Source organism: Elgaria multicarinata, chromosome 6, assembly GCF_023053635.1.
Source record: "Elgaria multicarinata webbii isolate HBS135686 ecotype San Diego chromosome 6, rElgMul1.1.pri, whole genome shotgun sequence".
NCBI lineage: Eukaryota > Metazoa > Chordata > Lepidosauria > Squamata > Anguidae > Elgaria > Elgaria multicarinata.
In genome coordinates, this window is record NC_086176.1 from 12,007,669 (window position 1) to 12,128,586 (window position 120,918).

Here is a 120,918-nt window from a genome sequence, read left to right on the forward strand (position 1 = left end):
TACAGATGTTGCACCTTTTTCACTGCAAGTAGGTTGGGTTCTCTAGAATAGCTTCAGCAGTAACATCATGCAGAACAGAAATATAGGCTGGCTTTTTTTAAACTTCCTTTCCCACTAATTCGTCCTATTTTGAACATACCTTACGAATATAAACAGAAGTCTTTGTAGCATCTCTCTCACAACCTTTCTGACCGTACTTGATGGACAGGTAGCAATATTGGAGTGATCTCATTAGAAAACTGACTGCTTGTACAAAGAACCCGTCTGTCATCACCTACTCATAGGCACATGAGAAGACTAAAGTTCCCATTTTAATGGATAATGCCTTGCAGAAAAATCCTCACTGTAATCAAGAGACATTGCCCAGATGAATGCCCAGACTCACAGCAAGGACATTTTCATGCAGTTTGGGAGGCCAGTGACAATTACCCAACTATGAAGCCCAGAACAGGCATAGAATGAGATCTCTTCAAGAGCCTGGAAGCAAGAGCAGGCTTGCCTATTAGGCCCTCCCCAGACATGGCTATCATAACAGACCCCTTCCCCAAAATATCCAATCCTTCATAGCCCTAATCATCCTAGGGCCAACATACCTTGGAAGTTACCTTAGTTATTTTCTGAGTTAGGTTCAATCAGCAAGGGTACAAAAGCAGGCATTCTTGGTGGCTGCCTCCACCCCAATTTACGAAACTCCCTCCCACTGTACATTCAGCAAAGTCAAAACATGAGTATCTTTTGGAAGCATCCCAAGGCCTACGTGTTTGGGTTGCCCTTTAGGGGTCTGGGTAAAGTTGGGAAAAGGTGGAAGATGTCATTAATTTTGATGAGCTCTTATTCTCTGTTACTGGTTTTCGTTTGTGTTACCTGCCCCAAGCCTTCGGGATCAGGTAGTCTATAAATATATAGGAAGGAAAGAAGAGAGAGCGAGAAATGGCAACCAATACATTCCCCAAGATCTATGGAAGACGTCCTGCACATTGTCCCATTCATTTATATTTATTTATTTATTATTACATTTATATACCGCCCCACAGCCGAAGCTCTCTGGGTGTTCACAACAGCCAATAATGGCAAACATTAAAAAGTGTACAAAATTTTAAAAAACATCATAAACATAAAAAACAACAGTATCCATTTAAAAACAACAATACTGGGGTCCGTTAAAAACAAACTTAACGTTGTTAAATGCTGTTAAAATGCCTGGGAGAAGAGAAAAGTCTTGACCTGGCGCCGAAAAGATAACAATGTTGGCGCCAGGCGAGCCTCGTCAGGGAGATCATTCCACAGTTGGGGGGCCACCACCGAGAAGGCCCTCTCCCTTGTTGCTGTCCTTCGAGCTTCCCTTGGAGTAGGACCTTAGATGTTGAGCACAGTGTATGGGTAGGTTCATGTCGGGAGAGGTGTTCCATCAGGTGAGGACTGTAAGGCCGTAGAGCTGGGCTTTCTCCATAGAGGTGCTCTTCTTACAGGGACTCACCTGGACTTCATATAGGGTCCATGTTAAAATCTGGCTTTTTCTGGAAAGTATTTCCTGCTTTCTAGCTAACTGGGTATGTTAACTGCTGAAAGTATATATTTGTTCCTGTTATTTAATGGCAAACAAATCCAGGGCATCTTATAACAGGATTATTAAAACTAAAAACAACAATAAAACAGCTGTCCAGTAACAATTAATACAACAGCAGGATAAAACAGCTGCATTCAACAATTTAATCAGAGAATAAAAGCCTGGGAAAATAAAAGAGCTTTCATCTGGCACCAAAAAGACAAAAAACCAAAAACGGCTAGAAGTGTTACATCCATAGCCTAAGTTGCTGTGTTCTGAACTAACTGCAGTTTCAGAACAATCTTCAAAGATCACTCCACTTACAATGCATTGCAGTAGTCAAACTTTAAGATTTTATCAGAGTATGGTTAACAGTAGCTAGGCTATCTCTGTCCAGGTGGGTTGTAGCTATCAGCCTTAGCTGTTAGAAGACAATCCATTTCACAGGGGCTACTTGGGATTCAAAGTTGGATTCAGGGGTGCACCCAAAATTCAAACCTGATCCAATTTAAGGGGGGGGGTGCAGCCTCATTTGGAACAGGTTGCACACCATCTCACCAGATAAGCAAACCACCAAACTCCAACTCGCCTGGATTGAGCTTGTTTATTACTGAAGCATTACTGAACCCAGAAGCCAATTTTCCATACCACTGCTGCACCTGAATCAGGTGTAAATGAGAAATAGTATTGAATATCATCAGCATACTGATAATTCACTCCACATTTCCACATGACCTCACCCAGCAGTTTCATGTAGATATTGAAGAGCATGAAGGGAAAGATAGAAGGAATCCTACATGGCTGAGTAGTAGTTTCCAGTACCTCCTTCTGATTCAGCCCTCCAGATTGGGATGCAACCACTGAAACATAGTGCCTCCATTCTCCAACCCAGAAAGCCTATCCAGAAGGATACCCATTGCTGATAGCATGAAAGGCTGCCTAGAGGTCCAGGAACATTGACAGAATTGAACTCCCCCTGTCTTTTTCTTGGTGCAAGACATCCATCAGGTTGATCAAGGCAGTTTCTGTCCCAGGACAGATTTATTTTTTTAATGTTGGTTTTGATACCTTATCAGCAGCAGTTTCTGCAGCTGAAACTCTCCCCAAGGCCTGAGTTCGATCCCAGCGGAAGCTGGTTTCAGGTAGCCGGCTCGGGTCGATTCAGCCTTCCATCCTCCCAAGGTCAGTAAAATGAGTACCCAGTTAGCTGGGGGAAAGGTAATAATGGCTGGGGAAGGAAACAGCAAACCACCCTACTATAAGGCCTGCCAAGAAAACATCAGCGAAAGCTGGCATCCCTCCAAGAGTCAGTAATGACTCAGTGCTTGCACGAGAGGTTCCTTTCCTTTTTTAAATCTTATCTAGATGTTCTGATTGCAGATGCTATTGATGTCTTATGTAGTGTTATTTGATGCATTGTTTGTGGTTTTAGATGGTTTCTTTTTAATGTGTAATGCTATGGATGCCATTTTGGGGGCAGAGAATGTGACTAATACATACATAAATAAAACTGGGATACATGGCTGCATTGGACACAACTCCCTTCTCCAGAAATCTGGTGCAGTGTCTGTAGTTGGGTCTTGTTCTCTTTTCTGTCCAGCTGTGACTGTGGGAGACGAGACTTGGACATGGGGGTACCATTAGCACCTAATCAAACAGCTTTGTGGGAGGGATAGGAAAGTAGATTGTGTGGACGTTTGTTCTGACAGAGCCTGGGAAGCATCCCAGCTCTTTTAAGGTAAATACCATATAACTTACTAGACAAGTGTTTGGCAATTATATAAATACTGGCAATAGCCAAGCCAAGCTAAACGAAGGGAAGTCCAGCCCCTTTCTTGTTCTTGACTGCCTTATATGGGCTCCTCTATGAATTTTTTGCATGTTTTCCATCATGATACATCTCATCTCTGAAAAGAAAAAAAAATGTGTGTTGGCTGGGATCTCCCCTCACTAAATGATAGAATCAGATACCATCTCCCCCACTGCTATCATGCTCTCTGGCCCCAGAACCCAAAGGCCTAGGGTGACCATATGAAAAGGAGGACAGGGCTCCTGTATCTTTAACAGTAGTATTGAAAAGGGAATTTCAGCAGGTGTTATTTTTATATATGGAGAACCTGGTGAAATTCCCTCTTCATCACAGCAGTTAAAGCTGCAGGTGCCCTGCCCTCTTTTAAATCTGGTCACTCTAGTATAGCTCCTGCAGCTTTAACTGTTGTGCTGAAGAGGGAATTTCACCAGGTTCTCCATATATACAAATGACACCTGCTGAAATTCCCTTTTCTATGCAACTGTTAAAGATACGGGAGCCCTGTCCTCCTTTTCATAGGGTCACCCTATAAGGGCCAGGCACCTGCTCCTCAATGCACTGTGCTCCCGGGAAGATGAAACAGAAGAAGGGGACTGTAGGCCTTTGAAGCCAGCAGGTAGAATCCTCTGGAGAGAGAATACTTCTTGCTCAGTTAGTCAGGTGACCATGGGGCTGTCTTCATGGTGGCGGGGTGGGGTGTTTTCCTGCGGCTTGGGTGCATTGTCAGGTCCTTTGCAACAGACGACTTAGTGGCCAGCATGCACTTAACCAGCTGCTTCTGCCTCAAGAAATCGCAGTATCACAGAGTTGTTTTACAGTGTTCTTTTTAGTTGAAGCAGCTCCCAAGTGCTTGCTCTGCTATGTGCTCACGTTTCTCTGCATTAAATCCTGGGCCTGGATGTGACGTGGTCAAGGGGTCGGGCTGCCCCCCATCACTCCTTTTCCTGTTCCATTGAAGGGCAGTCGTCAAAAAGAAGGAGGGGAAAAACACTATGCGAATCCAATGGAAAAGAAGAAATAGTCTCTAGTGTTGGAAAATAGAAGAAGGGTTTTATTTTTTGCTACATATAACTTCAATCTTTAAAAATTGTATTGTTGTAAAAGGACGTTTCGGATCTCCCGATCCTTCTTCAGGAGCTTCTGAAACAAAATAACATCTGTGAACCACAAGTCCAAATACAGTAAGCTAAAACAGCTAAATGCAGCAGTTTTTTTCATTCTTTCTCTGCCGTAGACGTTCTTATGTTTAACACACCTGCTCAACTGTTATCAGGTAACAACCCTCTCTCACTGATGATGTTGCTTATATCCCATCCACCACACCCACCTGGAAGTATTTTTTCCCCCCAGCACTAAAAGAATGGGCTTTAGGGACAGCTGGCTCCACTGTGTAACATTGACAGAGCAGAGCCAATTCCATCATACTGTGGAGAATAACAGCCATGCACTTTCCTCTTGTGTTCATCAGAATGAGGCCTTGGAGGAACCAATCCCCTCACACTTCCACCTATATTATTATCTGACCCCTGATACCGTTACTCAGTCTGGGTTAAACATCACTTAAGAAAGACGCTTGGTTTTCCTCTTCATTGCTACCTAAGAGCCCTTCCTGCTTCTGTTCACTTGAAGGTGAACCCTTTCTCTTGCTCTGCCTCGCATTGAGTCCAGAGTGCCTGGTATGTGCAGTGATGCATGGCACATTCACTGTGTTAGTTGAAGTGGTTTGTCTGAAGGAGCCCCCCCCCAACATTTGTGACTAACTTGAAAAGTCTCGCTCGCTGACCAACTGTGTTACTGTAGATTATTTTACATGTTTAGCCTAATATAACAATAATGTGGTGCCTGCAAAATTCTAGCTTGAAGGAAGACTTTCTGCGTCACCTTCTCTGCCAAGGACCCCTGGAGCATTTGCCACAGATTTCCTACACATTGCCATGGATTCTGGGTTATTTGGGGTATAGACTCCTGTCAAACAGGGACAGTGGCCAGGCCTAATAGGCCTCACCCACATGAACGGAGTTCATGGGCTAAAACACATCCAATGCTCCCCTCTATCTGCATCCACAGGGGATGATGTGTGCTGGTGAGCAAGCCGTCTTTCATTTCAGGGAAATTTACCTGGCATGACTGACCATCTAAGTGAAAGTCCCCTGATAAACCTCTAAGGTACCTCAGGGTTCACTGGAACACAATTTGAAAACTACTGCCTAAAGCAGGGATGGGAAATGTGTGGCCCTCTAGATATTATGGGACTGCAATTCCCATCAGCCCTAGCCAATACAGTTAATGGTGGGGAATGATGAGAGTTGCAGTTCAACAACATCTAGAGGGCCAAATGTTGCCCATTACTGACCTAAAGTAACTGCATGCACCATATCCTTCAATTAAATCAGGATGACCATATGAAAAGGCAGACAGGGCTCCTGTATCTTTAACATTTGTAGAGCAAAGAGAATTTCAGTAGGTGCATGCAGCACCTGGTGAAATTCCATCTGAATGCATGCAGCACCTGGTGAAATTCCCTTTTCATCATAACAGTTAAAGCTGCGGAAGCCCCGCCCTCTTTTGTATCGCATCGCTCTAGCATAACCTCTGCAGCTTTAACTGTTGTGTTGAAGACAGAATTTCACCAGGTGCTGCATGTATGCAAATGACAACTACTGAAATTCCCTTTTCTATACAACAGTTAAAGATACAGGAGCCCTGTCCTCCTTTCCATATGGTCACCCTAGTACTAGGAAAATAAGCATAAAGTTGAGAGGTACCAGTGTTGTACTGTGCCTAAGATCCAAGGGGTCAAATGGGTTGTTCTAAGAAAGTTGTGTATTTGTTATAAAAGTCACAACACTGCCACCCCCCTGTGTTTCTTACTGCTACACTTTATGAGAAAGACCAATAATGTAAGTAATGTGGATGTTCCTGCAATGTGGGTCTCCCCACTCCTGCTGCCCCACATCAGCACAACCTGTGGGAACTTGATCCGGATTGCAACCAAAGACACAGGAGGATGGGGTTTTAACCCTTCACCCCTGCACCATTTTCTTGCTCAACACCCCCTGCTTGCTTCTATGTTGTTTGCACTGTCTGGAAAAATTTACAGGCATAGTTCTGTTCATCCATAAGGTTTTCCACTTGGGGAAAACATCAGCTTTGGGTTGTGGGGATAGGTGGGTTTCAGTGAGAAAAAGAATGTAGGAAAGAGTTAAAAAAACAACTCTCTTTCTCCGCAGAAATCCTGATCCAAATTCCTATGCATGTTTAGACAGAAAAAAGTCCTATAACTTCCATGCTGGCTGGGATATTGGGGATTGTAGGACTTTTTCTGTCTAAAAACACATAGTATTGCACCCTTAAATACTTTGGGTCCGAAACGTTTGTGGCATGTGGTTTGTGTGTTTAAAGTCGACATAGATATCTCAATGATTATATTTGGGATGTGACTCTTGAATATTAACTGCTGTTATATAAAAAGAGTAAAAAGATATTAGGACGCAGCCTTCTTTTGCACACACTGAATTAAGAGACTGCAACGGCTTCAAAGGATCCACTTGTGTTCTCTGCTGTCAATGAGCCGTGCTTTAGGGAGTCCCTTAGAAATGAAGAATCATTATAAATCCTTTCTGATCATCAGACTTATTTTTAGTGGGAGAGAGGCAGGTATCATGTTGATAAACCCCAGTGTGAAGTCTATCTAGATCTAAAGGCCTTTAGGCTTGATGCAAACTGATGGAGTCATTTTATTTATCTGCGTATGTAGAAATGGTAAAATTAATATGGAAAATCTTGTGCATAAACAAATGGGTGCGATTAGATCAGAGTTCTCCAAACTTCAAAGCACTTTTGCCTGAATTAAAATTGTAAGCCCATTTTACTGTTGAAAATGTTTACATTTGAACATATATGACTTAAGATTTGCTCTCAGATAAGTCTATTCTCTGACTTGGAGTGTCAGCAGACAGGGGAAAATTGCATTTGCTTACCTCGCCTCTCTGCTCGCGCTTTTGTCCATCATTACTTCCTCTTTTGAAAGAGGAAGTAAACAACTTGCATGTAACCCATTCAGTGGGCTATTTTGGTCCTGCTGCTTCTTCTGCACACACTTCCAGCTTTAAAAATAAGTCAGACTTACTGGGGTGTTTTTTTGTGGTGCAAAGAAGGCTAGCAGGGGCGGGAGGCCGACGTTAGGAGAGGGACCCGCGAAAATCCATGACTGCCCACTAATGAGTGTGCAATAAAATGCTCATCAGATTGAGCTCTTGGTTCGCATGTCAAGACAATTCCTGGGTTTGTTGATTGACGGGTGTGCAGGAGGTATTATTATTATTATTATTATTATTATTATTATTATTATTATTATTATTATTTGTATCCCGCCTTTTGCCCAATGCTGGGCCTCAAGGCGGACCCCCGCTCGGCCCTGACAATTCCTGGGTTAAACAAAACTGTCTTATGATCCTTTTTGAAGACTGTCTACATAGTTATGGATAATAGCCACTGTTGTGTCATGAAGATGTCACAAATCATGACATTATGCCAGCATTTCAGGCAGAAACACCCTCATGCAGCTGCTCTTTAACATGAGGATGTAAGATTTTATATATATATACACACACACACACACACACACACACACACACACACACATACTGAAGTCCACAAAAGTTATTAGCTCATACAAACTTTAAACTAGCACACTTATCCACACTCACTGTGATATTCCCATAAGGCACACAGTGATTGGTATTTGTAGTGCCACATAACCTAGAAACTTCAAATTTGTTACGTATTACCCCAAGACACACTGAATACTAGAAAAATACCCAAGTGCTAGATTTGTTATGGCTTATGCTCAAAATGATGAATGCGAATTTAACCAAAATGGTTAAGGTATTTTCAAACTAGCAAGACAATTGCAACCTCATAATGGATTACCTCATAATAGTAGTCCAGGACACCAGCTGAGTGGCTGACTTCCTAAAACAACCAAGCCTCAAATGAAGAGGCAGCCAAGAAATATGCCCCTCACAGCTCATCCCCTTCAAACAACTTTGAGGAAAGTGAACCAAGACATAGGTAAATATTTATTTATTACATTTATGTACTGCCCCACAGCCGAAGCTCTCTGGGTGGATACTTGTAAAAGTAGGCAGCATGATCCTCTAGTAGCAGTCAGTAAAATGTATCCATGAGCGCAGAATGCAAGCTGAATTTATTTCCTAGTAAATACATGGGCTTATGAATGTGCCATAAGAAACTAACAAACCTCAAGGATTCTCAGGTTGTGTAACAGTGAACAAGCCTTCCCACTACCGTCAACCAAGCTCTAAGGATATATTCTGGACAGGTCCTAACAGTGTGGTATTTCCTTCTCCGTATGTATAACTAGAGCGAGGGTACTACACTTAAAGATGCAACTGGAATCTTGTTTGCATGTGTGTGAAGAACAGTTGGGCAGGAATGGGAGTGGGATGTTTGCTGTAGGAAAAATGCTGGATTAGGAAAGGATTAATTACTCCTACTTCTCCTCTGCAAAATGCCCCCTGCCAAAACTGCATTTGTTTAGCGGCTTAAATTACATTTATTTGTATGTAATGTGTAGCGTGCCCCTAAAACAACTGGCTTACCACAAATGTGTACATATAATGACAGACTATCTAACAATAATTCTTTAGACTAAAGTGATAATTGATTCATGACCAAGTGCAGTTTATATCATAAGAATGATAGGGCCACGGGGGTGGGGGACGACTACTAAAACTCAAACTGATTAGCCATGGAGAGAAGGAATGGTACCAAAGTGTAAAGTAATCTGGTACAAGATGAGTTTATTATTATTATTACATTTATATCCAGCCTTTTGTCCTCCAAAGAACCCAAGGCGGCATACATAATCCTCCTCTCCATGTTATCTTCACAACAACAACCCTGTGAGGTAGATTGGGCTGAGAGTCTGTGACTGACCCAAAGTCACCCAGTGGGTCTCCATGGCCAAGTGGGGACTAGAACCCAGATCTCCCAACTCCCAGTCCAACACTCTAACCACTATACCACACTGCCACCTTTTCCTCCCTGACAGAGGATCCGGATGTTGAGAAGCAGAAATTCAAGAGGTGTAGCTTTCCCCAGGCAGGGAGGCATTGTAAGGACCTAGGACTTGTCTTGCTTGATGACACAAAATATCCATGTGATCGAGCACTCTGGGTTCAAGAACAGCCACTGGAATGCCTCTTGGAACCTTTCAAACATCCCCTCCGGACATAGATAGCAACCCCAGGTGTGTTTCTAGATGAGGCTTTTCTTGTGCAATTGCCCAGCCCCCATTCACAGAGTTTTATGGCAGTTCAGATGCCGACATCTGTTTCCCCACAGTTTCTTTAGTTTTGTTTGTTTTTCTGACTGACCAGAAAGAAAGAAAAAACTAGCAAGGAAGAAAACGTAGAACAGGTGCACAGTCCCTTTTGATTGTGGGCTCTAGGAGCCGTCCATCTGGAAGCATCTTCATTCGGTTAGGTATCCACCACCCAGCATCCCATACTCTGAGATATACTGCTTTTGCATATGGAGGTTCCAGTACCAACAGTGGCCGACAGCTGTTGAAAAACCTTTTCTCCAATTTTGGGGTGTGTGTGGAAGTTAGGAAGCCGCACATTATAATAGGCGTATAACCACCCTCAGGAAAATCCAGGAGAAGAAGATGAAGGCGAGCCAAGGTAGGCTACAAGCCCTCGCGCGGCAGCATTAGGCTTCAGAGTTATCACCCACTTAAGCTCCACCCCTTTGCTTCCCCAGCCTTGAGTCTGTTTATTGCCCCGCCTCTATTCACGTGCTGTGGCCAGTGGGTTTCAGAGGGGCGTCCTCAGCCCCCCTCACGATTATTTCCCTCTCCCCACCCCCCGGAGAGTTCCCTCCCCCGTCGTCCCAGGGAGCGGGCGCCTGGCGAGGGAGTCACCTTCGCCGCCAACCACAGCAAGGCGCGCGGGCAAGCCTTTAGGTCCCCCCTCCCGCCACACACACACCTCCTTGTGAGGGAAGCCGCCGCCAGTCCCTCGCCGCCCCTCTCTCGGCTCGCTCGGGGTCTCGCTCCGCCACTCCGAGAGAGACCCCTGCATGCTGCTGAAGCAGCTGGTGGTAGCCCGGGCGAGAGCCCCGCTGCTTCCCCTCCCTCGCCTGTCCTCGGCGCGCGCCTCCCCGGCGCGCTCGGCTGCCTGCAACCACCTTCGCCCAGACGCGCCGCGGCGAGGCGAGGCGAGACGCAGAGGGCAGGGGCACCTCGGGCCGGCGGCGGAGACCATGAACGGCGCGAAAGGCGAGCAGGAGCACAGCCCGGCCGAGCCGAACCTGCAGGAGGAAGAGGTACCTGTGCCTGAGGGGACGAGGGAGAGGCGGCGAGCCGCTGCCCCTCGGGGCTTCTCCTGCTCAGCGCGTCGTCGCGCGCGCCATGGGCTTGTTGGGGAGCCTCCCCCCAAAGTTTCCGGGGACGGGGAAAAGCAGCTCCGAGCAAGGGGGACCGGGGGACACGGCGTCGAGGTTTCCTGCCGCTCTCCCTTAAACCGCATTGACGCTTGGCCCCGTCCGCTTTGGGGGTGGGGGTGGGGGCTAGAGAGATTGCGCAATGCTTGGGAAACCGAAAGGACTTTCCGAGTTCTCCAAACAGCATCGCCGAGTCGACGGTCGTCTGAGTTTCTCAAAGTTAGCGGGCAAGAGGGGAGGGGTCTCGAAGCAAACCACTTGAGGGTCTTCCTCTTGGCGGTGGTGGTGCGCTTCTTCCCCGAACTTGGTGCCTTTCTCCTCCACATACAGACCCACACCCGCCTCCCCGAGACTACTCCTAAAAAAGCAGCGCGCTCCTTGAAAAAGCCAGGCGTTCAGATTAATAGATAACGTATCGAGCGCATTCTTTCCCGATGAGTTAAGATGCTGAGAACAGGGGTGAATCTTAATTCAGAGCCACCTTTGGGAAAGGTCGCAGTGTTAAAAAAAAGTTTAAAAAAAGTATGATAGTCCACTGATAACTTTCAAACGCGGCTGCGATTTATCTTCTTAATGGTTTGACAGCGTAATCCTATGCTTGTTTGCTCTGAAATCAAGACTCCTGTATTCAGTTGCCTTTTCTCTGATGAAAGTGTATAGGATTGCAATCTAAGACAACTACGCAAGACGTTTCCAGCACTCGGTATAACTGCATTGTGTGGTCCACTTGAGCGCAGTCCTATGCTTGTCTACTCAGAAGTAAGACCCATTGGTTTCAATGGGGCTTAATATCAGGTAGGTGAGCATAGGATTGTTGCCTTAATCGTGTTGCAATACTTGGGAGTTCATGTAACTTTGAGATGCTAAGCAGTGTTTTATAACTTAAAATACTTAAATATAAAAGTTGCATATACTTTCAAACTGCCTGGTGAATCTGATGTCTGCCTCTGTATTTGTGTTTGGATAATGGATGGATTTCTGTTCCATTTATGAAACACACTGCTGTATATATATCTGAGTGATAATTGTTAAAAACTCAGTGTAGTTGACCTGAATCGGAAGGCATTTTGTGAGATAGTTTGTTTTTCGTTGGCACCATGTCAAAGGGATCAAGGAAGTTATGGTTATGCTTAGTTTGGGGAAATAAGTTTGAGGAATAGTTAAAGCAGCAGTAACTACCCAGATTAACACAATAGGCATAATATACTAAGCACTGCTGACTTTACAGGTCTAATTGAGATGAATGGTGATGGTTTCATGGAACAACAATCTTATCTTGAAAGAAAAACAACATTTCCCTGTATAGCAGATTATTAATTTTTAAGTAAAATTTAGTTTCTTCATCTATTACAATAAATGGATTTCTAAACATCAGCCTGCTATAAAATGATAACTTATCTGTTTGGCTAAGTATGGTATTAACATTGGCATTATTTTTCATATCTCTATAAGTATTGACCAGATAGCATGTGCAATCTAGAAAGTAAGCCACTAATGAAGTGTTTTTGTGCATGTTTTTAACAGACAGGTAAATGTTTGTTGTAGACATGCCTGGGGCAACCTTTGTAATTTAGGTATTAGGAGTCCACAATATGCTAACATTGTTCATGCACAGAGTTGGCATAATTAAACATGTATAATAGCCATAAAGGGAAATGGCACTTTTCAGGGAAGTTAAGTGATTTAGAATGATTCATTACTTTTTTCACTTATTTGGAGGAGGAGATTTTAATGATTTCAGAATTTGGTTATGGTGAAATGAAATCTTGTAATATTGCAGGAAGGCTGGTGATAGTTGTGATAAACTTTTTATGTGGAACGCACTATCCTGTAAAGATGTGCCATGAGTTATTGTAGCAGTGCATTCACACACGGCTTGCTATGCATGTTCTTCTTGCTTCTCCTCCTCCTCCTCCGGACATGCTTGTTTCTCACAGCCCAAGTGGAGAGCATTTTCAGAGGGCCTAGACTCTAGTAGCAGAGAAGATCCTTGTAGTGCGCTACAATTCTTCCTAAGACATGTTTTACCTAAATATTGGTTCCTACCACTTTTCCAGCAATAAGGAGTAGTGCTTGGGAAGCTAAGTAAAAAGGTGGGAGTATGGAATGAGAGCCTGAAAGTACTTACTACCAACTGTTTGCCACTTTTAATGTGATAGAAATAATAGTATGTGTGCCATTTATGAGCGTCGGGCATGGATATGGAGAATTTCACCAACTTGAGGCCCCTCTCCAACCTTATTTTTAATGGTTTGTTTATGTAAGCTTGACTTGAGTCTTTGCAACTTCACTTAGGGATCTGGTGCTTACTACTACAGAATAGTCAAAGGAGATGGTGCTAACATTAATGTGCATGGCTCTTTATAGAACAAACCCTTGTCTCAAGGAGCCTCCAATCTAAAGTTTGATCGTGCCAATGCCAAAAATTAGCAGGGCTTCTAAAACTTGCAAAAGTTTGATGCACCATAGCAAGAGTTCTTCTTTATATTCTACCCTCTTATGTTTAAGATGACTTGTAAAATGAAACATCTATTCATATTTAACTTTGTAGAGCAAGAGCAATCTGGCCTTAGTTCATGGTAACTGGGCAATATGAGAATTGTAGTTAGTGGAAATCACACGTAGAGTGAACTGTATTCCCCACTGTCATCTTTGAGTTGTTCAAACATGGCAGCATTCTTTCTTGTTCTCATTGCTTCTACACTGTGTGCAAGCATTTCCTAGCTTTCATTTATTGATATTAATATATTTTATGTGGAGTTGAAATAGTTTAGAATGGCACTCAAGGTGGCCAACTGTAAAATCTGCATTAAAACAAAATCTTAATTAAAACATAGTTTATTGCCTGAAGCTAGGTTTCGGAGGAAATTGAATGAAAAGGTTTATGAAGTAAATTGCTATAGTTCCTGTTGAGCACATGGGAAATGGTAGTTGAAGACCTAGGAACATATAACATGGGAGATGTCTTTTTCTTTGCTTCAAACCATCCAGTTCCTAATTTGACCAGGGAAATATGATTGGGGAAGTATTTAGTCTTTTCCTCTGAAGAGGGAAGGATGGGTATACTGTCTACCTGTTTTCCCCAGCAAGGCTATTAGGGACATAGGAAGGTGCCTTATAATATGCAGGTTTGGATTGTTTAACCCATGAATTACAGTGCCGAAGCAGAGCATGTGAGCTGTGTGATCATCATTTCCGCTTTTAATGAACAACCCAGGAACAGCGTGTTACATGTTTCATGTTATCAAAACCTGGAAACTCTGGATTGTTTATGGGTTAAACCCAGGGTTAACTCAACAAACTATGGGCAATTGTTGGGTTAACAAATCAGAAATGTGTAGTCTGTTCATTTAGGGAGTTGATTTAAAGATTAATGCTGTTAACCAGTTTCATTCCAGTGCAAAATGAACTTTCTTCTAACATAATGATTAGGTTTCATTGTGGGTGACAATACTCTACTAGGAATGTGCTATTGCCCCCAGACCAGAATGCTCAGGGTGATCTTGAGATAAAAAATAAAAATCAGGAAGGCATCTAAGTGAGGAAGTGTAGTCATAATGAGTGAGTTATCCCCACATTGACTGGAAAATTTATCCAGCCACAACAAAGAGGTTAAATTTCTCACTGCCCTAAACAACTGTGCCCTAGAAATGTTGGTAGGAACTGACCAGAGGGGAGGCAACCCTGGAATTAATCCCAAGTGTTGCCGCCCAGGATGTAGTGCCGGTTGTGTGTTTGTTGAACCACCTGAATATAGTGACCACAGTGCTATCAAATTTAATTTATATTTAAGTGGGAAACTTCCAAGGAAGTCCATTCAACTTCAAAAGGGAAAACCTCTAAAATGAGGGAACTGGTAAAAAGGAAATTGAAAAGGGGAGTCAAGAAAGTAATTCCATTAAAACTGCTTAGAGGTTACTCAAAACCGCAATAATAGAAGCTAAGTTAGAATGTATATCATAGGTTAGGAAAGGTAACGCCAAGTCCAAGAGCTCACCAACATCTTTAATGAGCAGTGTCAAGGAAGCTATTAGAGAGGGAAAAAGCTTCCTTCAAAAAATGGAAGTTTTGCCTGAATGAGAACAAAAGGCAATACAAACTTCACAGAGGAGATGCGAGCAGACAATAAGACATGCAAAAAAAAAAAAAAAAAAAGCAAAAGCATTTTGAAGAACATATCGCTACAATACTTGGAATTTCAAAAGGCTTTTGGCAGAGTCCCTCACCAAAGATTCCTTTAGAATCGTTGCAGTCATAGAATAAGAGACAAGGTCTTCTTATGGATCATTAACTGGTTAAAGAACAGAAAGCAGAGAGTAGGAATAAATGGTGCATTCTACCATTGGAATGATCTAAACTTGTTCATAAATGATCTGGAATTAGGAGTGAGCAGTGAGGTGACCAGGTTTGTTGATGACATAAAATTATTTAGTGTGATAAAAACAAAAATTGATTGTGAAGAGCTGTAAAACGATCTCCCAAAGCTGTGAGAATGGGCATAGAAATGGTAAATGTGCTTCAGTGTAAGCAAGTGAAAAGTGATTCAAGCTGAGATGAAAAAAAAATCTCAACCTCATATATATGTGGATAGGACCTAAGCTAGTGCTGACTGACCAATAAAGATATTTGGGTTCTGGTGGACAGTTCAGTGAAAATGTCAGCCCAGTGTGAGGGGCTCTAAAAAAAAAGGCAAGTTCCATGTTAGGCATAATTAGTAAGGAATTTAAAATAAAACTGCCAGTATCATACTGCCCTTACATAAATCTATGGTGTGTCCACACTCAGAATACTATGTACAGTTATTGTCACCATACCTGAAAAAGAATATTGAGGTGTTGGGAAAAGTGCAGAAAAGGGCAAGTAAAATGATCAAGGGGCTGAAGTATCTCCTGTACAAGGGAAGGTTACAACAACTGCGATTGTTTAGCTTAGAAATGAGCCGGGTAAGGGGGAGACCTGATGGAGGTATATAAAATTATGCATGATGTTGAAAAAGTGGATAGGGAGACATTTTTCTTCCTCTAATAATGCTGGAATCTGGGATCATCCCATGAAACTGATTGGTGGGAGATTCAGGACAGGTAAAGGAAGTACTTCTTCACACAACACGTAGTTAAACTGTGGAATTCACTATCAGAAGATGTAGTGATAGCCACCAATTTAGATGGTTTTAAAAGGGGATTGGACGAATTCATGGAGAGTAAGGCTATCAATGGCTACTAGTCCTGATGGCTATATGCTACTTCCAGTATCAGGGCAGTAAGTCTGTGCACACCAGTTGCTGGGGCACATAGGTGGGAGGGTGCAGTTGCACTGATGTCCGGCTTGTGGGTTCCCCATTGGTAGCTGTGTGGCCACTGTGGGAACAGAATGCTGGACTGGCTAGACGCTTAGTCTGAACCAACGCAGGATGTTTTACCGTATTTCTTCGATTGTAAGACGCCATCGATTGTAAGACGGACACTAATTTCAGTACCACCAACAGAAAAAAAACCCCTAAGACGCACCCCATTTTTGGAGAAGTTTATATGGGGAAAAACGTGCGTCTTAGAATTGAAGAAATCGGGTATGTTCTTATGATAATGAGGTTCCTTCCCCCCCTTTTCCCCCTAATATGACTTAGCCAGTATAGGTGACTATAGTTACCGTGTGTGTGTATGTGTGCTTTACGATGGAGATACCCGATTATATGAATTACTGCAGAGATGGTATACATTTTTAATATCACATATTCTCTTCTTCAGTAAATGTAGGATTGTCTGTGAAGTGAGGCTTTCCTTCGTTTTCCAGGTGGTGGGATGGTAGTCTGTATTACCAAAGCATGATTAATGATGTTTGGTGCTAATGGACCATTGTATTCCCCGGAACCATAGAGACCGGTGGCAAAAGTTGTCCAACTTGTTTCTCCTTAAAGTACAGTTGGTCTTCCTTACCTTTTCTCAGTGATATTTGTTTGTGTGTTATTTTAAGTTCTTTAACATTTCAAATTATTTCAGTACCTTCAGTCTTTGTGAGTTGTGCTTAAACAGAATATTTTGGATGTGCGTGTTTGCCTGTGTGAGGGTTTTTAAGATAAGTCTCAATGTGTTTATTAGAATCATAGAATAGCAGAGTTGGAAGGGGCCTACAAGGCCATCGAGTCCAACCCCTTGCTCAAAGCTTAGAACATGCTTAAAACGCTCTGGAGATTTTCAGGCAGCACAGAAGGTTGCAGTGGTGATGAGAGAGGGAGAAGGTAAATGCACAGTATAAAGTTACATCGCAATGTTTTTCTTTTATTTATAAAATTTTTATACCATTTTTCTAAAAAGTTCATTGCTTATTACAGTTAAAAAAAGAAACAATTTACAAACCATTGGTTAGGGATTAGAGTGTTGGACTGCACCTTGGGAGATCCGGGTTGTAATTCTTACTCATCCATGAAGCTCACTGAAAGCGCCATCACACCAGGGGTTAACGTGCTCCCTACCTTTGTGTTTTCGTTCCTCAGTTACTTCCTCTTTTCAAAAGAGGAAGTACAGAACGAGCCCGAGGCCCATTGAGTCCGCTGTTCTAATGGCGCTGCTTCTCCTGCACACAGCAGGAGAGAGCAGCAATTCTGAGTTTAAAAAAACATTGGACTTAACGAGAGGTTTTTTGGTCACGCAAGGAAGGCCAGAAGGGGCGGAAGGCGTGCGAGAGGCAGATGACATCATCTGAGGGACCTCAGCAAACTCCATGAGTGCCCAGTAATGAGCGTGCAATAAAATGCTCGTCGGATGGAGTTTCAAGTGACTTTGGGCCAGTCGCTGACACTCAACCCAATCTACATCATGGGGTTGTAATGGAAACAAAATGGAGGGAAGGGGGATTTTGTAAGCTGCCTTGGGTTCCTTGGAGAAAAAAGGAAGGATACAAATGTAATCAATAAAATAATATATAATTAGCATAATTTAACAAGACAGAAGCAGCCACTGAAAACAATATTGAACATAATACTGTCCACCAAAAGCCTGATGGAAACAATATGCTTTATGCCAATTCCAAAAAACGATCAAAGTGGTAGTTTTCCTCATCTCTTCAGGAAGCAGGTTCCACAAATATTGGGGCAGTTTCTCTAAAGGCCTGATTTTGGATTATCACTGTCCAAAACTGCTGCAAAGATGATGTGGATAGTAAGGTATTTTGAGTGGACCTCAACTGTTGAGTTGGCTCATATGGTGAGAACCAGTTCTACAACCTCCCTAACAGCTTGTTCCACTGCTGAACTACTTTTTGTTAGGAAATTCTTTCTAATGTTTAATCCAAAATTGCCACTGGGTCATTCAGTCAACCATGAAGTTCAGTCACCAAAAGTTACTAAGTCACAAATGTTTACTAGTGCATTTCTACCATACAAGTGTGTGACAGTCCAATCATATGTATATTTACTCAGAGGTCCTACTGTGTTCATTGTGGCTTCCTTCAAGGTAAGTGTGCATGGCAGCTTGCTTTTTTTTTTTTGGCCTAAAAGAACCAGTTTATGAAAAAGTTTCTTTCCATTGCTTTCTCTCCTTTCCTGACTTGTTTCACCTTCTCTGATGTCTTTTAAATATTTTTAAGGTGTATCCCCTTTTAACCTTGGCTAAACAAACTCAAGACCTTCAATCCGTCGTTGTAGAATTTGCATTCAAGACCTTCATAATCTCTGTAAGTCTTGGAGACAACTTCTTAAACTGGGGTGCCTAGAGTTCAACTCATTATTTCAAATATGGACTTGCCAATATCCGTGCCTCTATTGATGGAATCTAAAATGGCATTGGACCTTCAGGACACAGCATTGCATTGTTGACATTTGTTCAGCCTTATCTACCATTGCTTCTAAAGCTTTTTCATATTCGTTGCAGTAATTATTGTACTCATTGATGCATATACCGTATGTGTGCCTTTGGTTTGCCTTTTCGATGTAGAATACTTTACAGTTGACATTGCTGAACTTCACTTTCTTCCTAGTTTCCTGGTTCTTCGAGATAATCTTGAGTTTTTAGTCAGTTTGGTTTGTAGTTGTGACAACCCCCTTCGAGCTTCCTTTATTCCTCACTATAATCAAAGGATCCCAACTCAGGGGTCAGTCAGTAAATGCTGCTCACTGGCTCTATGACTCAGGCAGTTGCTAGACGAGGACTTAGCCTGGTGTGAGGCCCGGTCTCCCTGCTGTGCATCCAGATGACGCAAAGGGGATCCCGGGGTCAGGCCGGGCTAAGTTCTCCCTTGACCCGGGATAAGTGGATCCGCTTATGGCCCGGCTTTTCCGCAGCCCCGGGCTGAGGCCAGGGCTGCGAAAAGTCTAGCGACTTCCATGGCTTTTCCCGGCTGCTCGCTTACTCGCGAGCAGCCGGGAGAAGCCACGCACTGGGCACAGCATTCCATAGGAGCGCTGTGCCCATCGGGGGGGGAAACACGGCGGGGAGATGGGGGCCGGGGGAAAGAGCGGACCTGGCAGGAGAGATGGAGGGAAGAAGAACAGGGATGGGCATGGCGGACAGGGGGGAAGAAGAATGGGGACGGGCATGGCGGACGGCGACGGCATGGCGAGTGGGGGGAACGGGTGGGCAGGGGGGGCATCAGACATTGTGGGGGGAAATCAGGGGCAGGGGGAGCTGGGAACCCTTTATTTTTTTTAAAAAAAAAACTACTTTTCCGTTGGTGCGCTCCTGCGCACATGGCCCTTTAAGATGAAAAAAACTGGAGCACGCGACGGGGCTTTCCCTTACCCCGTCGCGTGTTTATGTCTAGCTAGGGGCGACGGCGCACGCTAGCTGCAGCGTGGCTTCGCCCCGACTCCCCACCGGATTATCTGGTAGGTCTAGCAAGGCCCTCACTAACCCTTTTTCTGGCCTCACAGCCACCAGTCCAGCACACTCTTTTCACCCATGTCCTTCACTGCTGCCACCATAAAACACTGTACTTTACTTCAGGTACCTCAAGAATCCAATCCAGTTTATAAAACAGAAGAAGAGTAAGGTTATGCAGTTTACAAAGCTTGTTTGTTTCAGAACAGTTTCAGATGTAAAATTGTGGACGCTTTTTGAAATTTTCATGTTTTGCAACTTTGCATGCTTATAGAAAATGTTCTGTTTCACGAAATCCAGATGTTTATATATCAATTGAAAGAGAATGTAATGCTGAATTCATACAAAAAACAGAATGCAGATATCTACAGTACAAAAAAAGTTATGCTTACTTTAGTCTAAAAACAAACAGGTGTGATTGAGTGAATTGCAAACCCTACTGGCCAATCACAGTCCATGTTCTGGGGACCAATCACATGGCAGTAGCTGCGATTCATCATGTTTCGAGTTGGGGAAAGTCAGTTTTGCTGTTTGTTCTGTAACTGAAGCGCAATTGGAGATTGTGTGAATATTTGAAGTATTGCTCAAATTAGAAGTGTACGTACGTACATCATAAACAGAGCAATGGCACCAAAGAAAAGAGTTGATTGGACACCCAGGAAAAGAAGCAGGATTGTTATATTTCATGAAACAGGTCTTTCAGATGATATATAAACATTTGAATTTCATGAAATACAAATTTTCTATAAGCATGCAAAGTTGCAAAACATTAAAATTTCAAAAAGTGTCCACAATTTTGGCCACCACTGTAACTCTGCCTACTCTACCCGCTAATCTACGCTGTCTCCTCACATTCACTCCCCCCAATAATAAAACATGATGATCTCACACTCTCTAGACCTCTCATAGACCAAAACCCAGACTATACTCTGACTCTCTGGCTCAACTCCCACCCACTGCTCTGTGTTAACTCCTCCCTTTCATTGCTAACTGCCAATCCAGCCCTTTGTACCACCAGCCAGTCAGAATTCACGTCACATACATTTCACTCTCTCCCCCTCCCAACAGCATTAACCACTTACCAACCGAAGTCCAAACAGCACTTACAACCTGAAATAGCAAGAATCATTAAGAGATTACAAATATTTACAATATATCATATATAATTGGCAATATATAATTGGCAATAAACAGTAAAACATCACAGCAGTCCCTTGCAGTTTCCTATGGTCTGCAAATTTATACTGTCCACGCTTACATCGAAGCAGTTGATAGATATTGAACAGCAGTGACTGGTGTTCAGCAGTTACAATCGATTGTTGGTCTGGTTATTAGTACCTTTGGGATAACATCTACAAAGGTAGACATATTACTGTGGCCATGGATAGATGAGGGGGTAAAAGGGCGGCTATCTCTCAATTTTATGATCGTGAGATCGTCGCCCTTGCTTACACACAGCGTGTGACATTGTGGCCACCATTTTGTTTTTGTTTTTATCAGAGAAGGAGCGCATGATACTAGTCTGCAAAATGGTAAGTTTTTTTAAAAAATATATATATAATTTCCCTGCTCACCCCACCCCACCCCTGATGGGCACAGAGCTCCTGAGGAGCTCTGTGCCCCGTGCCCGGCTCCTCGCAGTTACTCGCGAGGAGCCAGGACAAACCCCAACGGCTGGCCACACTTTCCGCGGTCTTGGGATCATCCCGAAACTGCTGAAAAACCACGAAAAAAGGTAGGGTGATATCCCGGGGAAAGGGAGGAATCATCCCTCCCTGCTCCTAGGATCGCCTGTACATCATGTGGACGCACAGGGACGATCCCGGGATGATCCACTGGATATCACCCTGTCTAGCTATGCCCTGTGTTGCAACAAGCCCAAACTAATAGATTTACTGTGACATAAGATTTCATTGACTAAAATCCACTTCATTGGATGCATGAAGTGTTACTTTCAGATGGCAGATAGGGGTGTATGTAGATATACATCATGCACATGAATATAGATGGAGAAAATGTAAATAATGTGGTCCATTGGCCATGAAATGCAAGTGAAGCAGTCTGTGACAATTCTGTGTAATGTTTACTTACATAGAACATCTGTCCCCAAGTTGGTGCCCTCCAGATGTTTTGGACCAACTCCTATCAACCCCACCCAACATAGCCAATGGTCAGGTACGCTGGAAATTGTAGTCCAAAACGTTGGAGGGCACCAGCTTGGGGAAGACAGGCGTAGGGCTCTATCACACAGCGTTTTATCGCGATCTCATCATGCCTGGTTTGCAGTTTTGCAGTGTTGCACTTAGATGACGTCGTGCCTGTCCTGCAGTCACCCTGCCTCTTCCCCTCCCTTTTTCGTGTTTTCCTAGAGTGGGGAAAGTCCTAGAGTGGGGAAAGCACCCTTCAGCCCCTGTGTATTGCCATCATCTCGCTATTTCCTTTGTTAGGGGAGTGTGCTTTGAAGGGAGAGCTTGCTGACAAAAGAGGAGGGTGGGGCAGTTCTCCACACCCGTGTTGGACGAACGGGTGATCTAACATACTTTTGCTGCTCCAACCTCACCCTTCTTGCCTGCAGCGCCCTCATTTTTAAAGATAAAGAGATGAAACTGAAACGTGGGACCTTGAGAGCTCTTAAGTAGGGCTTTAGGCATGCCAGGTTTGAATCAGATTGGTTCATTCCTTGATTTTTTAGGAATTTTGAATTCTTCCCCCTAAATCATTCCTTCCCATTAACACACAGTAAATCCCATTGATTTCAACTGCATTTACATCCAAGTAATACTAAAATCCGATGCATGCTTACCTTTGAGTAAACCCCGTTGAACAGAGAGAGACTTACTTCTGAGTAAACACATAGAGAACTGATAGTGTGGTCACTCGGAAGCTTTTTTTTAAAGTCTAAAACAGCAAACTGGAAAGAAGTGCTCTGCAATCCTATGCTTACTTCTGAGATCTTATTTCTGTTTCCTTCATTTTGAGTTAACATCTGCACCACTGCTGCTAAAGGTTATTACTGATGGTTTGAAGTCAGATTGCAAACCCTAGTTAAAAGGGAACCTGGTTAATATTAATCATAGCTCATATTGAAGATATGCCTAACCATAGTTAAGATCGAGAGCAGTGATGATGGTGGAATTCACATGAAAGAGGGGAGAACACGTCCATTCCCCCAAGGTTCTTGATCTGAAAACTATGGTTTCTAGGGATCCAACAGGTTAATGTTTTGTTATTGGTGTATAAAGCCCTAGATGACTTGAGACCAGGATATTTGAGAGAGTGCCTTCTCTCCTACCAGCCTGTCCCTGTCACTTAGGTCGTCAAATGACACACTCCTGATGGTTCTATATAGACCTGCAGTCTGTTTGGAGTCCACTCAGAGTACAGCCTTTTATGTACTAGCTTTTTCTCTATGGAATTCTCTGCCAGTTGATGTCAGGAAGGCATCAACTTCATTTTGTTTTCAGCAACTGCTGACGGCAGTTTTATTTAAACAAACTTTTCCTGACTAACCAGCTACTGCTTTATTGGTACATTTGATTTTGAAGATTTTTATTGTTCACCGCTTGGATATTTTATTGGATGTAGAGCAGTATATAAATCTTGTAAATAGAGAAATAAAACTTATCTGCACTAGACCATGGAGTCACAAATCTGGAAAATTTTGTATTTCTGAAATTTTGTCTCATTAACAAGGATATTAGCTTTGGGACTGCAAACTATGTTCGAGCTATAGTTCAAGCTATGTTCAAACTATAGCTTGAGCACACATATATATGCGTGAGTGCTGAATGCTCAAACTAGAAAACTAACAGTTTAGTGTATATGTATTGTATAGTAACACTGTCTTTTAAAAATATGGTTCTTAAGGCATCTTAATGGATTTTAGTTTTGTTTGTGGCAGAACTGCAAAATTGAATGTCCATAGCTAAGAATTAGTAGGAAAATATCAGTGAGTCTTAAAAACTTTATTAAAATCTTCATTGTTGAACCAGTGAAAATGAAGAAATTAAATATATGCTTTATCTCTCTAGTGTACATACCTTTTTTGTGGTACCTCTTTGAATTTGTCAATAACAGAATGGCTATTTTATTAATTATAAATCATTGGCTTCCAGAAGACTTGGAATTAATTACCAGCTATTTGCTAGTATGTATGCTTTCATGGCTGTGGGTCATTATTTGGCTAGCTGTTGGAGAAATTTACTTATAATATGTACACATTTTAATGCCTTAAAATCTTTTGGGACATGCATTCCACATACAAACCTTAAAGGGCATTGTGGAAAGACCATTCTTTGCATGTTCCTATTTCTTGCACTTTCCTTTTTAAAGGTTGCCTCTTCTCTCCAAACCCTACAGAGTAGAGGAATTTTGTATTTTAAAAAACGAAAAACAAAACCCCCAAACAGGCTTGGTTGGTAGTTGTCTGGACTCTAGGTGGCATTAGATTACTTCAGTCTGGTTGGTATTGTCGCTCAGTTGACATTGCAGGTTGTCAACATTCCAGAGATAATATGTAAGCTTCTCTTCTGAACTCAAAGAAATCTGAAAGTTTGCTTTGTACTTGTGTGTATCTTGAAGTTCTAGTTTGCTGTGGATGAATGAAGGGGAAACGCATCAGCCAGGGCTCCCACGTCAGAGGCAGGAGAATATGTGTAAAATGGTTTACAGGGTGATGTTTTCAAACTGTAAAATTGCAGACAATACTTCAGCAAAGATTATATCTTTTCCTTGTGAAATTGCCACACAGGAATATTCAAGGTAATAAAAACTGAGTAGCAGAAAATGTCATTCTCCAAATAATTAATCTAAATCTGTTTCATTCTACCAGTAGTTATGGATGGTAGGGACCAGATTAAAAAGGCCCATATCTGTTAATACAGTAGAGTAGAATTAAACCAGCGCCATAACTGTCCATGATGCCTTTTGCTGTACTAAATAGCAAATAAAATTTATTTAGCATTAGTGTTCAGAGCACTTCAGAATTATTACCTTAGTAATATTACGAAAGTCCTATAAAGTACATCATCATTATTATCGCCATATTGCAGATAGGGCTGAAGCTCAATGGATATTGGCTTTCCCAAGAGGGCGTAGTAATTTTTTGCCTGAGGTGAGATTCTTAGGCTGCAATCCTTTATACACTCCCCTGGGAGTAAGTCAATGGGGCTTACACCATGAATAAAATGTATATGATAGTGTGTACTGTAAGTAGAACTTGTGTACTGTAACTTTAAAATAAAGATAATTAGGAAAAATATTTATACCACAAATGCTGTTAGGAAACATTGAGTTGGTTCCCAGTTTCCAGAGGCTTGTCGAATATTCTAAAAAGAAGAGAGTTGTGCCAATCCACAGCAAAACCATGAGAGAAATATACGAAGGTGCTTTAGAAAATTGAGGCTAAAATCCCAAAATCTTCCAAAACGTTTAGTGTTTCAGAGAAACAGAAAGTGCCTGAAAAGGCAGCCTACTCCACTATGAGGGAAGGTTACATCAACTGGCATTGTTTAGCTTGGAAAAAAGGAGACTAAGGGAAGACATGATAGAGGTATACAATATTATGCATGGTATGGAGAATGTGGATAGGGAGACATTTTTCTCCCTCTCTCAAAATACTAGAACCTGGGGTCATCCCATGAAACTGATTGGTGGGAGATCCAGGACAAATAAAAGAATACTTCTTCACACAGTGCATAGTTAAATTATGGAACTCACTGACACAAGATTTAGTGATGGCCACCAATCTGGATGGCTTCAAAAGGGGGTTGGATAAATTCCTGGAGGCAAAGGCTATCCATGGCTACTAGCCCTGATGGTTGTGTACCATCTCCAGTATTTGAGGCAATAAGCCTGTGTGCCCCAGTTGCTGGGGAAAATGGGTGGGAGGGTGCTGTTGCACCATGTCCTGCTTTGTTGGTCCCTGGCCGAAGGCTGTTTGGCCACTGTGTGAACAGAGTGCTGGACTAGATGGACCCTTGGTCTGATCCATCATCAGGGCTCTTCTTATGTTCTTACTCTCCCTTTAAAGAATTTAAAAGGAAACTATTATTGAAGGAGGACTCTAAAACTCAAAATGCTGTGGGCCAGTAACACTTGTCTTCTATATCTCTTTTTGGATATTTTTCTCTTAATTTTGTTATGCTCTTCTATTGTTTGTTAAGTGTCCATTTTTCTGCTGGTAAGAAAAACATTTTTCTTCTCTCTTCCTTCTCCTTTTTAAATGACGTTTTCCTTACCTGCATGTTTGTTTCTCGTATATTTTTTGAGCTGGAGTCCGAAAAGTTGTCATATTGGCATTTGGGGAACTGTTTTGGAATAAGTGCTTCGAAGTTGTCAAATTGCCAACACAGCAGTATTTTATATAAGAACAGTATACTGATTTAAACAAGGATGTGCTAAGGCGTGCAGCTGAAGATTCAGATCAACCTTCCCCAAATTGGCTGAGTGCAGATATTTTGGCCTACAAGTTCCATCGTCCCTCACCATTGGCTATGCTGATGGGCCTGGTGGGAGTTGCACCCAAAAGATCTGGAGGGGAACTCTGAGGTGGTAGCACATTAAAAACAAACAAACACTGTTTACTAGAATTAATCCAACTGGATTTAATGGGACAATTTGGGACTAACAGTTTCCCTCCTTTTGTTTCACAACAAGGCCTGTTTGTTTTAGTGTACATTGTAAAAAAAAAAAAAGCAAGCTACTCTTAATCTCAGGTACATGGTGGGAGTTGCATGGAGTTGCATGGGTATAGGATTAAACTGAGATGAATTGGAGAAGAGGAAAAGACTTAAAAAGGAGGTAGTCAAATGCCACTGAGGGGCTCTGATGGTGAAAGGTTTTGGAGACAATATTGATCTACTGTACAATGATATGCTCCATAGTACCAGCTGTCCTTGTACAAGGGCATATACAACATAAATATTTATGAACCAGTTTCTTTAGCAGCTGTGTTTTCAAGTCAACAACAAAAGCAGAATGACATGCCCAGTACTTTCCTGTAATGGCGTTTTGTGAAACTTTCAGTCCCGCTTAAATATATTTGTATTACATGTCCTCTGGAAGAAAGCTATACACGGGTACATCAGTGCAAATGTTCAGCTGACACTAGAGCGTCATCAGGCGAGGCTCACGCCACTCAGATTTATTTATTTATTTGAAGAGAAATATCCTGATTAATTTTTCACCTTTTCGAAGAAATCTAGAAACTTGCCAGGTGTCCTAGAGATTCATCCTAGGCAGTCAAGTGAACGGCTATTTTGGAAAGTGAGTAAAGTTAATGTCACTGAACACACACACACACGGGCATTGTAAAGGAAAGATTATAGCTCAGACACGAATAAATTAACTGAGAAGGTGCATCTATGTTGACTGTTCACATTATACTTTATTGTGTACAAAATTATGGTTCTGGTTTGCTTTTGTGAAGTAGTTTATTCCTCTGTTTTCTCTCTTGTTTTATCAGGAGACTGTGTCCTCCCAGATTGAATCATGTCCTCTATGTTTTGAGACCTCAGGGTTGCGGGGAAAATCCTGAAAACAGGATGACTGAGGGATCTCTGGGTCATCTTTGTATTTAACAGCTTCCCTGGCAGCAGATTTTATGCCCTTAAGTGAGGGGGCTGGTGGAGGTGGTATAGATCTCTCCTTTAGTTTCCATGCTGGCTGCAGAGGAAGAGGAGCTCATCCCTGAGCTGTGTCTATACGACAACACTTTGCCTTCTTATTCCCCCCAAACCCAGCAGAATTACAAGGCAGGAATGAGTGCAGGAACAGGAAACTGCAAAAACCCTTTTTGATGGCAACTTTGCATAACTTTGAAAGCCTAGAGCATCATTTTATTTATGTGTTATATATCTTAACTGCCCTTGCTTGTGTTCGCCGACTTTTACATTGCCATGGCGGCTGTTAGGAGGCTTGTTGAGCCCACCCCCTGCCCTGCACCTGCCCTGCGCTGGGATCCGCCCCTAGGTTCGCCCTCTTTCTTAACCCGAACTGAAGCCACCACTGACAGATGAAGAAGCAATGTAGTGACATTGGAATAATTGAAAAGGTCGCAGTAAAACAACACTTCAAAAAAGCCCAGGCTGCAAGTTGGCGGCTGCGTGATTTAAGCAATAGGACACAACTACTCAGCCACAACAGGGTATAGACAAGCCCCAGGACTTAGTTGGAAAGAGGCTTAGCCCTGGAAGGAACCTGTTTCCAGTTCAGTGCCTAAACACTACTCTTGCAAGTTGTGAGTACCTCTGATCATATGCAAAATACCAGGTTTACTGTTGGCTATGTCTTTACCAAGGCTTCGTTGGAACCTATTTTCGTTACTTGTGCTCAGCCTGTGAAGATGCGTAGGAAGAGCAAGCACATGTTTTTAAGCAGGCTTCCACAAATACGCTCGCCAAAGCAAGTGGGGTGCCACCCTCTGGTGAGGAGCCAGGCCTCCTCCCAACTTCAAAGCTATATTGCCACAGGTCCAAAATTTGTTAGGAAGGCATGGTGCGTTGCGCTAGAACTGTTCTTTGGATCTGGGACATGCAGTAGTGTTCCTGGTGCTACCCAGTTGTGGCACTGTTTGGAGTCCATGTTGCCTGCCTGTCATTAGTCTTCTGAAGCCCATGCGTGAGCGCCTGTTCCAGAAATGCTGCCTTCCCTGTTGAGGCTGAGTTAAGCAATCAAGAGGAAACTTTAATTCATTATATTTTATACCTATCATCAGTAAAATAATCTCATGACACTCAACCCAATGTAACATAATTATATCAAAGCATGTCATAATCTATGTATAATTTTCAAACTTGTTATCTGCTTTGAGATCTATAAATTGAAATTTATACGTTGTTCCCGGAGGTGGTGATATTTGACCTCCTCTTCCAGTTCTCATATACTGCCTCAAGCCAGAAATGTAGAAGAAGTGTCATCCTCTCAAAATTTTCCAAACACCAACAAAAGCAGGAACTGGGAAGAACTGCTTTTAAAAGTTGGACGAGTGTTTAGGTATCAGACATCCGTGACCATGGTGATGAGATACTAGAGGCCCAGAAACAAGGCTTTTGACAATGACACGATCAGTTACGTTGGAGGTCCTGTTAGGGTCACTTGGCTGAAAGTTCTTGTTTGCGTCAAAGGAGGTTGTGGGATTTTAGCAAACGTAAACAGATTCTAATAATCTAAACGAAGAGGAGGGGGGAAAGCCCGCCATTAATGGAGTTAGTATTTATGTGGATATATTCCAAGAGAGACGGAATGTACCCTCCTTGAGGAAAGCAATGACACACACAGCTATTTTGCTTGCCTTCTGTGCCATTTGTGTTATGGTATGCCGTGCATTGTTTGGCTTTTGTAGTAAAAATCAATTTTCCTCAAGGAGACGGAATATACAATTCAAATTTAGGGATAGAAGTTGGCGCTGTTTGGAGTCCATGTTGCCTGCCACCGTTTAATAGAATTTCATCCTTGGTGACATTTATCTTTCGCTCCTCTCAGCCTCAAGCATAAGTATTCTGAATTTTTTAAACCACTATCTTCTTTTTGGGCTGCTCTGTAAGCTTGTTTCAATGGGTTTGTTCAAGGACCTATTATGTACACTTCACATGTACAGTATAACTTTAGTTTTGCAATTCTTGCTTGCACAGGGATGAGCTTTGATGTTAGGTGAGGGAGAGGAAGAATGAGAGGTAAGGGTAACAGAATGAATATGAGAAAATGTAGTTATGTTTCGTTTCAGCTGGAGAGAAGACTTTTTTTGTTATAGCGAACAAGTAGATTGGTAAATATTGTTGAAGTGGCCAAGTCAGATAAATTCTGTTTCCAACATTGTATGATGCTGTTTTGGTAACAGCATTCCAGTGATCTGGTGTTCCGGTAACTATTTTTAGGCTGTAGTCATGGTAGTGTGTGTATGTGTGTGTCCACAATATGTTCACCGCTGGTGGTGGCCATGCATTCAGTTTTGGTGACAGCGTGGAAAACCTCCAGTGTACTCTGGCACAGGAGTTACACATTTTTTAAAAGCCGCCAGGAACACTTGGTGACATTAGAGCCTTTTTCAAAATGGCATCCAGTTTGTGACTTCTGCAAAACACTGCACGGCTTGAAAGAGAGTAGTTGCTATCCTCCCCCTGCTATCTGCCTCTTCTTCTCCTCTGTTAAACCTTCTTGCTGAACATGAAAAAGTACGAAAAAGGAACTCTTTGCTTTGTTTCTGCACAGTTCTCCTTGTTGGCTACCAGAAAAAAGACTGGCTTCTAAGCCCAGCAAAAATTTGCAGCACCTGGCAATCATCTTTTGAATCTACTAACAGAAAATTAAGCAGATTATATTGAGAACGTGGGTGGATAAGGGAAGTTAATACAACTTTCTTTAAGTATGAGACCGGAGTTATTTATTAAGATGTTAGGTGAAATAATCATAATCTTCACATTAGAGACGAAAAAAAGAACCTTTGTGTTTCTCCTCCTTTGCCCTAGAACTTCTTTTCAATCTTTCCAGTGGGGAAAAATGGAAACTTTAGAGAGTGCTGAAAAAAACTCTTATGAAATACTTTCTATTTTGGAATGAGTGAAAAGCTTTTTAAGGCAATGTTTTACTCACTCAGAATATGAAGTATGAAGATTTTTATGCAAGACAATCTACAGCATTAGAGGTTGATCATTTCTGTGTATACAGTAGAAATGCTTCACGTCTCCTTCAGGTTCCTCCATCTTACTCAGCATGTAAAAAATCAGTGTTTGGAAATTCTCCCATCAAATTGAGAAACAAACTTAACATGTGTAAGAATAGAGACATTTGCCTCAATCCATACAAAACTCAAGTTTTATCCATGAAGATAGAAATGATGGCTCGGAATCAGAGGCTATTAATCTTTCATAAACTGATTCTGATTACAGAATTGTGATGCTAGTATTTTCAAGAATATGTTTTTTTTGTTTTGTTTTAAACGTGACTAATTTTGTCTACAATTAATACCTTATCTGTGGGCATGGCTAGATGGGGTGTTATCCTGGGGATTGTCCTTGGATCGTCCCTGTGCGTCCACATGACACACAGGACATCCCAGGAGCAGGGAGGAATCATTCCTCCCTTTCCCTGGGATATCGCCCTACCCATTCATTTTGATTTTTCCACGGTCTTGGGATCATTCCAAGACCGCGGTATGTGTAGGCCGCCATTGTGGTCCCCCCGGCTCCTCGTGAGTATCACGAGCCGGGAACCGGGCACAGAGCCCCCATTGGGGATGGGCTGGGGTGAGCGCGAGGTTGTTGTTGTTGTTTTTAAAAATACAATTTCGGTGGAGCGCTCGTGCACTCCTTTTCCTTTTAAAAAAATAAATCCAAAATGGCAGCCGCAATATCGCTCGCCACGTGTAGACAAGGGCAACAATCTCATGATCATAAAATCACGAGATTGTTGCCCTCCACCCCCATCTTGACATCCCCTATGTGTGATGATACATTATTGAAGAGTTCAGTGATTCCAATGTTATTAACTCAACACTCCATATACACTGTTAGTCCTTAATAATATAACTGTGTGATTGCATTACTGTCACTATTTGAAGATATAAAGTGTGGAAAAAAAACTATAGAGTTGATATCGAGTTTGCTGGTTGCAGCACGATTGATGGTAGCCAGGAACTGGAAGATTCAAGGGGAATATTCTATTGAAGAATGGTATAAAGAAGTATGGGATATAGCCATTAACGATAAATTGACATGTAACATTAAGTGGAGAAAAGGCGTAACTAAAATAAATGAATTTGAAGGAATCTGGAAACAGTTCCTAATATTCATGTTTACTAAGGGAAGTGGGAAACCGCCAGCAGAAGAAACGATAAGATTTTGGACTCAGGAATAGATCCCGAGGTGGGGGGTGCACTTTTATGTTAAGAATGATTATGTTGTAGTATGATAATGTATAGGTAATACTTATTCAACATATATGTACTCAACATTTATTCAATATGTATGTAGCAGTTGTTTGATGTTTTCTTTTTATTATCATTGTTATTGTGATGTTGTATGTTTATATAGTGTAGAAAATAAAAAATAATAATAAAAAATATAACTGTGTATGAAGCTGTCGAAATAATGTTTTTTGTTTACTACAACTTTGTTTTCAACATTTATTTTTCCCTACCTCTCATATGTGAAAAATAATATACATGTTCTTAGCTAGCACAGAATACAGCAGTTCACATCTGTCTCTCTGTCTCGAGTATTGGGCATACACAATTTTGCTTGTATAAAAATTTGTACATTTATAATTTAGAGGCTACAACATAGGGATAAGATCCACTAAACATAGTGGGTCTTACTTGTGAACAAGTATGCATAGGATTCCTCAATAAATTTCATAATCTTTACAGATTATAGTACATTTTTATTTTATAGCTAAGTTATAAGTAATGCATTTAATGATTTGATGATTAAAGCGACGCATTTAATGATTAAAGTAAGTATCGCATATATTCCTTTTCGTCCTGAAAACATGTGGTTTTTTTGGGTTTTTTTATGCTCCCATGGGTTCAAAATTACTGAAAAGTTTATATCTCTTTGCACTGTATGTTTAAATGGTTGAAAGCTAAATTTTCCTGGGGAACATGGAGAAACAAACAAGGTGTCTTAACTATATCTTCCTCTTTGTCTTGAGATCCTTGTAAGGCAATGGCCTTGCAACACCTTGACAAGAATGTGGACAACAAACTGAAAACTCAGGTATTCTCTTAGGTTTCTGAAAAATGCAGAGTAGTCAGTGAGGAGGGAGTTTCCATGGGGTCAGTAAGGTGTCAAATGCTGTGTTAGTTAAGAATAATTGCCATTGTTATTTTTGCTTGGAATGTGCTGAGGGAAGCTCTGATACTGAGGAGACGAGATTATAGCAATCATGAGAACTTTCTTGAGGGCTGCTAGACTGCAGTTATATTAACTTATCCATCAGAATGCAAATAGTGTCTCTGAAATTTGATCAGAGGTCATACTCTTTGTTTCATGTTCAACTAGGCGGAGAACAACACATGCATGTTCATGACTTAATGTTTTGTCGAAGTAGTGGTGATGTGCATGTGCAAAACAGCTACTGTAGAATGTTTATATTGCCTTAGACTGGAATACTTTTCAGTGGTGCCTGTTTGCACATTAAACCTTGTAAGTCAGTAAGTGATTAAACATGTATAGTAAGAGGTGGGTCCAATTCATTCAGCTGCCACAGATTTAACCCAATCCATCATTATACGTGTGTGAATGTGCTAAGGTGCATCATTAACCTATTTGTGCAATGGCAGGAGCAGAGGTGGTCCAAGCCTTGAAAAAAGGGCTGTGGAGACTGGCTCCCAGATTCCAGGTTCTTAATATACTGCAGCCTTTCCTAACCTCCCAGGTGCGCTGGATTACAGGTCTTACCATCCCTTACCAGCATGGCCATACTAGCTGGAAATAATGGGAGCTATAGTCAAACTTATCTGGGAGGGCATCCGATTGGGGAAGTCTGATATATACAGAATCCCATGGATTGAACTACTCCTATTTCACTGGTTCTCAGACTGTTCCAGGAATCCCTGGGGTTCTGTAGAATTTTACCAGGGATGTTTTGCTGAGAAAATCAGTGACGACAGGCCAGTTTGCCCAACACTGCCTATGTTTCCTTGCAATACATAGCCACATTGTATTCTTCACATCCAATAATTTCTCAGTGGTTTATGGGCCTGGGTTCTGGACACTGAGTACTGACTTAAAAACTAGATGTTGCAAGGTTAAGCCTAAACATATTTGTTAATGTAGGAATGAACGAACATAGCCTTGTGGCACTGACCACATTTCACAGAGGTATTTAAGTGTGTAATATGCATTTTTTTAAAAATTGCAAATGCAACAATAACAAACGGTGGGTGGGAGAAGCCATGAAAGAACAAGAAAAAAGAGCATATCTTAAAATACATCCATGCACAATAATCGTTTTTATCAATAAGAAAAGAAAGAAATAGAGGGGGAGGATTTGACACTTCTACTTCAAATATATACATTAATATAAGCAGTCCAGGTATCTAAATAAATATCCATGAAGTTGACAGCTATAGGAGACACGTTCCAATGTAGCAGGAGTAGTAAGATCTTCAGACCATTGTATAATAAAGTGGTGGATGTTTATCCTTCCAAGCTTGACGTAGGAATATGGAAGTGTGTGGTAGAAGGGATAGGTTTAGTAGGGGTAGTCCAGATGTTTGGAACATAGTAATAGGATTTCTGGCATTTCAGGTATGATGAGAGAACTTCGTGTGAATGCCATCACCTCTGATGTTTAAGGTTTTTGTGGAGTTAAAACGTAAATATTTTGAGCAGCCAGGATTCTGTTACAGATGGATGTTATAGAGCTCCAGGTATTCTAGAGTTAAAGCCGATTTTGTGGACCTACAGGGAATTCTTCTTCGAGTGGTCATCTGTGCATCACACTGATGGGTTCACTGATGGGCTCTGCGCCTGCGCGGAGACTGAATCGGGAAACTTCCATAGCCTAGAGTTTTTGGTGGGAACCCCTCCCCCTCCTATATATATGGCTGAGGTTCCCGCCCTAATCCCTCAGTTCTTCGTTGACCGCCATTGTGGTAGACTCAACTTAGGGACTTCTCTGCTTTGCAGCGCTTAGAGTTTGTAAAAAAAAACTTGTTCTTTATTGCTTCTTCTCTACTGTCTATCAACTTATATCTCTTCTTTCTATTTGCGTCTTTATTTTCTTTGCGTATTTTAGTTTTTGCGATCCTTGATCGCCTGGCCTTAGCGCATGGCCATTAAGGCCCTATTCCGAAAGTGTGTCCGTTGCAGGAGCAAACTCTCCCCGTCCGACGGACACTCTTTGTGTGTTTTATGCCTTGGTGAAGGACATATTGTACAAACCTGCCACCATTGCATGGCCTTCACCAGACAGACTAGGAAGCATCGCGCAGATCGGCTACGCTCCTTACTGTGGGACAAAGTTCTCCGAGCTGTCGAGAAAAAAAATCAAACACAACCATGGAGACACCCAGAATGGAAGAGGCAAACGCATAACACCGACCCATTCAGCTTCAGGCCCTATTCTTCTCCATGACCCATCTACCCCTGCTCAGCCAACCAAGACTTTAAAAAAGACTAAAAAGGCTAAGCATGTAGATAATCAGAAGAAAAAGAGGAAGGAGAGACACCATCCATCTCCTGCTCATACGGCACGCAACTCACCAGTATGACGACATTCACCAGCACCATCTCCTCGGCCGACAGAACTGCCCATACCGTCCTCGGTACCGACGCCGACCCCGCCTACGGTACCACCCCCAGCTATCTCGATACCTACCGCCTCGGTATTGGAAGGGGAATTGGTGGGATCGACATCACCAACCACGGCAGCAAGGGCTATGTTACCAGCCTCGCCTGACCGACAGCAACCCCTAACCTCCATTCCATCGGAGAGGGGAGTGGAACGGTCGCAGTACCGTGCGGAAAGCTCTAGATCCCCTCGCGCAGAGTGGGACAGATCTTCAGATTACTCTTCCTATAATTAAAGGAGAGACTGGCCGCCGTGGGAATATTACCGCCCTCCACAGTACGAATACGAGGCGAGCTGATACCCACCCTACTATACACCTCCATACCGACGTAGCAATGTCTCGCCACCAAGGCACAGACAGGATTTCCTCCCACCTCCACCAGTGTCGAGGTATCAGGACATCCCACCGCAGACGCGCAGAGAATATAGCACCGCGCCACCACCACCTACTTCGATACCGTCCAGGGAGCAAATCCTACCCTCGGTACCGAACCAATCAAACTTACCTGCAATTGAAGATGCAGAACACGGACGGGCGGACATTGACTCCCGTGACTCCCCCTCCGACGATTATCAATCTGATTCTCACTCGGAATCTTCTGTAGCCCCATCGACACCGTCTCCAGACATATTAGTGGAGTCACAAGACCCTACTTCACCTCCGGAAGACGTGTTGAATTTCCCAGACCACATCCTCCGAATGGCACAGACACTGGGCCTAGAGGTACAAAGACAAATAGATAGACCTAAAGACCCAGTTTTCGATGCGGTTACAACAGAGACCGCGACTTCGGTAGCCATACCCTACCTCTCAACGCTCTTACAGACCGCTCAACAATCATGGAAAAATCCATCTTCCTTAATCCCAGCATCGAAAAAACTTGAGAACATGTACAAAGTACAAGAGGGAGATGTCCCGTTTCTGTTTAAGCACCCATCACCTAATTCGGTCATAGTAGAATCAGCACAGGGCAAGTCACATAAAATCCATGCATCTCCTGTGGACAAAGAAGGAAGACGGCTAGACTTCGTAGGTCGTAGAGTCTACACTTCAGCCTCACTGAGTATGAGAGTGGCTAATTACCAAGCCACAGTGGCTCGGTACCAACTCTTTTTATGGGAAAAGATAGGAGCCCTATGCGATGACCTCCTTGAGGATCGAAGAGAGTTAGCTAGGGTGTTCCAAAATGAAGCATCCAAATTGGCCAGGCTACAAATTCATTCTGCTAGACACCAAACTGACTGTGGCACCAGAGTCATGATGGCCGCCATCGCATTGCGCAGACATGCATGGTTAAGGTCCACATCTCTATACGAGAGGACAGTCAGCAATATCTTCGCTTTGCAATAGGGAAAGAAGCCTTCCAATTTCTAGTCCTGCCCTTTGGTCTGGCAACCACACCAAGGGTATTTACAAAATGTATGGCAGCGGTATGTGCCCATCTGAGAACACAAAGAATACAAGTCTATCCATACATAGACGACTGGCTCTTGGTATCGAAAACATATGGTCAACTCAAATACCACCTCAATGTCACCCTCCAGCTCCTAAAGGATCTCGGCCTCTGTGTCAACACAGAAAAATCTGTTCTTCAACCCAGTCACATTATCCGCTTCATCGGGATAGACATCGATTCCAATGTGGGCCGGGTTTTTCTCCCCAGTCACAGAGCTCAAAGCCTTTCTCCCCTAGCCAAGAAGCTTCAATCACAACGCAAAACAACTGCACACAAGATCCAAAAAATGCTAGGATACATGGCAGCAACAACCTCAGTCGTACAGTTCGCAAGACTTCACATGAGGCACCTGCAAAATTGGTTTCTGAACGTCTACGACGCCCACTCCAACGACCAACGCATCAAACTCCAAATACCTTCACACATAAAACACTCATTGAGGTGGTGGGAACACCACGACAATCTAGTACGTGGAATCACGTTTCGGAAACCAAACCCAACCAAGACAGTGATAACAGATGCATCACTACTAGGTTGGGGGGCACACTGCAGATCCCTCAAGATCCAAGCCCACTGGTCCCGAATGGAGGCGACAAACCACATCAACTACCTGGAGCTCCTGGCGGTACAGAGAGCACTAAAATCCTTCGTCACCGTCCTTCGAAATCGATATATCACAGTCGCGTCAGACAACACCACGGTCGTCTTCTATCTAAACAAGCAGGGAGGGACCCGATCCAGCCGCCTCCTGCTCCTCACTATAAAGATCTGGCAGTGGTGTATAACCAACCGCATACACTTGACAGCAGTGTATATAGCCGGTCAGGACAACACCATTGCAGACCACCTCAGTCACTCCATCAAGACGACTCACGAATGGAGCCTTCACCATGACATCATAGCGGAGATATTTGCCCACTGGGGAACACCGACAGTCGACTTGTTTGCGACAAATTGCAACGTGGTATGTCAAACGTTTTACAGCCGCGCAGGGATCAGCCAGGGATCTCTAGGAGACGCCTTCAGCATATCGTGGAAGGGAACCCTATTCTATCTGTTCCCCCCTTTCCCATTGATGACCAACGTTCTAATGAAAATAGAGGAGGACAACACAGACTGTATCCTGGTGGCACCCTGGTGGCCACGCCAACCTTGGTTCACAAAGCTACTTCTCCTTTCAGAGAGCAGGTTCTATCGACTCACCCAGCAACCAGACCTCCTGACAATACATCAGGGGAAAGTCAGACATCCCAACCCCAACACGTTGGGGCTGACAGCATGGAGGATCATACCTTAGTCCAAGACTCATTACGATACAACAGATCATTATGGAATCTAGAAAGCCATCAACTCGTCGCTCCTATCTGGCCAAGTGGAAGCGTTTCTCCACTTTTGCCCAACAAGCCGGCTTCGACCCATCAATCTGTTCCGTTACTCAAACCCTAAAATTCTTGTATCACTTACACCAGAGCGGCCTCAAACCTAACTCCTTGAAGGTGTATTTAGCTGCTATTTCAGCACACACCGATTCCTCTAATAAAATAACTATACCCACACATCCACTCGTCAAGAGTTTTCTGAAGGGACTGGCGAACACCGTAGGCCCATCATGATCCATAGTACCGACATGGAGTCTATCAGTGGTACTTCATGCCCTTGCAAAGGAACTGTTTGAACCATTGGCAAAAACAAACCTTAGACTCCTCTCTCTCAAAGTAGTGTTCTTAGTTGCAATAACGTCAGCTTGAAGGGCTGGGGAACTCGCAGCTCTAAGAATAGACCCACCCTACCTTGCCTTTCATAAGGATAAGGTAGTATTGCATCCTGAAGGTGGTGTCAGACTTCCATTTGGGACAGGACATTGTCTTACCCTCCTTTTTCCAGTCTCCATCAACCCAATTAGAACGCACCTTGCATTCCTTAGATGTCCGTCGAGCTCTCGCTTTTTATAAAGCAAGAACAGAGTCATTTCGGAAATCTCCCAGACTATTCATATCATACCCAGGTAAATCAAAGGGATTACCTGTCACGTCTCAGAGATTGGCAGCTTGGGTGGTACAGGCTATCAGACTCGCCTACGAGCTCGAAAACCTGCCAATACCATCACAAGTCAATGCCCACTCTACCAGAGCAGTGGCAACCTCGGTGGCTTTTGGGAAAGGGGTCTCTTTGCCCACTCTGTGCAGGTCAGCTACTTGGGCGAAACCCTCTACCTTTATAAGACACTATCGCCTCTATGTACGTGCCAGAGAGGATTGCACCTTTGGACGAGCGGTACTGTCAGATTCTCCACTAAAGACACCATCCCACCTCCAAGGTATGTTAGCTTGCTAATCGCCCATCAGTGTGATGCACAGAGACCACGAAGAAGAAAGTCAGGTTGCTTTCCTGTAACTGGAGTTCTTCGAGTGGTCATCTGTGCATTCACACAACCCACCCACCAACCCCTCTTGGTGTGTGTGTGTGTGTGTGTGTGTGTATGTATATATGTATGTGTGTGCGTGTGTGTGTGTATGGGTATGGGGGAAGGTTTTTTATATGTAATTTAACAGTATTATCGACTTATATTTCTATGCATGATGGTACCCTTGTCTCATCTCTCGGTAAAGAAGGCCACAATGTCGGTCTCCTAGAAACTGAGGGATTAGGGCGGGAATCTCAGCCATATATATAGGAGGGGGAGGGGTTCCCGCCAAAAACTCTAGGCTATGGAAGTTTCCTGATTCAGTCTCCGCGCAGGCGCAGAGCCCATCAGTGAACCCATCAGTGTGAATGCACAGATGACCACTCGAAGAACTCCAGTTACAGGTAAGCAACCTGACTTTATTTACTATTATTAGCAAAGCTAAGTAGGTCTTTTACTAATGTTGCCATCAAGCCAGCTTACTGTGGGAAGAGCTGTCGTTTTTCTCCAAACCTCTTGCCTTCTTGAGACAATAACGAGGCCTGCTAAGTAATCCACAAATCTTTATTCAAGCAATAAACATCTCTTCCCACCTGAAGAGAGTCTAATGTCTAGGAACTTTCGCCTAGGCAAAACTATGCAAACTAAGCGAGACAATTGGCCTTTCAAGAAGAATGGAAAGCCCTTTCCCAAGACGAGTTAACTTCATAGACGCTAGTTGTGATGCAGCTTCTGACGGGACGCCAGCCAGCCGGACCGACTTTCTCTTGCCTTCCTTTAGCTCCGCCCATTTTAGTATGCAGCGTACTCTAGGATCGGCTAACCTCTCCACGTTCTCCCCCTCGGAAGAATGTTGGCTTCCCATTGACTGTGTATGATTTGCCCTTGACGAGATAAGGTCTGGAGAGGGTTCACTCCCAGCTGGTGAAGAGCCCGTGAGAGCTTCCCCCACCCCCCGGTACAGGCTGGCCTGTTTCTGGCGCCGACTCCTCTACTTCAGAGTCTGATTCTGATTGATCACCTGAAACACCTTCTTCCAACCCAGGGGGTGCAGGACTAGACATGACAAGAGCTGTGTGGCAGTAGCAGCCCTGTTTCCTTGACTTAAACAGTCTGCTCTGCTCCCAGATTAATTCAGCAGGTGGGTCCTTCTGGGGAGACTGTTTCTTTGTTCTAGGGTGGAAGATTTACATGTGGGACCCCCACCCCCGAGACTGAAAACAACTGTATGGAAGCATCTTTCTGGAAAGGTGGGATGGAAATCTGGATGATGATGATGATGATGATGATGTAGATGTAAGAAGAGCTCTGCTGGACCATACTAGAAGTTTCATGTAGTATAACATTCTTTTTCCTATAGTGGCCAGACAGATGGCCCCTAGGAAGCCTATAATGCAGGAAAAAGGGTTACAGCCCTCCTCTCTTCTCTGCTTCTGGTAGTCAGAGGCATACCACCTCTGAACATGGAAATTCCATTTAACTAGCATAGCTAACCTCCATGAACTTGTCTAGTCCTCTTTATTTCAAAGCCGTCTAAGCTAGTAGCCATCATCTTCTGGCACTGAATTCTATGTTAATTATGCATTGCTGCATGACTTATACATAGTGTACTAGAATCTCAGCCAAAATCAGACGAAGCAATTTATTTATAGTTACTTAAGTATATCACACACACACTTCTGCTTTCTAGAGAATAAAACAATGGCTTGACACCAACCTTATTTTGACGTTCTAATGAAGGTGTCTTCTAAATATATAGAGAGAGAGCCTGGTGCAGCCATAGCCTTATTTGCAGATTCTATGTGGTAAAGTTGAGGCTTTCATGCTAATTTAAAAAACAACAAAAGCCCCTTATTCTAGGTTACGGGACATTTTTATTTCTGAGCCGACCTAGTTTCATATTGAACCAGCCTGCCCCCCGCCCCCAAATGAACCCTTCTCTAACCCTCTTATTTATCGGCTGGTGTGGCAGCAGCACTTTCCATGGTAAGAGAGGCCCTGGGAAACTGACGTTTCCAAAGACCAGTTTACATGGCAACAGCCTTTGGGAAAACTACATTTCTCAAAAGTTATTGTGGCCTGGTGTGCTGTACAGCAGCATGCCAGGCACCAGAGGATATGACGGCCTAAGCCTTCCTTCATGCTTTCTAATGGGGTACCAACGTAGTGTTGGGAGGTATGGATTTGTGAGCTGCCTGGATGGGAGAAGGCCAGGAGGGAAATTTTAATGTGGGCCAGAGAAGAATTTGAAAGTTTTAATACATGCTTTGTATCTTTTCAAGTGATCATTATGACCCCAGAGACTAGTATTTCCAGGCTTGGAAATACAAGACTTGATTGGTTGTTTATTTCTAAAAATTATTAGTGTCCTATAGCTAAAAGCTCTTTGAGGCGCAATACATAAAATAAAGATAAAATCCAAAAGTCCATGTTAACGCCCCCCTGAAACAATGCAATAATATCACTGATAAGAACTTGTTATGTTTTGTAAGTAAGCAATAGATTATTAGGAGTTTCCTTACTAGAAGTACCCTCATTGTTTGTCTAGCAAAAATGTTGCCAGTTTCAGTCCGACATAAGTAGCTGTCTGTAGTAGGGTTGTTATTTGACCAGTCAAATTTCAGTCAAGTATTTAAAGCAAAACAGAATGATGCAAACAACTGTTTTCTAAAAGGCCCCTACACCCCAAATAAAATTCAGTAGATTCATTGCTAAGCTTGAGTCCTGAGCACTTGTGACATATTTAGGGAGGTGTTCTGTGTAACTCAAAACCTGGCACACCATACTGTGAACATGGATTGATACTAATAAAGGTTTATCTGTGTAAAAAGGTTTATCAGAAAAAAAAGATTTTCCTGTGAATCTTTTTGTTGTTCAGATGGAAGATTTGTATTCTCATGTATTATTAGAGGAGGTCTGTGAAGCTTGTGACCTTCCAAGTGGAACACAGCCTATTAGCCATGTTTTGTGGCCAGCTAGATACTTCGATTCCTCCCCTCAATTTTCGTTTTGCCATCCAAGGCAGACAGCAAAAACAGGCCCAGTGAGCCTCTAGTGGGTTGCCATAGATGGCTGGTAAACTGTGTTTTGGTTGGCGGGTCACAAAGCTTTTGTACAGGCCGTCTTATTTTATTTTTGTGGAAGCCTAGGCAGAGGTTTTTTGAGGCTTTAGTCCAAGTTCCCTCTGCTGCTGTTCAGTCTATGCCTGCAAAGGTCATCAGGAGTGTGGGAAAGTGGAAATTGGTCTCAAGGTGGCCATGCTTTTTGTGTTTACTTCTGAGTTACTACAATCTATGAGCTGGAAAAAATAGAGGTGGCTTTTAAAAACTCTTGTTATACCTCTTTATTATGTCATGACTGCTGTGCTATATTCCTCTCAATATTATAGAACAGCACATCTCTGCCACTGTTAATCTGTTTGGGACTACCAAGAGGCATAGCTATCTCCTTGAACAGTTTTTATTCCCCCTGTTCCGCGTAGCCTGTAAAAATACAGGAAGGCTCACCAAAATCTGTGGCTTGGCCAGAGGAAACTTTGAGGACTTTATTAAATGAGTTATAGTTCGTACTTGTCCCTTTCTGCGCAATACTAAAAATAGAACTTTTCTTTCAATATCAAAGCCAGATAAGAGGAACCTTGGGGGAAGAAAAAAACCCAGGGTGCCCCCCTCCAGCTCATGCCCCAACTCACCCTTGAGTTGACTAAAAGAGCAATAATGTTTTATAGTTTAGAAGTTGGCTGACCTGAGATTGAACTTCTAAAGAAAACAAGAATAATTGCTAAAGAGATATTTCTCTCTGAGGCCAGCTTTCAGCTCACTCCTCAGAATGCTTAGTTCAATACCTGAGATCTCATTGACAAGCACATGCATATTCCCTACCATGATGATGATGATGATGATGATGATGATAATTTGATTCTTGAATTTCAGAATCAAGCATGCACAATTCTAGGCCTTTTTTTCTTGGCACTTGAAAGTTGCGTTCACACATAATGATAAACAAGGAATCCTAGCTTATTAAACCACAGCACCTGCATTTGTGCATGACAATATCCTGGCTTTGTGTGAATGAACAGGATACTGATGAATGTAGCCTGTTTTCTCCCACTTCATGGGAGTATGTAAAACTAACCGGGAAGGGATAGTTTATCATAGCCTGCTCTCTAGAAGTATTGGGACTACAACTGATAATCCCCAGCTAGTGTTACCAGTGGCTGGAGATAAAGGCACTTGAAGTTCAACCCATTTGGAGGGCATCAGGTTAAGTTATTGAGATGTGAGCATAAGATCATGTCTTATTATGCCCAAACAAGCCAAGATTCCTAAACTAATTTTACTCCAGTGTTTGTTGGCTTATGAATCCTGGCTTGTTTGGGTGCAATGAACCAAAATCCTGGATTCAATTATCATGGTAAACTGTCCCTGACTTTCTGGTTACCCACTTGCTTGAACTGGAGGCACAAACCTGCTGCGTGCACCAGTACAAATCTTGTTCATATCGTGGTTTAATAAGTCAAGATTCCTGGTTTATAGTTAGGTGTGAACACAGCCCATTTCTGTGTTTTGTAGTTTGAAAGAAGGTACAGATGTCCAAGGATTGTGTACAGCTGAGCTACATGTTCATCAGAATTGTGTGGTACATCACTTCAGAATGTAGGGAGGTGAATTGGACACACCATCCAAATGAAACTCCCTGCATGAGGAAAGCTAGTATGTCACAGTAAGCTCAGAACCCCTCTTTCAGACAAAGTAGTGCCCAAGCTACATGTGACACTTCCATGAATCTTTTAAAAATTATAAATAGCAGCTACAGGAGGGCCCAATCAGGATAGTTCTGACAAAAATGCCCCCCTGCCTGATGCTGCTATTAATTCCAATGGGAACTATCCTCTTCGGGCTAATATTAGCGGGTGTGGGGTGGGTGGGTATTTTTGTTGGTGTCTCTCTGCAGGGAGTTCTTTAAATATAAAGGGGATTGTTCAAACATGTTCCCATGTGTAGTAGTAGTTCAGTCTAGGTTTTACCAGATGATGGATAATAGTAGCTAGAGCATCTCTGTCCAGAAGGGTTTGCAACTGTTGAAAGGAGCTTTGTCACGGGTGTCACTTGGGTGTCCCAAACGAACTGTGCATCTAAACCCAGCCTTCTCAACGTGGTGCTCTCCAGATACGTTGGAGAGCAGCTTCTGCTGGGTTTTATGTAGGTTGCAGTCCAGCACATCCACAGGGTGCCAGGTTGAGGAAGGCTGAACTAATATCATCGCCAAGTTGTGGACTTCATCTTTTAGGTTAGGAGTGGGCAACCTCATCTGGTCCAGGGGGCAATTTCCATCCCTGGATACCCCCCTGGGGCTGAACCGCTGCTGCCGTATCACCTATAGTGTCAAAAACATTGGTGGTTTGCCACCAAAATTTGACAACAAACTGCTAAGGCCACATTTAGATTGAAACTCCATAGAATTTTGCTGGCCAAATGTCAGTGGCAAACCAACAGTTGATTTTGCTGCTACACTGCCATAATTTGAGCAAGTGGGGGTGGGGCTAACTCAAGGACATGGGGGGCACCATTTTCCAATCCCTGCTTTAGACGTAGTGCAGCCTGATTTGGGACTGAGTTACCTTTAGAATGCACCTACTCCCTTGCAGCTTCATGTTTCAGGGGAAGGGCAAAAATGACGGGCAAGCTGTTTTCCAGGCTGCTTGTTCACTGTTATTGATTGTCTAGTTGAGGAATGTCTAATCAGTTTCTGAGGAACCCCAGGGGTCTTAGAAGAGTCTGGAAACCACTGAACCAGCATTGAACTAGGCATGTGGAAAGCTGGCTGGATGACCCTTTATGCAAGTGAATGGGTGACTGAAACCGAAATGCAGATTACTAAAAGCTCTCCTTTCTTGTAAATAAGAGTTTAAATGAGCTTTAAAATGTGGGTTGCAGCTGAATATATGAAATGCAAGGATAATGATAGCTTCTGGAAACACTGTCTTGAAGGATTCCCTATTGTAGTTGGCCAAAAGGTTGAGAGAATGACTGTGCTAATTCTAAAAAGCCAAATAATTAGTTGGTATGGTTATATATAAGAACTATTATCAAAAAGAACTGAGATCAAAATTGGGTAGCAGATAGTTAAAAAAAAGTCACATTGTTAGCCACGTACCTTGGTTAAGCCCAACCAGTGTCCAAAATACAATATATGAGTGAGGTTGTGTCTTTATATCCAGTATAATGTGATACACCCTAGATACTCCCCTTTTACTATCTATAAATGCCAGTTTTTCAAATTTGGATTTAGTCTTGGGTATATTTATTTATTTATTTATTTATTTATTTATTGCAGTTTTATACCGCCCAATCGCTGAAGCTCCCTGGGCGGTTGCATTTACGTTGGACCTGAGCTTGTTAATGGCCTTTAGGCAAGCCACTACCTCTTGTTTCAAGACTGTAACACACTCACTGCAGGTGGTTGTGCTTTTACGTTACGCCCAGTTCTCTTTGCTTCCTGTTTGGGTGGTGTTAGCATTTTGTTTAACCTCCTGCCTGAAGAAGAGGACTGGAGAACTCAAAAGCTTGTTCACTACTTTATGACATTTTAACTGGCCCCAATAAAGGTGTTGCCCTACTATGGCTTATGGATTATTTCTTTCTTTTCCTTTTCATATGCAATGTGGATATAATAATCCTGACATACCTTTTAAGGTTGTAAGTTTGTTCTGAGATCACGTGGGTCCTATAGAAAGGTAAATTTGCAGATCTAGACTTACTGGCTTAATTTCTATTCCCCTTCATCAGCAAAATTTTTGCCTATGCGCTCATCTACACCAAGCAGGATATTCCACTATGAAAGTGGTATATAAAAGGCAGGAGCCATGCTACTGCTTTACAGTGGTATTGAAGTACACTGACAACTGTTGGAGCCCATTGACACATACCATATACTGTTTTCATAGTGGAATATCCTGCTTGGTGTAGATGTGTCAAGGCCCCCAACAGTTGTCAGTGCACTTCGGTACCACTATAAAGCAGTAGTGTAGATCCTGCAGTGCACTTCAATACCGCTATAAAGCAGTAGTGTGGCTCCTGCCTTTTACATACCGCTTTCATAGTGGAATATCCTGCTTGATGTAGACGAGCCCTATGTTTCAATGGTGTGACTGGGCAGAGCAGCCATTAACTTAGGGGTGTTCACATTAAGCGCTTTGCATGTTCAATGAAAGTGTGGAGCCATCACCAAAACCGCTTACTGTCTTCCCCTTTTCCCTGATGAAAGGCCAGTGTATGTTCATGGGAATGAGTTTTCTGCATATACAGATGCATGCAGGGTGCCTCTTTTAGTGTAGGAGGTCTTCATGTGTACATTTTTACATGTGCAGAACACATTAACTTGGACATCTAAGAGGTGTGTTGCACAGGAGGCAGTGCGTGTTCCAGCCGTAGGCTGAGATAGACCTTGCAGTCCCCCCTGCACATTCTTTCAGTGCGTTGAAAGGTTTATATATATACCCCCTGCTTGACTCCTCTACTGAATTCCTTGTGAGCTGTACCTGAAAGAGTTTATGAATGGTGGATTTACGATATTCTGTGGTATAAAAATACTTGCAGTGTAGCAAATAGCTTCTTAATCCTTGCACATAATTTTTTTTAATGCTCAAACTGCTATGGGATTCAACAAAACTCTTTCAAGTACTAGCTTGAAATAAAGTTAATGATTGAATTCAAAGTGATTGCATGGAGCAGAATTTACCCCCTAGAATAAAATTTACTCCAGCATCCAATGGTCTCTTGCAGTGTTTTGGAATAGGGTCGGGTTTTTTTTTATTTGGGGACATACAGATTTTTTTTTTACAAAAACAGAAAGCAATCTGCTCTAGTGCTCTTGAAGTGGTGTGACCGGAAAAAAAGAATAGAATTTATGATACAGTCAAAATGCTAAGTTATTTTCCCTATTGTATTTTGAGAAGTTGATTTGGAAAGAATGGCCCCCATATTAGCTTAAGCATTTAGTAGTTTCACTTTTCAATGCATTCCAATATGGGTAAATTGGGCTCATATTAGTTTGGTAAGGTAAATGTAATTTGGTGTTTGTTTGTTTTAAAAAAATGAAAATATGGGGAAATGAAACCACAAGGCAGCTTGGAATCTGAAGTCGTTCAAGTTTGCTTCAAAATATTTGCAAAACTTTTTATTTTAACAGTTGCTGGGGGCCCCACCAACTCCATTAGGTTATGACAGTTAAAATTGGCTTGTAAATAGTTGCTTGCCTGGTTGCCTCTGATGTGTAATGATTTCCTCCAGGCAATTAAGCAGAGAAGGTTTACATGAGTTGTTTCTCTTGTTCTCTTTGAGGCTACAAATGAGAGTGGGTGGGCCTCCAAGCTACAAAACGTTCTTGCAGATAGTGATTTCTGTGTACTTTCTCTTTAAGGAAACCTTGCTAACATTAAACAAAAGGCATTATTATAGGGAGAGTTAACATTTTGCTTACATACTTATTGCAGTGTGTGCAAATATGTCCTGTATGCGGAGTCCATATTTCTCTGGTTTTGTTCAGACACACTGGCTACAGTTGGGAAGTTCACAACACAAGGCTTTCTGTCAAATACTATGTGCAGACCATTAAGGGAATTGTTGGCAAAATCAACTTTCATGTACATAGCACATCAGTGGAAATGAAAACCACATCTAAATATTGCATATAAACAAAGGCCCCAGGCATTGTATGTCATAGTGTTGGGTATCTGATGTGGGGGTGGAATGCAGGTTAAAGTGACTTGGCTCATAACCCCTTGTAAACTCAACATCTCAGATTAGCTCTGATATACAGAGGCACTGGCATCAGCTCCTTTTCTCCATTTATGGGGATTTTGACATCTTGTCCTAAAGTTCTGGTCGTTGGCCAAATAAATTATAAGAGATTACATGGCTCCAGCTTCCCTTAGTCCCAGGAATCTGCTGGAGGTTTGTTTCCACTGTCCCCCGGTGAACTTTATCGGAGATCTTTGCAACCAGCTCATTCCGGCACTATGTGGGACAGATTCTGCGTTGTGTTAGTTGCAAGTAGTTTTGCCAGCTTAGTGTCATCTTCATGCAATGCAATTGATCAAAGTTTAAAAAGAGAATAACTAATAATTGTGGCTGAAAACTGGACTGCAAACATGTAGACTACAAACCTTACTACTACTATTTATTTTCATTGCCATCCTCATCTACAAAGTGTTGTTGTTGTTTATTCGTTCAGTCGCTTCCGACTCTTCATGACTTCATGGACCAGCCCACGCCAGAGCTTTCTGTCGGCCGTTGCCACCCCTAGCTCCCCCAAGGTCAAACTATTCAAAGTATTCTTATGCTGGAGAAGGATGCTAATTTTATTTTCAGAGAGCTTAAAGCCGTTGAAAGAGGGATCTTTGCTCATTCCATATTTGTCAGGGTTCGGCGACTCAGTAAGTGTACTGTCTTAAAAGCGAACTGTCTTAAACCACATTGAGCTCCCCTTATTTATTTATTTATTGATGACTAGCTGTACCCTGCCACGCGTTGCTGTGGCTCAGTCTGGTTAAATTGAAAAGAAAGAAAAGACAAAGTGGATGTTTCTAATATGTTTAATTTCACAATGCTTGTGGATATACAATATTTTTAGTTGTTCCATTGTCTGTGTAGATATAGAGATTGTCTGGTTTGCTGACTCTAGAACACGCAACATATAATTGTCCATGTGAGAAGCAATCTGTGTCTAGATCTAAACCGCACAATTCTAAAGATTGGCCCTGAGCTTTGTTGATGGTGATTGCAAACGCCAATCGAATTGGGAATTGCAATCTCTTAAATTGAAATGGCATATCTGTTGGAATCATAGGACTGCGAGGAATGAGGACATCTTCATCTTTGAAAGGTCCTGTCAAGATTGTTGCTTCTATGACCTATAAGAGCAAATAGGAGAGGAGGCAGAGGCAGTGGATTGGCCTACTGTTTGGTTTTTTAAAAAGGATGTTTTTATGGTGAGGAGGTTAGTGGAAACTCCTGGCAGTTACCTTTCTTCAGAACATGTAACTGTCACAGGTGTGACATCTATATTCACTCAGCCAATTGTGAGAGAACATGCAAATAGGAGAGGAGGCAGAGGCAGTGGATTGGCCTACTGGTTGGCGATGTCACAATGACCTATAAGAGCAAATAGGAGAGAACATGCAAATAGGAGAGAAGGCAGAGGCAGTGGATTGGCCTACTGGTTGGCAATGTCACAATGACCTATAAGAGCAAATAGGAGAGAACATGCAAATAGGAGAGGAGGCAGAGGCAGTGCATTGGCCTACTGGTTGGCGATGTCACAATGATCAGCAGGACTGGTTTTGAGGAGGCCTATTTCTTCGATTTTAAGACAAACTTTTGACCCCCATATAGAACATAGTTACATAACAACGCTCGCGTATTCAAATGCAACGTTGTGTCAAAACTTCAAAGCAATCGGTGAAGAACTTTCGGAGATATAACGTCTGTTTCGAACGAACATTTACATTTTTATTTATATAGATGTGGGAGCGTGGTGAATAAACTGGATTATTGTGGGATAGAATGAGAAGAGTGACCTATGTGACAGTAGTCCCACCATGTTAGAGCTCTGCCTGTTGAGGAAGTGGAAGGTGCCTCCTTCAACAGGCAGAAGGAACTGGAGGGGATAGAACACACACATACAAGAGAGAGACAAGGGAGAGAAATGGACTACGAGAGGTACCAGAGGTAATTCTTTCTGGTCTCTGTGACTCACGCAGATTGGTTATGCGCAGAACAGTCATTTGGCGCATTCTAGAGCTAAGCAGAGCTCTAGGCGGCGACCTCCCCTGCACATGCCCTGGGCATGGCTTTTGCCTGCCTCTCACTGCCTTTTCATCTGCTGCAGTGACTAGCAGCTATGGAACATTCCTTGCCTCATGGCTAAATCAATAAATCTTTTAAAAAAACATTTCTATCCCCTCCAGGGATGTTGAACAGAGCCTATCTATCTACCTATCTATGTGATCTTCTCTGAGCTTTTTGTCTCTTTTCTTTTCCTGCCCCTTAGGGGAGCATGGCCTCCAAGATCTTCAAAAAAAGGGTACCCACTCTGGTGGGAAAATAACGTTTACTGGCTTCTCTGCCTCAGAGAAGCACACAGGGTCAACGCCAGGATGTTTTTAGAATGTTTTTAGGATATTTTAACAATGTATATTACGTTTTAATTCAGTTTTATGTATTTTATATTTACTGTCGTTCCCTGCCTCGATCAAAATGGAGAGGTGGGTAAGAAATAATAATAATAATAACAACAACAACAACAACAACAAGAAGCCAGGAGAAACAGAATGTGGCATGCTTTTGTGCCCTGTTGTGGGAAAAGTTCTTAAGGCAGCAAACATGGCTGCACTGAACCAGCCTCTAGATACTGGTTCAGCTATTGGGTAAAATAAATAAAATAAATAATAATAAATAAAACTGCTTTGGCTTCCATCTGCAAAAACCTGGCTCCACCTCTTTCTCAACTTTTTTTTAAACACATATCATCGTGGAAAGTTTTTCAGGGCAACCGTCCCTGGTATCAGGAGTACCAGTACTTGCAATATTGACAACCTCCACCTCCTCAAGCCCAGCTCGAGAGTGGCCCTTCAACACTTCTTCCACCTAAGTTTTTCTAGGAGGTGATCCTGAGGAAGCCTGTGGACCCTGAGGGACTATGCAATCTCCACCGGCAGTACAACTCACTCAACCTTCCCTGCCTCCTCCCACCCAACTACCAAGAAGTGACCCTTCATCTGCCCAAGACAGCTGTTGTCCACATTCATCCTTTATCTCCTCTGTGCAGGCGTCCACATCCTAACGGATGCCATGGTGGATGACCAAACCCTTTATCTCCATTGGATGACATCAGACCCTAGCCAAGCAGATTCTCAGAATGGCCAAATCCCTTAATTAAATTAAGATCCCCCTGGTTCCTGTTACAGGCCCTGTATTTTAAAGAGTACAAACGGTTATGTACACCACTAGTTGCTTATCCTGATGCTCCCTACATTGCTCCATGTCATTAAGCAATCATGGGTAAAACTTTCTATCCTCCCACCCACCTCCAGAAAAATTGAGAACCCCTGCAGAGTCCAAGAGAAGGATTGTACTTTATTCTTCAAGCATCCCATGCCAAATTCTGTCATCATAGAAGCATCCCAGTCTAAAACCTAACAAAGACTCCAGTCTGCCCCAGGAGATTCAGAGGGCAGGAAATTGGACTCAATGGATAGTAGGACCTGGTCCTTGGTGGCATTATCCCTCCGAGTTGCTAACTGTGAGGCCTGCATGGCAGCCTGCCAGCAATTCTTATGGGAAAAAGCAGTGACCTCCTTTGTGTGATGTCCCTCAGGTGTAGAAAACATAGGGGTGAGCTTACTTGCTCAGTTTGCAGCTCACCCTAGGCCTTGACTGCCAAGCAATGACTCTGAAGCTCCTTCCACGACAGTTTCCTTTATTAAAACGATTGAGAGAAGCCATACCTCAGACTGTCTGCTCCAAGGCCCACGCATAGAAAAGCATAAAACAGATGCCCTGCCCAGGCCTTCAGAGAGGACCTGGAGACTGACAACTGCAGACCTCTTAAAGATACATACACATATCTTACAGATGGCGTCAAAAACTTAGCTATGATGTTTCAAACTGAAGCTTGTAGACTAGCAGGCCAGCAAATTAAGACAGCCTGACACATGGCTGATTGCACCTCTTATACCATGGCTGAAGACATCTTCCTCAGAGGTCCTGCTTGGCTTTTGGCTTTTATTAGTTTATACTAATAAAAGACATCCTGCCTTAATAGAGAAATGTCTAATTTTGAAAAGTTAATTGAAAAAGTATGGATAAAAAAACACCTGTGCGCTAGTTTACTAGTACTGGGATTTTGATCTTAGATTTGCATATGAGGCAAACATTTCCTCTTCTGTTCTTGAGTTTTTATGATATAATTGGAACTAGGTCTTTACTGGTTTTCAATTGATTATTGTACAAACTTCAGGAGAATATAGCCTCTGGACCAATCTGAGAAATTGCCTCTGGATTTTTGCCAGCTTTAAGCCCATGCTGGGTTATTTAGTCTTGCTGACAGCTGTTAATTATTGACAAGAGTTTAGAGATTAGCTGCCTTGTTTGGAATTAGGGTAAATCATTGAACTGAAGTGTCTCTTTTAATAAGTCCCCAAAGCTTGTTTACCAACATTAGCTTACTTAACCAAATTGTGTTAGTTTTGATTTTATTCTTGGATATAATTAATTCACTTAAGAGTTAAACATATAAGTAAGTGATATATGAGGCTTCTTGATGATGTAGTAAGCAAAATTCTAGACAACACCTGCACCCATCCTCTGTACAAAGCAGGCCGGACAAATTCTTAGTTTTTCAGTGAATTAAAGATCTGTTAGAACGGAAAACAGGGAGAATTTACTTTTAAAAATGGTCATTGCAATGGCCAAATGCCATTTGAAGTCTTTCTTTCTCTCCCTGTTGTACTTTTGGCAACCGCTTAAGGACTAGGAAACCTTATGCTTTGCTTTCTAGAAAACAGCATAGTGCTAAGAAAGTCCTGTGGAATTTCATAGTGATAGGTTTAGCGGATGATACTAGAGGGTAATTAGCTCTTGGCCAGAATACTACATGAATACCAGATAGAATATGAGATGTGGGAGGGAGGATAGAAAAAGAACAAGAAAAACAATGTATTTTTGCTTGTCCAAAAAGGTGTTATTCTTTGAAAAACTTAAAAAAAAATTTTTTTTTGTTGAGCTTCCTTTCACTAATTGAAAAGATCTGATGGGCTCAGATACCACAATGCACAACATTCATTGAAAAAAAATAGTCTACTGGTGTGTTTCAGTTGCTGGCATACTTCTTGTTGCAGTTTGAAATGACGTACCTGTGTCTTGGAGACAGTGAAGACATGCTAATTCCTGTGGGCTAATACCTTCAGTTGTACATGTAGGCTTCTGATCCATGTGTCTTGATATAACATGGGAAAATAGGGATTCAAGATTATAGATCTTGAAGTTGCACATCAGTTTTTCCAGTTTAGTATAAACCAGCAAAAACAATGGAAATGTAGATCCTAGGCAGAGAAAAATGATACATATTTCTTCATACAATGCATAATTAACTTATGGAACTCACTGCTCCAAGATATGGTGATAGCCACTTGAAATTCTTTAAAGACTTTACCTCCACGAATTTATTAATTTCAGTTATCTTCCATAATAGCTAATGGAGCCTCAGTAGAGAGAGGCAGTATACCCCTGGATACCAAGTGCTAGGAGCCAACAATGTTCCCTTCATGCCTTGTTTCTTTTTTTTAAAAAAAAACTTTTTTAATTGATTTTCAATATTAAAACAATTTTACAAACAATTTTAACACAGCTTCATGGATAAATATACCAAACTGTACATGATATAACACATTTTGATGTTATGATGTTCTTCAACTTCAGCAAGAAATATACATAATAATAATAATAATAATAATAATAATAATAATAATAATAATAGTAATTTTGAGCTCATACAGGTAAGTTCAATTTGCTATCAATATACTTTTTTTTTTCATTGAAACCACAAATTTTGAAAGGCAGCTGGGACTTGTATTGTCGCATCATCTTGATTTGTGTATGTAATGAAGTCCCACCAGTCAGCAGTGAAAGTTTCCCCTTTTTTTCTGTACCCCTCGACACTCTCATTTTTTGTGTTAGTTTTTCTGATAATGCAAGTTCCCATACTATATAATACCATTTTTGTATCATCAATCCTATTGTGTTTTTCCAGCATCTGGCTATTAATAATTTGGCTGCTATCAGCAAAAATCCTATTAAAGCCTTTTTTTGTAAAAGTTCATTGGTATCTTTGAATCTGTGCAAAAGGGCTAATTCCGGGATCGCATAAACTTCTGCTCCAAGTATAGTAGAAATTTCATGAAAGACCTTGTTTCCAGAAGTTAGCAACTCCTGCACATTCCCACCACAAGTGTTGAAATGAACCAGCCAATCCACACTTTCACCAACAGAGTGGTGATGAGCTCTTATCCACGTGGGCTAGCCATAATGGAGTTAGATACCATTTTTGTATTAACTTTATGGATATCTCTTTACAGCATGTTGAGGAGACCTTATATGGAAATTTACCCCAGATAGCACACCATTGTGCTTCTTCTATTTGTAAATTCAAATCTGTTTCCCAAATCTTACGTAGACTTTGGTGTGATCTCATATCTTTTGAGATTAGTAGTGCATATAGTTTCGATATCAGTCCCTTTTCTTTTTCATCCATGTTTATCAATATTGTTTCAAACTGTTAGATTTCTGGTTCCCTGTTGTAATTCATACCTTGTTTCTGAGCTTTGCAAAAGCACATGGCTGACCTTTTTTAGAAATAGAATGCTTGATTAGGTGGTTCCTTTATTTTATCTAGCAGGGCACTTTGAACATTTATTAAATATAAGAATATTTGCACAAATATAGCATTAAGATTGGGAAGGGTGAAGAGTGCAGTTTTTTCATCATCTAAAAGGTCTTATAGAGTGCAGTCATATGCATGTTTAGACAGAAAAAATAGTTTTAGGACTGTTTTCTGTGTAAATAGGGCCCTTAATTGCTGATTGTATATTTCTTAGATGTTCCTTCATTGAACTCTCTATTAGATTTTTGCTTTTAAAGTGCAATGGAGCTTGAATTTCACCTTTGCACTGTATAATTTATTTACAGAGAATAGAACTTGGGTCAGTTCTTTGGATTACGTCAAGTCAGAAGAGAACTTTTGTCACTCAGTTTAAGTGCTCTACCTGTTCGCTGACTGAAATGTGGGCTTGAGTTAAAAGTAAATATCCTGTTTAATTAGTAGAGAAAGGAGAGAAGATGAAAGCTCCCAAATGAAAAGTAAAGGCCTTATCGTCTATTGGAGTTCCCCTCTTTGAATAAGCCTGTTTTGATCTACTATTTGCTTATTTCGATTATCGCAGAGTTAGAGGAGTTGTGGCGATTGTAAAGCTGGAGACAGATGCATTTATTTCTCTTGCCCTTGGTCAAACCGACTTTCTAAAATGAGAAAAAAGGTGCAAAACGCTGCCAAACCTGTCTTTACCATGGCAAAAGTGGGATGAGTATACACATCACAAGCAGCAATTCCTCTTTCAAACTGTCTTCAACTCTCTGGGAGAATAACAAGAAAATCCTTTGTCTCTGGCCATCAGCTTGGCTTTCTGCGTGTTCTTTACTGTACTCCAGAATCCTCAGATTTAACTAACTGACAAAAAGCAAAGTTCTCAGAACACCTGATGAGAGTGAATGAGAGTTCCATTGAGGTGGGTTCCTGGTCTGGAACCTTTCTCTACTTCACTTTGGATTGGTGGTAACAGACCTGTAGCCGGGGTGGGGGAAATAGGTGCACCAGGGCTCCCCCCCCCCCCCAAGCAGTCGTACCACCACCATCCATCCACATTTTTTGAGGAAAATTGTCATTTTAAATGGTGACATTATAAACCACGACAACCTACATTTAAAGAATGATAGCATGTCTTAAGAACAGGAGCAATTTAAGAGTAGGACCCTCAAAAAAATCCAGTGAATTAGGCAGGGCAAGTGCATAACAAAGGGCTTCTTTAGTTTAAGGGGAAATTGTGCTACCCTACTAGGGCTTTATTTCTTGCTTCTCTTAAGAAATTGTAATGGGCTGCATTACACAGGTGGAGAGGGGCGACCATGTGATCTGTAATTGAAAACTTCCTCTTCTCTTGGTGCTCATAGCTTTGAATGAGACAGTGCCCTCTAGTGGGTGCTTTGTCGATCAACTTCAGCTGCATATGGTAGGAAATCCCACAATTTTTCAGAAGAATCGGGATATCCAGGTGTGTGTGTGTTTTAGAACAGGATTACCGGGAGAAGGCAGGTAAGACATGCAAGAGGTTGACAATATCGTCAAAAGGACCCACAAACTTCTGTGAGTGGCCAGCTATGAGTGTGCCTTATTTCGCTCGTGTGAAGAGACCCAATGCCTCATTTGGAACAGCCCCCAAAAGTTTGCTCACTCAAGACTTTGACTGACAGTGGATTTTTCATGATTACAATCACCTTACAGTGACTTAAGCAATCCTGAAAAACAACAACAGCGTGTCTACTAACAAAAGTTAAATATTAAAACTTGTATTATGCGCTAGAGTTAGATAGCCATTGGACTTCCTTTTGCTCTGCTTTTCAGTTTCAGTTGTGTTCTCTACCATAAACATGTTTGTTCGCCTGCAGTAAGTAGGAGTTTGTTTTTTCTGCGTTTATTATGATGAGTAGAACAGGATTGGGTGCTTAAAGTGATCTGAAAAATATCTACCCTAAGTTATCCTTTACTCTTCTAAAGCACTCACTAATAATCATGGGAGCCAGTGTGGTGTAGTGGCTATAGTGTCAGACTGGGAGTTGGGAGATCTGGGTTCTAGTCTCCACTTGACCATGGAAACCCACTGAGTGACTTTGGGCCAGTCACAGACTCTCAGCCCAGCCCACCTCACAGGGTTGTTGTTGTGAGGATAAAAATGGAGAGGAGGAGTACGCCGCCTTGGGTTCCCTGGAGGAAGACAGGCGGGATATAAATGCAAAAATAAAATAAAAGTCATAATGGCTATTTTTTCTTTCTTTTTTTCTTGAGTACTTAATGGCAAATGATGAAAAATACCGCTAGAGGAATAGATATGCACTCCATTGGGTTGGCTGTACGGCTACCTAGCCTTTCCTTCATGACCAGCCACAGTTCACTTTGCTTCTTTTAAAATCTATTTTAAAGTGTTTTATTCTGTTTTTATTTCATTTTATCTTGTACACCACTCCGAAATTTTGAATGGGGAGCGGTATATAAAAATTGTAAATAAATAATAAATAAAATAATAAATAATTTCTGATTTTCTTATTTTTTTCTATGTGTGAAGCTCAGCATGGGGCCTTTTCAGAATTTCTGGGCAGAAAAATCAACCCAGCAACCAGTAAAAAAAAAAATAAGAAAATTCCCAATTGCTTTCCACAATTAGTTTCCAATCACTTAGTGTTAGTCCTTTATACAGCAACCAGTTAAAAAGTTCCCCTTGGTTGTCCAACAGGAAGGAAAATCTAAAGGCCAGAGGAACAAGACTAGAAGGCAGGACCCTCAAGGAGGAGTTAACAAACGCACTCTGAAGTATTTATTTTCTTTCTGCCCTTCCCTAAACCTGGAATCTAAATAGAAACACCTAATCCAGCATCAAAGCCAAGTTCACTGTCATTTCCAAAGTAGTTCAGTTTATGAAGAAGCAGAACACAGGGACGGATCACTGGAGAAAGAGGACTGTAGCTATAGGCAACGTGAAACTTTTGCATCTGGTATTCCTGGGGATCTCTCAAAAAAGGGTGAGCTTTACATAGAGCATTAAGTAAGTTATACTCTCTGCATGGAGGTAGAGTGAGGGTCACTGCCTTTCCCTTTCCCTTCCCCTGGCCTGGCCTTCACATGCTTTCCACCAGTGTGGGGGGTGGGGTGGGAATTGGCTGGTGCTGTGTGCTTCCCCCTGCCCCCAAATGTGGCTGTCCACCTAACAAGGAAGGCTGAGTGGTAGGGAATGGAAGGGCAAGTTCCTTCTCACCCTGGGGTCTGTTACTAAAGGGTAGCTGTTGTCAATCCCTCTCTTTTTATGAAACATGGTGGGATTATGTATGTGGAGTAATTGGCTGAATCAAAAACTTGACTGGTGCTGGGAACATAAGCAGGAGGGTGCTGTAGTTGTGCTGGTGAAGGAGAGCAGATAGACTGTGCTGGGCAGAGGATAAATGGGTGATGTAGTTGGGAAAGGGTAGTTTTAGTTTGGGATTATTATGCAGAAATTCTAAATGACAAAGAGCCTTGGCGCCAGGAAAACGCTTCTTATCTACTTCAATGCTGTGAGTCATCTCAGAGGCCAAAGGAGGTGTGAGATGAAGGTAATAGGCCAAGGCCGAGGAAGGAGGGGGGAGGGTGAGACGAAACAGGAGAAAAAGGATGTAGTTGGGGACCTGCCCCAAACTCCTTGTCTTGTCTTTGCCAAAGGATGTAGAAAGAACCATAGTTGGGGGTGGGGCGCAAGGCGCTGCTTATGATGAATAGTCACAGTTAAGACGTTATTGTTTGATCCGTTACTGGGTTTTTATGCTATGCATGTTTCAAGTTACTTTTAGTTATTCTTCCCATGTATCTACCCTACTTTTAGTCTTAATAAAGTCTTCTACCTCACAATTTGTGAGCCCTTTTTGTCTTTGTCTGGGTCCGTATTAAATCCGGTGGTACAGGTCACAGAAAGACTTGGGGCCTTGCTAGACCTACTGCCGAATCCGGCGGTGAGGAGGGGCCAGGCCGCGCTTGAAGTAGCGCAGCCTGTAGGCCCTGTCTACACCTGAGGCACGACGGGGCCGAGAGAAGCCCCGTCGCGTCCGCCATTTTTTTCCCTTAAAGCGGCTGCGTGCACAGGAGCGCACCAATGACCAGGTAATTTTTTTTAAAAAAAATAGGGTCTCCCGTCCTCCGATTCCCCCACGACCTCCCCTGGCCATGTCGCCAGCACGCATCACAGGCTGGACATGGCGACAACAAGAAACGCCGGCTGGGGACAGCGATGGTGGCGGTGACAGCAGCGGGACACAGCAGGTGGGGATGGGGGGGATCGGAGGCCAGGGGAGGTTGTGGGGGAGAATCGAGGGACGGGGGAGGTCATGGCGAATCGGGGGACGGGAGCGCTGCAACCCATCCACCACTTTTCCCCGCTACTCGCGCAAGTGCAATAGCCGGGAAAAGCGGCGGAACGGTCCACACGCCCTCGGTCCTGGCCTCAGCCCGACCTCAGGCCGGGACTGCGGGAAGAACCGCGTTACAAGCGGTTCCGGTTAGCACGGTGCCGGGGCGGCTCGAGCCCTGGCTAAGGCTGGGATCCCCTGTGCATCATTTGGATGCACAGGGACGAGCATGGGCCTCGCACCGTGCTAACCCCTGGTCTAGCAAGGCCCTTGGTCAACCTTTACAGTGCTCATGTGAGGACTTCTCATAGACATCTAGTAGGCCACTGTGCAAATAGAATGTATGGCTTGTCTTATGCACTTCCCAAATACAGTTTGAAATAAGCACGTATCTCTAATGGGAAATAGCACTAGCCATGCCGAAACATCCCATGTAACGTGTAGAGCAACTCTAAAATAAGCACTTTATTTTGGAGTTGATCTACACGCATGCTGGAGGACTTCTGGCATACTGCAAAAAATAATGTTTGGTTTGGTGAAGTAGAGGGTAGACAAACAGTTGGGCATTTTATCTTGCGTAGTTGAATGCGAGCAGCCCTTTATGAGTCTGGAACAAACTTGCATTCCTAACTTAAGGGAGATTGAACAGTAGATTTCAAGGCTCTGTTGCAAACTAAGGAAATCATAACACCAGAAAAAAGAGCTGGGAGTACTTTGTGATGACAGAGGCCTAAACAGAGGACTCTTTTGACTGTCAACTTCTTTCTTAAAACAGCAGCAGATCCTTTGTGTGAATGATATTGTAAAAACATTGCAAAACACTGTGTCTTGGTTTATGAAATTCTCAGTATTTATTTATAAAATGTATGAAACTTCTGTGACTAAAGTAGTGCTCAAGGTAGCATGCAGCAAAAACAATGATAAAAATAAATGTCCTATGAAATGCTAGTTTAAAATAGTTTCTTAATATTTCTAAAGCCAGAGGAAATCTAGTTACTCAGCTCTGCAAATAATACAGAAACATTAAATGGGGTAAAAAGATGAGACCTCAAGAGTGCATGCAACTTCTTTCAGGAGGGCCCAACATGAGTCAAGAGACTCTGGTTCTGTTGCCTCTGAAAGCTCCTTTTGGAGCTGTTTACATATCTGTTAAGTTTACAAGTAATTATATAGTAAAAGCCTGATGGTTCCGTCAGAAAAATGTAATCTGGTAAGTCTCTCTGGAGAGAACATGCAACAGTCCTGGGAGCCTATAAACCTGCCATTGCAGATACCTGGAGCAGGGCCTGTTCAGATGTTCTTAAACTACGGAGTAGTTTGTATGGTAGATGTCCCTAAAGACGCACTGAGTAGAAGGCCATTTCTGAATAGAGTGCATTGTACATGATTGCAGCAGGCTTTCTTCATGCATAGCTTTATTAAATATCTTTATATGGACATATAGACATTGGTAAAACACTTCCCATTGCTCTGGGTGCAATGGATTTCTAGTGCCTGCATGACTTCATATGGAATTGTCAAGAAGCCAACTTCTGTAAATTGTTTTTAAGTCGGCTGTTTTAAACTGGAGAATTGATGCTGCTTTAATTGGTAAACTTCTCTTTCTTTCTGGCTAAATGGCTGTTGAGAAAAGCTTGAAATCATCCCTGTGGTGTAACATGAAGGCTTAGAGTGCAATCCTAAGAGATTGTCACTTGATAGGCAGAGGACTGTCTGTTTTAGGCCTTGCCAGCTGGAATAAGACAGGCTTGTCTAGCTAACTTCCCCCACCTGTCTTGTCTAGCTAACTTTCTTGCTGTGGGTGGCACAGCCAATAGAGAGGATGTAGGATCCTGTAGATCCTGATCCAGCCCTCCTTTTCCTCTCGTTGTGCTCTTCTACGTTGCTGTTGTGACCTCGGAAGAGCAGCTGTGATGCTTTCCACGGCACCTGTGTGGGCGTGAGGGAATGATTCAATCTTGGATTCCCCCTCCCAAAGTCGTAGCATTGTCTGCGGCCTCAGGAGGGGGGATCTGCCAGATCTTGTGGTCCCTGGGGCCCTCTCCCAGAGAGTATAGGATTGTTCTGTTAGACAGTTATTGCACCTGTTTGTACCAGCATTATCTGCGTGCAATGCAAGAAATACATCCCTTTAATACCAACATAGTAGTTTCTGACGTTGTTCCATCACAGCCAAAATTAACCCATAAGCTATTGGGTATTCGAATCAGCCATTTAATTGGCACGTAAAATGAAATGTTGGCGTTCAATAGTTTGTTTTAGAAAGGAGGAAGGTCACCTATGGAGAATAAGAAGCACTTGCAATCACATAGGGGAAACCTTTACAAATTGGAAGAGTTCAAGTCTCCCCCCTCCCACTAAACTAGGGCCATTGCTAGACCAAGCTATATCCTGGGCTGACACCTGGGATTGCCCCTGTGCGTCCAGATGAAGCACAGGGGATCCCGGGCTCAGGGAGGGATCAACCCTCCCTGGCCCTGGGATATAGCCTACCCCTTCTAGCCTGATTTTTCCCGCGGTCTCGGGCTGAGCCCGAGACCGCAAGTGTGTAGCCTGTTCTGCCGCTTTTCCCAGCTCCACGCAATTACTCAGGCGTAGCTGTGAGGAGTGCTGTGCCCATCGGGGGCAGGGTGGGGGAGCGGGGAGAATTTACTTACTTAAGCGCACGAGCATTTGTGCACATCCAGCCCCTTTAAGAAAAGAAAAAAAATGGCGGACGCGACGGCTCTTCGTGAGCTTGTCGTGCCTTGCGTGTAAACAAGGGCGAGATCCCGCAATAGTTGCATCGTGGGCTCTCCCCTTGTCCAGCGTGGATTTTAAGGTAGGTCTAACAAAGGCCTAGGGTGTTGACTTGTTACAAATGGGCTTTCACACAGATGTGTGGGCAGGTGGGCTAGTAACGTTTCAGGACATCTTTCAAGGCTGAAGAAACTAGCTTGGGGCTGGGTGTTGTTGTTGTTTTTAAAAAAAAATCTCAAAATGTTGTTCATTTTTTTTGACCGGTGGCTTTTTTCTTTTCTTTTCTTAAAGGTACGAACACTTTTTGTCAGTGGCCTTCCTCTGGACATCAAACCCCGGGAGCTCTATCTCTTGTTCAGACCTTTCAAGGTACTCTACTTCTACTGTCAACTCCTGAAAAAATGCTGGGACTGTTCTGCCAATGTGCTTATTTATATGAATGTTTGTGGTTCACGTTACTGTTATAAATGGGACATTGCCACAGTAATGTGTGATTGAGTCTTCTGGAGAGGCAGACAGAAATTCAGAAGATATTCTCAGTATTTGGATTTTTAAAAACATTGAGATTCAGTCTATCATAATATTTCAAATAAAAACTTGGCTAGGAGGACTTTCCCATGAACCAACAGTTGGCCGTGAGCCCTAGAAGAGAATGATTATAAATAGCTTAGTGGTGTGATCAGGATTACAAGTTTATAACCTCTAATGATATAGATTTGGGGTAGGATTCAGGAGATTCATGAGTTATGTGTTGTATGTTCCACATGCACTTATGGATATTTCTTGTTACTATTTGAAGTCTCCCGTCTTCAAATGGCAACAGAACTCTCACAGTCCAGTGTTCCTATCATATGTCCAGTTTGGTTTGTTCTGTGCTGAAATAACGATCTTCATGTCCCAAGAGATAATCTTCATGTCCCAAGTTTAGCAGCTAGATGGGTAAATGTCCCATCTTCATACTTCCTTAGTTAATATAATGTTTTGGCGTATGTGTCGACAGGACTAAATCTTTCCAGCTAATGTTAAGTAAACACCTCTTCCCTCCACCACACACACCCCTACCTTTGAGGAGAAATGTTCCCTTTTCACACTTTGATGTACAAGTGCTTTTGTATATCCCCATATTTTGAAAGTAAGATGTGTACGTATGTCATTTTCAGATTATTATAGTAGCCTGGATGTCTTGGAGTACACATGTACTAAATTTGAGATTTCTATGTCATGTAAAATTCAGGTATAGGCAGAAGGTAGATCTCCAGAAGTTTTGGACTTCAATTCCAGAAGCCTCTGCCAGCATAGCCTGTAGTAGTCAGGTATGCTGGAAGTTGTCGTCTAAAACATTGGATATCTACTTCCTGTCCACCCCTGATGTAAACATACCTTAACAATTTAATACCTCCTCAGAGGATAAATCTAAACATTTTTATTTCTGTTTCTTGGGAGCCCCGACATTCTTTCTGTATACAGAACTTAGCACTGCTTTCTATCGTTTTAAGAAGCCGTCAGTACCTTTACAACATTAGCTATTATTCTGTTGTCCGCCTGATCTCAGACTTATTTGCATAGCTAGCAAACACACCTTCTATTAAAGAAAGGGGTAAAGCTTGCCATGCTCTCAAGGGGCCTGAAAGAAACAGGTGAGGAATAATTGTGTCCTACAAAGGCAAAGAATAAACAATAAAGTTACTGTCTGAAACAGTATATTTTGGAAGCAGAGGGAAGTATCCCAAGGAATTGGAGCAAGGGAGCAAGCAAGGCTGAAGGATAAGGAAGGCGAGGCAAAGCCAGCTGTGAGGAGAATCTGAGGCTGTTGCTAGAGGAGGGTTTAGCCCGGGCTAAATTCTCCCTTGCCCTGGGATAACCGGCACCGGTTATGGCCCGGTATTTCTGCAGCCCCGGGCTGAGCCCGGGGCTGCGGAAGGTCTAGCCAGTTCCGCAGCTTTTCCCAGCTACGCAGCTTACTCGTGAGTAGCCGGGAGAAGCTGCACTGTGCCCATCAGCCCAGGGGGGGAAATTGTGGGGGAGGGAGGGAGATCGGGGCCAGGGGGGAAATTGCGGGGGGGGGGGAAGGGAGATTGGGGCCGGGGGGGGGGGAGAGATTGGGGCCGGGGGACATCAGGGGGTAAGAGTGGCCCAGGGGCGATGGGGGGGATTGGACAGGGCGGGCGGTATTTGTGTGTGAGGTGTGATATCCTCAGAGCAACACAGAAAAGCAGCCTTTTGACTCCACAGCAGAAACCCATTACGCAAGTGGAAACTGGGCACATGAAATTTAAGACCACGACTGCCAAGCACAGTGGGGAATTTACCCAGCAGTCTTTGGAATCTGTAGATGAACTTGTGAACTTTCACATCATGCCTGCAAAGTCTTCTCTCTCTCTCTCTCTCTGGCCATGGCTAGACCAGGCCTATATCCCAGGATCATCCCTGTCATCCAAATGACACACAGGGGATCCCGGGAGCAGACAGGGACAATCCCTCCATTTGCCTGGGATAATCCTTAGGTCTAGCTAAGGCCTCTCTCTCTCTCTCTCTCTCTCTTTGTGTATGTGTGTGTTGGGGTAGGGTGGGAGGATTATGGGTATGATAATATCCTCAGATTTGGAGGGGGATCCATTTAATGATATAGGCATACTCCCCTGGACCCACATTTTTCTGTTCTAGCAACAGTTCCCATTGCACAGCAAAGGGAAACTGAGGGCAAGAAAAATGTGGGTCGGGAATAAGGAAAAATCAATATGCAGCTCCAAAACAGACATTATTCTAAATTTGTATCTAGAAGCTGTGCCTTTTTTTTGTTTTTACCGTAGACCAGGTTCAGGGCCTCCAATCCAGATCTTAAAAGTATCTCTATGCTATGGTCCCAATCTGGATTCCCCCCACCCCCCCGAAAAGTAATTCCTATTATTTCCATTAATATGTTTATTACCTCAAACAGTATTTCACTACCTGACAACGTCACCACAGGTGAAGTGTATTTGCCTCAACTACTAAACATTTCTAATACTTGAAACGTGTATTGGAAAATACCTTGTTCAATCTTGTGGGTGTCATTGAAATATTGCTTCATATTGTGCTTTAGTGAGATTTTCTTAACTAATGATGTATCTTTTTTCACTTCTGATCTAATATAGTCAAAGCTGTCATTCCTACCATTGTTTTTTTCTTTCTTTTAAGTTTGTTGTTTCTGAACCACTCAAGGAAAAAAATACTATTTAGCTGTTTTTTATATTCACATTTATTTATGTAGCAGTATTCTTAAATTTTATCTTGCCCAGAATGTATTTTCTTTCTTTCTCCAGGGTTATGAAGGCTCTCTTATTAAACTCACATCTAAGCAGGTAAGCCTTATATGCAGTGAAAACTTTAGTATAAGCCTTAACAGTTTATATTTATAGAGTGAGAAATTATAAACAACAGAGCTGGTATGAAATTTTGGCACAAGATTTTAAACACCAGCGGTTCTCTGACGTTATTCAGTTTAGATCGGGAGAAGGCACCCCTTTGGGCCCATGTGCGCATTTGGAAATTTGAGGAAGTGTCCTAGGCAGAACCTTAAAATGGCTGCCATGGGTGAGCATGGCAAATCACAAAATAACTTACCCAAACACATTTATGGGAAATTCAGATGGCAGCAGCTAGAGGCTCCCTCTTAGTTTTGAAGCAACCCCAGCTGCCAGTAAAAAAATTTAAAAATTAAATTGTGTGTCTCAGTGAGCACCAAGTAAAGTGTCCATGAGCGCATTGGTGCCTACATGCACTGCATTGCTTTCCCCTGGTCTAGAATCATCTCTACCAACCAGTGAGTGGGTCAGGAGAAATTATTTGTGTTTATATGGAGTTCAGCGAAGAGTTTCAGAAATATTGTACAGTAATACAAGGTTCTTCTTTATGGTCTCTGTGCACCACACGTATAGGCTCTGTGCCTGAGTAGAGACCCCGTTCAAAAAAACTTCTATAGCTGAGGAATGTTTTAGGCAGGAACCCCTCCCCCAGCATCTACTGTGCGCATATCCTTCAGAGTTCCCAGGACTAGAACCAACAGGTAGAAATTGCAGGGAAGCAGATTTTGGTTAAACATTAGGAGAGACTTCCTAACGGTCAGAGCTTTCCAGCAGTGGATCAGGCTGCCCCAGGAGGTGGTGGGTTCTCCTTCACTGGAGGTGTCTAAGTGAAGGTTGGGTGGCCATCTCTTAGGAATGCTGCCGCTGCACCCTGCAGTGCAGAGCCTGCATTGAGCAAGGGGTTGGACTAGATTATCTCTGAGGTCCCTTCAATTCTATGATTCCATGAAACCTCCAAGAAGTCAAATCATGGTAAGAGCAAGTCGGTAGTGCACGCGCTGGTAACTTCAAGCTCTACATAGAGCTACCTTTGTGCCTAGTCTAGAAACTTCAACTAGTTCAAAATATGGCAGCCAGGCTGGTCACCGGTACACCTAGGGGTGACCACATTATAGCAGTTTTAAAATCTCTTCACTGGCTGCCAATTAGTTTCCGAGCAAAGTATAAAGTGTTGCTTATCGCCTTTAAAGCTCTACATGGTTTGGGTCTAAGCTACCTGCAGGATCGCCTTCTCCTGTACAATCTGCCCCGCACATTCAGGTCCTCTGGGAAAAATCTACTTCAGCTAGCAAAAACTAGATTAACAACTGTTACCCAGAGGACCTTCTCTTCTGCTGCTCCCAGACTGTGGAATAGCCTGCCGGAGGAGACTCGTGAACTTAACAGTCTACTAGCATTCAAGAAAACTGTAAAGACTGATCTCTTCTGGCAGGCCTATCCAGTGGAATTTTAAGATGTTTTTAGAATGTTTTTTAGGATGTTTTTAACAATGTATATTATGTTTTAATTCAGTTTTATGTATTTTATCATGTATTGCTTGTTCCCCACCTCAATCAAAATGGAGAGGCGGGTAAGAAATGTTTTTTTTAAAAAAGTCCCATGTGTATCAGCATTTTCATCAGTCTTTTCAAATGCAAATGCATTGGAAGAGAAGGATTTTGTTTTTTATTATATAGTTTCTGATTTTACTCTTAGGACATGGGGGCATATATTTGATTTTATAACCTTGCCAGATTACTTGTGTTTTACAGTCACTGTGAGTAAGGTGTAGTAAGGGTTACGTTAGAAGTGAGATTCTACTTAGCATAGGAGACTGTGGGTCCATAAGAGAACTGATATCTCACTTTTGCTTCAATTACCCTGAGGAAAGATCTTAGGGTCTGAAACACATTGGTAATTATTTTTAATAAACCACATCTCCGTTTCCGCCCCTATGCCTCTGGCTTTTTTGGCTTCCTTCTTGGGGTTCCTTCTTTTTTTGGCTTTTGATTGATTGGTAGGTGATTTTCCAAGTTTGCATCAAATGACACAGTTTTGCAGTGCTTTAGGACTTTATTAGATGAAATGGAGATACAATCTCCTAAAACATCGAAAAGGTTGGCTATACACTTTTAAGTTGCTTGATAAGCATAAACTCATGTTGTATGGTACAGGAACTTTTTTCTTCTTCTTTTTTTTTGCATTATTGAACAAAGGATAAAAAGACTCTAATAAGCAAAAGCTAACACACAGTACTAGAATGAACAGACAACTTTAATGTGTTTATTATCCTTTCCTTCTAATACACCAGAAACAATATCACCTCAAAAAATAAGTGTGCTTGAACGTCCAAGTCCACCATTTAAAATTGGCTGTCACCCGTGCTTTATCTGATTAACCTGCTACATTGGTGGATTAAAGTGAATGTTGTAGTAATGTACAACTTTGATTGTTGAGGTGTGTATTTATTCCTATCCCTGAACTATGTTGCAGTCCTTTAAAACACTCCAACACTTCCTTTACTCTCTTCTTCCAGCCTGTGGGCTTCGTTAGTTTCGACAGTCGCTCAGAAGCAGAAGCTGCTAAGAATGCTTTGAATGTAAGTATATGCTGCCGTATAAAAAGGTATTGGATTGTGTTAGAGCAGAACTTCATCAGCATTTGAGCTTGCGGGTGGGAATTGTGCCTTTGAAAAACCTGCACATAGAAAGGCAGAAAACTAAGGAGAAAAATGGAAGTTATGGTGGGGCTGTGCAGGGTAATCTACGTTTCTCCATGGCTCCCATTGAGTTCTGTGGAATACAGCAAATGGGCTGCAGCTGGGAGATGCACTGGAGAAGGTACAAAACCTCATCTCGGACTCTGTGTTGATAAACAGGGGAGGGAGCAATATCCTTGCCTTTACTTTCACCCTATATAAACAAATGGCTGGCATTCAGTCCCATGGGTGGTGCGGGTGCTGGAGAGAGAATGCAGCACAAGCAAAATCTGCTGGGACATATCTGGGGACATAGCCAGGGATCCCCTGCAAGGCCCTTGCCTCTAGTGGTCACTGAGTAAAAGCTCTATCACACTGGGGGTTAACACGCTCCCTACCATCGTTTCTCCGCCCGAGTTTTCGTTCCTCAGTTACTTCCTCATTTCAAAAGAGGAAGTACAGAATGAGCCCGAGGCCCATTGAGTCCACTGTTCTAATGGCGCTGCTTCTCCTGCACACAGCAGGAGAGAGCAGCGATTCTGAGTTTAAAAAAACATTGGACTTAATGAGAGGTTTTTTGGTCGCGCAAGGAAGGCCGGAAGGGGCGCGGGAGGCAGACGCCGTCACGTGAGAGACCTGAGCAAACTCCATGAGTGCCAAGTAACGAGCATTTAATAAAATGCTTGTCGGATGGAGCTTTAAGTCACTCAGCTGGTCCACTGAATCCAAATTTCCCTAATAGCCTCCAAAACTAACCGCTGCTGTCACCAGCTCATGGACAGACAGCAGTAAGACTCTCCTTTTTATATCTTTGATGGTGTGATGTGGGGTGGGATATGCGACCATTAGAATCCGCCCAGACCAGAACACAAGTAATTAAAACTTATTCATGGACCGTAACATTCAGACCAAGTAGTCATATGATAAATAATAAAATAATGGTTCTTATAACACCAGCTCAACCCATCGTTACTAGCCCCTGCTGTCAATCAGTCCTTCACTCTATCTTTTGGCACACCTGCCTTTTGCCTCTTTCACTTCATAGCTTGGTCCCTGTGAGTGGAATCTTCCAAGAAAGCACAATGTTTCCTGCAACACATAGGGCTCATCTCCACCAAGCAGGATATTCCACTACGAAAGTGGTATATAAAAGGCAGTACCACACATAGCGGTACTGAAGAGTACTGACAAGTCTTGGGGCCCATTGACACATATACTGCTTTCATACCACTTTCATAGTGTAATATCCTGCTTCATGTAGGTGAGCCCATAGACTCTCCTTCTACCACCTTTTTTCCTATTCCTAGTAATGACTAAATGATGCAGGAAATCGCATTTCCTTCCATTCCAGGACTGGGGAGCAGGAATATCCCCCCCCGACACCCCCCTGCACTACTTTCAATGCAAGCTATTGCCTGCATTGTCTTTGTCTCGCTTCAGGTGGCATTAGCGGAGCAGATGTTGTCTTTTCCATTCTGCCAGTAAGATTGTTCAGATATTGTTGGGTGCATGCAAAGTTCAGCCAACTTTCGTGTACATTTTTTTTAAAAAAAATGTGTTGGGAGAACAGGTTTTTAAGGCTGTCAATGCAAGAAGATGGGTGTTAGTTCAGAAGTTGGCTAATCTAGAGCTCCATCACACCAGAATTTTATTGCACTATTGTCCTGCCTCGTTTACGTTTTTGCCCCGCGACACTCATATGACATCATCCCTGTCCTGCAGTCATCTCTCCTCTTCCTCTCCATTTTCTGTCTTTTCCTAGGACAGGGAAAGTGTGATATTATTTTCTCCTCGCAGGATAAAACCGCACTTCCATCCACGTGTATTGCCATACTTGTGCTATGTTGCAGAAGCTCTCTTCTTGGGGGTGCCTGCGTTGAAGGCTGGTCTCGCTGATGAAAGAGGAGGGCATGCCTGAGCAGTGCGATGTATGGTCCGGGGGTTGGGGAGAGAAAGGATTTGGGAAATAAAAGATTCCCTGGGATTGGCTGCCTGCTGCGGGATTTGGCGAGTGAGGAAAGGACCTCAGGAAACCAGGTACCACAAGGTCTTTTCCTTCCACCCCTCTCAGTGCTGCCCCCCTCCCGCCGATCAGTGGGATCTGTGAGCTGGAATGAGAAGTCTCGAATCAATTAGATCCCCTTTGACCACCATGTGACGCCTCTGGTGGTCAATCTCAAGTTTAGCCACACACACTCTGTAGGACAACACTGCAAGCAACAAGAAGGACAATCGGAAGATCGTCCCTGTTCCTTTTCATCTCAGCAGATCCTGGCGCGGGGTCTCCCACAGAGTCCCATGGAAGGAGCTGCCAGCCCCACTATTCCTTCCAGCCCTCTAACGGCCGCTGCCTCTTGGGATCATTTTCCCGGAAAGGCTTGGCTGGTGTCTCAGGCTGCCTGATTCTGTCATTGTGCAAGATTAGCATGATCTACTCTTTGTCCGGGAAAATGTGTTGGCATGTGTGTGTGTGAGAGAGAGAGAGAGAGAGGTTCTCCTGTCGGCTCCCAGTTTCACAAGGCTGATCCCTCGGCTTCCCAACTCTGGATCATCTTCCTAAACAGAATAAACAACCACACTCTCTTTCCCTCTTTCTCTTTGCAAAACAGTAAACTTCTCCAGTTCTCTCTTTCCTGCAACCTCCCCCTTTCCCCCCATAAATTGTACTGAAAAACTGGGAGATATATTTTTTTTATTGTGCTAACTTCTCTGGTTGTTTGGCGTAAGGGCACCTAATCGATCAAACGCTAAATCCTTAAAACAGTAAAGAACAAAACCAGAGGGGAGGGGAAGGCGCCCACGTCCATTACAGTGTCCATCAACCACAAGAACCAATGAACTAGAGGGGCAAGGAAAAGGGGTGGGTGGGCAAGTGAAGTGGCAATACCAGGAAGCACGAGCGGGTGCAGGTGAAAAGGTAAACAAGGCGAAATAGCGCAACTCATGTGAAAGTGACCAGCACTTAACACACTAATGAAATGGAGGTGAAAATTGCGGATGCAAACCAGGGGAAAAAAGTAAGCGTGATGGAGCTCCTAGTTTAAGAAAATGGAATTGTTCCATCTATAGGGCTGAATCATCATCTCTCGCTTTTGTAGGGGTAACTGAATATTCTGCTCCCCAACCTTAACTATAGAAACCTAGTGAATTGTCTCAAGGTTTTGTTTGCCTCTCCCTGTACAAAATGCCAAGTCTAATTACCCATATTTATTAGTGAAGAGATAACTTAAGCACAGGAAAGAAAAATAAGTTACTGAGCTTGACTAAAAAGATGTACCAACTGTGCATCCACAGAAAATCCTAAATGATTTCAGCTCTTTTACTACAGAAAAGCCAAACATACGAGCTGTGGGGAGCATCACAATTTTGCTTTGAATTCGTTTAGTATTTTAGCCAGTTCAGATTGAGAATCACTTGGATGCACATGCCTGTCTGCATAACTCTCCCTGTCTTCAGTTTCCTTGCCACAGGAACATAAGGCTGAACAGGCCAAAGGTCCCCTTGTTTCCAATAGCAGCAAGAAAGATGCCTAGAAAGGCATTGAAAATAAAACTGCCAGTATCCTAATGCCATTATACAAATTTGTGGTGTAGCCACACATGGAATACTGTGTACAGTTCTCGTCACTTGACATATATATGGATAGGTGTCCCAAAAGGCAACCAAAGTGGTCAGGTAGCTGAAGTGCCTTCCCTATGAGGAAAGATTATGATTAGTACTGCTTGGTTGAGAAAAAAAGGTAGCGAAAGAGGGATGGGGGGCAGTCATGATAGAAGCGTATACAATTATACATGGTGTGGAGAAAGAGAATCCAGGGTTTTTTCCCTTATAATGCCAGATTTCAGGGTCATCTGGCAGGAAATTCAGAGCAGGTGAAAAGAAGTAGTTCTACACACAGCATGTGATTAATTTATGTCATTTCTGCCTCAGGGGATGGTAACGGCCACTAGCTTAGATGACTTTAGAGTGCGATTAAACCTAGTCATGAAGGTTTAATCGCACTCAGTGGCTATTTACCGGAATGGCTAAAATGCAACCTCCAGATATCAGAGGCAGGATTGCCTCTCATGACCAGTAGCCTAGGAGCCACGATCGGAAAGGGCCTCTTCCCTTTCTGAACCTGCTTGTGGGCTTCCCAAAGGCAGATGGGTAGTTACTGAGGTAAGCAGAATATTGGACTAGTCACTAGATGGTGTGATCCAGCAGGGTTGCTCTTAAGTTGTTAGACCAGGCCCCCATCTATACAACAACAGGATTGCTCCTCATTGAATATAAACCCGAATTTCCGTAGGTTCGAATCTACACAAAAACGTCACACTTGTATCAGCAACAGCGATTTATCTCCTGGTTTTCTTTTGTAGTGTAGTTATTAATGTGCACATACGATGCTATGGAGTAAAGATGAGCGAAGCTATAAATTTTATATGCAGAGCTCTGCAGATTCATAGAAGAGGAAAACTGAGGGCGGAAAGGAATGAGGCAGCAGAGGGATGCTAGAGGGGGACTGAACACATCTCCTCCCTCTCGCTGCCCATTCCCCCCTCTTTGTTTTAATTTTAAAGCTCCATCAACATGAAAACAGCGGGAAGGAACGAGGCAGCCAGAGGAGGGAGGGAAATTGGCCAATCACTTTCTCCTGTCCATAAAGTTACGCCCACATGTCAAAATGCGATTTAACTCCCCCAAGGACATATAACTAATGCGGTGCAAGCTCGGACGTTGTCCAAAAGTTGCGGTAAATCACAACTATGGATATGACCATTATCACATTAAAAACCCGGCGCTGCAGCAAATGGGTGGCTGCGTCATGTGTCCTGAAATGTGAATCTGCGCATTCACGTCAGGGTAAAGAAGCCGTATAGACAAGCCCCAGGGGTTTTCAAGCTGCATTCCAAGGAACCCTGGGCTCGTCAATGAGAATATAATGGAGACACTTCACCCGTGCCCACCATTATGAATCTTCCTCTTCAGTTACAGGAGAGTATTGGATTCATTCTGGATTGCACTTGCAGTTTATGTGGGCCTGTTGCAAAGCCTGACATAACTGGCTAGTTGACTCGGTGCAAACTCTAGAACAGCCTTCCCCAATCTGGTGCCTTTTGGCATTGTTGGATGACAACCCCCATCCAGACATGCTGGCTGGAACTTGTATTCCAACCCATCTGGAAGGGACAAGGATGGGAAAGACTGGCCTAAATTGTGCCCTCCAAATCTTCTGCAATGCACAGAAGTATCTCAGCTGTATCTAAGCACAGCTGTCCTTAGCAGGCAAAGGAATATAGAAAGGGTTCCCTAAGAAAAGTCTTGCATTTGTGCGTGACCAAGAAACTGTAATTCCATACATGTCCCAATCTTGGCTTGGGAAATATAAGTCTTGATATATTGAACTAGACTCGTATTGCAGAAAATAATGGAACAATTCCAACATGATTAATGCAATCACCTTAATTTCCTTCATATTCTGTGCCTTTCTTGAGAGGAATGGTTTACAGTCCAGATTCAGCCCTGATTAATCGTGACTTTTTACTTAAGTCTGTGCTGTCCCGTAGATCATTTCCATTGAACATGTTGTGCACAAAATAGTTAGAATGGAGTGCACTGCTGGAGCATACTTCAGAAGTTTTTAAAGCTACCAGGAATGCAAAGCATCACGGGCGTACCAGAACAGGGGATCTTTCCATCACTGAAAGGTTCTTGTACTTTGACAGAGAATCTCTCAAGAAGTTGGTTCAAAATCTAAACTGCATATTAGCATTCACAGTGAGCATTTTCAGGAAGGACAAGAACTGGTAGAAACGAAGCAGCAATACCTGGAGGTATTTTGCCTGAAACTCCTTGTCTTTCGACTAAATATGCAGCCCTGGGCTGTTGCAGCACATTTTTCTGGAATGAATTCCCCACCTGCACAAGCAGGCATGGATAAAGGTGATCTTACTTTCAGGATTTGTCTGTTTTAAGATTTGCGTAACCAAACATAACCCGTGTACTGAAGGAAAGAAATGCTGTGCAAAAGTAATCTGAATTTTGAAACCTATCTACATCTTGCAAATTAAGTAAACCTGTGTATATTTCCTGGTATTTTGCATAGTTCTGCTTCTGATAGTCTTGGAATAGGGGCAAAGAATACCGCAAGATAGAGGAATCCCAAAACCACATTGAAAATGCTGCTCAGCACTGTATCCATATACACACCCCAAAGGGAAGGTTGAGAGAGTCACATAATGCTAAATTCTGTGTATATATAGTATGTTTGGAATACACACAGCCTGGCACATATTTTGATCTGTTTATGTACTGTCTGAAATCTTTCATTTATTTCAGTCTAGTAGTCCTTTGATATTCACACATGCATGCTAACTAATGAATATAGTGCTTTATATAGCACTTTATAGAGTAACCTCTATCATAATAAAAGTTGATATCTGCCACATAGTACAAAAACTGTGAAGTCTAGACACTGAAGCTTGGCATACATGTTAAAGGGGACCTTAAGGCTGTGCAACTCTGGGCCTATTTTGTTTATCAAACAGATTAATTAGTTTTAATTAATTTTAATGTATCCCTGTTTGAAGTCTGCAGTACTAATTTTAATTTAAATGTTTCCCTGTATTTGAGCCAGTCACCAGGTTGGTGGACTTCCTTAACCAGTGCATATTTGCAGTCAACACTAGAGATGTCAGAGAAATCTTTTTGAGGGGTCGAGTTCAACGAGGTTTCCTTTGATCGTCCCCCTGGTCTTCATTTCAGTTCCTGCTGTGTGGCCTGACTTAATCTGCACCAAATTGGGCCAGTTTGTTGTTTTTCTGGGAATTTTGTGCATTTTTAGAAGGTTCTGCAAATTTGAGCAAATTTCTGAGCAATTTGAGCAAATTACGGCTTAATTTGCACAAATTGTGGCCAAATTTGCATGCGGAAACCCCCTTCTGGGGAATGAAATGGACAAATCCCTCTCTCAGGGCACTATAGGGGTGCACCAAGACAGGGGACTTGCCTAGGAGGTGCCAGTGGCCATGGCTTCACTCAGATTGTGCTGGTATGATGTGTCCCACTCTGACAGCTGCACAAGTTTGCTGCAGGTCTTTGCTGTAGTAAATTAAGGGCTATTCCAACCTGTGCAAAGCTCGGTATAATGAGCAACAAGCAAAAAGGACAGGTCCCTGCCCCACAGACATTACAGACTAAATCTTGACAGATGACAACAAAGTAAGGGAAAGTAAAAGGGGGGTGGCATGTGGATTGGGGGAAAGGAGTGGGATTGGTCCATCTAACTAGGGAAGAATTTGAGCAAATGCAGTTACCTCATAGATCATTCTGATCCCCAATTGACATAAAACCTAAGTGGTTAAGCCGAAAGCTCCGTGATACTCAAAACAGGATTTTCTAGACAGTCCTTTTATGCTTTGGTTCATGTGAGTGGGGTGGGGAGGTTTGCCTTCTCCTCCAGAATGTGGCTTGCTGGCTTGCTTGAGTAAGCTGGAATACCTCCTGTACTGTGTCAAATTCAGTATGCAATGATTTGGAATTCGTAGGTTGCTCTGTAGGGCTGAGTAGCTATGCTCTTTGGTAGTCTGGGTTTGTCTAGATGGTCTTTTTGGTTCTTTTCAGCATTGATCCTGCTATGATAAACATTGTTGTTATGACCTGGGTATCTGGCACTAATTCCTAACTAGGCAGCAAAGGGCAGTGGTCAGTTGTCCTTCACAGGGGTTTCCTCGCAAATTAGAGAGGGCATTTCGTATTCCAAAACCAATTACTCTAAAAACATACTTGTAAATAAGCCACTTGCCTACAGCCAGTAAAACAGTCCTATCAGGATGGGGAAACATTATAAGAATGTATTTTTCTTCTTATGTTACAAATGACTGATAGAGGGCAACCAGTGTAAATATGGTGACAGACTTGATCTTGGGGGAGCTAGGGGTGGCGACAGCCGACAGAAAGCTCTGGCATGGGCTGGTCCATGAAGTCACGAAGAGTCGGAAGCGACTGAACGAATAAACAACAACAACATTCACAAACTTATTTGCTTATTTTGTAGAGTTTAATTACAACAGTGTGGGATGGCGGGGTGGAGAAACAGTTGCCCTCATTTAGAAAGAGTTATCACAGGGGCATGTCTATACGCTTGTTTTTCATCACCATAAATGCGCAGTTTTAGGACACATAATGTAGTTGCAAATGCGAAGCCATCCAGGGGCAAACCCTAGAAACTACGCTCCAAAACAGCTAGGCACTTACCCTGACTTTTTCGGCAGCAGAGGCGGCTCTGCGGCTCTAAAAAACTAAAAAAACATAAAAGGGGGGGAGAGCAGAGGGACAGTGCTGTTCTCCCCCTTTATTTTTAATGTTATGTTCTGTATCTGCGGAGCTCCGCAGAAACAAATAATAAATATAAATGCGGGTGGGTGGAGAGGACCGGGCAACTTCCAATGCTGCTCGGTCTGCACTCCCTCTTGCGTCCTCCCTTAGCTGCCTCATTCCTCCCGCTGTTTTTATTTTTAATTATATGAATCTGCAGAGCTCCACATATATAGCTTATTGAATTTAAACAAATGCGGAGGAACAGGCAGCCAGATGGGGGAGACATTTCCCCTCTATGTTAATCTGCGGAGCTCAGCAGATAGGGCTCAATAAATTTTAAAAAGGGGGGGAAGAAAGGCCCCGTTCCGTACCCCTCCCCCAAGGAGGAACAGCCCCGTTCCTTTCCTCCCCCCACCTGGTTCTTTTTTTTTTTAATGTTTCAAGAGGTGCTGGGCAGGAAAAATAACACTTGCCCTCCTTCCCGTGCACGTGCCGTGATGGATGGCAAGCGCCTCCGTAAAGATGGGGGCTAGTTGTCTACAGTCAAAGTTTAGGCAAGTAAATTTCAATGCGTATAGCCCCTTCACCTAACTAACCAGCAAACTGAAGGAGAATATCGTTTCCTCTCCATTCTCTGATGGTTGCTCTCAATGTTGCTGTCCTTCCGTCGTCAGAGTGTCTGTCTGTCCATCTCTCTCGCTCCATCATACTTGCATTGCCTGTCTGTCTCCTCCCAGACATGCTGTTTTGTGGCTTGGATTCACTACCAAAATTGCAATGCAATACAAGATGAGGCATGGTGCTATATAAATAAATAAATAAATAAATAAATAAATAAATAATAATAATAATAATGTTCGTTATGTGACAAATTAAAGACCCGTTGATTTCAATCGCTCTTATGCATGACTAACGTTTTCTGGATCAGGGCTGCCGAATTTCACATGAAAAGCACAAATAGGGCTTTAGGATGGTGCACTTACAAACTATTCTTCAAATGTCTTTTAATGTCACCCATGTAGAAATTCCCACCCATGGGAATTTTGTCTTATATGGGTCTGATCTCATTGATAATTTGTCTGACCTCTCATTGATCTTGTCACCATCAGATTATTCGTGAATGCAGAAACTATCTAAGATGTAGCTGCCTTTCATTGAGGAAAAAAATCGACTGAGTTAACCAAATATGCGCCATTGCACACATAGGAACCTCATTATTTCATCACTTATTCAGTTAGTGTGTAAAATTCCTCTCTTAAAAAGAAAATGTGTGGTTTGAGGTGATGTAAGGGTACATTCATGAAAGCTCTGTACTTGATACGTCAGTTATAAAAAACTTCGCTTGACAATCAAGTGATGATAGCGTGAGCTTTCCTCATGATGGGAATATATATAGATATTGCCCTTTAAATTGTACCAGGCTTGCCTGAATAAGGAAGCGTGCCTCTAAGCACATGAAGAATACATTTCCCTCCAAATGCATTAGCTCAACCCTCCTGCACATGGAATTAGGCAGAGGCATTTCCATTGGGGAGAGTGCAACCCTGACACCTTAAAATGTTCTATTAATTTGTCTAGGAGTGGGGGGAGTTAGCCTTTAGAAAATATAGACTTTTGAATGTACAGAGTTAACCTTATTCTTGATGACTCAAGAGTAAAAATCTCTTGTGTTCAGAGAGTAATCTTTTCAGTCTAGGATAAAAGCATGCAGTTAAGTATTCTGGTTTCTCACTTTGTTTTTCTGCCTTCGGTTTTTGTTTTTTTTTTTTTATGTACCATGTCTTTTTGGCTGTGCTAATCTCCAGGGATAAGAATGGAGCAGAGCAGGATACAGACTACCTTATATGGTGTTGATGCTAAAGATGTTTTAGGAATGTGACTTGCTCCAAAGCCTATGGCCCCAGATTCTGCTGCCAAACGAATTAGGTCATTTAAACTTCTGAGGTTTTAAAGGGATGTTGGAACTTTAATTTGGAACAAAAAAACAACAACAGTGACTTTTTTTTGGTGTGTGTGTGTGTGTGGAATGGATCAGACTCCCAGGGAGTTTAGGTTTGTGATTTTTCAGGCTGATGACTATACTTACTGGTTCCTGAGTGCAATCTTTTTTTCTGATTTGAAGTTAACAAGGAAACTTAAAGGGCCACTATAGGTCACATCTGTAGTTCAGTTTGGGATTTGCTTAAAAATAATATTGGTGCCAGGATACAGTGCGTGACACACAATTTACAGGACTCTACTGTGTGCACACAATACAGCTTGGGGAAGGGTGAAGTTATGCCATGAGAGGTTTGCCCTCCATTACAATTGCACCAAGGATCTTTTCCCAGGTCTGAAAGCCAAGTCACATTCAGCATCATGGAGTGGTAAAGCTTTTTCCTGGGCTGCACCATTTCATGTTGTACGTTTGAATGCTTCTCTGTGGTGGTGGACTCCTTGTACCTAGAAAATTAGTATCTCAGGGAGGAGGCTAGGAAGGAAAAGCAAGATGTCAGCCTGTCTGCAATTCAATTTCACTGCTAGATTTTGTCTCACGGTAGCGTGTTAAAGGGCTTAAGCATTACTGTGTGTGCCTCTGTAGGCATGCTTAGGTTTCAGATGCAACAAGAAAACCTGCCCTGAACATATACAAAAGTGAAATCTGTCCTCAGCTTTACATATCCCCTGAGCCTGTCTTTGTACATATTGTTTGCTTATTCTATAGGGAACTGTGATGCCAGATCTTTCATAGGAACATCGGAAGCTTCCTTATATTAGGTCAAACGATTGATCCACCAAGCCCAATATTAACTACTCTTGATTGACAATGGCTCACCAGGTTTCGAGACAGGAGACTGTCCCATCACATGCTACCTCATGCGCTTTTAAATGGGAGATACCAGGGATCAAAACCAGGATCTTCTGCACGCAAAGCATGTGTTCTTCCGCTAAGCTCTGACCTTTCCTCATGCAGCCATCCCTTGGTCTACTTTGGAAACATCCCTTGCCAGGATGGAGAACTAACTTGCAAATCTATTTATTGCAGGTTTAGTTGTGACTCAGGTGGATAAACCTCTATTTGGCCTGCCCTGCTTCAGACTGCGGATGGAGGCTCACATGACTGAATGCAAAATCATACAAAACATTACTTTGGTGGGGTTGGGGTTGTTTTGCTTAGATTGTTCTACATTTTTGAATAATGTTAAAGGTGCCTCTCGCTAGTATAGCTATTACTTTTCTAGCTAGGGGTCACTTCACCACCTTTTATGGCAATGTACAGATTGGATCCAGAGTTCTACAGAATCTGGGGCACACATAATGTGACTTTACAGACTAAGGTTTGGTGGCTAAAGCTTTAACTCCAGCACCATTCTTTCTCTGTCGTAACATATATAATTGCCATTTCTTCCACAACCTTAATGGACTCTTTTCTCTAGCTTATTTCAGGAATTTGAAAGCCTGGCTGACATAACTGTGTGCTTTTAATTAAAAATGAGAGGGAAGAATTCAAGTTTAATTTATTGCCTCACACCACTCTCCGCCCTCCCGCAAGCTTTCTCTAAATATTTAATTTCTAAGACTCTCTCCCCCTAAAGATACACATTTCCTAGCCCTTGTTTATCTTCCTCCCCTGTCCTGTTAATTGAATTCATGGCATCAAGTCTGTGCCGCTATCTTTAACCACTCACATCAGATTCCAGTGTCCCATTGGTAATACTGTAAAGTGACACATGGAAACAGTAGATCACTATCTCTGTCATTAGTAGTGCCTTGTTTTTAGGCTGAACATAAATACATTTGTTGAAAGCATGTGTGTTCATCATTTCCTTTTGAAATTATATTTGGGAAACCATATAGACAACAGCTGACAATTCTTGATTCCATCCCAGTCTGCACATCAGATGGAGGTGTAATTGTATTGTCAACAAAGTATTGGTTGTTCATCTCCAGTTTTAATTAAGCATTTCAAAATATAAGGTTTTTACTTTTTAAGGGACAAATTGGACTCGACTTTCAAACTTGTGGTATTAGGATGTTTCTTCTGCATGATCAAGTCCTTGCTAGGAGTCATGAAGTGTTCACTGGTGCACACGCACTAATATTTTCCATATGGGGAATCATTACTGAAATGCAGGAATAGCCAAGAGTGGTCTTAGAATTGGAAAGAGCACCATGGCCCATCTTACTGGTATATAGGGGAGAAAGGGAGGTGTAGAGCAGTGTCTCTAGGGATATCCACACCACAGGCCTAAACTGGTTCATCTCAGGAAATTCTAGTTCTCTGAGGTTGTGTTAGAGATCTCTAGTCGAGTTCCCAGTGCCTTGGACTACAATTCCCAGAATACCCAAGATGGTGGGGGTTGGGGGAGGGAAAGACCCATGATAGTTAAAGTCATGATATAGGTTTATAGTGTAGGTTGCGGTATAAGAATCTGAGTTGTCAGCAAGGATCTCCCTGGTCATATCCTACTTTGGCCATGAACTCAATAGGGTGCTTTAGGCAAGCTGCTATTCTTATTCCTGCCATCTGCAATACTTGGAATAATAATACTGGCCTACCTTATAGAAAGGTTGGAAGGATGCCCGAAATAATGTATATGAGGCACTTGAGCTATGCTAATGCTGCTATTTCATAGACGATAATGAGGAAGTTCTCATCAAGTTCACATCCCCTTCCCTAACAGGCTTTTGGCTCCAGGGTAAGGGTCTATCCCCTGCATTTTCTTGAAAGACTTCATTCTGGAGCTTTATAGATTTCTCTAATATTTCATATAAATAGTCTTCATTTGTAAACCCGTTAGACTAAGAGAACAGCTGGCCTAGGTCTTCTGTAGGCTGGCATGCTTAATTTCTTCAGCTAGTTCTTTTTGGGATTTGCTTGGTAGGCCATCCGTACCTGTAAAACTCTTTTGAATCCCATTTTTGTTTAATCAGAATTCTCTTTGAGCTGTGGTGACTTGGTGTTGCTACCTCGAGTGTTGCAAATACTGCTCCTGTTAATAGAATCTAAAATGACACTGTCCTTTTGTGCTACACTGTGCAGCCTTTCTCAACCTGGGGCGCTCCAGATGTGTTGGACTACAACTCCCAGAATGCCCCAGCCAGCTCGGCTGGCTGGGGCATTCTGGGAGGTGCAGTCCAACACATCTGGAGCACCCCAGGTTGAGGAAGGCTGTGCTACAGTGTCATATTTTAGACTTGTATGCTCAATATCTCTTCAGGTGCTCCTGTCTAGCCAGTGCCAGCTTATCTTGCACATGCATATATGTGGTCATCTCACTTGTTTCTTACTTTGCATTGTTTTTTTCAAAGTTCTGTTTTGTTGTTTTCTAACCCAGGTTTTCTGGTTTCGTTGATCATTCCGTTCTGAACTTCTTGCATGCCATCTTGTGAGGACTTGAAAGGCGGTGTAGAAATCATTGAATAAATAAAAAGTAAACAAAATAAGCCCTCAATGATTGCAATCATCCTTAGTTTGCGTCTTTTAAAATAATAAATCATCCTCATCAATAATCATAATGTGTATTATCTATTGAGTTATCTTCATTGAAGAAGATTACCTTAAGGAGCTTTGGAATGCATTATTTTTTCATCCAATTGTACGTCTATTTATGGCAGTTCCCAGTGGTTTGTATTTCTCGGGAAGATGCCATTTCTCTCTTTTTGGATTGCTTTGCTTTATATGCTGCTGTGTTGTGATGCTATCTGCAGTCTTGTCAATAACATTTAATGCAACTTGCCTACTGTCTAACTGCTGCACGAAGAACTGACGCTTGTTCTTTTATCCCCCCTTCTCTCTGCTAAAGGGAATTCGCTTTGACCCAGAAATCCCTCAGACGCTCCGACTAGAGTTCGCTAAGGCAAATACGAAGATGGCTAAGAGCAAATTAGTGGGAACGCCAAATCCAAGCACTCCTGCCACCCCTAACACTGTACCTCAGTTCATTACCAGGGAGCCATGTAAGTGAGTGTGTATGTGTGTGTTATTATAAACTAGCAAGCAAACTATGTACATTCAAGACCTGAGTCTTTCGTAAAGAACAGCTTATCTTTTCAAACAGTAGTAGTTTACGTCAGCAGTAAAGCATTTCACTTTTTGTTGCCCTCAGAAGGATGGGTATATGGATCTTGGCCTCAAAGATTGTTCTCAGTAAATGGATGGCTTGAATACTTTTTGCTTGGGCCAAAGACAGCTGCAAAATCGAGGTCTTGGCCCCCTATCTGTTGGCATGTCTGTTATTAGGATGGCTAGCAATATTTGTTCTGTCTCCATGCATGCTTGTAGGGAGCCAACCAGCTGTCATCAAGTGATATATTTGATAGGTCCAGAGTAGGGTTTACTATATCCCTAGAGGTTGGAAACACCCTAGCATTCAGGTGTCTCTAGCACCTTGAGAAAGATGCCCCAGAGGTTCACAATGTAGCAAATTTCAATTTGTACTTGCTGGATCTCTTCAATATATTAAGTTGGTAGGATGAGGCGTTCTGGAGCAGAGACTGCAATACTACTTACAGACATCAACTTACAAGTTTTTCCAGATAATTTCTGTAGCTCTCCTTCACAGCCCATCTCACCGCTGCCTCCCTCAACTTCAGAATCTGGTCTTGCTTCCCTGTGAAATCTTGTCGCTTAAACTAGCCAGTCAAGGAAATGTTCTAAGGTTGGGAACCAGATTCATTGCAATATTTAGGGAGTGTTTCAAAGGGACTGAACTGCGTGTTACAGTAGCAATCTGTATCGTAGAAAGTGGGTTGTGCTGAATAGCTATGAAGTGGAGATGGAATAAGAAAGCAGTGGAGTGGATGTGTGTGATCAACCCTTTCTCCTGCATCCGCCGCCACCCCCACTCCCCAACTGCTTTTCTCCTAGAATTTCTGGATTATCTGGAATAAGTCATGGAATAAGAGGACAGATCCTCTTATGGATAAGTAACTTAAAAAACAGGAAGCAGCAGGCGGGAGTTAATGGGAAGTTCCTGCAGTGGAAACCTCCAAGCATTTGTACTTTGATTGGGGCTTGTCCATAAATTATCTGGAGTCAGGTGAGCAGTGAAGTGGCCAGGTTTGCAGATGACATGAAATTATTAGTTACTAGATTAGTTTTGTCACAGCTTAATTGGTAATAAATCCAGCAAACGAGAGCCAGAGTTACAAGTGCCTGCCCTTGGAATGAATTGGTCCACATTTGTAAACAGCCCAGAGAGCTTCGGCTACGGGGCGGTATATAAATGTAATAAATAAATAAATAATTCAAGATAGTGAAAACCCAAGTGCATTTTGCAAAGCTCCAAAGGATTGTGCAAGAGTGGGTATTGAAATGGACAACAAAATTGCAAAGGACGTTTAGGGTAAGCATAAAATGATGTACACTGTGGCAAAAAGAAAGATCTTAACTAGTGTGAGGCCGAATATCATAGAATAATAGAATAGTAGAGTTGGGAGGGGCCTATAAGGCCATTGAGTCCAACCCCCTGCTCAGTGCAGGAATACGCCTTAAAACATACCTCACTCCCATTTGGGGGGGGGGCATTTGTTCCAAGTGAAAATGGAGGTGATTTTCATGGATTTTCAGAGGAGGTGGTCTGAAATGTATTAATTTTTGTTCAGTGGTGTGGGGGGAGCTGACCATTATTTAGGATGAGGCACCAGAGAACACTTTGGTACTTCTTCACGCACTGGCACATCTGCATTCAGACCAGACCAGCGGCCTTCCCATTTGCTGCAAAATGTATTTTTATTGTTCACCACTCTAAAATCTGTTTAGATGTGGAACAGAATGTATAGTAAATAATAGATGGATGGATGGATGGATAGAAATAGCCTAATGGTAATGATGCTAAGTCCTGACATATAGCATCATTCCCATTGGGCCATTTTGCAGCAAAAAGGTCAGGCCATTTTTCTTTTTCTCATTATCTAGAAACTAATATTTTTCTGCATGTGTGGAGAGTCCTTCTAGTATTCGGCAACGCCCACCTTGTCTGTGGGTGGCCCTGTTTCACTGCCTTGTGGATAGGCAAGGACCACGAGGTTTGCTCTCAGATCTAGCAGTGTCATCCCATATGTGCCCTGGCTTGATCTTTGCTGGAATACTGGCCTGTATTATATGTGAAATTTGATGCCCTAAGTTTTCACGGTGAAAACTTTGTAAACCGCCCAGAGAGCTTTGGCTATGGGGCGGTATATAAATGCAATAAATAAAATAAACAAAGGTAAAACTGTCAGAGGGAAAGAAGTTACATTTATTTATACCAAATAATTTTAGGGATTTCCCCCTGCCCAAGTTTATATATTCTTTATTACAATCACGAACAAAGTAGCTTAAATGGTTGTCACACAATAGTAGTTTTTGCTTCTGGTGTATACGCTTGTTGCTATTGTGCCAGTATTTTCCCTGGTTGAACAGGGTTTTGCATGGGGGGTTGGTAATTAAAAAACACAGCAGGACAAAAAGAAAGAAGTGAAAGCATTACAGGCAATGATAGTTTAAACATACTGTCTTCAACTTCCTTAGAAAATATTGTCTGTCTCCAGTGTATTCATGCTGTGTGAAATCATAATTTGGAGTGTGCATATTGATCTCGAATTGGTGACTTCGTTGCTGAACCAATGCAACTTTTCTAGAGCAAGCCTGCTCATTTGCCAACACCTGACCCTCATGTCCCTTTTGCTTTGGGAAACTGCTCTTTGGATGTTCAGGGACAGTGGTGGAGCCTGAGAGCCCCTCCATGGATACTTGGAGAGTGGCAGATGATGGGGCCAGTGGCAAAGAAACCTGGCATCAGTACCTGGGCTGGCACAGGCGTGCCAGAGCCCACCACGGCCATGCAGATCACCGCAGCAGCATTCCTGTTTTCAAAAAACTTTTATAATCGGGGTCATCCAGATGGGCATGGTTTCAGGTGCTCATTTTAAACTATGATTCTTTTCTACAGCAAAATTGTGCTTATTCCAAAGCAAATGTATTTAGTATCAGGGCAGCAGGAATTTATTTCGTTTTATTTCTATAGGTATGATAGTGATACAATTTGCGTGAGTTTAAAATGTAAAACAGCACTTGCTCAGAGTATTTATTTTTAAAGGCAAAATTTTGGTTTTTTGATCTAATGTTTCAGGAGTGTAGAAGCAGATACAAAGCATGGGAGGGGGTGATGATGGTGGGGAGAAGAGAAATGTTATTTATGTACTTCACAACTGAAGTGATACACAGATGACTGTCTCAGTCTGGGGGGATCGGGGAAGAATATAAACCCATTAAGTCCAGGATCTAAAATTACCTAGCTGCACCACTGTCCAAGGCTAATATTTGGAGGAGGAGGAGGAGGCTCCATCCTTGTACATGGCATGTTATAGTCCCTGCCCCCCCCCCCAACTCGGAGCTTATGCCTAAATGTCAACAGAGGAGAGATAACACCAAGGGGATGAAATGCCAGAGGCAAAGGTAGCAGAAGAATATGTGTGATTCTGCAATTGCGTTGTTTGAAAGTACTGGCAGAGCAGTTATTCGGGTAGATGAGGAGGAGAAGGGAATCCCAGATGCATGAAAATGCTGCTTGGCATTGCATCCTTACTAAACTCCTCCCAGGTGACAGGTTGCAGGCAAGGCTAGGCGCTCTGTGTGTATTTATAGGCTTGTTTTTCTTCCCCCAAGAATGACCACAAACCTTAGGAATGAATGGCAGAAGGGAAGGTTGTTTGCATTAGCTCTTGCCAAGTTTTTACTGTTTATCTTCCTTTAAAATCAGCGACATAAACACTTAATCTCGAGTGTAATTAAAATGCATCCCCTGTCAGCTCCGCTGAGATGGAACTCTTGAGGCTGTTGCTCTTGAGTGTTTTCTGCTCTTGTGCCTTGGAAATAGAGTGTGGAAAAGTGGAAGGGAGAGGATTTTGGACCACACGAAAGGGGAAAGGTGCCGTGGAACAGAGATGGCAACGGGTTTCCCTCCACCTCTCCTCATAACTGGGCCTTGTCACCGGGATGATGGGGACAGCATCACTGTGACTGTTGAGCAATGACAGCAAGGGGCAGTTGCAGTAAGCCAGTCTTGCTAGGAGCAGGGAAAGGAGCAGGAGCAGCCCAGTCCCAGAGTGATGCTTGCCTGCCCTGCTCTTGGTTGCTGCACTCAAAACAGCTAGGCGAGAGGAGCAGTCCTAGCACAGGCTCAGCTCTTCTTCCTGCGTCCTCCCCTGCTTTCCCCTCCTCTTAATTCACCTTGCCCCTGTCTGTTGGAGTAACTTCCTGACTGTTAGAGCAGTACGACAATGGAACCAGTTACCTAGGGAGGTGGTGGGCTCTCCCACACTAGAGGCCTTCAAGAGGCAGCTGGACAGCCATCGGTCAGGGATGCTTTAGGGTGGATTCCTGCATTGAGCAGGGGGTTGGACTCGATGGCCTTGTAGGCCCCTTCTAACTCTTCTATTCTATGATTCCCCGTGTGTGAGTGGGAGAGCAAGAAGCCAGCCACTTTTGCCTGTCAAACGTGGCACCAGTAGTCAGTTTAAGGAACTCCATGTGGCAGTGGGCCCCTGCAGATGCTCAGCTGTACAGACTGTTCATGTTAGGCTAGTAATGAAAGCCAGTTCAAATGCATTGAAAAGATGTGCACTAAACTGCTGCCAGCTCAGAAACCTGAATAGATGCAGCAAAATACAGACTAGGCACTACATTAAATGCATAGCGTGACGGTGATCATAACCCTTAGTTTTACTTTCGTGTAAGCGTGGAGGCCCCGGATCTGGCCCGATTGGGTGGGCGCCATTGGAGCTTTTCTTCTTCTTTTCATCTCATGCTAATTTGGGGGAGGTTGTTTTTGTTTTGTTTTTAAAGCGGCTGCGTGGAAAGTTTTATCCCCCCTGGCTGTGCATGGCGGCCCCTACCTGCACAAAAGCAAAATAAAAAGTGTTTGTTTATTTATTTATTGCATTTTTATACCGCCCAATAGCCGAAGCTTCCTGGGCGGTCAACAAAAAAGCATTGATCACCTACATGCTACACATTGAACATAGTGTGTACTTAACCCCTTTCACTGCCCACTTTGGAAGACTGCTTCTTGAAAGGCAACTAAGAAACGCAAACATCGTCGTCGTCATCATCTTCATAGATCAAGAAAAGCTGCCATCTGTTTACCAGCCTTCAGAGAAGACGGCGAGCTTAACGGTTCTGCTGCTTGTCGTAGGAATAACGAACTGGTTCTTCTTACATGCTTCACGCACAAACTTCACGTATACAGTGGTGGAGTTTGAACTGGCAACAGTTAATTGTGAAACAGATCTTGGGGGCATAGTGGACTTTGTCAATGAAAATGTCAACTCCATTGTACCATAGTGGTGAAAAAGGCAAATTCCATTATTAGGGAAGAAGTTCGAAATAAACATATTACTGTCCTACTTGCATTGATAATGAAGCTGCAATTGAAATAATGGGTACAGTTTAGATGGTCCATCAAGAAAAGGGTATTATAGAGCTGGAAAAGGGCAACAAAAAATGACCAACAGGTTATTGTACCTTTCTTACAAGACAAGGGTAATGCTGATATTATGAGTCACTATTTATTCTGCCTGGCTTGAATTCATCCCCAGTCATCAGGGACAGATGAGTGCTGGAGGTGCAAAGAAGCACTGGATGGTGTCAGGCCTAGGAAGGAGGAGGAAGATGTCAGCACTTTAACCTTCATAAGATGCTTGATCCCCTGATATAGTAGTGTTCATGGATCTTAGGAACTGCTGCAGAAGCAGAGGAGTAGAAGCTGTCTTCTCCTTAAATGTCTCCCTATACACTCTTTATTTTGAAAGTCTGCTCAGAGTGACCTTTTGGGTGCCTCCCTCTAATAGGAGTATCCTCTCCTCCCACCCACAACCCGGCAAGCTTAATGGCGCTTCAATTCAAAAAAGCCTACTTCTAGAGTGTGGGAGAATCAAAACTACACACCCTCAGAGGAGCCGACTAGCTGTGTTTCTGCTGATGTTACTGTTCTGAGAATACCCCCTTTGAAGGTGGGTTATTCTGCTGCTGTTCTGCTTTTGGGGTGATTAAGACAATCCTCCAGCACCTGATGCAGCAGAATTGCCTGCCCCTGTTGAAAGCTGATTGGTCAGGGGATGGCGCTAGAGCAGTGGATCATGCAGAGATGCAGTGGGCCTCCTCCTTTGTGAGAGTGGGTTCTTTGGGTTCACAGGGCCTTTCGTTCATTTTCCATGGCACATTAACAGTTTGCTTGCAATATGTTAGGGAGTCTTTGCATGCAGTTGGGGAATTAGAGGTTTGCAGGCTGTCAGAGTGAGTAAACAACCTGATTGAGTTGCTGTCACAGAGCAGTACGTCAGAGTTAGAATGGAAGACAGATATGGCAAATTTTTACTCTGGCAAATTCAGCTAGTTCGTCAGTGATGAATGCAGGGTGGTGTGGAAATTCCTTAAGATTGTAATGTAATTTAAGTTAACTCTTACACACACATACTTGCACTTCTGTTTTAGAAAATGTATCATGTTTTACATCCCTCTTTATAGAAGCATATCTCCTATGATTTAGGCCTTCCTTAATTCCAGAGAAAATCTTCAGAATTTATTGTTTGATGCAGGTAAACTTTTATGTGCTGTCCATCAAATTTCCTGGCATGCAGGATGGGACTCATTGTATAATTATTTTTTATTGGAACTTTAGAAGTAATCAGATAAAGACTTCTTAGCTTAGACTCCTGTTTTGAGTTGTGATATGGGTGATGAATATAGACATTAACTAATGATTGTCATCTTTCGCTTTGAATTTTTTCATTCTTATATTTTGAATGATTTTTTCATTCTTATATTCTGACTGTTAGAGCAGTACGACAATGGAACCAGTTACCTAGGGAGGTGGTGGGCTCTCCCACACTAGAGGCCTTCAAGAGGCAGCTGGACAACCATCTGTCAGGGATGCTTTAAGGTGGATTCCTGCACTGAGCAGGGGGTTGGACTCGATGGCCTTGTAGGCCCCTTCCAACTCTACTGTTCTATGATTCTATGATTTCAAAGTCAGGAAGGTGAGGAGAAAAGGAAGGCAAGAGTAGTGCCTATAGTGGAGCAACATAAGAAGGGGCTGGATCAGGCCAGATTTGTATCTAGTTGAGTATTCTGTTTCTCGCAGTGGCCAACAAAATGCCAATGGGAAGCTCAGAAGCAGGGCATGAGAGCAGTAGCCCTCTCCTGCCATTCCCCAGTGACTGGTATGTACCTGAAGGTGGCATATAGCCATCATGAATAGTAGCCAGGGATAGCATCTTCCATAATAGCAAAACCTGTCTCCCCACAAAGCTCCCTGTGTGGCCTTAGTCTGAGAGAGAATCACCTGCCCCATCCTTCATAGGATTGTTAGGATAAAGTGTCCAGAACCTGGTTACACTGCCTGGAACTTGTGGAAGTAAAAGCAGGATACAAAATGTAATCGGCAGTGCAGAAGCAGAGGTTAAAACCACTTGCACACTGAAACATGAGCGAGAACAATCATAACATTATTAGCGATGTGCAAAAAATATGGTGTCAAGCATGGCACACCAGTGTCTTAAAAATAGTACCTGCCTGATGCTCCATGTAAATTGAATTGCACCCTTGAATGTGCCCCAGAATCCTCTGCAGTATGCAGTGATAACTAAAAAAAAAGTTGGAAAGCTACCATTTGGCATGCTTTGTATTCAATGATTTTTTTATGCTGCCCTGTATTAAAAATTTCCAGGACAGTTTTACACAGATTTTGTATTCCTTCATGTGAACATTTTAATGTGCTATATTAGGAGAAAAGTATTTTATTTTTTTGCATCTATATTTGTGTTCAGAAAATTTCTATTCCACATTTTGGCCTCCACAACAGCTTCCAAATTAAAACAAAGAAATATAATTAAAAAATAGTAAAAAGATAGAAATACAATGCAACAATCACATTATTCAAACAGCAGCAAAAAGGGGACATGAAACGTCATCGTTAGTTTACGTGACACTGAAGGAGGTTAAGGTCTCCAAATGAGTTAGAGGCATGGCGAAATAAGTCTTTGCTGTTCCCCCTAACACTCAAAAGGGGGTTGGGGCCAACCAAACCCAGGAGGGAGTTTCACAATCGGGATACTACTATCAACAAGGTTTGCTATCGTTCCCCCACCAGCTGCACTTCCCAAAGTGGTGGAACACTGAACAAGACATGTGCTCCCAAGTACACCCATCTAATAAATTCAGAACCTTTTTTTCACTCTAACCCTCCAGGTGTTGTTGGACTGCAGCTCCATCATTCCCTCAGCATTGACTATGCTAGCTAGGGCGGATGGGAGCTGCAGTCCAACAACACAGAATCATAGAATAGATTCATAAGAGTTGGAAGGGGTCATTTAGGCCGTCACGTCCAACTCACTGCTCAGTGCAGGAATCTAGTCTAAAGCATCCCTGAAAGATGGTTGACCAGCCTCTGGTTGAATACTCTGAAAGATGGCTGACCAGTCTCTGGTTGAATACCTCCAGTGACAGAGAGCCCACCACCTCCCTAGGCAGTTGGTTCCATTGTCTGACTACTTAGGATGTTTTTCCTGATATTTAACCAAAATCTGGCTTTCTGTATTTTATGTCCTACAGTCTTGGATGATAGAGAATAGGTTGCGGCTTTGTTCTGTGTGACAACCCTTTAGGTACTAGAAAAGTGCTATCATATCCCCACCACCACCACCGCCGCCAATCTTCTCTTCTCATGGCTAAACATACCAGTTCTTTCAATCTTTCCCAGGACTCAGTTTTACCCCCCTGATCGTCTTCATTGTCCTTCTCTGAACTGGTTCCAATTGATCTGCATCCTTCTTAAAATGTGGTGTCCAGAACTCGACACAGTAAAGGTGTGGCAGCTGCATCTGCCCCGCCCCTACTGCACGGGGCTGCTAGTTTGAACTTGAGTTGCGCGTAATGCAGTAAATCCCTGGAAAATTGAACTTATTTGATTGGAACTATACTGTCAGTCTTGGGAACATGCTGGTAGTACAAATGAATGGAAGCTGGGGTTGAAGCCTGAGGAGGCCGTTGGGCAAGTAGAGTGAGAATGGAAAGTGGAGTTGGGAAAGCCGTGGGCTTTCTGCAGTTTGCTGGCTACAAAGATGGGTTTGTTGGCAATGGTCATTAACAGGGGTTGTTTAGACTTTCCTTGGGATGCTTACTGTATTTCTTCAATTGTAAGACACCATCGATTGTAAGACGCATGCTAATTTCAGTACCACCAACAGAAAAAAAAAACCTAAGACACACCTGCGATTCTAAGATGCACCCCATTTTTAGAGATGTTTATATGGGGAAAAAAGTGTGTCTTAGAATTGAAGAAATAGGGTATGTAAGTCTCCTAGCTAATCAGCAAGCCAACCTGAGAGTAACCAGGAGAAAATGTTGAGAAAAGTTCAACACTCATTAGGTCTTCTTAAACTCTCTCTTCAGAGAACCTTTTCTAACATTGATCTGTCAGGTAATGGACCACTACATATCTGTCGGGGAACCCTTCCACACTCCAGAGCGTTCTGGGGAATGTTCTAGGTTGCACACTCAGTTCATGTGAGGTAGCATCCAGGCCTGTTGAGCTTCACAGTTGCTCAGCAGCCATCTTGTCCAGTATGAGTGGTGTTTGGCTCTTGTCGTGTTTCTCCTTCCCATTGACAGCTGAGGATACGGACTACTTGTCCAGTGGAAAAAAGATTGTGAGAATGTGGTTGCTGTGGTAGGTGATACCAGATATAGGATTGGGATGGGATCCAAATAGGAATAGGCTTCAGAACAGTATTCATCAGGACACCATTTTGGGAGGACATTTTTCTCTCCCCCTGCCCCCCAATCCCTATTTCCAAACATATGTGATTCTTCTTTGGGGGCACCACGCATATCACTGCTTATTTTGAAATAACCCCAGCAAATACTCCTAAAATTACGTTGTGGTTGCATGGGTTTCTTTTGCAATTTAACCTTTAATACAGCAAAGTGCATGCTTCTGTGCCTTCCTGTGGATCTTTTCCTTCCACCTCTCCCCCATTGAAACTTGAAATCTGTTTTGTTTTCAACTGTGTTTATTAACCCCAGGGCCTATATTCTGTCTTTTATCAGAATCTCCTCACTGGCTCACTTTTCCACTGTGAATTACTGGAATAGACAGCCTTGCATTTCATGCCCACCCTGACACCTGGTTCCTGTTGGAGAATAACCTTGTTGTAGACCTTGGCTTTCATGCCCTACTTTGGGGCAGAGTTTTGTAGCTGCTCTTCTATGGTTTTGCGTGTGGAGGAAACAGTGGAATGGATTGGAGGGGCCAGCTTAGCTTGGCCTTGTAGAAGGTCCTCTTGTGTTTTGCCATTTTGTTTTCTGCATTTGCTGTTTTTATAACCATGAACTTCTCCTTATTCTTCTCTTGCAGATGAGCTCACAGTGCCTGCACTTTACCCCAGTAGCCCTGAAGTGTGGGCGCCGTACCCTCTCTACCCAGCGGAGTTAGCACCTGCTCTACCTCCGCCTGCTTTCACCTACCCTGCTTCACTGCATGCCCAGGTAATTTATACCAATCAGTCACACCTTCACCCACGTTACCACCTGATCCTCTCCAGTGCGCACGTATGACTAACACTTGTCTGGCTAACAGGCACACCAAGAGAAATTAATGTTCACACCTCGATCAAGCTGACACATCCTCCTGGGACTACTGGGGACAAACTTAGGCAAAAGGACAGCACCCCACTGCCTGATAGAATCCTAAACACCTTTCTCTTCCTGAATAATTTCACTTCCATTCACTTGAGGCAATTAGAAATATCTTCTGGGTCTTTGTACACATATATACCCCCTTTGTATATATGGATTGTGCTTCCCAGACTTGCCTTTGCCATGTTTTTCCTTGATGTTCTGAGGCCAAGTTGGCTTGAAGTGGAGAAGGGCAAGGTGTGTGAGAGTGTGCTTGTGTACAAATATATACCTGAAGCCACTGAAGAGAGAGGTAGAGAAAACAATCTCCTATAGAAGGGCAAACGCAAAGCCTTCAGTGTTCCAGGAGGCAATTCATGGGGGGAACATGAGTGGCTATTTCACATACTTTCTAAGTCAGGGTCCCCAAACATTTTGGACCTGTGGGCACATTTAAGAGGTTGAGAAACTGCTGTGGGTGCCACTACGAAATGCGTAATCACTGACTAGCCACTTTGGCATCTACCTGTTGCATGTATGGATCTTAGGCTGCATCTTAATCAGCAAAAATTTTTGTTTCATGTCAGTTGGACACTGTGTCTCTAATTTGGCTGACTGCTGGTGGTGTGATATAGCTAATGCTACTTTTAAACATCTGTGCTGGCAGTGTCCAGTAGTTGCTTCTTTTGGGGAGGAACCGCTTACCTAGGGAGGTTGTGGGCTCTCCCACACTAGAATCCTTCAAGAGGCAGCTGGACAACTATGTGTCAGGTGTGCTTTAAGGTTGAGCAGGGGGTTGGACTTGATGGCCTTATAGGCCCCTTCCAACTCTACTATTCTATGATCCTATGAGTACTCACAGTGTCCTGTTCATGCATGACAACCCATGGTTTGTTTAAACCATGGATTTTCATTATTCAGAGTTAGAAAACTAGGAAGCATTAGGAGTGGAACCTCCTTGCCACTGAGTAAGCCAATCTATTGTAAAACCCTGCTGACATTTTGCACATGCACTTTAATAAATTCCAGCCTGATGAGTGGCTAGCTGTATCTGTCCATTGAGGAGCAGTTCATATGCTTCTGGGTTTTTTGTTTTTTCCAAATGTGGGAAGCATTTGCATAGCTTGGGAAAAAATGTAATATATGATGTTTCACCACAAGGATTAGACATCGTAGATGGGTCAGTTGAAAGTTATCTGTAAACACTATTAAGGGGATTGGGTGTTTTTTCCTGCAATCCAGTAGTTTTAAATCTAGTAGCAGGATGTTGGTCAATTTAGTGGGAACTGAGAACAGCTAAATACTGGGATAGTTTCCAGAAGAGACTGGGAATGGGGGCAGTTCTTCACTTAGAAATCAAATCCTGTTCTAAAAGAGATAACTTTTAAACTAACTAGAGTAAATATCACATCCTGTATCTCCAGATTATGTAACTGTCACGTTTTTTCTGGCTTTAAGAAATATGATCCAGTCCTAGTGTTTATAGTTTGAGAATTCTGTCTTCTGTATCAGCTGGATTCATGCACTCTTATATTTTATGACTGGGAAGGCCATGATCCAACAACTTGATTTCCTTCTGTACTGGGCAAGCATGAGAGTATCAAGTGGTTCTTCCTGTAGAGAGGAAATCAGGCTAGACTTCCTCTCTAAGGCCATCGCTAGACCTAAGGTTTATCCCTGGATCGTCCAGGGGTCAAACCTGTTCATCTAGGTGACACACAGGGGATCCAGTGCTCAGGCAGGGGTGAACCCTGGATGATCACGGGATAAACCTTCGGTCTAGCTGTGGCCTAAGATCCATCATCGGTGAACGCACTAAAAGCATCCAACATGGTTGAAGTTCAGTGGCCGGGGTGTAGGGCCCTTATAAGCTGCCCTGACCTCTCTAAAGGAAGTATGCAATAACATAAAAATCAGGAATAGAGGTTTAGATTCGTCAACTTAACAGTCTTTCGGAATTTAAGAAAGCCATAAAGACTGATCTCTTCCAGCAGGCCTACCCAGTTGAATTTAAAGATGCCTTTTTAATAATGTGCTGCTTTTAATAATGTATTAGTTTAAAATGTTTTAATTAGTCATATGTATTTTATGGTGTTTGCATTTGTGTTGTACCCTGCCTTGATCCAGAGGGAGAGGCGGTAACAAATAAATTTATTATTATTATTATTAATTATTATTATTGTTATTAGCTAAGTAAAGCTATTCCAGTGCACAACATTATCGACTGATTGCACCATCAATGTGCATAGTGCCTTAAGAGCAGAAGAGGACAGGTCCTTGCCCAGAAAGCTTACAATCAACCATCCGAGACAAGGAAACAGCAGAGGAAAGGAAAGGAAGTGGAGGCAGGGCTTAAATGGGAAGAATGTGAATCATTACACCTACTTACACTTAGTTACGGTAGCGCTTGAAGAATAGGGGGTTATGTCAAAAGCATCATAGGAAAGGTAGTTTTCAGGAGAGATTTGAGGGAGAGAACATGCAGGTGTTTTGGGACCTGGAAAAAAGGGGGTCACAGGCAGGAATCTATTGGTGAGTGGGGAAAGAGCAGAGCGATAAGTGGAGGCAGTTGGGAACAATAGATATTATATCTCCATGCCGCTACCCAGTGAATAAACAGCTGTCTAAGATCTGCGTTCAGGTGCTGGCAACAGTTAGGTTTGTCTTGTTGTCTTTGCCATGCTCTGGTGGAGTCAGAAAATACGATTTGAGAAGTGGCCATAGATCAGTGAGGGGGTGCTTCATATACAAAAGGTACTAGGCTCAATTTCGAGATACAAGTCTCTCAGGAAGCAGTAGGAGTTCAGTTTCATACGTGTATATATTTTATATCCATTTCAGGCTCAGGCTCGGTTCTGGGCTCATCTACAGTTGATGAAGCAGATTGCTTCCTAGTGAGTCAAAGTCCAGCCTCAGTTCTAGGACAGTCAACCTCTTTTTTATGTTAGGTTATATTACGTTATGTGCTTTTAAATTTTTATCTCTGTACTGCTGAATCGCGAAAGCCTTCTGGGACAGTTCACAAAAATTACAAAGCATAATTAAAAAAAAAAACCTTTAACGTACAACATTTAAAACAATTTAAACAGCTAAAAACAGTTACAATGAGATACTGAGACCTGATAAAACAACTGATGTTAAAATCCCAAACTCTTAACCAGGTTTTATACTTATAGTGGAAGTAGTTTGTCCAAGTGTATGTTTCTAAAAGCACACAGCAACTCCCTGTGGTTTAAATTCTATTTTTCTTGTCCACAAGGTAAAAAGTGATGAAACATTGGCTGTGACTTTGTTGTCACAGTGGTGTGTTCCCTGGTGAGGGCTGGCATTGTCTGTGTGTGGCTTTTGGGGGGGTCAAATTCTCTGAGAGCATCTCTACATTAAGGAAAAATAGCTACATCCTTACCAGGTTTTTTTTCCTTGGGTTTTTCCCTGTTCACTACTGGCTCCTTTAGACAGTGAACACATGATTTGCAATTGGAAACTTCCCTTCTGGGCAATGTTCCATAAAGTTCAATGAAAACGGCATCATCTTGTGGCAGAATTAATCCCATGATTATATTAAATACTGCATTATCTCCATTGTTTTTGTTTTTAAAGTGAAATTGTCGGGTAAAAGCTCGAGAGATGTCCCGGAGGTTGATGGCGTCATGTAAAGGACCTGCAAACTTCCATGAGTGACCAATCATGAGTGTGCAACAAATCGCTCATGTTAGAGATGCCCTGAATCAGTGCATCTCAGAGCTGTAGCTTTCTGAAGGAATGGTAGGCCTTGGCAAGGGCTTGTAGCTAAGGGCTTGGTTTCAGAGGCCAGTCCTTTGCTGTTAGGTGCATGAAGCTGTAGTTAATTGGTTGTGTGGTGTGTTTTTATTTCCTGTAGTGGTAATTAAATTTCGTTGAAATCAGCGCCACTATTTTAGTTTTCTTGTTCCTCATAGTTCACTACAGCTTCTTATAAGCTCCTATAAGTTACCATGTGGGGGACAGGATGCTCTTATTGTCAGTGTAACTGAAATTGTTTTTAATAGTATATTTTAATGCTGTGTTTTTAATAATGTTGTATGCAAACTGCTTAGGAATTTTATTATATTAAGCAGTATAGAAGTATTAATGATAAATAAGTAAAACATATAAATGACTTTTCCCTAAGTGGTTCCCACTCCGAAAGCCGATTCTCTTCTCTTGGTTCTATTGCTCGCATAGTTGAAAAGGCAAACTGCATTTTCAACATTGGCTCTTGCTTTCATGGTCTCAGGGACCACTTAAAAGTGAATCCAGGGTTGTCTGGCCCACAATTTTAAGAACCTATAGTATACGAACGGTGAAGCTGGCACGGTATTCTTTGCCAACACCTTGGACAGGCCAATTTCCATCCTGTTTAAGTTAAATGGGCTGCAAGTGGCGACACAGGGCAAGGCTGTAAAACACCAATCCAGGAATAGTGTGAGTGGCCACGGCCGTAGCAGGGGTCACAATGATGAATATTCTCCTTTGACCTTCTCTGGTCAGGCAGTGCTAATGTAACATACAAAGCTGGACTGGAAGAATAGAGCATGATTTGTGGAGGACGTGACTATCAATGGCTACTGGTCAACATAGCAATAATAATAATAATATAATAATAATAATAATAATAATAATAATAATTCTTACCTGCCTCTCCACTTGGATCAAGGCAGGGAACAACAATGAATATAAAATACATTAAAAACTGATTAAAAACATGGCATACATGATTAAAACATCCTTAAAACGTCCTAAAAACTATATGTTACCCCCAGGATCAGGTAATTGCTGCCTCTGGATACGAATTGCTGGGGTAGATGAGCAGGAAAGTGCTGTATTTGTTCCCAGGTCCTGCTTGTGTGAACAGTTGCTGACTAGTTAGGCCCAAGCCACGGCCTTCCCCTCCTCTTAAAAGAAATAAAAGTAACTGCTTGTAAACTTGGGAAAAATAAACGAGCATGTGAACCAGAGCTTGAGGGAAACCGTTTCTGACAGGGAGGAAAAGGAAAATTAGCTTCAAATAGAACACTATCTTTTATTCACGACTGGCAGTGGGGCGGACTGCGAGCACGAGGCTGAAAATAATCCCCCAAAGCTCCACACCTCTCCGGCAAAGTGGGAGGCAAGAATGCCAAGTAATGTATGTTCTGTCACAAGCACTTTTTCTGCTCACTGAACCTTGCTGCTTGGGACTGCTAATGGCCCCTGAGAGCTGGCGTACCCTAGTTAAAAATTAACAAACAAAGGGGGGAAAGTAATTAAATATGGATGGCGGTAATCGCTGAGGAGTACGTCTGGCCCGCACTGCTACACGCTCGAACACTCGCGCCGCGCAGCTCGGTACATCGCGCGAGTTTAGAAGAATTCTGTGGCGAGCATCGCTGGAAGGCTTCCGTGTTAGGCTCTTTGGGGAGTGGCAGGTCTGCTGCTTGCAGGGAGGGGCACATGCAGGGTGGCCCAGACCTCCATACTGCCCAGTGCCACACACCTGTGGCCCAGAACAGAGGAGCGATGGAATGCTGACTGGGCATCATGGATGCAAAAAAATTAGGTTGAGAAGCCTGACGCGTTTCGGCCTGTATTTTTTCTAGGCCTTCCTCAGGGGGTTGTAGTCTGCAGAGTTCTTCTTAACAACAAGATGCCTTTCATGGCCTACAATAAACATAAAAGTACAAAGTACAATAAACTTTGGATTGATTGAATAAAGACTGATCTCTTCCGGCAGGCCTCACTAATAAATCAGTGAAAGACATTTTGTTGTCAAGAACTCTGCAGACTACTTCCTACAAGCCCCTGAGGAAGGCCTGGCAAAAATACAGGCCGAAACGCGTTGGGCTTCTCAACCAAATATTTAAAAAATTAAAAGTTCAGCATTTTGAGAACCCGTTTCTCGCCCCCCCTTTTTTTGCACCTTTCTTGGATGCTTTTATTTATTTATTTATTTTATTAAATTTATATACCGCCCCACAGCCAAAGCTCTCTGGGCGGTTTACAAAAGTTAAAACAGTGAACGTTTCTCCTCCCGTTTTTGCATCGTGGAGGCCAAGCAGGAATTTAAAAGGCAGCTCCTTCTCTGCATCGCCATTGCAAAGGACAAGGGCTCTCCGTGAGGTAGTGCAGGACCCCTATTGATTCCCTTTGTGCTTCTACATATATTCGTAGAAGCCGTTGAGGAGGGGATGTTTTTTGTTTTGTTATTAATTGGAGATTGTTTGGCTGCAAGCAGAGTTCCTGTTGGGCTTGAAATTCTCCCTTTCTTGCCTTTTTCCTCTTTATTTTGCTTTTCCTTCTTGGACTTCTCCGTTTTTAAAGAACTGTGTCTTCTCAAACCTGCCACTTTTATGTCAGTTTCTCTTTTTATTCTTCCTCTTCCTTTCTGCTTTAAACAAACTTAATCCTTCACTGCTGAGCTATTCTAGGAGAGGAAACGAACTCGTCAAGGTTAGAATTTGCAGTTTCTAAACATTTAGCTAATGAGGAATATATATATATTTCTGATTTCCGCAGACCAGGCATATTATGGTACTTGGGCTGTGATTCTCCCCCATCCCAGGTCTACTTGGGTGACAAGAATTCCAGCTGGCTGGCTTCCTACTGATGCTGAGCATGGGGAGGTGGAATTTCCTGGGTAGCAGCTTTAGCACCCATTTTTCACATTCATTTTTGTAGCTAATGGCAACAGGTAAGCTACATCTTGCCTTTACCCTCTAGGAGTGATCAGGTCAGCATTGTAGCTTTCCAAGTTAAATTTGAAGGGAAAAAAACATTAGCTGCTGGACTGATAACATGTCAAGTAGAAGATGTATTCAATAGTTTATATTTGTGCTCAAATGCAAGTGCTCAAATGCAAATGAAGCAGAATCTGCACTAAGGGCCAAATCAGAAATATGCCAGAAGACCGCTTGTATTATATAGTTGCTGTTAGGAATAAAGCTACAGATCGTGTGTGCAGGAAAGTTTGGTTTGTTAAACCACTTTAGTCACTCCATGGCTCCAAGATTCATTCAAATAATGGCTCCCACATGTAACAGTAGTTTATGACAGTAGGCAGCAAATTTAGTATAGGCCAACATTTGTCAACCTGGTGCCCCTCAGATGAGTTGGACTACAACTCCCATCATCCCCAGCCAGCATAGGCAAAGTTTACAGCTTTAAAAAAATACTACTTTGTCCTAATTCCTTCAGTCAATGCCTCTGACTCAATTGGAGTCCACTAGGAGAAGAGTCTTTAGTGTGGTGGCCCCTTCTCTTCGGAATTCCCTGCCCCTCGAGGTCAGGCAGGGGCCAACACTATGCTGCTTCTGGTGCCTCCTGAAAACAACTCTTTTCCAGGAAGCATTCCTCAATTGACCAGCCACCACTTTTATTGGTATTCTGTTTTAAATTGAAAATACATTCATTGGCTGTTTTATTCCTTTTATCTTTTTACTGTTTCATTTCTATGTTCACCACTCTGGAATCTATTTTAGATATGGAGTGGTATATAAATATTGTAAAATAAATACATAAATAAATAAGCTCAATAACATATTTTGGGGGCTAGGTCAAAGCCAGTTTTGGCAAAGCTCCTATTCAAGAGCATTGGGCTGCAGTCAGTGGTTGTTGATAGGGCAGGCCATGTATCACTAATCCCAGTGTTGGAAAGGTCACGTTTAAATGTGTTGTGTGTTGTCTTCTAGTACTCCAAGCCACTGAATCCTAAATTGATTTAGCAGTTGTAGGATGCATCCAGCAGAAGATGGGAGAGCTGAACTCAACAAAGAGGTACTCTCTGTATTGTGAAGGTTTTGAGTTTAGAGCACAACAGCTTTGTGTATGCTGAACCTGCTAGTATGCCTGGATTAGCAGCAGTTGGCGTCCTGCATGTGTGAATTGCCAAAGACTACCATTCTCATTCAGTGCACCAGTAATCCTCCCAAAACACTTACACATTGTCCTCTTCCATAAAACCATTGGCAAGGCAAAGGGGACAGCTAATTTTTTTTAATAATAAAGGGCTTTAATTTATAGTTTAATTAAATCTTGGCTGATGAATTAAGGAGGGCCAGTTTTGTTATTGGTCTGCAAGTTAAAAGGGACAGTTGTCAGAGTTTTTTAAAGTGTGTTGGATTGGTGTGTTACTGTAAGGAGAAAATATTATCTTTCCTTTTTACAGATGTTGATAGCTGTTACTGGTTATCCCTTAGTATTTCAAATACACTTATATTGAAGTTTGTTTCAGTTTATTTGACTGATAAATCAGTTAAAAGGCAAATTCTTATTTTAACTGGTTTACAGCCCTAGAAATTGAGTTTGTGTTTGTCCATACCTATCAGTGAACTGTTGAAGCAAACGGAGACTTGTCTGAGACTCCAGAAAACTTTGAGGGTGCAATCCAGCCAAAGTTAGTGACGACTAAGGCGGTTGCTAGACGAGGCGTTAGCGCAATGTGAGGCCCGGTTTCCCTCCTGTGCATCCAGATGACGCACAGGGGAATCTGGGGTCAGGCCGCGCTAAAACCTCCCTTAAACCGGCATAAGCGAATTCGCCTGAGGCCGGGGCTGCAGAACGTCTAGCAGGGTCTGTGGCTTTTTGCGGCTGCTCGCTTACTCGCGAGTAGCCGGGAGAAGCCACGGACTGGGCACAGTGCTCATACGAGCGCTGTGCCCATCGGGCCAGGGGGGATTCCAGGGGGGGAGATAGGGGCCGCGGGGGAAGGCCGGACCCGGCAGGAGAGGGGGGAGAAGAGCGGGCATCGGGGATGGCAAGGGGGCGGGAGAAGAAGAGCAGGGGATAGGGCATCGGGGATGGCAAGGGGGCGGGAGAAGAAGAGCGGGGGACAGGGCATCGGGGATGGGGGGAGGGCGAGCAGGCAGGGGGGCATCAGGAATTGTGGGGGGGATCAGGGGCAGGGGGAGCGGGGGGGCTTTATTTTTTTTAAAAAAACCCACTTACCTTCTCCGGCGGCTCTCCAGCGCACATGGACCCTTTAACTAAAAAAAAAATGGCCGACGCCACGGGGCTTCCCTTTGCCCCTTCGCGTCTTACGTGTAGAAGCCGGAGATGGCGCGCGCTAGTTCTAGCACACCGTCGCCCCTCCTCCCTGCCGGCTTATCCGGCAGGTCTAGCAAGGCCCTAATTCTCACTGAAAACAATAGAATTGGACTTAGTTGTGACTAATGTGTGCTGGATTGTAGCTTGAATCTTTTGTCTTTATTGAGCGTATCAGGCAGGCAGACTCAGGGCAGGTATCACCAGTGGAACTTAAACATTGAATCTTCTATCACTTGGGAGAATTATGCTAACATGAAGTGGCAATCCAGTCCATAACTACATGAGTTGAATATAGATGTTCTACAGTTCGATGGCTATGGTTTTGGCTTTGAGTACATACTTTGCTTGCAAAAGCTCTCTGTTTCGATTTTTCACATCTTCAATTAAAGGGATTTCAGGACCAAACTACATGTGACATGGGAAATCTGTGATTTGTCTCCCAATGTCTGGTGCAAGAGTTTGAACTGGATTATTGGAGGGGTTAATCCAATCCTTCCTGTGCCATTTCACTGATTTAAACAGGCACACACACACACACACGCTATTAGCTGCAGTGGAGGGGGGGGGGAAGTCAGGTACATTGTATTACACAGTGAATGCATGACCTCATTCCAGGCTAAGTACAGAATAGGTCACTATGACAGTTTTAAAACATGAAGCATACCTGTGCTGTGACCCACATAAATTAGTTGATGGCATTGATTCCATTGATTCCGGTGGATTAAAGTAAAGTTGCAATTTAAAATGGGCTATCCTGGAGAATGATCATCACAAGAAATCATCTTCAAGAAACATTCTCTGATCTTAATTGTTTAACATTTTAATCTTGCTATACCATAGTTGTGTGCCAGTGTTAATCATTACAAAGTAGTGCTTATTAGGGCCAAACATTTAATACATTAATGGGATTTGAACTGGTGGTGACAAACCAGAAAAAGGAACTTGGTATCCTTGTGGATAATACATTGACCCAGTTTGTACATAACAGAAATTCTGTTTAATCCAGGAATCACTATGGCTGAGGGGGAGCAAGCAAACATACTACCTCCCACGTGTCAGTCAGTTCCACTTTCAGATAACAACCCAGTAATACATCTGAACATGGAACTCTCGGTGGTTGAGGGGTTAAACAACCCACAATTAATCCAGGAATTGCCCATGGCTTGCTATACTGGCTGGAGGATTATGGGAGTTTTAGTCCAACATATTTGGAGGGCACAAGCTTGGGGAAGGCTGGACTACCTAAGTTCTCCTTGGAAAGTTCTCCTTACATCCAGTCTCCCTCTGGAGCGATGCCCTCTCCTCCTCCTCTCCTCCAGGTCCAGAACCAGCACTACTCCTTTTGTAATGGCCTGATGGACCCAGAGCCACAATACTGTGTGTGGTCAAGGGGTAGGTGTCTCATGTTTATGTTTCTTCTATGTACTTCTGCAGTGAAAATGAGTGGGAAAGCGTCAGCTGATGACTTGGGAGGCTCCGTTTCTGTTCTGTGTGCCCTTTAAGGCTCTGTACCCCTAAAGCGTGAATAAGACAAGCACATGTTTGAAAACACTTGTGTCGGGCAGTTACATTCACCAGAGAGCCAAGACTCGCCGCGGTTCCCTGTTGAATCTACACTCCGTGGCAGGGGGTTGCGTGGAACAGCTCTGAGGCATTATGGGAGTTACTTGAGGTCTGTACAATCTCTTGGCCAGACATTTTGGGGATAAGTTTACAACAAAGGAGCAAAACCTCTTTTTCTTCAATTAATTTGTAGGCATGGAGTTTTCCCCTCTAGGGAACGAAGTCTGATGCTGTTTTTTCTAAACCTGTCCTGGTTTGCTGAGCAGTAAAAGGGTGTAGCTACTGCCACTCAAAGATCAGTTTTTAAATTACTTTGTTTTTCTGGTCACTCGTTGCATCTTTCTGCTGGCCTCGGGGTGCTCTGCTTGCCTGCTCCTTTGAGGGCCCATCAGAAGCAACGTCTTCGTAAATCAATAAAGAAGGATGTGTGTGGTGGTGGTGAGGTGACGGCACTACGTCGTACTCTTTCTTTGGTTGCCGGACGAAGAAAGGGGTGGGGTGGAGACAGTCTGGAAGGGCCGCCGTGTTCAGGATCAGTTGCTGGGAACTCTTTCCCTAGTCATGTGTGCCTGGCGTCATCATGACTGTCTTTGAGGCCCCACATGAATCCATGCTCTTCACCAGAGCTTTTAATGGCGCTCAAGATCCTTGTTGTGCTCTGCTTCTTTATCTGTCTGTGGGGGGTGAGACGACAACATCTGCTTGGCTGTTTTCCTGGCGTTTTAAAATTAGCTGGGTTGGATTTTGTTAGTTTTGTAAGTTGTCCAGAATGCTTTTCAAGTTGAAAGGCGGGATAGAAACATCTCGAGTGTTCATTTGCTGTTCATTATTATATTTACATAGGACCCATATGTTTATAGCTTTTAGAAATTAACCCTCTATACAAGTGTGTTTGAAATTAGATACCTAACCACAATGTGACTTTGAATTCAGTAATGGCTGCATCCTTCAGAGCAAGAAATGATTACTTTCACATTAGTTAGAAAAAGAGGAGATGGAAGGGGCACGGCTGAGAGAGAACTCCTTCCTGGGGTGAACTGTCCAGTGATCGATTCCATGCAAATTGCATATGCAGGACTGCTCTTGAAGTTCTGAAATTCAGTCATCGTGAATGTCTCCATCACTTAGAGAGCAGTGACCTCCAGGTTAAGTAGAGCTGATCGTAGTTCACTGAAAAAACAAGTAGGGTGTTATCATCTGTTTTAGAACGGATTCTCTGGTGAAGTCTCGCTGTTTTTTAAAAGTAAAACCTTAAAAGGGCCTCTGTGTTTACTGAGGCGATGCATGAAGTGAGTTCTGTACAGCATAGTATGTTGGCAGAAATTCTTGCAAAAACCGTCCATGTCAGGTGAGACCATGCATCTGCCTCTTAGGTGATGGGAGTGGGGTAGGAACTAGAATAAGTAGAAAAACAATAAACAGTGCTGAAGGTTCCCCCCCCCCCCACACACACACCCATAGGAGAAGTTCTACTCTTTAAAGTACTTGTTTCTGCCATTTTCCTCCCCATTCCAGGTATGCCTGATTGCTCTGCTGAACTTTGAAATAGTGACTCTATCAGCTCCTCAACCTGGTGCCCCCTAGATGTTTTGTACGACAACAGATGTGTTGTAGTCCAACATACTGGCCCAGCACTGGGTTCTGTTTTAAGACGTTTATTTACTGGCTCATTGTTACTACTGATTTTTTAAATTTTGTTTTTAAGTACTGCTTTGTTGTTGTGCCTGTTGTTTGATTGTTAACTTCATTGCTTTGTCAGCTGCCTTGAGGCACCTGCAAGAAGGTGGGATATACATTTCAAAAATATAGAAATGCATAAATATATACAAATTATAAACAGGGTTCATCTTGCGGTTTGGAATTAGAAGGTGAGTCCTGGTCTGAAAAGATTGAAGACCATGATGGTTCTCAAGGATTTTGGCATTTTCAGATTCTTGTCTCTCACGTTTGGTTTTCTGTCATTTTCAGATGCGCTGGCTCCCTCCCTCAGAGGCTACTTCTCAGGGTTGGAAGTCCCGTCAGTTCTGCTGAATACTGTGTAAGTGGATGGGAAATAAACTGCTCTAGATTATCACTAGGGGGAGTGCGAAGGCTGCTGTTGCTTCTCTTTTCTGCTTCATGTTTGGGATTGATGTAAGCAAGGCCTGGGACTACTTCCATCCTCTGCTTCTCTTGTAGTCGAGGTTAGTTTTTCCAAACTAGTTGCTAAACATTGTCTTCTCCTACCCAGCCCCACCATCTCCTTTCTGAGAGAAACTAACTTCCAACTCTCTACCAGGAAAGAGTTCTGTAGTCCTTCTTCACTCAGTGCACAGTTATGGAATTCACTACCACAAGATGTGGGGATGGCCACCAATTTGGATGGGTTTAAAAAGGGGTTGGATAAATTCCTGGAGAAGGTTATCAACGGCTACTAGTCCTGATGGCTATGTGTTATCTCCAATATCAGAGCCAGTAAGCCTATATACACCAGTTGCTGGGGAACATGGGTGGGAGGCTGCTGTTGCACTGTGTCCTACTTGTTGGTCCCTGATCAACTGTTGGTTGGCCCCTGTGTGAACAGAGTGCTGGACTAGATGGACCCTCAGTCTGATCCAGCAGGGCTCTTCTTATGTTCCTAAGTTGCAAACCTTTCAGAAAATATGTACTTAAAATAAGCAGTGTCGAGGCGATGTATTACTGCCTTGTTATTAGAGCTTTAGTGCCTTTTCAAAACTGGCAAGTGTAAGGAAGTAGAACTCTTCGTCTTTTTAGCAAACACAGATAACAGATCTATTTTTTTCAAATCTAACATACTTCAACCTATTCGGGTTGGTAGAATAAACTTTAATTCAAAACACAGGTGGTTTTGTGTTGATAATGGCTGCTTTGCAACGTTGTGGAGCAGCCAAAGCTTGTCACAAAAATAAAATTGTCTGTATGTTCTCAGTGTTGCAAATCCAGGAGGGTAAGATCCAGTTCCAGCTGGCTGTGGGGAGTGTGAAACTGCCATCCTAAGGATCCTTCTGCTAACGGGAACTTGGAAATGTATCCCAGGTTGCATTAGCATGTATTTGCACGGCTCATCATTTGGGCTTCCAGCCTACTCGCTCTCCATGATTTGGCAGCTTTAAAGCTCCATCCGACGAGCGTTTTATTGCACGCTCATTACTGGGCACTCACAGAGTTTGCTCAGGTCTCTCCCGTGGTGTTGTCTGCCTCGTGTGCGCCTTCCGCCCCTTCTGGCCTTCCTCTTGCAACTAAAAAGCCCCTCTTTAAGTCTGATTTTTTTAAAACTTGGAATTGCTGCTCTCTCCTGCTGTGTACAGGAGAAGCAGCACCATTAGAACTGTGTACTTCCTCTTTTTTGAAAGAGGAAGTAACTTGAGGAAGGAAAACACGGGCTGAGAAGGGAAGGTAGGGAGCGTGTTAACCCCCAGTGTGATGGAGCTATTAGTCTGGTAGCCCCATGGCTCTGCACTGTGGATGGGGCCAGGGTGTCAGGTATAATCTCCACATCTGGAGGGAGATGTGTTTCCTTCCGTTCTCAGGAGCTGTGCTGTGCTACGCCGATGTATTTGGGCTTTGGTGGACATGAGACCTACCCAGTGCCTTTGCCATGCAGGGCCTTGGCTACGTTTGGGGGCTCACTGCTCCTGAAATGAAAGATAGAGCAATTAAAGCATGTGTATGGTATATGTTTTCAAAATCTGTTTTCAAGTTATGAGCCCTTCCACCCTAAATCCTGGGAATTTGTTTTGTGAGAAGCTACTAAGGAGATTCTTTACGTTGCTGGTTCCGGTCATTTACATTCTTAAATTTCCATGATAATTCGCATGATCACTTTATACCCCCTTTCACTGAGGACTATGAAATAGTTAAACATTTGTTCTAAGGATTTGTTAAACTTAAGTACTTGTTCATGTGAACATGAAACGTCTTCAGGCATTTTAAACTAGATAGAGTTCTTCTCAGAATATCTCTTGGGTGTTCAAGTTTCTCCCCATGGGGAGAAAATAACTGAAGAACAGGACTCTATTTTATTTATTTATTTATTGCATTTCTATACCGCCCAAGAGCCGAAGCTCTAGCTTATTCAACCTTAAACTCTACCTTATTCAGCTATTTATATTTATACCCAATCAGTCTGATGAATGGAGGGTGGGGTGGGGTGGGGATGTGTCAGCTGACAGGAGTAACTGTTAAAATTAAATCCTGACACCATAAATCATTAAAATAAAAGATTGTTAGCACCTAGCCAGCAGTTCTAAAATCTACAGCCATCAGACGGTTTTAAAAACGTTGTAAATACAAGAAGTTTTGACTTCGCTGCATAGAAATCTGTAGTGAACTGGCCAAACAGGCCTGTCTAGGAAGGGTTTTCCTCAAGGTGTCACAACCCAAAAGGCCCTGTTCCTTGTTATAGTTGTCTATCTTGCCTTAGGTAGCAGCTTCTCTTAACAGAGCCTCATTTGAAGGTTGAATTTAAATATGAGGCTCAGAAGATTAAAATATGAGATAACCCATCACCTTACCTCCATTCTTTTCGGGGAGTAAATAATGCCTTCACAGTAGAGCCCACTTTGTTACTTTTCCCTGTGGTATGTTGGGGAGAGGTTATGTGCCAGAGCCCAAGACCCAGACCGCTTGAGAATTCTCTTCATCGTTGGAACTGGCCCAAAGTCTGACTGGATAGTTCAGTGTGTGGTAAAACTACCTAAGGTTCATGTTGCATAAACTACCAACAGCTCTATTGACCCTCTGAAAAGAGAAACAACGAATATGCAGCCTCTTGCTGCGTTTCTCCAAAGCTAAAAGGAGCTATACAGCCATCATCTTCCCTGCCTACTTTTGTCATTTTTAGCCAAATAAATCTGTTTTTAAAAATTAACGAAAACTTCACTGACCGCATGTCAAGGTTGGAGAGTTGTAAATCAAGCACACGCACGGGTTTATTAAAGGGCAAGGATTGTGAGGATGAAAGGGCAGGTCATAATACTGCAGAGGAAGCCAGTAAGGACTGAGGCTGTGTGGCTGCACAGATTGGAAAGAAGAATGGAGTTTGTCCCCTGCAGAATTGAATGTTGATCCTGGTCCCAGGAGGCCAGGTAGAACTTCAAGCCCCGTGCTTCTGATTACTCTAGGCAGTAATTTTCAAGTTTTCTATGGACAAGGGGACCTTTTTCATATCAGCCGACCTGCCCTGAAGCCCCTGTGCATTGCAGGGGATTCTGGAGCATGTACTAAGGTTCACACTCAGTTCCAGCCAGGATGTTCTCCAGCTATACCTGTTGGACTTCATCATTGCACTGTGCGGACTGCATGCCCCCTAGAACATTCCCGTACTCTCTGGTTGCAAAAGTTGATGAGTGGAGGGCAATGTGTTGTTCAGGAACAACCATGCATACTGAAAGTGAGGTTGGGTGCTGAGGTATCATGGCTGTGCAATCAGAATGGAGCTATTACGAAACAAGAGGGAGGTGTCGGCAAGCTTGCAGCAATAGAATAAAAATTAGGGGGGAATCCCAATGGTGGTGAAAAAGCCCCCCCCTTCACCTAATGAGGACTAAGCATACTCAGTAAACACACAAATATGGTCTGTGGCAAGTGAGAAATGGATAATGGGTGGGAGGAGGAATGGAGTGGGGCATGACTGGCTGGGTTGAACACTGTGAACAGGAAGACATGATGCTGCCATATTTTCTTGCAGATCCTATTTGTCATGCACTATTACCAATTTCCTCATTGAGGAGCCCCTGATAAGCTTCTAAGAAGCCCCAAGATTCTCCAGAAGAGTTTTAAGAACCAGGTCTCTGGAGCATCTCTTGTGCAGCTTTTGCTTAGCCACAAGCTGAGCGACCAGCAGGGCAGACATTGTCATCTCCGTTGGTGGCTCAGCCTGACCAAATCAGGCTGGCAGGAAAGAATCCTCAGCATCACAGAGGCCCTCTGAGTTCTGGGGCCAAAGAGTGAGAACAAAGTGTGGGAGTGAAGACTTGTCATGTGCGTGAGATGGGTCAGTCTCAATAACTGCTTAATAGGGTTGTTTGAATTTTAAGGATATATGGTGGTAGTTAGCGTGTACGTTGGCACAGATAGAAAATACCTTATTTACATGCAGTATTCTGTTGAGAACAATTAGACAAAGACCAACGTGACCATGATAAAAGCAGGGGTGGAGAAAATCTGCAAAGATCTAGAACTTCTGCAGAGACATTTAACAAAACAACTCACAAAACTTGAACAAGAGTCAACGAAAACAGAAAGACAATGACCTTGGTTCCCAATTGCAGAGGGAAAGTCAGGACAGACAGGATGATGATGAAACAGGTCTTACTTCCTGTCCAGACCTCTGCCACTGCTTGACAAAAACAGATTAGCGGAAGGCTCAGCAAGTTGGGCCCTGAGCCCAATTCAGCTGCTAAAGAGGAATGCGCAGGGCATCACAGCCAGCAAGCCTCTTGAGAGGAGGAAGGTCCTTGGCCCGTGATTTCTTGCTCCCATCTCAAAACCTTTCCTATGGCAAAAGGCATGATTTTTCTTTCTATATTGGGTGGAGTGGGGAAGAAGCGAGTGACAAGATGAAACCGCTTGGAATTAGGATACCCTAACCATCAGTGAAGACTAGTTGGCTCCAATGTCAGTGGGGCAGTGCATCCACTCTGGGTTCCTCCAGTCAGGGCTCTAAGGCCTCAAAGCACCTTGGGTAGTTATTTGAGAGTTCTGACTGAAACCCAGAATGGATTCACTGCCCTACTGACATCAGAGCCACCATCCTCCACTGGTAACCATCTCTCAGATAATCCTGCCGGTCAGCTTGGGAGGGCCTCTTCTGTGCCTTGCCCCCATCCAAGTTTCAGTTGGCAGGAGTGTATAAGAGGGCCTCCTCCACAGCTGCATCCACCCTTTGCCCTAGGAGGGCCATAAGACCACCACCTTGGTTGTGCTTTACCACTCTTTGAAAACCTTCCGCCCAGCTCCTCTGACTGGCTGGTTTTGACTGGTTCTCCTTTTCCTCTTTTTTCCTATGACTATGATTTTATTAGCTAGTGTGCCTGTTTTGTTTTATTGGTTGCATGTATTCTGTTAGCTGCCTTGGGGGCGGGGGCGTCCAATGTCTGGACAGAAAAGCAGATTACAAACGTCCGAATGAATGAATGAATGAATGAGGAAAATGAAGAGACAGCCTCAACAGTTTCTTTTTATCCTGCACTTCTTCCAAAGAGTTTACTATGATGTACATAGTCCTTGTACTGCCAACCTTCCCCCCACCCACCCCAGCCTAATTTTCCTTGTCAGGTAAGTTAGGGTGAGAGATCGCAATTGGTTCAAGGCCACCTAATGGCCTACTCATGGCTGAGTAGGAAAGTCCTGTCTCTCCCTGGTACCATTCAGCCTCTGTGTCAGAGTACTACTTCAAAGACAGATTTGACTAAACTGAATCCCAAAAGATGTCTCTACTACTAGGCTTGCATTGCTCCCTTCTAGAATCTCAGATGTGTGATACTTCCTCCTCTTTTTAACCTGATAAACAGAAGCTATAGCATTTGAAGGTAGATTATGCTAATGAAAGTTAATCTTTATGTGCAAAACTTGCAAAGGGGGGGGGGATTTAGTTCCAGCATCTTAAACTTCTGTTAATCCTACATCTAAAATCTACCACAAACTGGAGAGCATGATTATACTGGTTGTGTGCCATGGCAGCCATCACTTTCTATTCCTCTGCACTGGGAATACGGCCACTGCTTTCTAGTCATGGGAAGGTAACTGTTATATTTTGTAGAATTACAATGGTTACCTGATGGAACCCCCATGTTCCTAGCTGCAATACCCCAGCTACAGTATTCCATTGTATTAGGAGTGTTAATCTAGCTGTCATACTATCTTCCATTTTATTCTAAAACTGAGCAGTACCCATCACTTGCCCTCAAGGGATGTTTTGAAATTGCTCAGCTTCAAGGGGTGTGTGATAATTAACATCTACGTTAAAGTGAGCAAAGGTGGTAGCTCTCCAGTTTCAACAACCTTCTTTCCCTACCATCAAATCAGCTGTTTACTCTTTTTTTAGACCTCATTGTGCATGATTAACAGTAGAATATAATGAATTGTGCTGGGTTTTTAAAAATTATTATTATTGCATTTATACCCCACCTTTTTCCCTCCAAGAAACCCAAGGCGGTGTACATAATCCTCTCCATTTTATCCCAACAACCACCCTGTGAGGTGGGTTGGGCTGAGAGTCTGTGACTGGCCCAAAGTCACCCAGTGGGTTTCCATGGCTGAGTGGAGACTAGAACCCGGATCTCCCAACTCCCAGTCCAACACTTTAGCCGCTACACCACACTGGCTCTCCTTTAACACTCAGCAAGTGCCATTTTCCCTATACAGTGATTTTATTTTCTACATCTTAATGTTCATCTGTCATTGTAGAGAAGAGTGAGCATGCCAATAAGTTATTTTCGTACCAGCATAGTTGTGAGAGAGACATGTGTGCAAAAATGAGATTTCAGTACTTGTGGATTCCTCTCCAACCTCCTCCAAAATAAGGAGCGTTTTGACCAGAAGAACTGAGATGCACAGAGAGCCATATTTGGGAACCGTTCCCTTAGCACAGTGGTTCTCAACCTGGGGCACTCCAGATGTGTTGGACTGCATCTCCCAGAATGCCCCAGCCAGCAGAGCTGGCTGGGGCATTCTGGGAGTTGTAGTCCAACACATCTGGAGCGCCCCAGGTTGAGAACCACTGCGCAGCATCCTGGCTGCTTCAATAGCAAAACCACAGTGGAAAAAGAAACGCGCTAATGTACATTATGCGCCCTATTGTTCCGTATGAACCTTGAGGGATAGAGAAAGTAATAAGATTTTCTTTTAAGTGCTGAGACCAAGAGTTGGATTATTTGCATGTAGAGTTAGTACACGAGCGGCCTGCTTACCTAGCCATGGAACATTTCTGTGGGCAAGCGCTACTTCTGACTGCTGCCACATCTGTTCCTACTCATTTGACTCACAGGGTCTGGCTAGGAGGATAAAATGCTCCACCTCAGTGGTGCCCAGCAGTTGGAGAAATAGGAGTACAATTCATAGTTGACCAATAATGGCACAATTTAGCTTACATTCAGCATTTTTGCTGATTTAAAATGTAATTTCAGCTTTCCCATTGAAACACAAGGAATGTTAACACCCTTAATTTCGGCTGGAATATTCCGACTTTTGTTTCATACAATAGCTAGAAGAGTTAAAGCAGTACAGAATTACCCACAAGTTGAGACAGTGCACACTGTCCCCTCTCAGATGCTGTAGGCCATCTTTGTGTCTGCACTCCGGTTCACTGTGGGACTCAACAAGTTACCTGTCCTAGCCTAGAAGGTCTTAAATGGAAAGATTAGCCATTGATAAACCTCTTCTCTATGGATTTGCCAAATGGGATTTCCTCCAGAGGCAAAATGCTTCAGAAATCCTACTGTTGCAAGTGGGAAGCAACAGAGGAAGAACCCTGGCCTTGCAGGCCGCCTAGAAGCATCTAGTTGGCCACTGTTGGAAACAATAGACAAGGGCTGGGGGTCGTGGGGGGGGGGGGAGCAGTGATGTGGGGTAGAATTGTTTCTAATGCTTTGTTTTCCATGGGATTTTTTCCCCATTTCACCAGTTCATTGGTAACTATGAATGGGTGGCAATTGTAAATACAGTATTACGCAAGCGGGAGGTTCAGGTTGTAGAAGAGTAGTTGTCAACATACCATGCACAGTTCTTCAGTTGCTGACATAGTATGTCATTAGTTTTCAGTACCTTTTTAAAATTAAATTTAAACAAGATAAGGGAAGTACCCACGATCGTCTTTAATTTTTTACAAGTATTTTTACATAATATAACATTCAAATCATATCAACTGTGCTTTCAGGTCAAATATGTGTGTGTACTTGGACACAGGGTACTTTTTTTTTAAAAAAAAAAAGCGTTTACACAAGTAAAATAACCATGCCAAATTTGATCACTCTGTAGGGCATAAGAAAATTTTCCAATGCAAATAACCCTGTACAAATTTTCTGGAACACCTACATCACTGTGTCTCTGGGCTGTTGTCAGATGAGTGAAAAGAGGCTTCTAATTATTTTTATTACCATCGTCATTATTAAACAGATCAGGAGCATCAACTTCTGAAAATGGGAAGGGTTCTTAAAACAATACTTACAGGGGTTCAGCATAATTGGGACTTTGGTAGCTCGTGAGTGTTCTCACCCTCATCCCTTGGCTGAACTGTTGCTACTACTGCATCCTTGGCATACATGGTGCTCTTGAAGCTTGAATAAGCGGGAAGACTGCTAAGGAGGTGATGTTAGCCAAGAAGAGAACAAGGGAGGGAAAGCCCCAAAAGCAAAAGGGCAAAGTCTGCACACTCTTCAAAGCTACTGTCAAGAACCAGGGCTCAGTACAGTTTCATCCTGAAATTATAACACCTCTCACATGGACCCAGGTCAAACCAATGCTTCTATTCCTGGCACGCAATTACTTCAGCTACAGTTAACTTGCAGCAGATTTTTGTGTTGAGCTTGTGAGATGTCTTCAATCTCATGCATGAGATTTCTCCTATATGGAGATAATCTCCACGTAACACATACGTTGGTCAAATATGAAGCATTGTGTGAAGACTTCATTTTACTGTGGATACCTAGATTGGGCAGCTTCTGGTTTTATCACTTGTCTATTCAGTGTACTCAAAGAAAAGAAACTATGAATTTTTGTAAGTTACAATGTAGAGATCTCCAAGTTAAGAAAAATGTCATGTATTAAAGTAGCTCTTACTGGATGGCCTTGGGTTATTCACTATCTCTTGCTTTCAGGTATGGGGAATAATGCTGGCATATAAATACAAATGTAAAACTTGTTGCAAATATTAGTTAATTGTGATTTAAACTTTATAGACTTTTCAGAGGAAGATCATGGTGGTATTTCTGACAACCTGTCTCTTGTTGGGCACCTACCTTGTTGCCAGTTGAAAGAGATTTCATATCCACCCTTAATAGCCTTGGAGGTGGTCCTTGTCATATTACCCGTTACATTTGAAAGAAGCTTTAGAGTTTCTGATGGTGCGTGTATCTTCCTGTCACAGGTACCAGGTGTGTGATGGCGGCTACAATCTGTCTTGTGGGTATTAATGCATTCTTCCTAAGTCGCTACTGGTATCTTACCTTCATCTTCAAAGTTACAGTGTGGTGGGTAAGTCAAGGCCCAGTCATGAAAATAACCTTTAATTTGGATGAGCTGAACAGTCTTAATAGCTAAGTATTAATTACTATTAATACTATTTTCTATTTTTCAATGGGGAGCGGTATATATTCTAAATAAATAAATAATAAATAAGTAGTGTAAACAAAGGGCAGTATCCTATACTGCTGCTGCACACCCACTTTTTCCATTGTAGGAGCCAAAGCTAGCACAGTGGTTTGTAAAGCAAGCCCTGAAATGAGCAGAAATGCTCATTTCCATAACAGGACACTTCTGTAGGCCTGCCCCTTTCAGGAAACAAACATTTTTGCTTGTTTCCAGTTCCTTTACCAAGCAGTAACTCCACGTAGTACTAACAACGGGTCTCACTGGCCTGTGAGCAAGATCAGATACTGCTCCATGGCCTTGGACCCTCCCCTTTTTTTGTCATGATTGTTGCTCCAGAGCCACTGCTGAGTAATGTGGTTTCTATGCATTTTTCTTAGCAGAAATTAAACTGGCGATGCTAGTCAGAAACACCTTGCACGGAGACATTTTGCCAGAGGCACTGTGCACCACCAGTTTACTGCTATTGGGTTATTAATATATAGCATAGCTTCTGAAGGCCTTTGTTAGCTCTGCAAGTGCTTGTGCAAGGTTTGGCTGCATTAAGAACTTCGCTTGGTTTAGTGCCTGAGCTGAAACCTATTGAATTAGCAAACTGCTAACGCCTGATGTAACTTTTTGTTTTAGAATTGTTTAGATGCATACCTCTCACTGCCAAGGCACATATTCAGACATTCCCCCAAGAAGCCCATGTATACAGTGATTGTCCTGGCAGTGAAACAGGAATGCATTAAGTCACTACTTAAAAGCAGCACTGATGGGCATTTTAAAGCCATAGATTGTAGAAACTCATAATACCTGAACAACCCTCCGTCTAGGTGCTACTGAATGCTTGGTTTTACTGCACTAATTCAGAAGAGCAGCAAATGTACATGGTAAAACAGAACAAATTTTAAAACTGTTTAGAGAGACAATTGCCTGTTGTTGTTGTGGATTGGTTTGAATAGTTCCATTCTTGTCTTGGGCGCTTCATAGCCTTTTAAAAATTCTGCTGTGTTAAAAAAAATGACTGTATCAAGCATAACCCAGTTTTTCACTAGTTTTCCTTTTAGTTGTTAGTTCCCCAGAGGCCTCCGTTGGCTGCTGCTGAAAATACGATGCTGGCCTAGATGGAGGCTTGATTTAATTCAGCAGGATTCTGTTTATGTTCCTCATGACAATCTGCAGGGGTCAGAAGCAAAACGAGCAAAGCCACAGAGCGACGCTTCCCCTTTCACTTCATCTCTTGTATTCATTCTTTTGATTGCAGTACCGAACACAGCTGCATTTGTGTGCAGAAGTTGTAATGTAATTTGGAAGCCTTTCAAAGTCCCTTAAGGAAAGGGAATGGTTTGCAAAGAACAGGCAAATCTAAACAGAGGCTCACAGGACAACAAAGTTTAAAAATCCCTGACATGAGCTAAACAATATACATAGCTTAATCCCTCCTGTATTCTGTTGTGCTCTATGCTCACACATTGTTCTTTGGCTTTTAAAGGTTCTTTTCTAGACTTAGAGATGGCCTAGAACAGGGATGTCATGTATTGGTTGCCCAGATTCTGAGGTGGGCAGAATGAGGTGGGTCACACCACTTTTCACTGTCTTACCTGATTTAGCAAGGTTCTTGGCTATGTTCGCATGGAGGACCCTGTGCCTTATGCTTGACACCCCTGGGCTAGGGGGTTAATTTGCTGTGTTTTGACAGACCTACATCCAGAGGTATTCCAGTCTCTCCCCATTCCAAAAGCTGGATAGGTTCCCCCGCCCCTAATGGATGTATCTTCTTTTTCTTACAGGCTTGAAAAACCTCACACAAGCTTGGATTCCTTCAAGACTTTGCCACAGCCTCTATCACACATCTGTTCCTTAGAAATAAAAAAAAAAATATTGAGTAGTAATAATGCGTTCCTCTTCTACACTGTATAAAATTTTAAGGAAGAGTGCAAATTCTAAAAAGCATGAGTGAACATCTGGTTTGAAAAGGTATTTTCAAGCAAAGCAAGAGATAGAACAAGTATTTTTATACCAAACATTGTAAGTAGAAGGATCTTACGCTGGGTTGGATCGCTGATTATGTGCTTGACTTTTGAATGCCTCTAATTAAGGTATCTCTTTTCCCTTATCCTTTTAAGCTGCATGTTCAAGGCATGTTTTTAAATCTTGTTCAGATTTCTAAAATTGTATTGTTAAAATATATAGACATTTTGGTTATCCTAGCTGGGAGCCTGAGATGATGTATGTTGAACATATGAAGTGTTCCTGTGGTACATGTACATGTTTCTCCTAATTGTGCCAAATCATATTGAGCAAGACAATCAGAAATACAACCTTTTTTTTTGTAACTTTGGGATTTGTTAAAACTTGCTGTGCTGCATATCAGCAGAGTCTTGATAACTGGTTCAAGCTGTATTTTCTCTATGCGATGGCATACTTGGATACACAACTGCATGGAAAAAGCACTAGTACACAATAGGAAGCCAGGGAGAAATTTAAACCAATTTCTGTGATGATCACAGCTGGTGATCACGATTACGATAATGGTTGCAGCTGTGTCTGCATACGGCTTCCATTCAGATAAACATGTCTCAACATGCAGCTGTGTACACAACTGCATGGAAAAAGCACTAGTACACAATAGGAAGCCAGGGAGAAATTTAAACCAATTTCTGTGATGATCACAGCAGATGATCACGATTACGATAATGGTTGCAGCTGTGTCTGCATACGGCTTCCATTCAGATAAACATGTCTCAACATGCAGCTGTGTACCTTATAAAGAAGAAGTAGCTACTTGCATGTGAAAACCAGTCTTGAATGGCAAGAGCTATGCAGGAAATGACCCGGTTCGCAGAATCACTGTGGCTTAAACAAGCCATGGTGGGTTGTTTAAACCACGGCGTGTGCTGGGTACCACTTGACTAATTACCTGCCTGGGCACAGCTTATCATGTTGTTCAAGCCCAGGCAACATGGCTTGTTTGAGGGAGAAGCAACCCTCAAACAGCCCATGACATGTTGTGGTTTAAGCTGTGGTGATCATACAAACCAGGTCAAAGTCTTCTGTAAAGCAAGTTCATAACATCCCTACAATCAACTTCTTGTTTTTTTAAAAAAAATACGAGAATTTACATATATTATATATGCGTGTGTGTCTTTGACCTGTAGGTAGTTACTCCATGTACAAGGAGGACTGGTTCCAGTAACCTGTTAAAGTTGTTAGTAGCATTACCTGATGTCTGAGGGGAAGACAGGCGGGTTTAAATTAAGTTGTTGATACCAGGACCCCGTGTCCATCAAAAAGCCAAAGGATGCATCCAGATTTCTAGTGAAACAATGATCTTCAGGGCAACAGCATGCTAGATATGTTGCTTTCAAGTGTCAATGATGATACACCATAGTTGCCTATGTCAGCGCTAGCCTCCCCCTCCCATATGCTAGGGTGCCAGATTGTGGCGCTACGGGACGCAGTTCCTTATAAAGAATCAAACCACCACTATTGTTGTTTTGGGTTGGTGTCCTCACTCATTTGATACAGTGTATGTGTGGGCGCTGGAACAGAGCAGTCCTTGTACACCCAGTTTTGTATAGAGAAGGCAGTGCACTGGAAAAATACGCAGCTCACCTTTGGACTGGTTTCGCCCAGGACATTTTCCTAGCCCAAGGGCTGAGATGGGCCCTAACATCTCTTGCAGTGTTGGGAGAGAATATTAAGATGCAATTCTTGAGTTGCGTATAATCTACCTGTTGTTCAGCAGCAGCCACTGCAAGAATGCTTTCCTGGAATGATTCTTATTGGGCAGTGATTCATTGATGGCTGAGCACTTGGGTTGCTTGCACAGTGAAGTGAGGCCTCGATCAAGTGGCTTGAATGACTCACCCCTTTCTAGACTGATTCATGCCACTGTTTTCAGGTGCCAGATATAAGCTGAAAGAAGTTGGTTACATGGTTTTGGCACAGTTGTGCAACTGCTTTGCACTGGATACCACCAAACAAGATCCAATTAGGATCTGGATCTGCTGTAACCAGACATGGATTTCTAAAAACCAGAGAAAGTAAATGTGAACTGAAATATATAATATTATTGTGAATCAGTGCCAAATTTATGCTTGCTGTTGCTCTTCCTAGTGCCCAGAGTACCATCAGCAGAATGCCTCAAAGAATTCCTACAGCTACAGTGCAGATTTGTGGAAGTCAAATGATCAAGTTAGAAGCCCAAAACTTATCCATCTGAGCTAAATCTCCAACGATCACGTTATTAATTAAATCATAGCCTTGAGGTAACATTGCTATGAATTAGATAACTTTGTTTTGAGTAACCTGACTTTGGGTGGGGTGGGGGGGAATAAAGCAATGCTATCTAAAAACAAGCTGTAAAAATCAACCCACATTTTTATGAGACAAAAACCTGCAATCCTACTCTCATTTGCCTGGGAGTAAGTCCCATTAAGCTCATTAACCTGGTTCACATGAAGAAGGCCACTGTGGGTTAAGCCATAGTTAGCTAGCGTGTGCCAGTTGAACCCAACCACTGTGTGTTATATGAGGGTTATGCAACTCTTGCATAACCCTACAACAGACCGTGTTTAACCCTCGTATAACACACAGTGCCATGGGTTTTGACGACACAACAGCCCCCAGGTGGGGGTTGAATATGCAAAATGCTAGCTGGCCCAATGGGAACCCAATGGGACTCACTTCTCAGTAGATGTGCACAGGATTGCAGTTAGTCATTCTGCAAGCAAGGCTGATCAGGAGCAGACGGGTAGGGCAGGCTCCTGTGCCCTTATTCATTGGGATAAAAAGAAAAGTCACCAGGTAGGAGTTTTCCTCACTCCTGGCTGATGAACTCTAGCTGCCCGAGAGCCCTTTTCTTGCCAGAAAGCCTCTCATTCTTTGCATCTGGTCACCCTACAGCTACTCCATCGCAATACTGGTGGGCCAGACTAGACTGGCTTGCTCAACAAGGAGGTGTTAGTTTTACTATGGTTTAATCTTTCAGAACCTGCTTCCCTAACAAAGTTAACGCTTCTCCGAAGAATCAGTGACTTCAGTGTCTTAATGAAAATACAGTATTTTTCAGGGAAACACAAGTGACGTCAAGAAATCAAAGGCTTCAAAGATTACAAAATGTTCAGAACAAATGGGATAGAAAATACCCAAACAAATGACTTGAACAAAATTAAAATGTGACAGCAGTAACTCTAAAAAGATCTGTGTTGGAATTATTCAGCCCAAAACTTGATTCTTCTGTATCACGTTATATTGGCAATGGCTGAAAAAGATGATGCTTCCTATTTGTCTGATGTTTTTTTTTTTTTAAAAAAATGTTGTTAAAAGGTACTTTTCTATTGTAATTTTCTAAAATTAAAGACAATGATTATAACTTACATCTATGTATCAGTGGATTGTGCTACAGTGTCTTGTTATCCGCTTGAATCCATTTGAGGAGGCTTCCACCGGCGAAAGGGGGAGGCAGGTAATTCTTGATGATTTTCCCTCTCTGCCTGCAAGAAAATGAGACCAATGAACAATCAGACAGGCATGTGCCTTACATTCTGTCCCATCTATTAGTAGTTCAAATATATTGCAACTTTGAGCAAAGACCATTACAAACTATTTGCACAGATAGATCATTCTTATCCCCAGGACCGAAGGTGATGGCTCATTTAGAATTGCAACCCCATCATGTGAGCAGGCCCTTTTGTCAGGAATCATCCATGCTTCGCCACCTTCAAAATTATTTGCTCAAAGAATCTTAAGTTTGAAGCAAGTTCAAAAACTTGGAGAATTAACTGTTTTTGCCCTCTGTTTCATTTTGAGGTAACCTCTTAGGTAAATAAAAAACATGGTTGTCGGCTTAGGTATGACAAAGTAGTTTAAGAATTAGCAACAAGCAATTAAGTGAATGGGGCAAGATTGTTTGAAAAGTGAAAGTGGCTACTTGTAAACAAGGTATTATATAAAATATCCCTGAGTCAATAATATCAGATACCCCTGGTACCGAAGATGCATCAAAAATTATTAGCTGGCTTTCAGGCCACGAAATCTACTTGTGACGTCTTTTACTACCATTCCAAACCCTTCATCCAGATAAGACATTTATATATTTTGCAGCACTTGGCTTTCCATTCTGCTGAGCCCTTACAATATCTACCTGGCCAAATGTCATGCATAACTAATTAGCTACACTAAGACATTTAGGGCATAATCCTAAGCATGTTTAGATGGAATACAGTCCTATAGCTTGCCCCAGCCAGCAAGGATCACTGGGGCGTGTTGGGAGTTGTAGGACTTTGTTCTGTCTAAACATGCATAGGATGTTAGAGGCCCATGACAAGAGGTGGCTCATGTTGCATTGAAACCGGGACCACTGCAATTGGCAGTAAAGGTCCATCATCAACCCTGGCAAGATTCAGCCACCATCTCCCCATCCCTCTAAAGTGTCATGCTCTCTGCCTACAAACCATCTCTCCTAGACTAAAGCTGCAGTCCATACTGGAGGGGTGGCGGACCGAAGACCCTCCAGGGAATTTGGACTGCAACTCCTATTGGTCCCAGCCAGCATGGGATTACGAAAACATTTTCCTTCTCTCTCAAACATTCCTTGAGCTGTTACAAATTATTACAGGCCCCTCCCAGCTGCGGGAACGAACATTTCCTTGTTCAGCCCCTCACCTAGGAGTGAATTTTTTCTTACCCCACTGAATCTGAATTCATGCTTAACTCATGTCTGCACCAAGTAATACTGGTTAATATTAATTATGGTTCCCATTTTTGAG

The 120,918-nt window shown here is 42.8% G+C and overlaps 1 protein-coding gene across 3 annotated transcripts; it reads left to right on the forward strand.

The window, feature by feature from the left end:
- The first annotated feature begins 10,632 nt into the window (after positions 1–10,632).
- Positions 10,633–116,001, forward strand: RBPMS (RNA binding protein, mRNA processing factor). Of its 3 annotated transcripts, none has more exons than XM_063129046.1 (8): positions 10,633–10,709; positions 61,582–61,659; positions 64,593–64,631; positions 67,150–67,212; positions 81,399–81,552; positions 91,992–92,122; positions 104,822–104,891; positions 115,936–116,001. In XM_063129046.1, the coding sequence occupies exons 1-7, from the start codon at positions 10,647–10,649 to the stop codon at positions 104,882–104,884; spliced, it is 591 nt and encodes a 196-aa protein (XP_062985116.1). In that variant the 5' UTR covers positions 10,633–10,646; the 3' UTR covers positions 104,885–104,891; positions 115,936–116,001. The 3 variants fall into 3 exon arrangements, with proteins under 3 accessions (XP_062985116.1, XP_062985115.1, XP_062985117.1); XM_063129045.1 differs by lacking the exon at positions 115,936–116,001 and adding an exon at positions 113,940–114,109; XM_063129047.1 differs by lacking the exons at positions 104,822–104,891; positions 115,936–116,001 and adding an exon at positions 113,940–114,109.
- Positions 116,002–120,918: the final 4,917 nt, after the last annotated feature.

Excerpts from the sequence above, each read along its gene's own strand:
- RBPMS (XM_063129046.1), top strand. The coding sequence starts at position 10,647 with ATGAACGGCGCGAAAGGCGAGCAGGAGCACAGCCCGGCCGAGCCGAAC. Across the intron at positions 64,632-67,149 it reads TTAAACTCACATCTAAGCAG|CCTGTGGGCTTCGTTAGTTT; the intron begins GTAAGCCTTATA and ends CTCTTCTTCCAG. Across the intron at positions 92,123-104,821 it reads CTGCTTCACTGCATGCCCAG|ATGCGCTGGCTCCCTCCCTC; the intron begins GTAATTTATACC and ends TGTCATTTTCAG.